The sequence below is a fragment of the Canis lupus genome, chromosome Y (assembly GCF_048164855.1).
Source record: "Canis lupus baileyi chromosome Y, mCanLup2.hap1, whole genome shotgun sequence".
NCBI classification, from domain to species: Eukaryota; Metazoa; Chordata; class Mammalia; order Carnivora; family Canidae; genus Canis; species Canis lupus.
In genome coordinates, this window is record NC_132877.1 from 10,762,172 (window position 1) to 10,906,350 (window position 144,179).

Genomic DNA, 144,179 nt, shown 5'->3' on the forward strand with positions numbered 1-144,179 from the left:
ACTACTCTAAATGACTTTTGGAAGCCAGAAGGAACATAGTGTTTGAGATAATGGTGCCAAAGTAAGTGAAAGGACACCTGGAGGAAGTTTCTTTCTGGAAGGATGTGTCTCTCCAGTCCACTCAGGATGGTGATTACAAGATACCTCAACCAAGCAGGAGAAAATGTTGTTGAGGGAAAGTACCCCATCACACATTTTATAACCAGCTTCAGGGTCACTAACAGCAAACATCCTCTCAAATAAGGTAACGGTTGTCAAGAGGCAACCACTCAGCACTCTTCCCAGGAGGATGATGGTATATTTTATCTCATATAGAAAATATCTGATTTTTATCAGAATTTGTGTGGAAAGAAACTAAAAATGCAACATTCAATCCTTGGTCAAAGATACTCAAGCTCACTTTGACAATATTTATTTGGTCTTCTTCTGTGATGTTCTTGAGGAACTATCTCATTAAGAAAGGATCATTGGGTACCTCTAGAAGGGCACAGAGTTCCCCTCAGCATGTTGGTCATACCGCTCAAGAATAACTCAGGTAGGGGTGCCTGAGTTGGTCAGTAAGTTAAGTGTCTGTCTTTGGTTGAGGTTAGGCTTTCTGGAACCTGAAACAAGCCTAGCATGGTTCTCCTTTATCAGTGAGGGGTTTGTTATTCTCTGTTAAACTACCTCTCAACTCCCCTGCTCACTTCAACACCACATGGGCAATGGTATTAAAGTGGAAGGCTTCAGGTTGCACCCCTGAAAAAGCATGAACTATTCTTGGGGGATAGATCTTTCCAGTTCAGTGAAGGAACAACATGAAATTCTTAACTCAAGAAGGAAACCTCACGTGAGAAAAAGTTCCCCAGCAACAATGTTTATAATCTCCAATTCTAATACCCCATGAGAATGGTCCTTATACCTAAAAAATACACTGTTCCTTGTCATATTTGAATTAACCCCAATGAGGAAAAAAGTCCTGTTTGTACTTCTGAACACGCAAGCATTCCATAGAAGAAATTGGAGATTCCTTCTTTGACTTCTTGTGGAAAAACTCCTCCATCACACCCTTATTTGACTTCTTGTGGAAAAACTCCTGCATCACACATAAGATTTAGGAGGACACAGAGTAACTGTCAATTCATTGGGTGTGGTGATCAGGAATTACTGAGAGATCACTTTTTATTTGGATACAGGGCAAGACTGTATTGTAGTCAGTGATTAATAAGCATCATATGAGGATCTGGTGGCCATCCCTCTTGGTGGATGAAGAAAAGCCCTTAGTTCAGGCCAACGTCCTAGCGTTTGGAATGCATCCCCTATTTGGGGCCTTATTCAGCTCAAAATATGCTGCTCCTTTTCCCTCTGCCCTTCTCTTTTCTTATGCTTTCTCAAATAAATAAAATCTTCAAAAAAGTCAAAGACAATTTCAAATAGCCTGACATACTCAATGCATGAATAGAACTGATTTGCACATCAATTCCAATGAGGAGTTCTCAACACTTATGCAGCTAGTTGTGAAACCCAGCTAAAGGCTCCTACCTTCTGGACATCTGGCAAAATCAATTCTGTCACTGTAGATCCACATATACTCTCCTGTCTTTTAAAAGTTTTTTTTCACTTGATTTTACCCATAATCTTCATAGGTGTATTTCAGTGCTGGCAATTATTCTCTTTTTTTTCTATTTAGTATTGTGGTCTATTGTATTTATTCACTAATCAGGTTTTTAAAAAATATTTTATTTATTTATTCATGAGAGACACACAGAGAGAGGTTGAGTCATAGCCAAAAGGTGAATCAGCTCCCTGTGGGGAGCCTGATGTGGAACTCGAACACAGGCCCACAAGACCATGACCTGAGCCAAAGGCAGACGCTCAACCACTGAGCCACCCAGATGACACCACTGTTAAGTTTTGATGAAAATATTCAATCCGGGAGAGATTTAAATATGGGAAGTATACCATTTTCCAATAGCAATATCTGTGAAACAGAGTGGGAGGGACCGGCTTCCCCTTTTTCCATAAAAGAAGTCACAGAGTTCAAAGAACTGCATAGGGAAAGTAATCAATGAAATTGTAATATTGCTCTATGAGGACACATGGTATCTACACTAGTGGTGAGCACAGTATTAACCTATATAAGTATCGAAACCCTATATTGTACACCTGAAACTAATGTAACCTTGTGTGCCATCTCAATTTTAATTAAAAAAAAAGTAATAATTTGGGCACCAGTCTTGTTCCTTTGGTTGGGCATCTACTTTGGGCTCACATCATGATCCCAGGGTCCTTCAATACATAATATTACGCATTTGGCAAAACACGCATGAATGTATAACACAGAGTAGTCCTTAATATATGTGATCCACTTCAATGATAGTAATGTCTCTACACTGGCTTTTTTCTTTTTGATAAAATTTCCACACTAAAATAGGCATGTCTGATCATGGGAATTGTGTGCCAAGGGATAGGGTGATATACAAAATTTTAAATTATATGCTTCATTATGACATGAATTTAACCCTAATCTCATAATAAGGTCTCTTTTTCAAAAACATAATCAGAGATTTTTATGTTCTTAATATTTTACACAGACTAGTGTCCAGATATTAGCTTCACAACACCTACCTTTTAATCTGACCAAATTTGAGTGGTAAAAGCAGTTTTACTCTTTTGGCTATAAACTAATGGCTCACCATTTAAATTAGGGATTTATCATATGAAACCTAAATAATGTAGCTTAGTATTTTTGTCTTCATTATGGTATTTTCAGCATTGTAGAAGAATGATTTCTTCTTCTTTTCTTCTTCTTCTTCTTCTTCTTCTTCTTCTTCTTCTTCTTCTTCTTCTCATTTTCTTGCAAAGAGAAAAAAAGAGAAAGTGTAAAGAGGAGAGGGGTAAAGGAAAAGGAAGAGAGAATATTAAGGAGGTTCCACCATCAGCATATAACCCAACCTAGGATAATCTAATATTCTGAGGTCATGACATGAGATGAATCCAGGAGACAGACACATACCTGAAGGAACCAACTGGTTGCTCCTGTAATACATTTTCTTGAATCAACTTGAGGAATGAATTTCCTAGTTACTTTCAATTGACCCCTTAGTGGTTGTATTTTTTTTTCCAAGCATGAAGTAGTTTGTTCCAGGTTCCCCAGAGATCCACTCAGGTTCATAAATATTTGTTACCTAAGCATTTTGATTGTAGACCATGGGAAACTCATTACCATAGAAAGAGCTGTGGACATCTTCCTGTCAGAAGACCAAGTGGAAATTTTAAAACTTGACATGCACTATCTAGGTTGAAAATTAACTGGATAGGCTCAGAAACATGATTAAGAAACAAAGTAGACAGTGGAAATGAAAACAGATCAGGAGATATTGTATTATCACAAGAGGAATGGGAAAACAAAAGATGAACAAAAATTGATGGCAACTTGAACACGCATGCCTAGGATACCTTAAAAGTTCTAAGTTCCACAGCATAAAGTTCCAATAGGAACCAGCAGTTGGTATAAAAGAAGGTATGTGGGCAAAATGGATGAAAATCTTGCAACTATGTGTCAGCAGATGGGGAGGTAGTCTCTCGGCCCAGGTCATTTACACACAATGCAATGAACCTTGTCCCCATCCCTACTTTCTGAAGGGGAGACTCAAACTTATACATAATGTTTGGTATCAGTAATACTTTAACATTTTTCCTGATTCTCCACATGTGGAACTCTGCACTCTGGTGACTATACTCCCAGGATCCTTGCTTCATCAGTTCCTTCAGGATGAAAGTGTTATTTCCCCACAGATACCTCCCTCCTGCCCCTCTTGTTCCCAAACCCTTTTGATTAAAGGATACTGAGAAAGAATCATATCCCTTAGACAGAGGCCTGTGGTAGGTTCATCTCTAGGTGCAGCTACATTCCAAGCCCATCTCTGGAGGGATCCAAAGAGGAGGAAGGCTATCTAGACAGAGTTGGAGTAATCTCCATCCACATTTCACCCACTACTGTCTAATATTTTGCTTCAGAAAATGCTGCCAAATTTGGAAATGGCTTCCCTTGAGTAAAGGCTGCCTTCTATCTGCAAGCCAGTAGTGGTTTCTGGGTGATGGGACAAGAAACACTCGGTCAAATGAAGAGAAGCATAAGATATTGTCCATGGTCTGAATGTCTGGATAGGCAGTTGGGTTTCCACCTTGGTGGGCAGATGAAAGGCGGTATGTTTCAAGGCCCAGAGACACTCAGTATGTGATAGGATAGCCGTTCACGTCCTGGAAGACCTACAATTTGAATCAGATTCTTGGCTTATCGTGGAGACCTTTTAAGAAGAAACAAGTCAGGGTAGTTGTTTTAGTAGAATTAATTATAATAATATCAAATAATTGTCTTAATCATGAATTGAGGATCCTTTTGCAGTATGACTTCTGGATGAAACACATACTCTTGAAATTGAACTGGATTTGCTACGGATGTTGATATTTCCACCATGGAGTGAGAGATGAGCCACTTCATTGAAAACAGTAACTATTTTCCTCAGAATCATACTTCTTGTCACCAGAGATCCTTAATATCTACATCCTAGTTTCTCAGTGGTGCTTTTTTGGGGACCTAGACTACATGTGATTTGGGGACCTAGACTGCATGTGATTATTAAAATGACTGATACCGGGATCCCTGGGTGGCGCAGCGGTTTGGCGCCTGCCTTTGGCCCAGGGCGCGATCCTGGAGACCCGGGATCGAATCCCACGTCGGGCTCCCGGTGCATGGAGCCTGCTTCTCCCTCTGCCTGTGTCTCTGCCTCTCTCTCTCACTGTGTGCCTATCATAAATAAATTAAAAAAAGTTTTAAATAAAAAAATAAAATAAAATGACTGATACCAAGAGCTAGGGTTCTAGGGTCCAGAGACAGGTGCCCTGTGGATCCCATGGATGGCCAAGGAGTTTAGAGCCGTGGGTTAAACCTTAAGAGGAAAAAGAAACAGAGAGGCAAAAGGACACCAAAGAGAACAAGCAGGCCACATGAGGGTAGAAGGTGAACAATTCCAAGGTTTTAAGGTCAGGCCAATAGTATAACATCTTCAATCAAGACCCTCCATTGTGGTCTGTATTATAATACAGGCACATGTCTCAGAGTGGGTAGGTTCTGTTGAGACTAACATAAATATCAAATGTCCCCATACAGTGGTCAAATGAGTTTTTAGTTTTTTTCCAGTGCTTAAAAGATTTATATTTGCACTACACTGTATCCTGTTAAGTATGTAGTAGCTTTATATACTGCTTTCTAGACAGACCTGAGTGTAGTCTCTCAATATCCTTCCTCGGCTGAGAATTTTAGAAGCCTGTGTGACACTGCTCATTTATCCACAAGCTCTCCCTCTCTTATTCCCACAAAGCTGTTTTCCTAAATCCCACATTGAGGACAGAGGCTCAGGTCCAAAGGGCCAGGTACTCTACTCCTGTGTGATTTTGTTATACTAACTATTGAGTGATAGGTTTGTTCTCAACATCAGGTTCATGGCCCCATGCTGGGGTCTTCTCTCTGCCTGCTGGGGATATCTCCAATTCTTTCGATGCTGGGATCAAAGGCTGGTAGCCCTCTCAACGGTAGGAGAAAGCCTGTGAATTTCTCTCACTTCATCTATAGACTGGGGACTTTAAACAAGATAGATTACTTCTAATGTATTCATCTCTCTACAAGGCAAGGTTTGTCATAAGGACTAAGGGGTGGGTAAAGATCCTTGTCTCCCAAGACGCTAAGGTCATAGAATGGACAGGCTGGTTAGAGGTTGTGCAGAGTTGTTTTCATTCTCCAAGGAGTCTTTCAAACCATGAAGGTGCCCCTGGATTTGGGAGGATTCCTTCATTAATAGATTGATTGTTAAGGCGGTATGGCAACATACCCAGGACCACTCCTCTCTTCTTTTTTGATATTGGAGAGAAACACTAATGTATAGGCCAAGTGAGAGAAGAGAAATGGACAGGGATAAGGTGACAGGAATGTGTTAGTGGATGGGTGGGTTGAGCCGGGAGGCAGTCAGTATGCCCAACATAAGGTCATGGGGACAGTGACTGCTTCTTGGAGGGACAGGGAGGTTCTGAGACCACTGGCTGGCCTCTCTTATGAAATCTGAGAGAGAAAATTATCCTGAGATATGGATCCTCTCTTCCCCTCCTAGGAAACAGACCCTGGTGGCTGGGGAATGTAGTGCTGAGGACAGAGTGGTGCTCCAGGTTCAAGGACACAATCCCTGGAACAATTCCCCAAGTTGTCTCACCACCTGTGAATCCATTTCCTCTTTCTCAAGGCCATCATGTCTCTGTCACTGCCACAATGTGTATAGATACCTAACTTCCAAATCCTGAGGATTAGGACACAGGCCCCAGCCGTCTGTATGACACTTACATTTGACTTCCAGCACCTCCTTTTCCTATTTCTTGCTTAGTTATAAGTTCCCTCTGTGCCTCTACCCCATCTTAGAGTTGGATGATTGTAATTCTGGGGACACCTGAGTGGCTCAGCAGCAGAGCATCCGCTTTCTTTTCAGGGTATCATCCTACGACACCTGATCAAGGCTACATTGGGCTTTTTGCATGGGACATGCATTTCCATCTGCCTGTGTCGCTGTTTCTCTGTGTCTCTCATGGATGAATATCATTCTGGGGAACACGGTCCCAGCATGATGCTTTGCACCTGGCATCTCCAGTTTCTATAGTATATCTGATGCTGATTAACTCACCTAATCTACTGGTGTAACGCTAACTCCTGATCTAAGTGAGGAACACTGAATGTCGCTGATCAGCCATGAGTGGTGTGCAGGGAGCAGAGTTCAGAGTCCTATTGCAGGGCATCCCTTGCATTTATGACAACAGTTATTGGTTACCTCCCTGGGCTTCTTACCCAAGATACTGTTCTGACTTATTGTCAATAGGAAAGCCTAGAGAATTGGTTGGTTTCCTTAGCTAGTTGCTGACAAGTTCACGGCAGTGTTCAAATTTATCTGTGGTCACACCACTGCCCATTTCTGTCTTCTATTCGCAGTCTCCCATTTTGGTCCTTATCTCACTTGGGAGAGGTTGACCCACTCAGAGAAAACAGAGATCCCACATGTGATGCTGCATATAGTCTAGTCATCTTCATATTAAACTGAATTGGAAGATCTTCTTGACTATTCGTGAGGCTCCAGATAGAATGCAATGGACCAGAACTATGACCACTATGAAAGCAAACAAATGAACAAATAACAAGTTAAGAGTCCATAAAAAGTGCCTCAAAACAAAGAACCCAATTTGCCCAACACAGACCAAGAGAAAAAATCCTAGAACCCAAGAGAATCAACCTGAAAGCCAGGCAGATTCTTCATTAAGGACCTCACATCTTGTTCGGCCTATGCAATTTTATTGGTCCAAGTACAGAAGTTGTTAACAATGACACCAATACCCCCACAGCTGCCAACAAGAAATCTATTTACGGCAATGTGACGATCCATCACTATTTATCCCAATAGGATTCCCCTGATCCATATTCTATCTGGGTAATAACTTTTTTGGTTCATATATTTTATGATCAGAACATTTGCCAAAATTAGATATCAGCGTTTTTCTGGCTTACTGATTTGTGCAATATCCACTCATGGCAACAGTTTTCTAATCTTTGGCCTGAATAGAAATTTCCTCAAGTAACTTGCCTGAACAAACAATAGTGATCTTAAGTGGGAACTCATTATAAGTTGGAAATTTTAGCCTTGGCGATTCATTTCATTGGATGAAATCCATATTTCCTAGTGAGATTTGCCATGAACTTCAGTTATGGATGGCATAGCCAGCAGTCAGAAAGGGAGAATTATGGAATTTTTTAAAAGTTAGTTAAAGTTTGAATGGCCTAGAGTTTTATTGCTCATTTTTTACATTGACATGATAAAGTCACTTTCAGTGATGTGTCAGGGCAAGTTTTTCACATTTGTCTCTTACTTCAGAAATATCTCCAGTTGAAGAGCAGGAAAAGGCTGCTAGGAAAATTTGAGGAACATTTGCATTAACTTAGTGGTGAAAAACTTGGGTAATATCCTAAGCGTTCTTTAAGATGTTACCATCTCTGCATGTAGTAGGGTAGTGCCCTCTAGTCTGGGTACTGAAATTACAAGACTTTCAGATCTTCCACATCCTAATTTACAATGGAAGAACCAGTATGTAATGAAGGGAATGGACTGGATAACCATCCCTGCTAGTGTCTACTTACATCCAGGGAACCCACAGGATTCTGAAAGTTTTTCCCATTTAAATGGAGAGGTGAAAAATTTTCCCCTCTTAAATAGGTTACATCTTAATGAACTGTGTTCTAGCAAAATTTTAATTTCTTTTGAACTCTATATTACTTCTTGTGAAATTGGGAGCAAATACATGGATCCATTTCACACTCTACAGCTTTCTTTTTTGAATGTGTTATATATTTGGAATCATGAACCATATTGCTTTTCCAGACTCAATCCTTTCATTTTGATAAATACAGATACCATTAATAGTTTTCAATGGTTTGAGTTTTGAAAGCTCCATTATTTTTTTATTTAATTGTTGTTTTATTATTATCTTCTTGAGAGAGGGAAAGAATATAAGTCTGGATGGGGTGTGGATAGATGATGAGGAAGGGAATCTTAAGCAGAACCTTCCTCTTCATGGAACCTGAGGAGAGGCATTAGCTCAAGAGCCTGTGTTCATAACCTAAGCCAAAAAAAGCACCTGGCCACTCCCCCCAACTTCTGTTTGTTTCTTCACCATTCATTTACTGCAGAAAAGGGGATCTTGTATGTGTGTTTCCAGATCAGTCCAATCAGCTTTGCCATTCAAAATGGATCATCTGAAGGACCAAACCATGTGTGTGTATAAGCTGACATTGGTCAGATAATACCAGGTCAAATATACACTCAAATAATTCTAAATAGCATAGGAATTTGTTCTGGCTCTCTTTGGGTTAGAAAAATCTGTAAGTATATCTCTTCTTTCACCTTAAGTTCAAGGTTTAAATTGTATGCTCTTTCTTGCACCGTTGGTTATGGGAGGGGTCTATTTTATGCAAATAGCAGTTTGGTACTTCAGGTGAATTGTCAGAGAAAATGAGGTATCTGGAGAAGGGGAGAGTGGAAAAGAGGGGCAGGTGGGAGAGACACCAGGGTAGTAAGAATAGAAGTGGAGACAAACAGCTGGAGGAAGGGGAGATGGGAGAACTTACTAAAGAGGTGCCTCCAGTTTATTCTTGCCTAGTGTTGTCAAATTGTTCTTCAGCATTGGCCAAACAAATGGTTAATGAAACAACTTTTGATGCCGAGATCCTTTGTGAGGCCTCGGTGTATCAACCAACAGTGCTGCCCATTCATCTTCCTTTTTTCTAAGAGATTTCTCTAGGGAATAATTTGTTCAGTTCTGGTGATCTAGAGATGGCCTTGAAGACCCAAAACAGCATTGGTGAAGTGATGAGTATCAAGAATTATGATTGAGGGATCCCTGGGTGGCGCAGCAGTTTGGCGCCTGCCTTTGGCCCAGGGCGCGATCCTGGAGACCTGGGATCAAGTCCCATATCAGGCTCCCGGTGCATGGAGCCTGCTTCTCCCTCTGCCTGTGTCTCTGCCTCTCTCTCTCTGTGTGACTATCATAAATAAATAAAAATTAAAAAAAAGAATTATGATTGAGAAAAGCAGACATAGGAGCAACACACACTTTTTCCAATAGAGGGAAGGGTTCAGGTTTAATTGATCTGAGATCCGAATACAGCTGGTGACAGTTGATGGAAATATCACATTTGTGTACCTAATGCCATGAGTTCCCAAAATGACACCTGGACACCATGGAACAAACACCCAACGATCTGTCCACCTCATCAGGCACAATCTCATAGTGAATACTCTCAGGACACAAAACTGAGGCAGTCAGAGAAGCTCCACTGATGGGATTGGTGAACCTCAGCAAAGTCCTTCTTCAGGGTGGATGCCAGTCCTGTGAGATCCTGAAGCTCACTGCTCTGTGAGGCTGGCTCAGAGAAGACTCATTGGGCACTATTCCTGCTTCTATGCTCAGATATTTCTTCTTATGACACACACCAGTTTTACACAGCACAGCACAAAATGGTAACAAAACCATACAGCATAAGGGGACCTAAAAGAATAGTCTGATTCCACCAAAGAGTCCAAAGAAATTGGAACAAAAACAAGAGCCAGCTACCTGACTCAGTGCAAACCACCTAGGAACTGCCTCAGAGAACACATTTCAAATCCAGGGCTTCCTCTCTATGTCATCATGGACTTGATAGGTGCCAGGAGCCAGACACAGGAGGACTCTGTTTGCACGACCCTTGCTCAAAGCAACAGGAGGCTCTGAAGGTGTCTTGTGGACCCCTTGTGATTGCCTGTACAATGAACGACGGCTAACCAAATGACAATCAGCAAAGAAAGTCGACTCAGCTCTTGCTAAAGCAAGGGAATAAGCCACTATTATTAGTGTTGAGCAGAGACCCAGCATCAGACAGAAGGGTAAAAACTGACTCGAGCGGGATAAACAGAAGACTTCAGTTATGCCACGATGGGAAGGTATTGTATGGAGAGGCTGTAGTGAGTGGTCCAGAAGCGAGTCATCTGATGTGATTGTCAAGGGTGATTCTTTCTGATTGGCGGGTCCTAGGTAGGACATTGGGACAAGTGTTAAGAAAGCTGTCAGATATACATAGGTCTAGGTGGGAGAGTATGGTGTAGAATGGTCTAGATAGGGTGTAGAATCCTAAGCCTGTGGCTTGAGTGGTATAAGGAATATTTGGTAGCAGCTTGAACCAGTTTTACCAGGTTCTTGTTTTTTAAATATTTTATTTATTTATTCATGGGAGAGAGAGAGAGAGAGAGAGGCAGAGACACAGGCAGAGGGAGAAGCAGGCTCCATGCACCGGGAGCCCGACGTGGGATTCGATCCTGGGTCTCCAGGATCGCGCCCTGGGCCAAAGGCAGGCGCTAAACCGCTGAGCCACTCAGGGATCCCAGTTTTACCAGGTTCTGGTGTAAACCATGCAACAAGTGCTGGATACAACTGCCAAATATCTTACTCTCCATCTTATGTAGACGAGGCCTTCTCCTTTGGCTGAGAGCAAGATGGTTGGTTCTTGGATTGGATGTGGGAGATAAATCTCTCTGAATGAACTATATGGCTATGATTTATGCTTTCAATTTTCCAAGTAGACTGGGAATCACCCACCAGGGAAATGTTAAGGAAGTTGTTGCACTGGGCTCAAGAGAGAGATGATACATTTAAACATCCAAAATGACAAGTGACTAGATAAAAGCAAATGTTGCAGGATGATGATCCCACAAAGGAGCATGGCATTAAGAGAAATAATAGTGGTGCCTGGTGACCCAGTAGGTTCAGTATTATATTCAAGATTTTGGCTCAGGTCCTTATCTCAGGGTGCTGGTTTGAGCTCAATAGTAGGATTTGCAAGCAATATACATGGGATTCTCTCACCTTCTGACGCTTCACCCACAAAGTCTCTCTCTCTCAAAATATAGTAACTATTAAACAACATAGCATAAAAATCATGAGAGGAAATAAATTACATACAATGTTGATTTAAGGATCTGAGTCTTCACTGTTACCAAAATAATCTTCCTTGTGCAACAGCATAGGAATGGGAAAGTGTTGGCCTGGGGGAAAGAATAGAGGACAGTGTAGGGGACAGGAGGATATGAGTCACAGCTCTATGTCCTCAACCCGGGAGCTCAATTTTGCCTTCTGCTCTAGCCAGCTCACCTCCACACCCCCTTGAACCACTATCTCTTCAACTCTATGTGGGGAATGGCCTCCAGAGTCTCTGTGACTTCCCCGGTCTCAAATTCCATATCTGGAACCCGGAAACAAGGTGTCTCATCCCATTCTTCCAAGAGGCCACTCAATTACCTATGATTTTCTGCTCCCATATTTTGGTCCCTCTTTCTGTTCATGCCTGCTTCTCTCCCTCTTCTTCCTCTTTTTTTTTTCTTTTTCCTCTTCTTCCTCTTATCATTAATTGCTCATTTCCCTACTCCTTCACCTCCAACAACCATTTTATTTTACGATGTGGGAATAGTGGAGGAATGATCAGTTCTTTATGTGACCCCCCTTAACAAGTTGATCAAAAGTAAATCCAGGTAATGCTGGAGTATTTACAATGGGCCTGGGGGCTTAGGAGCTGGGGACGCATGTGACCCTGAGAGTGAGATCCCACTAGGATTATAATGTGACTCCTTTGTGCTTGGGGTCATCTAGGTACTTGAAGCAAAAAACTTTTATTTGTTTTTTAAATCTTTATTATTTATTTATTTATTAATTTATTTATTATTATGTATTATGTATTATTTATTTATTTTAATAATAAATTTATTTTTTATTGGTGTTCAATTTGCCAACATACAAATAACACCCAGTGATCATCCTGTCAAGTGCCACCCTCAGTGCCTGTCACACATTCACCCCCACCTCCCGCCCTCCTCCCCTTCCACCACCCCTAGTTCATTTCCCAGAGTTAGAAGTCTTCATGGTCTGTCTCCCTTTCTGATATTTCCTACCCATTTATTTAGTTGTATATAAATTCAATTTGCCAACATATAGTTTAACACCCAGGGCTCATCCCATCAAATACTCTCCTCCTGGAATACAAGAAATAGTGAAAGGGATTATGAGGGAAAGGAATAGAATTGAGTGGGAAAAATTAGAGTGAGACGAACCATGAGAGACTCCTAGATCTGGGACACACTGAATCTTTGGAAGAGCCCATACATACCGTAGCACATAAAGGAGATGATTGTGATGCTGGAGGTAAAGTACCTTGCTCAATTTACTTCAGTGTAAAAGTGGGATGATGGGTTTTCTAAAGCAGGTGAGGCCTCATCAATACCAGGTCGAGGCAGCATTTGCCCTGATTCCTGTAAGGGCTGGGCCATGGACTCTAGGCAGGCATGAGGGACACTCTTAGGCCAGGCCAAGACCCTGGGCTTGGGAGCAGACCTAGTACTGTGTGGTTATAGTAGTGAGGTTAGATAGGAGCAGAAACGCTGGCTAACCTGCTTAGACCCTATGTCCTTGGCCTGGGAAGACCAGAAGACTAGCTGTGCAGGACATTTGAATACAATTATGTACAGCCAGCCCAGCAGCTTTCACACATTCCTCTAAATTCCCTGCATCCAGCGACAGTCTTGGGTAGCTGCACTTGAGCCTCTCTCATAGGGAGGCAACTGTAGATTTATTCTTGTCCCAGGACTGAAGATTGTGAAAGGAAGGGTGGGGGAAACTGTGCTTCTGGCCTTCCCTTCCCCCTCACTTCTGCTGGAACCAGAGGCAAGTGCTTCAAGGGACAATTTCTGTGATGCTCATCCCTATAGTGCTCTTACATGCCTAGACAGAACTGAGGGTAGCCCAGCACTGCTACAATGTGACATATAGAGGCAAAGGAAGTGTGTCCCCAGCTGTGCCAGCACCTGACTCCAACAGATGCCTTCTTTGTGCAAGTTTAGATGTGCATGGCAGACCTGTATCTCAAGCGATTGGCTCCATCCAAGACCAAAGGCAATAACATGAGAGAAAACCTCTCTTGCTCTATTCCAAAGATATTCCAACCAAATATAAAGAAGGGCTTGGATCACTGCTTCTAGGATTGTGTCCCTGAACCTGGAGTACTCCTCTGTCCTCCCTACTGTATTCCTCCAGGGACCAGGATCTGTTTCCCAGGAAGGGAGGAGAGGATCCATATCTCAGGATGATTTTCTCTCCAGATTTCATAAGTGAGATCAGCAAGCAGCCTGTGAACTACCCTGTCCTTCCAAGAAGCAGTCACTGGCCCCCTTATAGTATGTTGGGAATATTGACTGCTTCCCTGCTGAACACCCCTCAAAGAAAACATTCCTGTCACCTGATTCCTGCCCATTTCTCTTCTCTGAATTGGCCTACACCTTGGTCTTTCTCTCCAAAATAAAAAAAGCAGAGAGGCTTTGTCAAGGGTATGTTGGCACACTCCCTTAACAACAAAAAAATCAATCAATGAATGAACCCTGTCAAATCCAGGGGGCACCTTTATAGTTTTAATTGCTCCTTGGAGCATGAAACCACTCTGTACAACCTATTACTCGTCTTTGCTTTTTCTGTCCTCAGCGTCTTGGGAGACAAGGAGATTCACTCACACCTTATTGCTCCTGGTATCTTTGACCATGTAGAAATGTGAAGATGACATTAGAAGCTTCAACCTTGTTATAAATCCCCCAGGCTGTAGGTGAAGTGAAGGAAAGGTAAAGCCTTTTTTTTCCTACCCCTGGGGGAACTACTAGCCTTTGATCCAAGCACTGAAAGTATTGGAGAGACCACTATCAGGCCAGAGAAAAGACCCCAGTGTGGGGCCATGACCCTGATGTTGGGAACAGACCTATTACTCAGTAGCTAGTATAGCAGAATCACATGGGAGCACAGAACCTGGCACTGCAGCCCAGAGCCTCAGTCCTCAATGTGGTCGATCCTAGAAAACCGGCTCTTTGGGAACATGACAGAAAGAGAGAGAGAGAGAGTGCTTGTGAGCACTACATGAGCAGGACCACACAGGCCTCTAGAATTCCCAGCCCAGGGAGGATCTTGAGAGGCTACACTCCAGTCTGTCTAGAAAGCAAGATGTAAAGCTACCCCATACCTAACAGGTTACAGTGTAGTGCAAATGTAACTCTTGTATGCACTGGAAACAAAACAAAAACAAATTTGACCCACTGTATGGGGATATTAGATTTATTATGTTAGTCTCAACAGAACCCACCTCCTTTCAGACCTGTGCCTCTATCATTGTATCGACCACCATGGCTGGCCCTGAGTAAGGATGCTGCCCTCTTTAACTTAAAACTTTGTAATTGTTCACCCTCTACCCTCAAGGGGCCTGCATGCTCTCTTTGCTATCCTTTACCATTCTCTTTCTTTTTCCTCTTAAGGCTTAGCCCACAGCCCTGAACTCCTTGGTCACCCATAGAATCCATGGGGCATCTGTCTCTGGATCCCTAGAAGCCTCGCTCTTGGTATCAATCATTTTAAAAACACATACAGCCTACAGCTATTTTAAAAACACATACAGTGGTCCCTGAAGGCACCACTCAGAAACTAGGATGTAGATACTAAGGATCTCTGGTAACAATAAGTATGATTAGGAGGAAAATAATTGCTATTTTCAATGAAACAACCCATCTCTCTCTCTCCATGGGGGAAATATCAACATCTGTGGAGAAATCCAGTTCAATTTAGAGTATGTGTTTCATGCAGGAGTCATATTGCAAAATGATCTTCAAATCATGATTGAGACAATTTATTGATATTATTATTAATTAAACTAAAAGAACTACCCTGAATTGTTTCCTTGTAATGGTCTCCACGATAAGCCAAGAATCCGATTCAAATTGTAGGCCTTCTAGGACATGAACAGCTATCCTGCTATCATGTACTGAGTGTTTCTGGGACTTGCAACATACTGCCTTCCATATGCCCCCGTAGTTGGAAACCCAACTGCCTACCCTGACACTGAGACCATAGACAAGATCTTGTGGTTCTCTTCATCTGACAGAGTGTTTCTTGTCCCATCACCAATAGACCACGACTGGCTTGGTGATAGCAGGCAGCCAGCCCTGGTCTTTCTGGCCTCAATGGAACCATTTCCAACTTTTGGCAGCATTTTCTGAAGCAAAATATAAGACCATAGTGGGTGAAATCTGGGAGAAGATTGCTCCATCTCTGTCTAGATAGAGTTCCTCCTCTTTGGATCCCTCTAGATATGGGCATAGAAAGTAGCTGCATCTGGGGCTGCATGCAACAGCCCTCTGGCTAAGGGAGAGAATTCTTTCTCAGGATCCTTTCATCAAAAGAGTTTGGGAACAACAGGAGGGGCAGGAGGGAAGTATCAGTGGGGAAATATCACTTTAATCCTGAAGGAACTGATGAAACAATGATCCTGGGATGTGTCGTTTCCAACGTTCAGAGAGTCCCACATGTGGAGGAGCAGGAACAAGGCTTGAAAGTATTACTGACACCAAACATAATGTATAAGTTTAGAGTCTCCCCCACAGAACATAGAGATGTGGACAAGGTGCACTGGATTGTGTTTAAATGGCCTCCTCCAGAAACTGACTCACCGTCTGCTGACACATAGTTGTGAAATTTTCAGCATCCTTGTGGGTGTAGCCCAGCAAAACCTGTATTTTGGAGATAATGATGTATATACTATACAAATGATTCAATTGATGATACCATGGAGATTCATTCACTGAGTTGATTCAAGATTAATTATTCTAGTGACATCTGGACAGCTTTGTCAGTTCAGTGTTTATTTCTTGATTTTTACTCAGGTCATGATCTTCATGTCCTGAAATTGAGCCACATAATGGGCTCCATGTTGGCTATGGAGCCTGATCAAGATCTTCCCTTTTTCCCTCTGCCCCTCCTCTCCTTGTACTCTCATTTTCTGCATTAAAAAATAATAAAAGGAATCATTATTCTAGTTTACTCAGTTTGGCAAACATATTAAGGCATGTTATTTTTGTTTCATGTGTACCTTTTAATTTTCTGGTGAGTTTTTTGTTTTTTACCAGAGAAGAAAGAAAATAATTTACAACTCAAGTTTGATCTCATTCCATGAAAGATATGAAGCTAGACTTTGAATGTTAGTTTGTTGTAAAACATTATCAAAAATTGATCTCATTATTTTTTTAATAATAAATTTATTTTTTGTTGGTGTTCAATTTGTCAACATACGGAATAACACCCAGTTCTCATCCCATCAAGTCCCCCCTCAGTACCTGTCACCCATTCACCCCCACCCCCCGCCCTCCTCCCCTTCCTCGTTCTTTTTAATGAATATACTTTATTACTTAGATTAAGTTGGTATAACTGAACAAGTAATATAAACAGTTTCCATATATCCTTATTCCCTGGCACAGAATTTCAACAATTATTTAAACTTGCATCATTGTGGAACACTTGTCATGAAGATACCAGTGGAGTGATACTTTTATTCTTTGAAGTCTACCATTTCAATGAAGGTAAGCTATGAATTGTGCCACTGTATGGGTTTTGAAAAATGAATAATATCATGTAAGCACCATGTACAGTGTAGGTTCAACGCCTTTTTAAAATATTATTTTATTTATTTATTCATGAGAGACACACATGGACTGAGAGAGTCAGAGACACAGGCAGAGGGAGAAGCTGGCTCCCTGCAGGGAGCCCAATGTGGGACTCGATCCCGGGTCTCCAGGACCATGCCCTGCATTGAAGGCAGCCCTAAACCACTGAGCCACCAAGGCTTCCCTAGGTTCACTTTTAATTCTCATTGTTAAACTATTAATGGTTTTGCACCTTCTATAGAAATATTAGCAACAATTGAGATTTGTAATCTGTATAGGTTAGTTTTTTTCAAAATTAGAGCATAAAGCATATCGCTGTTGGAGACATCCCTACATTTTCATGTATAACTTTTTGATTAACATTCATCCATGTCTTTTTGGGGGCTTGATAAATCAATTATTTTATTGCTAATATTTATTTAGAGGGAAAGAGTGCAAGTGTACGGGGAAAGGGACAGAGGAAGAGGGGGAGAGAATCTTTTTTTTTTTCAGGAAAATAGTTTATTTTGGTCCTTTAACATCTAACTTGAGTATATCATAAAGTATCATTTATTTTTTTTTGTTTGATTCAATTTGACAGCATATAGCATAACTCCTAGTCCTCATCCCAAGTGCCCCCCTCAGTGTCCATTACCCTGTCACCTCAACCACCCACTCACCTCCCTTTCCACTACCCCTTGCTCATTTCCCAGACAAGGTGTCTCTCATCTTTTGTAAAGAGGGAGAGAGAATCTTAAGCAGGCTCCAGGCACAGCAGGTGGCTGTCGCATGGCTTAATCTAAAGAACCTGAGGTCATGATCTTGTGGCAAAAGTCAGGAGTCACAAGCTTATCCAACTGAGACATAGAAGCTCCCCAAGAGCTCAATCGCTTTTAATTACAGAATAACAATTTCTTGTAGGGATTACATTGAAAATTCTTTTTCATTCATTCAGAGGGACAGCTTCATTGTCTCTAGTTTGGATGATACTAAATAAAGGTGAACTTATTTGAAAACAAACTTGAATTTCTTATGGAAAGATAGGTTTCATGGCCTAAACATCTGAATCAGTTTGGATTAAGCCCTTAAAAATTTTTTTTCAGACGGATGGAAGATTGTGGAGTAGAGGTCCTCATATCAGCTTGTCCCCTAATTTTAGCTACATAACTATCAAGCCATCCTGAACACCAGTGAATTCAAGCTGAAATCTAAGCAAGAATGGCTAGCTATACAAATAGAAAAGTGAAAAGTTTTTGCCTGGTGGATATGGAGAAGCAAAATGGAAGGCATTTATCAGAGGATAATGGGAAGGGTGGGGGTAGCATGAGTAAGTCAGTTGCTTGAAAGTGAAAGAGCCCTGAAGTTCAAAATATGGAACTTTGAAATGTGCTCCTCCAGAGACTTCCCTGCCTGAAGTGTGCTCATAGGTGAAAGGGTGCAGATCCACAGGTAAGTGAGTGGGGTCTCAATATTTTTGGAGGCCAGAAAGTACACAAGCACCTGAGCCAGCAGAGTTCCCAGGTATTGGTTCAGGGAAATGGGTTTATATCAGCAAGGCTGGGATAATATTTAGCTTATGATGCCATCAACCATGGTCCCAGGCTGGGACAGGAGATAATTGTCCATGTTGGGTCCATACAAGGGACTGAACACATCCTTCCCCTTCCTCTGGGAGGCAGATTGTGTGACCATTGGACAGGTTGAACATTCCCCTTGTGGCGGACCAGCCCCCACAGAAAGGGATAAACATCTCTTTCCTTCAGGAAGAGGAGGGTGAGAGTAAGAGCGGCAGACTCTTCCGAGGAAACCTAAACATTACACATTTCAGTGTTCCCCCATGTCTGCTAGGAGAGAATTGGAGGCAGGCACCATTGGAGTCTGCAGATTTGTCAATCACCACATCACTCATATTCAGGACTGGAAATCAAGGTGTGGTCTCTATTCCTCTTACCCAGAAAAGGGGTATGAAAGGTTTCAGGGAACAAAACGCTCACAGAGTAAACAGCTTACAGTGAGCCTGGCCCCCTGACAAGGTCAGTGCAACACCACCCAGGCATAGATGCCTGAGAATCTGTGCAGGAGGCCCTTCCTCATAGAATCACCTGGAGGACACTTGACCAGCACGTTTCCTGACAAAACAGAACTGGAACCTCCAGCACTGGAGGAACTTAGAAAACAACTCAAGGTTTTCCTTTTATAATTTGATTTTCTGCCAAGATAAAATTGTCCTCTGTTTTTTGTTTGTTTTTCTCATCTAACCTAGTTTCTTGTTTCATGAACTCTTATGTTTGAAATCTTTCCTTTTTTGATTTTTATATTTTAAAGCCATATATTAATAGCTCTTGAAAATGGGCACATCATTGGAGAAGATGTTTTTCTAAAGAGGACCTACACGTAGCCAAAAGGCACATGAAAGAATGCTCCACATCACTTTTCAACAGAAAAATACAAATCAAAACCACAATGAAATACCAAATTACACTGGTGAGAATGCCTACATTTAACAGCTATCATTGGTGAGGATGTGGAGAAAGGAGAACCCTCTGACACTGATGGTGGGAATGAAACTTGGAACAACCATTATGGAAAACGGTATGTTGGGTCCTCAAAAAGCTCAAAATATAGTTTAATGATACAAAGTATTTCCTCTCAAGTACCACCTTTGTATTCCCAGATAAATCCCCATCTAGACAGAAGAAGTTGATTGCTGTGCACCTGCATTCACTTTGAAAGCACTATGATGTGAAACGTTGCCATGGTGACAAGAAGTTTACCTCTGCCTCTCTTCCCAACTTTTATTCTTTGAGCTGAGTAATTCAAAGTTGATATGGCATGAGTTCTCAGCTCTCTACCTAGTGTCTTTGAAGATGGGCAATCTCAACTGAGGCTGCTGTGAAGGTATGTTCATAAAGATCTACTGAACACTCTTTGCTACCAACAGGATAGCTAACTCTTTCTCAAACTATTTTTCTCATTGTTTAAAATTCCCTCTCCCAAAATTGTCCTGTGGAGTTTTACCTATGTGTTTTCGTTTGTTCTGGTCCTCCATTTCTACTTTTGGATATTCTACCAAACTGAATATTGTGTCTCCATTTCAAAATATGTCTTACATCCTATTATATCCTTCACCCCTCATTTATCAACACAAAGGTCCTCACAGGGAGGATCCCTGGGTGGCTTAGTGGTTTAGCACCTGCCTTTGGCCCAGGGCATGATCCTGGAGTCCCAGGATCGAGTCCAGCACCAGGGTCACATCATGGAGCCTGCTTCTTTCTCTGCCTGTGTCTCTGCCTCTCTCTATCTCTCTCTATGTCTATCATGAATAAATAAATAAATCTTTAAAAAAAGAAAAGAAAAAAGGTCCTCACAGGGGGAAATATGGCCATGTATATTTTCCAGTTTTGTTAGGGTCCAAAACTATATATTCAAATTATCCATTTCAGAAATTCAGAGTGAATCCAGAAAGGTTGATATAGAGGATATTTGTCATTGTTTTATGAATGGTTTAAAATGTCTTCCTCACTGTTTTCCCCAAAATGGGTATGGAGTTCTGTATTTGTGGGGGACATGTTTCTACCTTTATTTGAATGGCTGCCCAAAGTCACCTGTGAATATGAGTATCTATGTTTCAACTTATGTCCCAAACACATTTCCTTTGACACCTCAGTCATTTTCCAAAATTACACTTTATAGAGATATCAATTTTATGCTATCCCTCATCCCAATCCTACCCACATAAGGTGTAAGCAAGGTGAAAATATGATGATATTTGGTCTCAGTCACTGTTTTGAGGCAAGTATATTTGTGTGAGGAATAAATGATGCACAATGATATTGTTTCACTCGTTTTAAAACACAAGAATTGATACTAGTGACTCTATTTTCCTGCACACTGCTATTCATATCATTTGATATGCTGATCCTAATTTGGAGAATGGTAAGTTGTAGAGGACATTCATGTATAATTTTGTTCAAGGGTACCAAGATTATATTCAGGGAAGAAGCAAATAGCTTCTTTTTCTCTGATGCCCTTAATTCTGTCAATACTAAATTGTGCAAATATAAAATACTTGTACTTAGGCAAACCTGCTTTGTGTTACTGAGTAATAGTACTGAATAATCTCAGACTTCTGGGATTTAACCCAGCTCTGGAACTTGTGAAATGTGAGATCTCAGACATGATATTTATCTTCTACTTAAACTTCCTGATCAATATCCATACATTTATTCATTCAATGCTCATCAAACACATATGTGAGGTTTTGTTGACTTTCCCTCCTCCTCAGGTGGAGAAACAGGAACAGTGATGAGGTTCATGAACTCTGAATTAAGGAGCTAGGATATGAATTGAAACTTGTAGTCCCAAATCTCAGACTCTAATTACTAACTAAACTGCAGTGATTACTCAGGCATGGCATCATTGGTGACTGTGCAAATGTGCTTTAGCATCGATTCTATGTCAAGAACCACCTGTGCCAAGTGAAATCTCAACAGTGTCTACCATTATGAGATCATCTCAGTGATTACATACCCAAGGAAGCACTTGGGCCATAGTAGTATAGATCTTGCTGCATTTACTAACAGGAAAGAGACATAGAAGCCTGGTCAGTCCCTAATCATGGATCTGATCAGTTCAAAGCATGATTATGTTCAACTTAAAGCTATTATAGTGGTCAATTTAAAGCCTTGATTGTGGTCATTTTGAAAATTCTGAGGGTTTGGAGGCACCATTAGTGCCTTCAACCATCGGTGGTTGAAGTCTGTCAGTGCTGAGCTGTTCCACAGCACGTGACCTTGGTCTGCTCAGAATTGTGAAGGTTCATTCTTGGTAATTGAGGCCATTGTCTGAGGTGTGGTGATGGCTAGTAATGCTTAAATTATGTGACCTACCCCTGGGACAGTGAAAGATCAGACTCAAAGGCCAGTTTATTGTTAGCTTGGTATCCATCCTCCCCTTATTGCTATTCGCTTGTACAGCTGAGATACAGAGCTGATAAGTTCCTGGTCAATCAGTGTCATGGCATAGTCTGACTTCAGGACATGGTACAAATATACTAAGAATTTAAAGCAGAGTGGAAAGTGCCTGGCTGGCTCATTGGTGGAGAATGCGACTTGATCTAGAGTTATGTGTCTAGTCTATGTTGGGCATGGAGCCTCCTTTTTGAAAAAAACATGAGACACATGTGGTAATATGTCTGATAACACATTACCCTGAGGACTAAAATATGCTTGATCATCATTAATTCACAAGAACTATTTATTATGTTTGATCAGTTGAAGAGAAGCTCCTTTACAGAGCCCTCATGGAATACTAAGCTTGGAAGGACCTGGTTTCTGAGTCAGCTTGGGAGCAGTGCACTTGTAATTGAGGGTGGTGTCCAGGATGGCTACTTGTGAGACAGCTGACAGTATGAATACTGGGGGAGGATGACCACAGTCAGGCTTCCCGTTTCCATTCTGGAGTTTGACTTGGGAACTGCTTTGTGTTTTGGGTCATGGATTGAAACCAGGAAGTGAATGACTGAGTTAGGATGTGAAGTTTTCATGGCTCAGGAAGTCCTCCAGGTTATGAAATGTCTTGCACAGAGAACAAAGAACAGGAGGATTTGGGAGAGAGACAGAGGCAGCCCTTGGTTCAGGGGTGCAGAGCATGACCTCTGGGACCCTTGGAATATCTCAGCTATTCAAGGACATCTCTCCATAGGGTACCAACTCCAGTTCTGTCCTGGACCCCTTCCTCATCATATTGTAACTCTTGGAAAATCATCAACACCATGGTTTCAGCTCTCAAAGACACTATGATCTGTATTTCTATATTGTCTCACCTAAAGAAAGGTATGTCTCCACACAGTGTATGCTAGCGATTTCCTTCTTGTTCTTTGACAGCAAGTGCATTTGATATCATCTAACATCATTCTGATTTTCAAGCATATAATACAGTGTTGCTTATTACAGGCCCTTGGTGCAGATAGAATTCCAGAACATATCGTATTTGTATCATTGAAGTTTGTACCATACCTGCAACATTTCCCTCTTTCTCCCACTTTCTAGGTCCTATTCTATTTTCTGATGCTGTGTGTTGCCTATTCTAAGTTCCACATATAAGTGCCATCATGCAATATTTGTCTTACTCTGTCTGCTTATTTCTCTTAACATAGTAGCCGTCAGAGCGATGCATGTCATCACAATTGTTGAGATGTCCTCCTCTTAACGTGGGATAATATTTCATTGAAGAGATAGACTATTTTTATCCTTTTCAATGACGTTTGGTCGATTCTTGTTCCTTGGGTGTTGTTAATGGGGCTGTAGGTCATGTGCAGATATCTCTGTGAAATTCAGATTTCAACACTTTGCAACCTATTTCCCAAAACTCAGATTTGCTAGACTATATGAAAGATGTTTTTAAATGTTGGATGGGGGACTCCAAGTTGTTTCTCATTGTGACTTTTTCTGTTTATATTATCTGCTGCCTACTTTAAGAATACGCACAGCTACTTTAAGATTATGGCCTTTCTTGAGTGTACTCTGCCTCACAGGGATGTGTAATGGGACCAAAAGTTTGAACTCTGATAATGTTATCACTCATTTTTGATGGTCTTGTAACAGCAACGTGTCAACAACTCTTTCTATGGTCATCCATTTCCCAGGATCTACAGTCAAAAACCCAAAATAAAAACTATTTATGAAACCAACTGGGTACACCTGGACTGAAAAGTGGGTGAAAATATTTCACATTTGCAGAAAGTGAGAATTCACCCATCAAAGGAGTCTAAGGAAGGTAACATGAAAGTTCATTCATTAAATTGAGTCAAGAAATATTGATCTAGGTGTAACTGAATGTTTCTGTCAGGTAAGTTTCTGCCTCCTTGTTTCAACTCTGATCATGACTTCAAGGTCCTCAGATTCATCCCTATTTGCCATGGTGTCTGTTTTGTATTGTTTCTTCCTTTCCTTCTGCCTGTCTCCATCTTACACTTCTTTTGTTCTCTCTCAAAAAAATTAAATTTTGCTCAGTGTGCCATACTAAAAACAAATATACTAAGCCATATTCTTTTTGTTTCTTGTGTGAAAAATCTTAATTTAAATGGTCAATCATTAGTTCATAACCAAAATAGCATTGAGAACTTTCATTTGGTCTGATTAAATGGTAGCTATTGAGAAACTAAGATTTGGATATATTAATCCATGTTAACTATTAGCAAATAAAATTCTTATTATGTTTTAATAAATTTATTATGTTTAAATAAATTTAAAAATAAAATGTTTCAATAAATAAATAAATATTCATGGCAGCATATAATATAAAAATTTCCCCATCACTTTATCTTTTGGCATACAATTTCCACAATTATTCACACCTACATCAGTGTGGAACATTTATCACAAAGTTGAAGCAATGTAGACATATTATTATCATTGACATTGAGCACTTATATTAAAGACTGCTCTGTGTTATATATTAGTGTGTGTTTTCACATATTCAAAATATTATGTATCCCAGGACCTTGAGACCCGAGCCAAAGGAAGATTCTCAAACAAAGGAACCACTCTGGTGTCCACGTTGTTTCTGCATTTAAATCCGGTCAAGGAGACCCACAAAGTTACATTAGTTTCAAGTGTACTACGTATGATTGGCACTTATGTTTATTGAAACTGTGCTCACTCCAAGCATAAATACCATGTGACACCATAAAGAACTGTTACCAAAAAAAAAAGAACTGTTATCATTCCATTGCTCATATTCCCTATGCTGTATCTTTCACCCTGTGCATTTTTAAATGAATTTGTGGAAGGCTGTCCCCTCTGCTCTCTTTCAGAATTATGGTTATTTGTAAATGGTATATATTCAGTGTTTAAATTTCTCCCACAGTGGACGATTTTTTTATAACAACAGATTTGTGAATAAATACAATAGAGTAATTTACTAAATAAAACAGAAAATAGTGATTGCCTAACATTGAAAAAGCCCTCAAAAACGGTTGAAATCAATTGCAAAACTGTACAAAAGAGATGACAGCATATGTGGATCTACAAATGCAGAAATGGTTTTGGAAGACATCAAGAATGTCAGAACATTTAGCTGGGCTTGACAACTCTATGAGTGAAAGGAAACCATCTTTGGATTTGATGTGCACATCAGTTCTATTTTATTATTATTATTATCTTTTTTAAAACTTGTTATTTATTTATGATAGTCACAGAGAAAGATAGAGAGAGAGAGAGAGAGAGGCAGAGACACAGGCAGAGGGAGAAGCAAGCTCCATGCACCAGAAACCTGGCATGGGATTCGATCCCGGGTCTCCAGGATCGCGCCCTGGGCCAAAGGCAGGCACTAAACCGCTGCGCCACCCAGGGATCCAATCAGTTCTATTTTAAATTGACTATTTCCTGTTACATAAAGTTGCCAATGCCTTTTTAAAAGGTTTTATTTATTTGAGAGAGAGAGACAGAGGGACAGTAGGAGAAAGCATGTGCAAGGGAAGGGCAGGGGGAAGTGGAGAAACACAACCCCACTGAGCAAGATACCCAAAGAGGAGATGGATCTGAGGCCCTTGGACCTTGGCCTAAGCTGAAGGTTTTCCCTCACCCACCAAGGAGGATGGCCTAGCAGTAGCTCCCTTTATGCTTATTATCCAGTCATTAGCATCCAGTCTTCCCCTGTATCTATATAAACACTGATCTCACAAATACCTATGCACCACCAAGTATGCACTGATATTCTGTGTCCTTCTAGATGTTCCCAAGGCTATGGTGCCAGATTTTGTCCACCAAATCTCAATGAATGTCTCTCCACCCACTTCTTGCTAAGCCTGTCTTGTTTTGCCTCATATAGAAATGCTGCTCATTGGTTTTCCACTTTTAGAAGTGAAGACACACATGATAAAGAACAGTGTATTTTTTGGGAGTAAGGACTACTTTAGTGGGGTTTTGGAAGGGGAGGATGTTAACTGTGCAATAGATGACATTTGCTCAGAAGCACTTTCTCCGCCTTGAATTCTGAATTTCGACTTGCTGCTTCAGTCAATTTGAGAGATCTATATGACAACAATTTTATAGAATCTGTTAATCTCCAGATAGAAGACAAATAACCAGGACTATGACCACTATTAAAGCAAACAAAGCAAACAAAGAACAAGTTGAGTCCAGGAAAGTGCCTCATACTGAGGAAACCCATTTGCCCAACCCAGATCAAGAAATCAAATCCTGGCAGCCATGAGAATCAACCTGAAAGCCAGACAAGTTTTTCATACAGCACCTCACATCCTGTTCTGCACTGGTGATTTTATTGATCCCACGACAGAAACTGCTAACAATGACACACACGAGACTACACTGACTCATTAAGATATCTAGGGCAATGTGACTGTCCATCGCTACTCATGCCAATAGGTTTTGATAGAATCCATATTCCATGTAGGACATACATTGTATCATCAGTAACATGCGAACAATTACCAAAAGTGAAATGTTATGCAGGTCTTCTGATATGTGCAATTTACACTCATTGGAACATCTTCCTAATCTTCGGAGTAAGTATTAAATCCTCTGAGTACTGTGCCTGAAAGAAAAAAGTGGTCCTATTTGGGAACTCACACATAAGTTGGCAATTCCAGCCTTGGTGATTAATTTCATAGGATGAAATCCACCTTTCCCAAAGGGATTACCACAAGCTTCAGTGATGGATGGCATATCCAGCAGTCAGAACAACAGGGACTCTTGACACCTATTTGGCTATGTTCTGACCTAATAATGATTTTAATTTGTATAAAAAGTATAGAAGAAGAAAATGGGGTAAAAGGGGTCATTCTGGGTGAAGAGCTTCAAGAGGTCTGTGGAAAGTAAGAATAATTCTAACTGAGTAGATAGAAAATGGAGAATGATTTAGATGAGAATCTTGGCCCGTTACCTTGGAAGGAAGTTGCCCACTATCTATCATCATTTGCCCAGTCTGAGAGTATTGGATCAAGTGCCTTTGCTTAAGACTGACTGCTTCCAGATCTCTGAGGAGGCTGTTTGAGAATCTTCTTATTTTGTCCAATTCTGAATTTTAAAAAAAAATGTAACTAAAGGTTGAACATCCTAGAGATTCATTGATATGTTTTTAAATAGTACTGATACATTCCATTTCAGTGATGTGTCAGGGCAGTTTTTCATATTTGGCTCTTCCTACAGAAACATCTCCTATTGAATGGAGGAAGAGGCTACTAGGACTATTTGAGGAACATTTGCTTATCTTGATGATGAAAAATTTGGGTAATATCCTAAGGGTTCTTTAAGATGTTACCATATCTACATATAGTAAGGTAGTGCCTTCTAGTCTGGGTGATGAAATTCCTAGATTTGTGGATCTTCCAGCTCCTAATTTACAGTGGAAGAACAAGTATGTACTGAAGGGAATGGACTGGATAGCCCTCCTTGTTTGTGTCTATTTGGACCAAGGGTACTCACAGGTTTCTGAAAGTTTGTCTATTTTAATGGGGGATGAAAAAAATTTCCCCACTTTAAATAAGTTATATCATGAAAAATGAAATTATTTAGCAAAACTATAATTTCCTTTGAATTTCTATAATTCATTCTGCAAAGTTTTGGAGCAAATATGTGAATCCTTTTATTTTTTTTCTCTGAACAAAGTGGAAAATCATCCACCTATTGTGTAAGAAAGGAATTACAAGAACACCTGGGTGGCTCAGTGGTTGAGCATCTGCCTTTGGCTCAGTTCATGATCAGAGGTTCCCTCATCAGGCTCCCTATTGGTACCCAGCCCCTCCTTTTGCCTATGTTTCTGCATCTTTCTCTCTCTCTCTCTCATGTATAAATAAAAAATCTTCAAAAAATTAAAAGAACTGGGATCCCTGGGTGGCGCAGTGGTTTGGCGCCTGCCTTTGGCCCAGGGCGCGATCCTGGAGACCCGGGATCGAATCCCACGTCGGGCTCCCGGTGCATGGAGCCTGCTTCTCCCTCTGCCTGTGTCTCTGCCTCTCTCTCTCTCTCTCTCTCTCTCTCTCTGTGACTATCATAAATAAATAAAAATTAAAAAAAATTAAAAGAACTGAATGACAAGGGAACTTTAGAATATTTAGGTCTTGATTAGGACAAGGGAAAACCAAAGGGGCCTTTGATGAACTCATAGGCCATGATTGTCCAGGAAAACCATTGTACTCTCTGGATAAAGGGGAATGGATTAACCTTCTGATCAAGAGGTACACTGAGAAAGGAGATCAAATATTCAGTAGAGCACAGCAAATAGATTTGGAAGATTGATATCAGTTCAGCATCCATGCGAGGTCCTACCAGGAAAAAGAAAAATCAATTTTGTTGATGACCCTAAGTTCTTGAACAAATCAGTATCTTTCTTCATTTGGTGCCTTTCCTGGCAGTACAAGGATGGTACTAGCACAAGTGGAGGGTATATGAAGACTTATTTAAAAGGAATTTTTAGAAGTTTGATCCTTCCTTTCCACCTCATAAGTTTTTGGGAAGTTTGGGTAATGGTTTCATTGGCTCCTTCTCCTCATTTCTAGGCTGTTCTCTGATTCTTTTACCCATGTCAATGGTATTTATAGCCTGGGAATTTCAAGTACAGAATCAAAATCCTTGTGGAAGGTATGTGTTCCCTCCAATGGAGGAGGCAAAAATCATATCCAGAGCAGATATATCTGTTATGAATAGGCCCATGGAACCTCAAGTCATTGTCCTCGTGGTGTACTTTCTTTCCTTTTTTTTAAATTTATTTTTTATTGGTGTTCAATTTACTAACATACAGAATAACCCCCAGTGCCCCTCACCCATTCACTCCCACCCCCCGCCCTTCTCCCCTTCCACCACCCCTAGTTCGTTTCCCAGAGTTAGCAGTCTTTACGTTCTGTCTCCCTTTCTGATATTTCCCCACACATTTCTTCTCCCTTCCCTTATATTCCCTTTCACTATTATTTATATTCTCCAAATGAATGAGAACATATAATGTTTGTCCTTCACCGACTGACTTACTTCACTCAGCATAATACCCTCCAGTTCCAACCACGTTGAAGCAAATGGTACTTTCAATAATACAATTAAATTTGCAAAGTCTCTACCAAGTAAATTTGCAGGGCTGGAATCACACAAAAGCAAGGACTAGCGTTTTCAGTTAATGGGTCACAAGTTGTGGTGACCCTTAAGTGGGGAGTCAAGGAGAATCTGTATGTTACTTGATACTTACAGCATACAGGTTATACCTCCTCCAAGGATGAGGAGAAACAACACAGGCAGCACTTAAGAAACAAATAGTAGCACCAGGGTGTACCAGAAATTGATGAGGATGACCGTGTATATTCCTAGATAATTCATATTGAATCCAAAATCCTACAGAGGAATCTGAGTGCTTCCTATTTCCTTGCAATACCTTTTGTCTTTGAACTGGAGAATTTTTCTAAGTCTTGGTCTTTTACAAGGAAGACTTATTTTTCCACCGTGTTGATTTGTTTTCACTGTTTACAGATGTCCTCGGTGCTTCAATTAGGGTTTGTTACACTAAGGTGTGTCACCTACAGGCCCTCCCACTGCTCCTTTTATCTCCTTTTTGAATTAAAGCCCTTTGCAAAAGCCCGACAAGTGTGTTGTGGTACACATAAGGGCTTCATGTCGCTTTTCATGTTATGTTTGTGAATGAGGTCTCCAGTTTTGAGTTTAGCTCGGTTGATATGAAAGTTGCTATGGTTGAGATGAAAGTTGCTATTTCAACAGCACCTCATTCAACTAATGAATGAAATGCAAAGTCATTTCCTACTTTGTCTGGAACTTTTAATTGCCTGATTATTTAATTAGTTTGCTTTGTTTTTATTTCATAAATGGTAGTGCATTTTCATGATATCCCCATGTGTGGAACAAATGGTCTTTTTATAATATAGTGGTGGAGTTTATAATGAATTCTGACGCCTTCCTCTATGTCTTCTTCTTCCTTTATATAGATTTTAATTTTGTTTTAGGAAAGCGATGTGGTCACCTAAAATAACAACAGACACATGAGTACATTTTCTAAGTGCCATGGTTAATTTAGTCTTTGGATGATGCCAAAAGTGAACACTTTGCTTGGGTTTGCCCTCTGCTCAAACATGTTCCAATATGAAGGGACACATCTATTCCTCATTGGGTGTGGGCCCAATACAGGACTGGATCCCAGAACCTCAGTTTATGTACCGAGACAGAGTCAGATGCTTAATTTCCTGAGACATCCAAGCCTCCAGGAAGGGTCTTGTGCAAAGGAATGGGACTTAGTATCCTTCTAGAGTAGAAGCTACAGTAGTCTGTAGACAGTAGATCTAAGGGAGCAAAGAAGGAGAAGGAAAGGAGCCCACTAAGGCATAGTGAAGCCAAAGCCCACTGGCTGTCAGACCTTATCCTCAGCTACTCACACTGTTACTGAGACCCACAGTCAGTGGAACCTTGTGGCATAGATGTCATCCATTAAGCCACTCATCTATAACCTAAGTAAACACTTTCCATGTGAATTCATAATAGGTGCTCATCAAAGTTAGTCAATTGACAGAAATCCAACTTCAGTCAGAGCTGCTATTTGATAGTGGTTTGGAATGTCATGGATTCTGAGTCAGTTTGGGAGATGGGCAGACTACTCACTGGTCACTGAGGGTGGTCAGCTGGTCCCTGGGAGACCTCTAAGGGACACTGCTGGTAGTGTCATTGCTGGGGAAGATGGCCACATTTGGGCTTCTCTGGCCATTCTAAGGGGCTTTACTGTGGAAGTGCATTGTGGTTGGGGTCAGGGTTGGAGATGGGAGGCTGATATAGTATTTGCAATTTTCCCTTTGCTCAGGGACCTCCCCCAGGTATGTAGTATCACCCGCAGTAACCATAGTGCAGGAGAATTTGAGGAGGAGACTGACAGAAATCCAGGTTCAGGGGTATTTTCTGTGAACTCAAGTACCTCAGGGACATTTCAGGTGTTAAGAGAAAATTCCCCAAGCCGAAACAACTCCATTCTTCTTCTGGACCCACCACTTATCAGTTTGGTAACTCTTGCTAAGTAACCAACATCAAGCTGTCAATGAATGTGTTGTTTCACCATTCTCTATTGTGTCACAGAATAGAAGGATTTTCTCATACAGTATATGCTAGAGCTCATCTTTTTCGTTATTTTAGGTCCCACCTTTGGGAATATCATCCCAGTGACTTTCACAAATATAATACAATTTGCTTAATCTAGGGCTCTATGTTGTAAGGAGCCCTTCCTGAATATATTTATTTCTTATCACTTCCTTTTCCTCATTTGTCCTTTCCCCAGCCACTATTTTACTTTCTCTTTTTTTGTCTGAGACTATTTGAGATTCTAAATATACAGGACATCATGCAGTATTTGTCTTACAAACCCTGACTCATTTCACTTAACATAATGGCTTCCAGGGCCATCCATGTTGTCAAAAATGTTAAGATTTCCTTCAATGAAGTAGAATAATATCCCATTTCATTGATGGACTTCATTTTCTTTATCCATTTGCTTAGCAGTAGATTGTTTCTGTAATCTTATCTGTTGTGTTTAGTTCAGAACCTGCACAGATATCTCTCTGAAGTTCAGCTTTCAATCTTTGAGATGTGTTTCTGAAAGTCATTATGTTGCTGTATATGACAGTCTTAAAATTTTTTTGAGGGATTTCCGTAATGTTTGTCATAGTGACTGCATCATTTTACATTCTCTATTGGGTCTTTTAAGTATGGAGCAATTCAATGTCCTATTTAAAGCCCCAATAAATCAGAACCTCTGAATCAGATGGCTCTTCTAGGCAAATAATAGAGAATGGGATCAAAATTTTGAACTCTGGAAAGGTTATCAGTTACTCCTTATGGTATTCTGAAAGATATTAACATTTCATTCTATTTCATTACATTTCGAAGGGTCTAAGTTCAAAAGCCTCCAAAAGTAATATATAGCAAGGCTTGTAAGTCTGTGTGCCTCCTCAAATGAGTCACAACATTCCATCCATTGAAAAAACAAAGGACATCATATAAATGGCTCAATTGAAGTTACCATGGAAATTCAATCATGGATTTAAATATAACTATGCTAGGGACACCTGGTTGACTCATGTAAGTGACCAACCTTGATTTTGTCCCAGATCATAATCTCATGTTCATAAGAGGTAGCTTTGGGAGAAGTTCTGTGCTGCATATGGAATCTGTTAAGAATCCCTTCATCTTTTCCTCTCCCCCTCCAGTGCTCACACTGTCTCTATCACTCTGTTGCCCCCCCCCAAAAAAAGGAATCATTATTCTAGTTTGATTACTGTCCCATTCTTAGGAGAAAAGTGCTAAGCCATATTCTTTTTGTTTTACATGTGAATAATTCAGATACACTGGTGAGACATTTTTCTATAACCAGAATAGTCAATATGCATTTTCAAATTAGGTTCAGTCATTTTTACTTAGGATTATTTAATTAATTTATTTATTGGAGAGAAAGACAAAGGGATGGAAATAGAGGATATGAGTCAGGACAGGATTAGAAGGAGAATTTGGCTACCCATAAGGGGGGAGCACAACATTGAACTGAATCCTGATCATGGGATCATGTACTGTCCCCAGGGCAGACAATGAAGTGACTGTTTCCACTAGCATGCTACAACTCAAATGTGGTCATCATTAATTGTACTTATTTTGAATCTAATATTTAAACATTAATCTAGTGAAAACATTAGCAAATGTAATCTCATTGTTTTAAATCAATAGATGGTATTATGTAGAATAAAACTGATTTTTACTTCTCCGAATGACTTTAGGAAGCCATATGGAACATAGTGTTTGAGGTAATGCTGCTAAAGTAAGTGAAAGGACACCTGGAGGAAGTTGTTTGTCCCGAAGGATGTGTCTCTCCAGTTCACTCAGGATGGAGACTACAACCTTTCTCAACCAAACAGGAGAAACTGTTCTTGAGGGAAAATACTCCATCACACTCTTTATAACCAGGTTCAGTGTTGCCAATGGTAAATATACTCTCAAAGAATGTAATGCTTGGCAAGAGACAACGACTCAGCACTCTTCCCACCAGGAAGATTATGTATTTCATTTTATATTGAAACTGTCTGATTTTCATCAGGGTTTCTGTGTAAAGCAACCAAAAATGTGACATTCAACCCTTGGCCAAAGATACTCAAGCTCACTGTGACAATATTTATTTGATCTTCTATGAAGTTCTAGGGATCTTAGGTTTCTTCTAGAAGAACACATAATATCCATTAGCACATTGGTCATTGTGCTCAGGAATAACTCAGGTAAGGGTGCCTGAGTCAGTCAGTTAAGAGTCTTTGTTTGATTCAGGTCAGGCTGTCTGGGACAAGAAATCAGCCTAGCGTGGGTCTCCATTATCAGTAACGTGTTTCTCTTTCTCTGTCCCACTACCCCACTCAGTTCTCCTGATCACTCTTTCTCTGAGATACATAAAGAAGAATTTTAGTAAAATAAAAGAATAATTCTAGGAGAGTGGATCACTATGAATAGAGGATTACAGAACATGATGGCTTTGTTTATGCAGCCTAGGATGAACTGGAACTGTTGGACCACTAATGGTGTTAGGATTGTGAAATATCCTTTGCTATGGGATTTATTTATTTATTATTATCTTTATTTATTATTTATTTATTTATAAGGGATTTTAATTATTTATTCATGACAGAGACAGACTGACAGAGAGAGAGAGGAGAGGAGCAGAAGGTGAAGCAGGCTCCATGAAGAGAAACTGATGTGGACTCGATACCAGGTCTCCAGGATCACACCCCAGGCTGAAGGAGTGCTAAAATGCTGGGCCACCAGGGCTGCCTGGATGTTTTATTTATCTATCTATCTATCTATCTATCTATCTATCTATCTATCTATCTATCTATCATCTATCTATATCTATCTATCCATTCATTCATTCATTTATTATTTATTTATTTATTATTATTTATGTATTGTTTACTTAATTATCTGTTTGTTTGTTTATTTTATACATTTATTTTTTATGTGTTCATTTTTCAACATATAGAATAATAATTAGTGCCCATCCCGTCAAGTGACAACCTCAGTGCCTGTAACCCAGACACCTCCACCCCCCAGCCCCCCTCCCCCTCCACCATCCCTAGTTCGTTTCCCAGAGTTAGGAGTCTTTCATGTTCTGTCTCCCTTTCTGATATTTCCCACTTATTTTTCTCCTTTCCCTTTTATTCCCTTTCACTATTTTTTATATTCCCCAAATGAATGAGGCCAATGATGTTGGACCTTCTCTGATTGACTTATTTCACTCAGCATAAAACCTTCCAGTTCCATCCACGTCGAAGCAAAGGCCCGGATTTTTTATTTTTGAGAATAATGAGAGAGGCCACAGTGCAGTGTCAGTGGGACATTTGTCCTGGAGAATTCTCTTATTCTTCATCTCTCCTCCCTTTCTTGGATTTCTGTGTCTATATCTGTGTTGTATCCTCTCAATTCACTGTCTCTGTGTCACACACACATGGACAGACAACTCTGTTTTACCGCAAAGTGTTTTTTTTCTAATACATCTTTTTCTAGACATTTTTATTAATTTTTTAAATTTCTTTTTTTACTGGAGTTCTTTTTACCAAAATATGGCATAACACTCAGTGTGCTCATACTGCCAAGTGCCCACCTCAGTCCTCATAACCCAGTCACCCAACCCCACCCACTTCCCTTTCACTACCCCTTGTTTATTTCCCAGAGTTAGGTTTTTCTCATGCTTTGTACCCTCACTGATACTTTCATTCATTTTCTCTCCTTTCCCTTTATTCCCTTTCACTAATTTTTATATTCCTCAAATGAAAGAGACCATATAATGTTTGTCCTTTTCCTATTGACTAATTGCACTCAGCATAATACTATGCAGGTAATCCCCATCAAAGCAAATAGTGGGTATTTCTCATTTCTAATGGCTGCATAATATTCCATTGTATACATAAACCACATTGTCTTAACCATTCATCTTTCGATGGACACTGAGGATCCTTCTACAGTTTGGCTACTGCGGACATTGCTGCTATAAACGTTGGGATGCAAGTGTCCTGGTGTTTCACTGCATCTGTATCTTTGGGGTAAATACCCAGCAGTGCAATTGCTAGGTCGGGGTAGATCTATTTTTTATAGGAGTTGAAATTGTCAACATATAACATAACACCCAGTGCTATGTTTCTAGAGCCATCAAGTGCCCCCCTCAGTGTCTCTCACTCAGTCACACTCACCCCCTCCGAAATCCCTTTATACCACCTCATGTTCATTTCCCAGTGTTAGGGTTGTCACATGTTCTGTCTCCCTTCATGATATTTCCCACTTATTTTCTCTCCTTTCCCCTTTATTCCATTTCACTTTTTAAAATATACCCCAAATGAATGAGACCAGGTAATGCTTGTCCTTCTCCAATTGACTTATTTCACTCAGCATAATACCTTCCAGGTCCATCCACATTGAAACAATGGTGGGTATTTGTCATTCCTAAAGACTGATTAATATTCCATTGTATGCATATACCACATCTTCTTTATCCATTTATCTCACGAAGGACACCGAGGATCCTTTCACACTTTGGCTATTGTGGATATTGCTGTTAGAAAAATCGGGGTGTAGGTGTCCTGGAGTTTCACTGCATCTGTATCTTTGGGGTAAATCCTCATCAGTGTAATTGCTGGGTCATAGGGCAGATCTATTTTTAACTCTTTGAGGAAACTCCACACAATTTTCCACAGTGGCTGCACGAGTTCACATTCCCACTAACAGTGCAAGAGGGTTCCCATTTCTCCACATCCTCTCCAACATTTGTTTTTTTTCTGCCTTGTTAATTTTCCCCATTCTCACTGGTGTGAGGTGGTATGTCACTGTAGTTTTGATCTGTATTTCCCTGATTGCCAGTTATGCAGAACATTTTCTCATGTGCTTGTTGGCCATGTCTAAGTCTTCTTCTGTGAGATTCCTGGTCATGTCTTTTGCCTGTATTATATTTGGATTGTTTGTTTCTTTGGTGTTGAGTTTAAGAAGTTGTCTTATGGATCTTGGAAACTATCCCTTTATCTGATACGTAATTTGCAAATATCTTCTTGCATTCTGTAGGTTGGCTTTGAGTTTTGTTGATAGTATCTTTTGCTGTGCAAAAGCTTCTTATCTTGATGAAGTCCCAATAGTTCATTTTTGCTTTTGTTTCTTTTGCCTTCATGGCTGTATCTTGTAAGAAGTTACTGTGCCCAAGTTCAAAAAGGGTGTTGCCTGTGTTCTCCTCTAGGATTTTGATGGAATCTTGTCTCACATTTAGATCTTTCATTCATTTTGAGTTTATCTTTGTGTATGGTGTAAGTGAATGTACAATTTCATTCTTCCACATGTGGATGTCCAGATTTCCCAGCACAATTTATTGAAAAGACTTTTTTTCCCCACTGGATAGTCTTTCCTGCTTTGTGGAATATTAGTTGACCATAAAGTTGAGGGTCCACTTCTGGATTCTCTATTCTGTTCCATTGAGCTATGTGTCTGTTTTTCTGCCAGTACCACACTGTCTTGATGACCATAGCTTTGTAGTACAACCTGAAATCTGGCATTGTGATGCAACCAGCAATGGTTTTCTTCATTAATATTCATCTGGATATTCGGGGTCTTTTGAATCCACACAAATCTTAAGATGATATCTTCCAACTCTCTGAAGAAAGTCCATGGTATGCTTTTTTCTTTTTAAGATTTCACTTACTTTTTTAAAGATTATATTTATTTATTCAGAGAGAGAGAGAGAGAGAGAAGCAGAGACACAGACAGAGGGGAAGAAGCAGGCTCCATGCTGGAACACTGACGCAGGACTCGATCCCGAATCCCCAGGATCATACACTGGACTGCCGGCGGCACCACTAGGGCTGTCCAGATTTCATTTATTTTTTAAAGATTTATTTATTTATTTATTTATTTATTTATTTATTATTTATTTGTTTATTTATTTATTTATTTATTTATTTATTTATTTATTATTTATTTGTTTATTTATTTATTTATTTATTTATTTATTATTTATTTGTTTATTTATTTATTTATTTATTTATTTATTTATTTATTTTTATTCATGGCAGAAAGAGAGAGAGAGAGAGAGGCAGAGACACAGGCAAAGTGAGAAGCAGGCTCCACGCTGAGAACTTGATGCGTCGCTCGATACTGGGACTCCAGGATCATGCCCAGGACCAAAAACAGACGATAAAATGCTGGGCTACCCAGGGATCCCCTAGTCCATGACATTTTGATAGGGATTGCATTAAATGTGTATGTTGCCATTGGTAGCATTGACATTTTCACATTAATAATTCTTCCAATCCATGAGCATGCAATATTTTTCCATCTCTTTGTGTCTTCCTCAATGTCTCTCAGTAGTGTTCTGTGATTTATAGGGTATAGATCTTTTCCCACCTTGGTTAGGTTTCTTCCTAGGTATCTTATGCTTCTGGGAGCAATTGTCAGTGGGATTGTCTCCTTAATTTCTTTCTTCAGTCTGGTTAATGTATAGAAATGCCAGTGACATCTGAGCATTGATTTTATATCTTGCCACACTGCCAAATTGCTGTATGAGTTCTAGAAATCTTGGGATGGAGTCTTTTGGGTTTTCTTTTCTTTTTTTTTTTTTAAAGATTTTATTTATTTATTCATGATAGTCACAGAGAGAGAGAGAGAGAGAGAGAGGCAGCGACACAGTCAGAGGGAGAAGCAGGCTCCATGCACCGGGAGCCCGATGTGGGATTCGGTCCCGGGTCTCCAGGATCGCGCCCTGGGCCAAAGGCAGGTGCCAAACCGCTGCACCACCCAGGGATCCCTCTTTTGGGTTTTCTATGTAGAGTATCATGTCATCTGCAAAGAGGGAGAGGTTGACTTCTTCTTTGCCAATTTGAATGCCTTTTATTTCTTTTTGTTGTCTGATTGCTGAGGCTAGGACATCTATTACTCTGTTGAATAGCAGTGGTGAGAGTGGACATCCCTGTATTGTTCCTGATCTTAGGGGGAAGGCTCCCAGTGTTTCCCCATTGAAATGATATTTGCTGTGGGCTTTTAGTAGATGGATTTTAAAATGCTGAGGAATTTTCCCTCTAGCTCTATATGCTGAAATGCTTTTATCAGGATTGGAGGTTGTATTTTGGCAAATGCTATATCTGCATTCATTGAGAGGACCATATGGTTCTTGTTTTTCTCTTGCTGATGTGATCAATCATATTGATTGCTTTATGAGTGTTGAATCAGCCTTGCACACCAGGGATAAGTCCTCCTGATCATGGTGAATAATCTTAATGTATTGTTGGATCCAATTGGCTAGTATCTTGTGAATTTTTGCATCCATGTTCATCCAGGGATACTGGTCTCTAATTCTCCTTTTTGGTGGGGTCTTTGTCTGGTTTTGGAATTAAGGTGATGCTGGCCTCATAGAATGAATTTGGAAGTATTCCATCTCTTTCTATCTTTCTGAACAGCTTTAGTAGAATAGGTATGGTTTCTTCTTTAAACGTTTGATAGAATTCCCCAGGGAAGGCATCTGGCCCTGCACTTTTGTGTCTTGGGAGGTTTTTGATGACTGCTTCAATTTCCTCCCTGGTTATTGGCCTGTTCAGGTGTTCTATTTCTTCCTGTTCCAGTTTTGGTAGTTTGTGGTTTTCCAGAAATGTGTCCATTTCTTCTAGATTGCCTAATTTATTGGTGTATAGCTGTTCATAATATGTTTTTAAAATCGTTTGTATTTTCTTGGTGTTGGTAGTGATCTCTCCTTTCTCATTCATGATTTTAATAATTTGAGTCTTCTCTCTCTTCTTTTTAATAAGGCTGGCTAATGTTTTATGTATTCATTCTTTCAAGTAAACAACTGGTTTTGTTGATTTGTTCCATAGTTCTTCTGGTTTCAATTTCATTGAGTTCTGCTCGAATCTTTATTAACTCTCTTCTGATGGGCATAGGATCTATTTGCTGTTTTTTCTTCACTTCCTTTAGGTGCAAGGTTAGCTTTTGTATTTGAGTTCTTCCCAGTTTTTGGATGGATGCTTGTATTGTGATTTATTTCCCCCTCAGGAATGCTTTTGCTACAGTTCTAATTTCAAAGTATTATGGTCTGAGAATACATAGGGGATTATCCCAATCTTTTTGTATTGATTAAAACCTGATTTATGACTCAGTATGTGGTGTATTCTGGAGAAAGTTAAATGTGCATTTGAGAAGACTGTGTATTTGATTGTGTTTGGAGGTAAAGTTCTGTAAATATCTGTGAAATCCATCTGGTCCAGTGTATCATTTAATGCTCCTGTTTCTTTGGAGATGTTGTGCTTAGAATACCTGTGCATTGTAGAAAGTGCTATATTCAATTCACCAAGTACAAGTATTACTATCTAAGTGTCTTATCTTTGTTTATTGATTGATACACTTGGCAGCTCCAACATTTAGGGCATAATTATTGATGACTGTTAGGTCCTCTTCTTATATAGATACTTTAAATATGAGTTTTCTTCTTCATCCCTTACTAGAGTCTTCAGGATAAACTTTAGATTATCTGATATAAGTTTGGCTACCCCTGTTTTCTTTGAGGACCATTTGAATGGCAAGTGATTCTCCAACCTTTATTCTCAGGCTGTAGATATCCTTATGTCTAAAATGAGTATCTTTTAGACAGCAGATAGGTGGGTCCTGCTTTTTTACCCAAATCTAACATCCTGCCCATATGATGGAGTCATTAAGCCCAATCACGCTCAGAGTTACTGTTGAAAGATTTGAATTTAGTATCATCATGATACCTATTTAGTCCCTGTTTTTGTGGATTATTCCCTTGGATTTCCTCTATTACAGAATCCTTCTTTTTATTTCTTCCAGAGGTGGCTTCGTGGTCACATATTCTTTCTGTTTCTACCTATCTTGGAAGCTCTTTTTCTCTCATTCTGTTTTGAATGAGAGCCTTGCTGGATAAAGTATTCTTGGCTGTATGTTTTTCTCATATATTCATATATATTCATATATATATTCATATTCTCATTTTTTCAGGACCCTGAATATATCCTGCCAGCCCTTTTTGGCCTGCCAAGACTCTGTGGAGCAGAGTGCTATGAATCTAATATTTCTCCCCATAAAATTTAGATTTCTTGTCTTTTGCTGTTTTAATTATCTTCTTTTATCTTTGGGATTTGCAAGCTTCACTATTAAATGTTGAGGTGTTGAGTGTTTTTTATTGATTTAGGCTGGCATCCCTCTATTTCCTGGATCTGAATGCCTGTTTCCCTTCCCAGGGGAAAGGAAAGTTTTCAGCTATAATTTGTTCAAATACATATTCTGGAACTCCGTCCCTTTTGGCACCCTCAGGAACCCCAATTCAATGTACGTTTGGGGCTGAGGCTGTCATTTATTTCCCTTAACCTATCGTCATGATCTTTTAATTGTTTCTCTCTTTTTTCCTGTTTCCCTCTTTGCCATCAACTTGTATTCTATGTCACTCACTCATTCTTCCACCTCATTAACCCTCATTGTTAGGTCCTATAATTTGGATTGCATCTCATTTAATTGATTTTTAAAAATTTTTAAAAATTTTTTTTATTTATTTGTGATAGTCACAGAGAGAGAGAGAGGCAGAGACACAGGCAGAGAGAGAAGCAGGCTCCAAGCACTGGGAGCCCAACGTGGGATTTGATCCCGGGTCTCCAGGATCACGCCCTGGGCCAAAAGCAGGTGCCAAACCTCTGCACCACCCAGGGATCCTGATTTTTAATTCTGCCTTATTAGATCTAAATTCTGTAGTCATGAAGTCTCTTGAGTCCTTTATGCTTTTTTTCTAGAGCCACCAGTAGCTTTTTAATTGTGCTTCTGAATTTGATTTCTGACGTTGAGTTGTAATCTAAATTTTGTAACTCTGTGGGAGTGAGGACTGTTTCTGATTCTTTCTTTTGAGGTGAGTTTTTCCTTCTAGTCATTTTACTCAGTGTAGAGTGGCCAAAATAATTACTGGGAAAAGGAGAAAAAGAGAGAATAGAAAAGATAAAGGTATAAAAAACAAAGAAATTAAAAGAAGAGAAAACAAGGGGAGTGGAGCAAACAGAAAACAAAAAGCAAAGGGGAATATCCTCTGATTATATATAATGTAAATCCCTGGATTTCCCCTGGGACTTTCCACTGTTGATCAATAAATTGCTTTCCCTCTGTCCATCTAGCTGCTCTTCTGGGGGAGGGGTCTGCTGTGTTGATTCTCAGGTGTAAGTATTTTGAGGAGTTGCTCAGCCCCCTGCCCAGTGCTCGGCTCAGTGGGAGTTGTTTATCCTGTTTATCTTGTGAGGCCACTGTGAGGCTCAGTGGGGGTTGTTTATCCTGTGAGGTTCCAGGAGGAACAACAACATTGGTGGCGGCCAAATTTCCAGCCCTGAAGTTAGCTCCCGCACTAACTACCACATCTCCCAGTATGCAGGGGCCTGGATGCTCCAGGGGCAGGGGCACAGATCTGCGCAGCTCAGGGCCACCCAGTGGCAGGAGCATCTTTGCTGTCTTGTGCCCTCCAGACCTCCCCCTGTCCCAGGGGGAGAACTGGATCCTGGGCTGTGTCTCCCAGCACATTGGGCTCCAAGGCTTGTGCCTTGGAAATCATGCTCCCAGGTTGCCCAGCACCCTCCACGCAGAGCCACTTACCCAGCTGCTGCCTGAGCTGCTTCCAGGGCCCCACTGGGCGCATGCTGCAGCCCTTTAGGGAGCTCTGCCACGGTGTAGGGCGCCTCTCCCTTGGCGCCCAGGTCATCTGTTAGAGCCCTTGGGAGCCTGAGGACATTGCTGCCCCTCCTGGGATCCTGTCCAAGCTCCTTGCAATTTCCTTCCTGTTCAGGAAGATTGGTGAAACCCCTGCTTCTCTGGGATGGGACTTTCCTGTCCTGGGGGCGCTAGCCATCAGGCCACAGCCTGCTCCTCATGGGGCCCCTCTCCCTTGGATGCTTTTCATTTCTTTATTTTTTTTCCATCTTCCTACCTTGATTGAAGCGTGAACTCTTCTCACTGTAGCATTCCAGCTGTTCTATCTTTAAATCTCAGGCTGAATTTGTAGGTTTTCAGGATAATCTGAAAGTTATGTGGTTAATTTGGTAGGGACAGGTGACTTGGGGACCCTACTCTTCTGCCATCTTGCCCTTCCCCAGCATCTTGTCCTTCCCACTGCACTTGATTTTAAACACCTTTTGGTGGCCTTGGACAACATTGCTATTGTGTTTATTCGCTACTCTGTTGTTACAAAAATCATCCATTATGGGAGAGATTTAATACTAAATGTATACTATTTACCAATAACCATATTTTTGAAGAAGACCAGAAGGGACAGGCTTCCACATATCCATTAAAAATGTCATAGGATGAATGGTACAACATAGAGAATCTGATCAATGGAATGGTAATACTACTCTATGGGGACACATCATATCTATGCTTGGGGTGAGCACAGTTTCAATGACAATAAGTGTCAATCATATGTGTTACACCTAAATTAATGTAACCTTTTGGATCATCTTGACCCAAATTTAAAGCAGTAATGATGTGGTCACCAGGGTGTTTCCTTTGGTTAAGCATCTCCCATTGGCTTGGGTCATATTCTCAGGGTTCTAGGTTACAGAATATTATGCATGTCAAAATACACCCTAATGCAGAGCAGTCCTTAATATAAGTGGTCAACGTCAATGATGATAATGTCTCTACACTGGTTTGTTCTTTGTGATAGATGTTCCACATTGATGTAGGTGTGAATATTTGTGGAGGTTGTGTACCAAAGTATAGTGTAAGAGGGTAATTTTTATGTTATATGTTGCATTACAACATCAACCTAACCCCATGTCAGTAACATGACCTATTTATTAAAACATAGTGAGAAGTTTATTTGCTAATATTTAACATGGACTAATGTATCCAGATGTTAGCTTGACAACACCTACCATTAAGTCTGATGAAATTAGAGTTCTGAATGCCATTTTACTATTTCAATTATAAACTAATGATTAGCCAATTAAATTAAGATTTTCACACATGAAACATAAAGAATATGGCTTATTATATTTTTCTTTAGTATGGCACCCTGAGCAAAATTGAATAATCGTTCTTTTCTCTTTTTTCATAGAGAGAGCAAAAGAGAAAGTGTAAGGAGGAAAAGGGCAGAGGGAAAGGAAGAGATAATACTAAGCAGGCTCCATGCTGAATATAGCTGAATCTTATGACCTTGAGATCATGACCAGAGCTGAAAACCAGGATGTAGAAACTTCCTGTTAGAAGCTGACAGAAACACCCAGGTGCCCCTACACCAATATTTCTTGAGTCAATTTGAAGACTGAATTTTCATGTTACCTTCCTTTGACTCCTTTGATGGGTGACTTTCTGTTTCTGAAAACGTAAAAATATGTTTGTTCACTTTTTAGTCCAGGTGTACCCAGCTGGTTTCATAAGTAGTTTTTGTTTTGTTTTTTTGACTGTAGATCCTGGGAAATGGATGACCATAGAATCAGTTGTTGACATCCTGCTGTTAGAGGACAATCCAAAATGAGTGATAACATTATCAGAGTTCAAAATTTGATCCCATTAGTGGTCACTTGCCTTGTAGAGAAACCTGAGTCAGAGTGGGTACAGAAAGTCATTGGAGAAGCCATATTCTTAAAGTACCCAACTGAGAATCTAAACTGATAAAGTCACGATGAAAAACAATCTGGAATCCCTCCACCCAAATATTTAAAAAGATCTGTCATACAATCTAGCAATCAGTTTTGGAAAATAGGTTGCAAAGAGTTGAAATATGAATTTCACAGAGATATCTGCACATGATCTGCAGAACCACTCACAACACCCAAGAAAAAAGGAAAGGACTGTACATCTGTTGATGAACAAAAGGATAAAAAAATTAGTCTATCTCTACAATGAAATTTTATCCCACTTTAAGAGGAAGGAAATCTCAACAATTGTGATGACATGCATGGTCCAGGAAGCCATTATGTAAAGAGAAATAAGCAGACAGCGTAAGACAAATACTGCTTGATACTTATGTGTGGAACCTAGAATAACCAACACACAGAATCAGAGAATAGAGTAGGAGCTAGGAGGGGGGACAAAGTGAGAGATGTTGTAGGTAGGGTAAAAATCTTCAATGATACAAATTCAGTGTGTCCTGGAATTCTATCTGCAACCAAGGGCCTCTGATAAATAACACTGTATTATATGCTTGAAAATCATGAAGAGATGAGATGATATCAAATGCACCTCCTGTCAAAGAACAAGAAAATAAGAAAATCACTACCAGACTCTATTAAGCTTTTAATTAAAAGTTTGATCCTTGCTTTCCTCAGTTACTGGAGACATTTAGGTAATGGTTTTGTTGGCCTTGTCTCCTCATTTCTAGATTGTGCTCTGATCCTTTTACCTCTGTCAATGGGATCTGTAGCCTTGGAATGTCAAGTATACTGCCGAATCCTTGTGGAATGTATGTATTCTATCCAGTGGAGAAGGCAAAATCATATCCAGAGCAGATATATCTGAGTTATGAATAGACCCATGGGACCTCAAGTAAATGTCCTTGTGGTGTACATTTAATGTTACAATTAAACTTGCTAAGTGTCTCCTAAGTAAATATGCAAGGCTGGAATCACACCGAAGAAATGATTAGTAGTTTCAGTTAAGGCGTCACAGGTTGTGGTGACCCTTAAGTGGGGAGTCAAGGAAAAACTGTGTGCTATTTGATATCTACCGTATACAGGACATATCTCCTCCAAGGATGAGCAGGAGTAACACGGGTAGCATTTTAAGAAACAACTAGGAGAACCAGGGTGTACCAGGAATTGATGAGAATGACTGTGTATATTTCTAGATTATTCATCTTAAATCCATAAAACTAGAGAGGAATGTGATTTCTTCCTCTTTCCTTGCAACACCTTCATTCCTTTGAACTGGAGGAATTTTCTATGTCTTGGTGTTCTTTTGCCAAGAAGATGTATATTTTCTTCAGTGTTGATTTTGTTTACAATGTTTACAGATGTCCTGGGTTCTTCATATTCAAGAATATGAATTCTTGAATTCATATTTAATTCACCCAATTCTTGGGTGTGGTACACCAAGGTGTGTCACCTGCAGGCCCTCTCACTGCTCCTCTTCTCTCCTTTTTGTATAAATGCCCTTTGCAAATTATCTACCACTGTGTTGTGGTACATGTAAGGGCTTCATTTCCCTTTACATTTATATTTATGAGTGAGGTTTCCAATTTTGGGTTTAGCTCGGTTGACTGCAGGAGATGGAAGATTTACTATTCTAACAGCACATTTTTCAACTCATGAATGAAATAGAAAGTCATTTCCTAGTATGCCTAGAACTTTTATGCCTGATTATTTAATTAGTTTGCATTGTATTTATTTCATTTTGTATGACTATAGTATGATACTGCCTTTCAGTAAGTAGTGCATTTTCAGGATATTTCCATGTATAAATTAAAAAAGATGATTTTATAATCTAATGGTGGAGTTTATAACCAATTCTGACCCCTTCTATATGTCAACTTCTTCCTTTATATAAGATCTTACCTTTGTTTTCGGAAAGCAATGTGGTCATCTAAAATACCTACCGACACATGAAACCATTTACTACATGCCAGGGTTAATTTAGTCTTTAGATGATGGCAAGATGGAATTCTTTGCTTGGGTTTGTTCTCTGATTAAAGATGTCCCAATATGAGGGGGCACATTTATTCCTAATTGTGTCTGGGCCCAATTCAGGACTGGATCCCAGAACCTTAGTTGATGAACTGAGACAGAGTCAGATGCTTAAATTCTTGAGACAGACAGACCTCCAGGAAGAGTCCAGTGCAAAGGATTGGGACTTAGTACCCTGCCACAGAAGGGTCTACAGAAGGATGAGAAATCTGTAGTGACTGGATCTGGGAAACAAGGAAGGGGCAGGAAAGCAGCCCACTCGGATCTAGGGCAGTCAATACCCACTGCCTGGCACCTTATCCCCAGCTGCTCACACAGTTCCTGAGACCCACTGTTAGTGGAACCGCTTGTGTCTTAAATTTCATACATTAAGCCACTTGTCTATAGCCCAAGTGACCAATTTTCTAGTTAATTAACAGTAAGTGTTCATCAAGGGTTGGTCAGTTGGAGACAAGCCAACTGCAAGCAGAGCTGCCATTTGACAGTTGGTTTGGAATGTCATGGATTCTGAGTATGGTTGTGAGATAAGCAGACCACTCACTGGTCACTGAGGGTGGTGAGCTGGTCCCTGGGAGAACTCTGTCTCAGCTAGTAGTGTGAATCCTGGGTAGGTAGGCCACATTTGGGCTTCTCTGGCCATTCTAGGGGCTTGATTTGGCAAAGTCCATTGTGGTTGGGGTCAGCATGGGAGGTGGGAGCCTGAATTAGATTTGTCCTTTTTTTTTTTCTCAATGACCTCTCCTATGGTATTAAATATCTCCCGCAGTGAACCTAGTACAAGAGAATTTGAGGAAGAGACTGACAGAGATCCAGGTTCAGGGGTATTTGGCATGAACTTAGGTGCCTTCAGGACATCTCAGGTGTTATGAGAACTTTCTTCAAACCTAAACAACTCCATTCCTGTTCTGGACCTGCCATTCATCAGTTGGATAACTCCTGGTAAGTCACCAACATCATACCCTTAATGAATGTGTTGTTCCATCATTCTCTAATCTATCACCTAATAGAAGGATTTGCCCACACAGTATTTGCTAGAGCTCCTCTTCTTTAATTTAGATACCACACCTTTGGAAACAATATCCCTGACTTTCAAAAATATAATATAACTAGCTTAATCAAGATTTATGTTATAAAGAGGGCTTCCAAAACATATTTAATTTCCTATCACCAACTTTTCCTCATTTGTCCTTCCCCCAGTGACTGTTTGACTTTCTCCTTCTTTGTCTTTGGCTATTTGAAATTCCAAATATATGTGACGTCATGCAGTATTTGTCTTACAACTCCTGGTTCATTTCACTTAACATAATGGCTTCCAGGGCCATCCATGTTGTCAACAACGTTAAGATTTCCTTCCTTTGAAGGTGGGATAATATCCCATTTCATGGATAGACTCTATTTTTATCCATTTGATCATCAGTAGGCATGAGTTTGTTTCTATAATCTTGCCTTTGTGATGAGTGCAGAAGAACATGCACAGATGTCTGTCTGAAGTTCATATTTGAATCTTTGAGACTAGTTTGCCATAAGTCATTATGCTGATGTATATTGAAGATTTTGTTTAATAGTTTGAGAAACCTCCGTATCATTTGTCCAGTGACTTTATCATTTTACATTCTCTCTTGGTTCTTGTAAGTATAGAGCAATTCCATGTCCTATATAAAGCCCCAGTGAATGAAATTCTATGAAAGAAGGGGCTGTGCTAGGAAAACAATTAGGAATGGGATCAAAATTTTGAGCTCTGAAAAGTTATCAGTCATGCTTTTGTCTTCTGTCTGTAAGATGTCAACACGTCGTGCTATTTCAGTGCATTTCTAAGAGTCTATGTTCAAGAGCCTCCAAAAGAAATGCATAGCAAGGGTTGTAAATATGTGTTCCTCCTCAAGTGGGTCAGAACATTCTATCTTTTGAAAGAGCAAAGTACATAATATAAATGACCCAATTGAAGATACTATGGAAATTCAGTCATAGATTTAAATATAACTATTTAAGGAAGACCTGACTGACTCAGTATGTTCAGCTTTCAATTTTTGTCCTGTATCATATTCTCATGTTCATGAGAGGTAGCTTTGGGTATGGCAACTGTTAAGATTCTCTTCCTCTTTTCCTCTCCTTCTCCATTGTTCACACTCTATCTCTCTCTGTGGCTCAGGAAAAAAAAAGAATTATTATTCTAGTTTACTCAGTGTCCCGTTCTTAGGAGAAAAATACTAAGCCATATTCTTTTTGTTTTACATGTGAATAATTCAAATTAACCAGTGAGAATTATTCTGTAACCAGATTAGTCAATTTGCATTTTCCAATAATGTTCTGTAAATTTTAGAAAGGATCTTATTTATTTATTTATTTATTTATTTATTTATTTATTTATTTATTTATTTATTTATTATTTGAGGGAGAGAATGGATATTTATGGAAATTGAGAGACTACATGACCAGGGGGAGCATTAGAAGGAATAATAGGCTACCCATGAGGAGGGAGCACAACATGGAGCAAATCCTGAACATGGGTTCATGCCCTGTCCCCAAGGTGGACAATTAATTATCTGTTTCCACTAGTAGCCTACAAATCAAATGTGATAATCATTACTGTTACTTATTGTGAATCTAATATTTGGATGTTAATCTACAGTAAAATATTAGCAAAGGTAAGTTTCATTGTTTTTGATCAATAGGTGGTATTAACTAGAATAAAAGTGAACTTTACTACTCTTAATGATTTTAGGAAGCCAGATGGAACATAGTGCTTGATATAATGTCTCACAAAGTCAGTGAAAGGACACCTGGAGGAAGTTGTTTGTCCTGAAGAATGTGTCTCTCCTTTCTATTCAGAATAGTGACTACAACATTCCTCAACCAAGCAGGAGAAACTGTTGTTCAGGGAAAGTACCCCATCACAGTCTTTATAACCAGCTTTGCTATCACCACTGGTAAGCATCCTCTCAAATAATGTAATGCCTGGCAATAGGCAATCACTCAGCTCTCTTTCCACCAGGAAGGTTATGTGTTTTACTTTGAATAAACACTGTCTGATTTCCATCAGAACTTGTGTGGAAAGCAACCACGTAAGCAACATTTGTTCCTCGGTCAAAGATATTCAACTCAGCTTGACACTATTTATCTTCTTCTGTGATGTTCTTGATGAACACTCTCTTTAAGAAGGGATCATGGGGGATGCCAGGGTGACTCAGGGGTTGAGCATCTGTCTTCAGCTCGGGACGTGATCCTGGGTCTAGGGATCGAGTCTCACATCGCGCTCCTTGCAAGGAGCCTGACACTCCTTGTGCTTGGGTCTCTGCCTCTCTCTGTGTGTTTCATGAATAAAAAATAAATGTTTTAAAAATATTTTTTAATGGATCATAGCATGCTTCTAGTAGGACACACATTACACATCAGGACATAGGCCATGCCGCTCAGAAATAACTCAGGTCGGGGTGCCTGAGTTGGTTAGTTGAGTCTGCCTTTGGTTCAGTTCAGGATTTCTCAGACCTGAAATTGAGCCTAGCATGGGTCTCTATTAACAGTGAATGGTTTGTTTTTCTCTGTCCAACTATATGCTCACCAGTCCTGCTCACTCTCTCTCAAATACATAAAGCATTTTAATAAAATAAAAGAATAATTATGGGTTTGTGCATCACTATGACTAGAGGGCTAGTCATATGATGGCATTTGGTTACCAAGCATGGGCTGAACTGTCGCTGGCCACTCTTGATGTTATGGCTGTAAAATATCCAGAGTTATAAGATTTTTTAATTCTGAGAATAGTGAGAGAGGCCGTTGTGCAGTGTCACTGGGATATATGCCCTGGAGAACTCTCTTATTCTTTTTATCTCCTCCATTTCTCTGGATTTCTGTGTCTATATCTGAGTCTCATTCTTCCTGTCTCTCATTTCACTGATTCAGTGTCACACGCACAAGCATTCACAATTCTGTTGCACTACACAGGGTTAAACAAGTCACTCAACCTTAAGCTTAATGCACTCATAACCACATCACACAGGGAAGACACTAGCTTCCCAGTATTGTAGATGCATCGACATATTTTCTAACCTGGGAAAGCTGCCTATCTCACACACCACCAAGCCTGGGGTACATGGTACATGGTGGCTGTCCAGACTGAGAATAGTAGGATGCCTCATTTGCTTTATTATCTAGAGGTTTTCATCAGCAAGAGATTGATTCCAGAATACAAACCACATTTGCTGGTTTTTGAGATGACCTGCATTTACATAAAAGAGGACACCACGAGGAATAGGTCATGTGTGTACTTTGTCATTGGTTCTCCAAGTGAGAATTCAAAAGCACATGAGCAACAATAATAAAGCAAAGGCCTCCAAAGGAAGCGCTGGCTGCACCCATGAAAAAGCATGAGTTATTCTTGGGGATACATCGCTCAAGTTCACTGAAGGAACAACGCGATACCATAACTCAAGAAAGAAAAACTGCATGTGAGAAAAGGATCTCTACCACAGAGTTTATAACCTCCCTTTCCAAGACCCAACGAAAATGGTCCACACACCTAAGAAATACTCTGTTCCTTATCATATCTGAATTCCATCCAGAAAAAAAGGAGAAAAGTCCAATTTTTAATTCAGAACAGGCAAGCATTCCATAGAAGAAATTGGAGATTCCTCCAATGACTTCTTGTGGAAAAACTCCTGCATCACACCCTTGGAAATATTTATGAGATCCCAAATTACCTGTCAATGCATTGGGTGTGGTGCTCAGGAAGTACTGAGGGATGACAGTTTATATGGATACAGGGCAAGACTGTATTGTAGTGAGTAAGCATCATATGAGGGTTTGAGGGGCCATCATCCTTGGTGGATGAGGAAAAACCTTCAGCTCAGGGCAAGGATTCAGTGTCTTGGGATGCATCACTTATTTGTGGCCTTGTTCAGCTCGAAATGTGCTTCTTCCTTACTCCCAGCCATCTCTTTCTTTATGCTCTCTCTGTCTCAAATAAATAAATAAATAAAATCTTCAAAACACCTTAATGGTAACTTCAAAAAGCCTGACACTCTCAATGCATGAATAGAACTGATCTGCACATCAATTCCAATGATGAGTTCTCATCGCTCATAGAGCTCGTTGTGAAACTCAGCCAAAAGTTCCTACTTTCTGGACAGACATCTGGCAAAATCCTTTCTGTCTCTGTAGATCCACATATACTCTCCTGTCTCTTGTAAGTTTTATCACTTGATTTTACCCATAATCTTGTAGGTTTGATTCAGTGGTAGCGATTATTATCTTTTGTTCTAATTAGTGTAGTATTATACTGTATTTATTTGCTAATCAGGTTTTTAAAAAGATTTTATTTATTCATGAGAGACACATGGAGAAAGGCAGAGATGCAGGCAGAGGTTCCTGCGTGGAGTCTGATGCAGGACATGATTCTAGGCCCACAGGATCATGATCTAAGCCAAAGGCAAACACTCAACCACTGAGACACCCAGGTGCACCACTATCCAGTTTGGATGAAAATATTTCATCTGGGAGAGATTTAACTACTGGAAGTATATCATTTGCCCATAGCGATAGTAGTGAAAAGGTTTGGTATTGACAGGCTTCCCATTACCCATTAAAGATGTCACAGAGATCAAAAGTACTGTATAGGGAATATGACCAATGGAATTGTAATAGTGCTGTGTGGGGGACACATCATATCTATACTTGTGATGAGTACAGTATTAACTTATATAAGTATCAAATCTCTATGTGGTACACCTGAACCTAATGTAAACCTGTGTGCCATCTCGACTTCAATCAAATCAGTAATAATATGGGTGCCAGGCTGGTTCCCTAGGTTGGACATCTACTTTGAGCTCATATCATGATCCTGGGGTCCTCAGATACATAGTATTATGCATTTGTCAAAACACACACGAATGCATAACACTGAGCAGTCATTAATAAATGTAGTTGACTTCAATGATATAATGTCTCTACACTGTTTTTTTTCTTTGTGATAAAATTTCCACACTAAATGAGACATGTATGATCATGGGAATTGTGTGCCAAGAGATAGGGTGTTATGGGAATTTTTAATTTATATTATACATTATGATATCAATTTGACCCTAATCTCAGTAATAAGGTCTCTATTAAAATACAGAGATTTTATGTTGTTAATATTTTATTCACACTAGTGTCCAAATGTTAGCATCACAACACCTCTCTTTAAATCTGACCAAATTTGAGTGGTAAAAGCAGTTTTATTATTTTGGGTATAAACTAATGACTGACCATTTAAATTATGAATTTCACATATGGAACAATAATATGGCTTAGTGTGATTGTTTTCAGTATGGTATCCTGATCACAGTAGAAGAATGACTTATTTTGTAACAAGAGCAAAAGAAAAAGTGTAAGGAGGAGAGAGGTAGAGGAAAAGAGAAAGTGAATATTAGGGAGGCTCCACCCTCAACATGTAGTACCACCTAGGATAATCTGATGACTTGAGGTCATGAACTGAGATGAAACCAGGATGCGCACACATACTTGAATGCCCCTGGAATCAGTTTTCTTGGATCAAGTTAAGAAACGTATTATCACGTTACTTTCAATTGAATCTTTTACTCATTGTATTTTGTTTTTTCCCCAAGCATGATGTCGTTTGGACCAGGTTTGAATTCACAGAGATCCACTTCTTTTCCACAGCATGGAGTTCCTACAGGAATAAGCAGTTGGTGTTGAAGAAGATATAGTGACAAAATGACTGAAAATTTCACAAGTATGTGACTCAGATCTACAAAACTCAGAAACACCCTGACACATTGTAATCAATCTGCTAAGAAAGGGGGAGAAAAATCTTGAAAGTAGAGGAAAAGGACACTTTAAACATAATAGAATATGAGTCCCAAGAAACATGAGTTTTCAGAAGACAGGTCAAAAGACACTGCATTGGTGACACAAAGTGTAGAAAGGAAACACCTCTGATCCCAGGACGTTATGTTCAGGCAAGATAGCTTTAAAAAATGAAGGCAAAAGTAAAAGTAAAATGAGAACAAAAAGCAGACAAGCAAGTGGAATAAATAAATAACTGGAAGAATCAATCATTGGTATGTATTTACATGTTTAATTATTTTTCATTTTTAACATATTTGTATTTATTGAAGTTCATATTTATTATTTATAATGTACCTTCATTGATGGAAGGCAATTTGAATATGAATGTGCTGAGGAACCCCAAAGTTTATAGCAGCACTGTCTACAATAGCCAAAATGTGAAAGGAGCTTCAGTTTCCATGGAAAGATAAATGGATAAAGAAGATGTGTTCTATGTATACAATGGAATATTACTCAGCTATTAGAAATGACAAAGACCCACCATTTCCTTCGACGTGGATGGAACTGGAGGGTATTATGCTCAATGAAATATGTCAATCAGAGAAGGACAAACATTATATGGCCTAATTTTGGGAATATATAAATTATTGAAAGGGATTTAAGGGAGAGAAAATGAGTGGGAAATATCAGTGAGGGTGACAGAACACGAGACTCCTAACTCTGGGAAATGAACAAGGGGTAGTGGAAGGAGAGATGGGGGGTGTCTGGGTGATGAGGTGAAGGACACTGAGGGGAGCATTTGATGGCAAGAGTACTGGGTGTTATGCTATGTATTTGCAAGTCAAATCCCAATAAAAAATATATAAAGAATTAGGCTGAAGATACATGTGTAGCTCATTGGTTTACCACCTGCCTTCGGCCCAGGGTGTGATCCTGAAGTCCTGATAACCAGTCCCACATCTTGGGGAGCCTGATTCTCTCTCTGCCTGTGTCTGCTCCCCCACCTCAATCTCTCTCTGTGTGTCTCTCATGAATAAAAAAAATCTAAAAAAAGGAGAAAGAAATGGGCTGAGGAGAGGGAGGCTGAGAATCAAGAAACTTTAATGGCCAGTGAGGAATCCTACGTGTGGCTGGATCTCAGGCTCCTGAGAGCATGTGCTGAGCTGAAATCAAGAATAAGATGCTTCACCGAATTAATCATCCAGGGTCCCCTGAGGAAGAAAATTGGACCTTAAATGATGTGCAAGGACCTTCTAATGAATGGACTGAAACGACACAAGGGAGACTCTTGAAACCTCAGGAATAAAGAACCTCAAAAAGGTGTTTTTCAGGGTAAATGATGTCTCCTAATTTTCTTCTCTTCCAAACTTTGTATGGGCCATGACTGTAAAAATGAGACCAGAAGCTCAGGGCCTGGGGGCTCCACTTCTGTTGAACATGGTCCGTGAAACACCTGGAGCATCATCACAAAAGATAACGGAATCTGAAGGACTGTGAGGCTTCTACAGTTTCCTTTGGTCAGAGTGAAGGAAGCAAGGAAGGTGTTTCTCCAGACTATTGCAATAAGTGAGAAAAGCATGAGGAGACCCTTAGATCCTGATTTCCTTCCATGATTTATTTCCAGGCATTATATATTCGATATTTTACATTATGTGTATGAATTTCTTTGTGTGGTGCATGTGCTTTTCATCTAAAATATGCTGGCAGGTCTGCAGTGGACAGGAGCTGTGAACATCAGCATTGAAATAAGACATTCTAAGTGCAAAATCTAGTTCTTCCACTATTTAGCTGTGCCAGTCTGGAGAAGTGATTTAGTTTCTCTCAATCTCCTCGACAGGAAAGAGAATGGGTAATTTTATAAGTTTTGAGTCCCTTTTATGTGTGAATGAGTCCCTTTTATGTGTAGTTGCAAACATAATTCACACATAAAATGTAATTTTATGTGTTTTGAGTCCCTTTTATGTGTGAATGATTGTTTGCCTTCTATTTATTACTACTTAGAACATTGAAGCTTTACATTGGCTTCACTCAAAATCCATGTCCACATCACTGTGGTACAATACAACAATGGCCACAAATCATTTTTGTCCATGTGGTCATGCCTTTTGCCCTGTTTTCATGCCCTATGCCATGATCCAAGCTTGTTTTTGTGAGCTGCTCCAGCTTTTGGGACACGAGTAAACCTCTTGTGTACAGAAGAGTTTTTCCTGCATGTTAAAAGTGCTTCACTGTGGAACTTAGTCTCTCTTGCAGCACTCACATCTCAGTTTCCATGTGCACAAGTCCAGGCTAGCCTATAGGATTATGAGACTCCCAGGGCCCAGCCACACCACCACTACTTTCACTGACACCCCCAATGCATTAGGTATGGGAAGGCAGCCATCCTAGAACATGAGCTTCCCTTACAGCTGCCCAAAAAATGAGGAGGATTTCCACCTCATGCCAGAACTCAGAAGGCAGAACAAAATAAATATGGTTCTCAGCTACTGACTACACATTGGGATGATATGTTGCACAGCATTAGACAACCAACACAAGATGGTGACCACCCATTTGACAGATGCAATGTGAGGCTTCACCGCACCCAATAGCATATAATCAACCTCTTTCCACCACATCCTAAGCAGAGACCATTCTGACATCCCTAGCCCAGGAAGTATAGCCAGTTATTGATGAGATGATTGGTGAGCTTGTTGGAAGGAGGGAGTATCTATTTCTGTCACTCCAGTCTATTCATTTAGGAATCTCCATATTTATGTTCATAAAATGGGGTCACAACACCTCCCTGGGATTTAGTGTGGGGATCAGATAGCAGGAGGGAGTAGCATAGAATAGGGGCTCTACCTCTCTGTTTCCTTGAGAAAATTGCCCTGACTGGTAGTTGATTCTAATTCCATGGGGGAACATTCTTCCAATGAAATATAGTCCTGTCCTTGAGCTTTAGGGTGGAAGGTGAAAGCCACATGACTCATGGCAGAGTTAAAGAAACCAAGGGTCAGAGAGGATCAGGATTTCACTGGATGTCAGAAGACAGGTGAGAAGTAAGAATGAACATTAATTTTCTGCCTAAAAGTAACATTCCCTGGAATGTGTGGTTCTAATGAAGAGGTGGATCTTCCTGTTGGATCATGGGAATGGGAGTCCTACCTGGGAGAATGGGGTCTCAAGAGTCTCCCAGTGTCCCCTGGGGGGCACAATGAAGACCCTGCACTTAGAGAGTGACAGGCACATAGGGCCCAAAACCTAGAACACTGGAACCCCAAGATACAAGAGACACAAGGAAGGGAGAGACAAACTCTCCTCCAGGCAGAGAGGAGAGGACTCCCTAACACCAAATGGGCTGATAAGTGTCTACATTCCTGTGTGGATGGCTGGAGCCAAACTGGGAGAAAACCTGGTGAGCCTCTCTGTGCTGCCGTGTGTAATGGATGGAAGAAAGGTCATGCAGGTTCAACCTGTCCCTGGAACCCCTGTGCCATCCTGAAGTTGATGTGCTCCTCCTGAAGGAAGGCATGGAAAGCTTCTGTCAACTAGAGGTAGTTTGGTTGGGTGGGTGGCATGAGGCTTGTCCTTCTGGATCTCAGAGTCTTGTAAGGACTCTCAGAGCTAAAAAAAAAAAAAAAGGACTCTCAGAGCTGAGAGATGCTGGCATTTTGACCTCTGATCTTTTCCAGACTGAAGAAGGCCCTTTGATCTCCTGAAGCCAAAGGACTCACTCTATGTCCCTGAATTAGCATATGCTCCCCCTGCTATCTCTCTGTCTCTCTCTCAAATAAATAAAAACTAAAAAAAGCAATGGCAACTTTAAGTAACATGAAATAATCAATGTAAAATAGAACTGATGCACACATCGAATCCAAAGATAGGTTCCCTTCACCCATAGAGCTTGTTTTGAAGCCCAGCTGAATGTTCCTACCTTCTTGTCTTCCAAAACCATTTCTTCCTCTGTAGATCCACATATTCGGTCATCTCTTTTGTACGTTTTGCACTTATCAACCATTTCTGGGTGGGCTTTTTCAATGAGAGGTATGGTTGTCTTCTGATCCCTTGAGTCTATTACTCTATTGTATTTTTTCACTAATCTGTTGTTATAAAAATCATCCAATATGGGAGTGATTTAAATACCAAATGTATATCACTTACAACTAGCCATACTTGTGAAAAAGAGCAGAGGGGACAGGCTTCTACTTATGCATTAAAAAAGTCACAGGGTGAAATGTACAGCATAGGAAATATGACTAATGGGATGGTAATAGTGCTGTACATGGACACATCGTTTCTATGCTTGGGGTGAGGACAGTTTTAATAAACATAAGTGTCAACATGTGTTATACACCTTATACTAATGTAACTTTGGTGCTCATCTTGACCCAAATGTAAAAGCAGTAATAACGTGGGTACCATAGTGGTTCCTTTGGTTGAGCATCTCCCTTTGGCCCAGGTCATGATCTCAGGGATCATCTCAGGTCCCTGGGATACATAATATTGTGTATATGTCAAAATACACACTAATGCATAACACAGACCAGTCCTTAATATCAGTGTTCAACGGCAATGATAACAATATGTCTACATTATGTCATTCTTTGTGATGAATGTTCCACACTGATGTAGGTGTGAATAATTGTGGAAACTGTGTGCCAAAGGATAGGATGATAGGGAAATTTTTATATTATATGTTGCATTGTGACATCAGCCTAACTCTAACGACAGTAATAAGGTCTATTTATTAAAACGTAATAAGAGTTTTATTTGCTGATATTTAACATGGTCTAATATGTCTAAATGTTAGCTCCTGGGCCCCTAGTAAGGGAAAGACCAAGTGTAGAAAGAGGTGTTTGTAACATGAGCCGAATTGACCTGCAGAGAAAAGGAGGGCTCGGAAACCCTCTCAGGGAACACCTGGGTGTGTCTTTGTAATACAATTGACAGTGTAAATAGAACGCTTTCTTTAGTTCCATAAATTAGTTCTGGGAAGTACTGAAACTGAGGAACCCTTGAATATATGACCAGGCTGTCAGAGACTGTGGGGTGGCATCCCTCAATGCATCTGTTGGCTGTTATAAGGACCATTTTCTGGGGCATCTGCCCTTTTATTCTGGGGTCTCATGCTAATAGAGTGTTCAACATCAGAAACTACTGGAGTATGACAAGATGGGGAGAGACAGCAGAATACTTCATGTCAGAAATTGAGGAAGCTCAAAGACTGGCTCATTGAGGCATGTGGTTTAGGAGAAGTAGGGATGAGACTGTGAGTAAGAGATACCTTTGATTCCTGTGTGGTCTGAAAGTCTTAGATGGTACTGACAAGGGGCTGTGTCTCAGTCATTTGCATACATCCAAAGTTAAAAAGAAATGTAGAGTAAAAGCATTTGGAAATGATGTGCCCAACTCCTAGGGAGCTGGGTTGGTGGAAAAGTGTAAGAAATGTTGAATAATAGGGAAATAATAAGTAAGCAATCCCTTGTTCATGATTATTATTAGTACCTAAAAGGATGCAGTGTGCTGGGTCAGATCTCAAGGTCAGACGAAGCTCAGACTCCCCTCATTCTCAAACCATCCCCTCAAGGAAATTATAAACTTGGACAACACGGAGCACCTCTGAGACCTATGGGCTGCTAAAAGCATTCCATTTTGGGGGGATGACCAAACCAAGAAATTACTAAAAGGAGAAGGTAGACTGTGATGAAGATATCGTATTTTAAGCATGGGTATCATCAGTTCCATGAAAACGTTTATTAAAATTGGATGTGAGAGTGACTCACATTTGGGCTGTGTCCTCAGTTTGGAAGGCTACAGGGTAAAAGGGAATGTTTGGGTCCATACATTACCCACATCTCATTGCAGAATAATCACAGGTGGCTGTACAAGATCCATATACAAGTTACTCCTAAGGAAACCATCCAGCCCAGGGACTGAACAAAAGGCATTGTTGGTTTTATGTACTCTGAGGAGATGGGGGCACCAGAGCAGACAGAAGCTGGCCATTCTCCCTTTCCTCTGGGACAGGTGGAAGCTGGAAGGGCTCAACGCAGTGAAAGCTCTCCTGTTGCTAGGCTCCCTTTGGTTTGAAAAATCAGTGCCCCCAAGCTGGACTCCAGAAGGTCTAAACCAGTGTGCACTTGAAGCTTACAGTTGGGTACACATGTAGCGTCCTTAGCTTGAGGGTTGGAAATGTGGCCACAACCATTTTTTTGCTTTTCTCCTTTCATCTGTGAGAGTTGCAGCCAATAAGGAATGAAGGCGTCACAGGACAAACAGCTCTATGTGGAACCTGCCACTTGGCAAGGGACTGGGCATCTCCCCCCAGGCACAGGCACATTAGAATCACTGGAGCTGACCCTTCCCCAGATGGACAGCTGGAAGAAAAGGGGAAGAGCAAGTTTACTGAGCAGCACTGGAAAACTCCAGAGCTGAGGGAAAATACTAGAGACCTCAAAGCTTTTTCCTTATAATTCAATTACCTATCAGGTTAAAACTTTTGATATGTATATATAGAAAACAAATATTTGTTTTAATAATTTCCTTTTTTGTGTTTCATATTTCTACCAGTATCTGTCTTAGATATATTCTTCATTTTTGAATTCCTTTCAATGTACCTAATTGATTTTTTGTAGATATATGAATTATGGGATTGGCTGTGTTGTCTTGTTTCATTTCATAGTTGTGGAAGTTAGCACATTCTAACATACATACCAAAATACACTCAGAGCCCATGTGGAACACCGTTGTTTGTTATTCTAGGAGTTTATCTTTTCTCTTCCTTCAACTCCACTCCTCTCTTTTTCTTGGTTCTTCCTATGTGGTTCCTGTTGTGTCTCTATTTATGTTTTGCTGGTTTATATAAATTGGATTTAGCGCCTACAATAATACAGAACAGGATACACTCAAAACGGAAAAGAGATTCTTGGGAGGGGAGGGGCAAGATGGCAGATGAGTGGGTCCCCAAATCATCTGTCCCCACCAAATTACCTAGATAACCTTCAAATCACCCTGAAAATCTACAAATTTGGCCTGAGATTTAAAGAGAGAACAGGTGGAATGATACAGTGAGAAGAGTTTCAGCTTCTATCAAGGTAGGAAGACAAGGAAAAAAGAAATAAAGAAACAAAAGCCATCCAAGAGGAAGGGGTCCCATGAGAAGCCAGGCTAAGGCCAGGGCGAGTTCCCCCAGGACAGGAAATCTCCGTCCCAGAGAAGCAGGAGCTTCACCAATCTTCCCGGGTGGAAAGGCACTTGCAGGGAGTTAGAGCAGGACCCTAGGAAGGGCGGAGAGGCCCTCAGGCTCCTCAGGCTCTCAGTTTCTAACAGAGAAACTGCCCACCAGGGAGAGTGCGACGAGCTCCCTAAAGGACTGCAGCGTGCACGGCTAGACCCAGAGCAGCTCGGAGGTGATCAAGCAGCAGCTCCGTGTGGAGGGGGCTGAGAGGCTCCAGGAGTAGCTCAGAGGGGCCTGGGTGGCAGCTCCGCAGACAGGGGGCTGTGCAGCCAGGAGCCCAAATCCAACAGTGCAGGCCTGAAGCACTGGGCACTGGGGACACACCCCAGGATCCGGCCTCCCCCTGGGACAGGAAGAGGTCAGGAAGGCCCAGGACAGCAAGGACACTCCTGCCCTGAGCTGAGCAGATGAGTGGCCCTGCCCCTGGAGTGTCCAGGCCCCTGCAGACTGAAGGTTCTGTAGTTACTGCAGGAGCTAAATCCAGGGCTCCAGAGCTGGCTGCAGACACTGTGGTTGTTCCTCCTGGGTCCTCACAGGGTAAACAACCCCCACAGAGCCCTGCACCAGGCAGGGGGAAGAGCAGCTCCCCCAAGTGATAACACCTGAAAATCAGCAAAACAGGCCCCTCCCCAGAAGACCAGCTAGACAGATAAGTTCCAGGGGAAGTCAAGGGACTTTATGTATACAGAATCAGAAGATACTACCCTGTGTTTTTTTTCTCTTTTTGACTTGTTTGCTTACCCCACCCTTTTTTTCCTTTCTTTCTTTTCTTTCTCTTTTTCTTCTCTTTTTTTTCTCTTCCTTTTTTCTTTTTTTTTTCTTTTCTTTCCTTCTATCTATCCTCTCCTTTTCTACTTTTCCCAATACAACTTGTTTTTGGCCATTTTGCACTGAGCAAATGACTAGAAAGAAAACCTCACCTCAAAAGAAAGAATCAGAAATAGTCCTCTTTCCCACAGAGTTACAAAATCTGGATTACAATTCAATGTCAGAAACCCAATTCAGAAGCCTATTATAAAGCTACTGGTGGCTCCAGAAAAAAGCATAAAGGACTCAAGAGACTTTATGACTGCAGAATTTAGATCTAATCAGGCAGAAATTAAAAAAAGAATTGAAAGAGATGCAATCCAAACTAGAAGTCCTAATAATGAGGGTTAACGAGGTGGAAGAATGAGTGAGTGACATAGAAGACAAGTTGATGGCAAAGAGGGAAACTGAGGAAAAAAGAGACAAACAATAAAAAGACCATCAGGATAGATTAAGGGAAATAAACGACAGCCTGCGGAAGAAAAACCTACGTGTTTTTTTATTTATTTATGATAGTCACAGAGAGAGAGAGAGAGAGAGAGAGGCAGATACACAGGCAGAGGGAGAAGCAGGCTCCATGCACCAGGAGCCTGATATGGGATTCGATCCCGGGTCTCCAGGATGATGCCCCAGGCCAAAGGCAGGCGCTAAACCGCTGTGCCACCCAGGGATCCCCCTTACGTTTAATTGGGGTTCCTGAGGGCACTAAAAGGGACACAGAGCCAGAATATGTATTTGAACAAATCATAGCTGAAAATTTTCCTTTCTGGGAAGGGAAACAGGCATTCAGATCCAGGAAAAAGAGAGATAACCCACAAAATCAATAAAAACCGTTCAACAACTCGACATTTAATAGTTAAGCTTGCAAATTCCAAATATAAAAAGAAGATCCTTAAAGCAGCAAGAGACAAGAATCTCTGACTTTTATGAGGAGGAGTTTTAGGATAGCAGCAGACCTCTTCACAGAGACCTTGCAGGTCAGAAAAGGCTGGCAGGATATATTAAGGATCCTAAATGAGAAACATGTAACCAATTATACTTTATCCAGCGGGGTCTCATTCAGAATAGAAGGAGAGATAAAGAGCTTCCAAGACAGGCAGGAACTGAAAGAATATGTGACCTCCAAACAAGCTCTGCAAGAAATTTTAAGGGGGACTCTTAAAATTCCCCTTTAAGAATAAGTGCAGTGGAACAATCCACAAAAACAGGGACTGAATATATATCATGATGACACTAAACTCATATCTTTCAATAGTAACTATAAGGTGAACGGGCTTAATGACCGCTCAAAAGGCGCTGGGTTTCAGACTGGATAAAAGAGCAGGACCCATCTATTTGCTGTCTACAAGAGACACATTTTAGACAGAAGGACACCTACAGCCTGAAAATAAAAGGTTGGAGAACCATTTACCATTCAAACGACCCTCAAAAGAAGGAAAGCATAGCTTTCTTATATCAGATAAACTAAGATTTACCCCAAAGACTATAGAGAGAGATGAAGACAGACACTCTATCAGACTTAGAGGATCTATCCAACAAAGGGACTTAACAATCCTCAATATATATGCCCCAAATGTGGGAGCTGCCAAATATATCAATTAATAACCAAAGTTAAGACATACTAGATAATGATACACTTATACTTGGTGACTTCAATCTAGCAATTTCTACACTTGATAGGTCTTCTAAACACAACATCTCCAAGGAAACGAGGGCTTTAAATGATACACTGGATCAGATGGATTTCACAGATACCTACAGAACTTTACATCCAAACTCAACTGAATACACATTCTTCTCAAGTGTACATGGAACATTCTCCAGAATTTACCACACTGTGGGTCATAAATCGGGTCTGAATTGATACCAAAAATTGGGATCATCCCCTGCATATTCTCAGATCATAATGCCTTGAATTAGAACTAAATCACAACAAGAAATTTGGAAGGACTTCGAACACATGGAGGTTAAGATCCATCCTGCTAAAAGATGAAAGGGTCAACCACGAAATTAAGGAAGAATTAAAAAGATTCATGGAAACTATTGAGAATGAAGATAAAACTATTCAAAATCTTTGGGGTGCAGCAAAAGCCGTCCTGAGGGGGAAATATATCTCAATACAGCTATCCATTCAAAAACCAGAAGGAACTCAAATACAAAAGCTGACCTGACACCTAAAGAAGCTAGAGAAAAAAGAGTTAATAGATCCTACACCCATCAGAAGAAGAGAGTTAATAAAGATTCGAGCAGAACTCAAAGAAATTGGGACCAGAAGAACTGTAGAACAGATAAACAAAACTGGGAGTTCATTCTTTAAAAGAATTAATAAGATAGATAAACCATTAGCCAGCCTTATTAAAAAGAAGAGAGAGAGGACTCAAATTAATAAAATCATGAACGATAAAAGAGAGATCACTACCAACACCAAGGAAATACAAACGATTTTAAAAACATATTATGAACAGCTATAGGCCAATAAATTAGGCAATCTAGAAGAAATGGACGCATTCCTGGAAAGCCACAAATTACCAAAACTGGAACAGGAAGAAATAGAAAACTAGAACAGGCCAATAACCAGGGAAGCCATTGAAGCAGTCATCAAAAACCTCCCAAGACACAAAATTCCAGGGCCAGATGGCTTCCCAGGGGAATTCTATCAATTGTTTAAAGAAGAAACCATACCTATTTTACTACAGCTATTTGGAAAGATAGCGAGAGATGGAGTACTTCCAAAATCATTCTATGAGGCCAGCATCACCTTAATTCCAAAACCAAAGACCCTACCAAAAAGGAGAATTACAGATCAATATCCCTGATGAACATGTATGCAAAAATTCTCAACAAGTTACTAGCCAATAGAATCCAAGATTATATTAAGACAATTATTCACCATAACTAAGTAGGACTTATTCCTGGGACACAAGGCCTGTTCAACACTTTTAAAACAATCAATGTGATTCATCATATCAGGAAGAGAAAAACCAAGAACTATATAATCCTCTCATTAGATGCAGAGAAAGCATTTGATGAAATACAGCATACATTCCTGATCAAAATTCTTCAGAGTGTGGGGACAGAGGGAACATTCCTCAACATCTTAAAAGCCATCTATGAAAAGCCCACAGCAAATATCATTCTCAATGAGGAAGCACTGGGAGCCTTTCCCCTAAGATCCAGAACAAGACAGGGATGTCCACCCTCACCACTGCTATTCAAGATAGTACTGGAAGTCCTAACCTCAGCAATCAGACAACAAAAAGACATTAAAGGCATTCAGAGTGGCAAAGAAAAAGTCAAACACTCCCTCTTCCCCAATGACATGATACTCTACATAGAAAACCCAAAAGCCTCCATCCCAAGATTGCTAGATCTCATATAGCAATTTGGTAGCATTGCAGGATACATAATCAATGCCCAGAAATCAGTGGCATTTCAATACACTAACAATTAGACTGAAGAAAGAGAAATTAAGGAGTCAATCCCATTTACGATTGCACCCAAAACCATAAGATACCTAGGAATAAACCTCACCAAAGAGGGAAAGGATATATACCCTAAAAACTATAGAACACTTCTGAAAGAAATTGAGGAAGACACACAGTGATGGAAAAATATTCCATGCTCATGGATTTGCAGAATTAATATTGTCAAAATGTCAAGGTTACGCAGGGCAATTTACACGTTTAATGCAATCCCTATCAAAACACCATGGACTTTCTTCAGAGAGTTGGAACAAATTATTTTAAGATTTGTGTGGAATCAGAAAAGACTTCAAATAACCAGGGAAATTTAAAAAAAACATACCTGGGGGCATCACAATGCCAGGTTTCAAGTTTTCCTACAAAACTGTGGTCATCAAGACAGTGTGGTACTGGGACAAAAACAGACACATAGATCAATGGAACAGAATAGAGAACCCAGAAGTGGACCCTCAACTTGATGGTCAACTAATATTCGATAAAGGAGGATAGACCATCCATTGGAAGAAAGACAGTCTCTTCAATAAATGGTGCTGGGCAAATGGCCATCCACATGCAGAAGAATGAAACTAGACCACTCCTTTCACTATACACAAAGATAAACTCAAAATGGATGAAAGATCTAAAAAAATTTTTTTTAATTTTTATTTATTTATGATAGTCACACAGAGGGAAAGAGAGAGAGGCAGAGACACAGGCGGAGGGAGAAGCAGGCTCCATGCACCGGGAGCCCGATGTGGGATTCGATTCCGGGTCTCCTTGATCGCACCCTGGGCCAAAGGCAGGAGCCAAACCGCTGCACCACCCAGGGATCCCTGGATGAAAGATCTAAATGTGAGACTAGAGTCCATCAAAATCCTAGAGGAGAACCCAGGCAACACCCTTTTTGAACTCGACCACAGTAACTTCTTGCAAGATACATCCATGAAGGCAAAAGAAACAAAGGAAAAATGAACTATTGGGACTTCATCAAGATAAGAATCTTTTGCACAGCAAATAATACAGTCAACAAAACTAAAAGACAACCTACAGAATGGGAGATGATATTTACAAATGACGTATAAGATAAAGGGCTAGTTACCAAGATCTATAAAGAGCTTATTAAACTCAACACCAAGGAAACAAACAATCCAGTCATGAAATGAGCAAAAGACATGAAGAATAATCTCATAGAGGAAGACATAGACATACCAACATGCACATAAGAAAATGCTCTGCATCACTTGCCATCAGGGAAATACAAATCAAAACCACAATGAGATACCACCTCATACCAGTGAGAATGGGGAAAAAGAACAAGGCAGGAAACCACAAATGTTGGAGAGGATGCAGAGAAAAGGGAACCCTCTTACACTGTTGGTGGGAATGTGAACTGGTGCAGCCACTCTGGAAAACTGTGTGGACGTTCCTCAAAGAGTTAAAAATAGAGCTGCCCTACGACCCAGCAATTGCACTGTTGGGGATTTACCCGAAGATACAGATGCAATGAAACACCGAGACACCTGCACCCAATGTTTATAGCAGCAATGTCCACAATAGCCAAACTCTGGAAGGAGCCTCTGTGTCCATCGAAATATGTATGGATAGGAAGATGTGGTTTATGTATACAAAGGAATATTCCTCAGGCATTAGAAATGACAAATACCCACCATTTGCTTCAACGTGGATGGAACTGGAGTGAAATAAGTAAATTGGAAAAGGACAAACATTATATCTTCTCATTCATTTGGGGAATATAAATAATAGTGAACGGGAATGTAAGGGAAAGGAGAAGAAGTGTGTGGGAAATATAAGAAAGGAAGACAGAACATAAAGACTCCTAACCCTGGGAAATGAACTAGGGATGATGGAAGGGGCAGAGGACGTGGGGTGGGGGTGAATGTGTGACAGGCACTGGGATGGGCACTTGACAGGATGAGCACTGAGTGTTATTCTTTATGTTGGCATATTGAACACCAATAAAAAGTAAATTTATTATTTAAAAAAACAAAATGGAGAGGATCAACCTCTAGTTCCACTCTGTCATATTGTATTCTCTCCCACGCACCAAGACCTCCCTACCCTTTCTTTTTTAATTTATACTGTCCTTTAAATTTGTTTTTCTCTTTTGTGCTCTTTCTGTTTTTTTTTTTTTCTTTTTGGTTTTGTTTCCCTTTTTCCATTATTTTTCAGTCCTAGACATCTTCGGAATTATCTGGTTATATTTTCCTTAGGTGCCCCTTGATATTTTTGACTCTGCTCACTCATATAGCCATTCTGCACTACACAAAGAGGAGAAGGAGCATTGACAACAACAGAAAGAACAAGAAGTATAACTCTCTGACACAAACCTAAGGAATATCTACTTCAGTAGAAATTCAAAGGTCAAGTTCTGAGATACAAAGTTAAATCTAATGGTGGCTCTTGAAAAGACAAATAGTACTCCTGGTAGTCTCATACTCAGAATTGGGAAAATCAGGCTAAAATAAAAAGTACATTCCCTGACTTGTGGTTTAAACTGGATGCTACCACTTAGGGATAAACAGGTCGCAGAGAGCAGTGAGTGATGTTGAAGACAAGTTCATGGAAAGAAAGGAAGCTGGAAGAAAAGGAAAGAATTCAGAAATCACAAGGGCAGATATCTCGATACAAGTGATATTTTGAGAAGGAATAACATTATATTCATCTTACTGGGATTGGAGAAGTCATGGAGCAAGAGAGAGAAGAACACAAAGCATATTGGGACAAATCATAGCTGAGAACTTCCCTGAACAGACATTCATATTCAAGAGACAAAGAGGGATCTCTCCAAAATCACACAGATGTGATCAACACTCAGAAACATAATATTGGAGATTGAAATTTCAAGGATCAATAGAAAGTTCTGGAAAAAAGGTGGTGGTGGAGACAAGTGATTATAAACTTCTATGGAGAGAAATGTCAATTAAAAGTAGACCTATTCAAAAGGATCTGACCTGCCAAAACAGGCCGGTGAGTTATATTCGGGTACTAAATGAGAAAAACATACAGCTAGGAATCCTAGCTGCAAGTTGGAATTGGGCAGAAGACGTGAACAGGTATTCCAATGAAAAAGCCTTACTGTCAGCTGACACCCACGTGACAAAATTCTCTACAACCATTGCCATTTGGTATCTACAACTCTAAACCACAAGTACATACCAGCTCTCACCCCTGAGAATGGTATTATTCACAAGACAGGAAACCAGTAATGCTGGTGAGGATGTGGAGAAAGGGGACGATTTTGCACTTCTGGTGGGAATATAGGCAGGTGCAATAACTCTGGAAAACAGAGTGGAAGTTCCTTGGGAAGATAAAAATAGAGCTAATCTATGACCCAGGAATTGCACTATTGGGTATTTATCCCAAAGATACAGATGTGTTAAAACGACAGAACACCTGCATGCCAATATTTATTTTATAGCGCAAATGTGTACAATAGTCAAACTGTGGAAGGAACCATGATGTCCTTCAACAGATGAAGTGATAAATATGATGTAGTATATATATACACAATAACCACTGATTATTACTAAGGTGTCAGAAACAATGTATACCTGTCATTTGTTCAACATGAAAGGATGTTGAGGGTATTCTGTTGAGTAAAATAAGTCAATAAGAAAAAAGACAATCATCATGGGGAGCTTGGCCTGGGACTCAATACCCAGACCTGAAATCATGTCCTGTGCTGAGAAAATCACTCAAATGCTAAGCCACCCAGATGTCCCCAAAAATACAGAATATAAGTACTCTTTTATTCAGTTATGTCAGATTAGGATAGGTGTAAATGACAGATGGAAGTAGAAGATACACCTGATACATTTATCCCGGTCAGAGAGACAAAGAAATGGAATATGTAAATAAAGTAGCTACATAACATGAAGCATGAATTAGAAACTCACAAGAAAAAAAGAAAGAAGAAAATATGGAGAATGGAACAGACAAAACAGTTGAAGACAGAACAGTGGAACATTTCCTTTTTTTCATAAGCATGTATATTTTCTCAGGATTGTGGGACATTTTTTGGATGAACATTTTGGAAACCTATACTAGGAAAAGCCTAAAGAACAAGAAACACAATTGAGGCATTTAAATATATAGTAAGCTGGATATACTTTGAGTACTAAGCCATCTTCTGATTTTAGAAGTTCAATACCACATAATAGTTTGTTCGCATAAATGGAAGAATTCTGATTCTCACCTCCAGCAGCAACTGATTGTGTGGACTCAGACAAATCACTTTTCTTCTCCAGACCTTATTTTCCAGATCTCTCATTGGGAATAATAATGCCACCTATCACTTGGTATGGTGAGGCCCAAAGAAGAGTCCACATAGCAAGTTCTCGTAGCAAGTTCACCATAATGGTGGGCTATATGAATTGTCATGAGATCTCTCCCTGCTACCCGACAGCTGTGCATTGCTCTGTGCCAGAATTAGATGCTCAGATTGCTGAAGACACCAAATCCATTTATGTTGGGCTCTGGGTCCAGGGATCCAAAACATCTCCCAGAAATCCATCCCTAACTGGGTTGGCTATGGGGTGTTTCTCCATTCTATTTCCCGACTAGATGGAAATGAAGCCGTGACCTTATCACAGCCTCTGTACTAAGCTTGGAGGGGATAGGCTAATAACTGCTCCTCCAGGGATCACCTCTACACAGAGCCTAGAAAGGAAGTAGGGAAATTTGAGTGGGAGTGGAAGTACCTCCAGTGTAAGGACTGCTATCCAGTGGAAGGAAGCTACACAGAGAGGAGAGTGAGGCTCAAGATAGCATCACTATGTCTTGGTTTGGGCCTGTGGACATGTCATCCACCTCTCTGAGCAGGGGTCCCAGGACAAGTGACTATCTATGGCATTAGTTCCCATGAAGTGTCTGAGAAGGCAAGGAAGTCTGGATCATAGAGTTTGCACTGGATGAATACACCAGGTATTTCTGTCTCTGTTTTAGGAGTGAAGCTCCTACTTTCACAGATACACAAGCTCAGCCTCAGGGAGGGCAGTGACATCTTCAAATTCTCACAGGATGCGTCTTGCTGGATCCACGTGTGACCTTAGGTATTCTTGCTGCTCTGCACAGTAACAACCAGCAGGGCTGGGCATCTAGGTAGATAGGCAGGGATCCCTAGGCCTGAGGAAGTGCTTGGGAGGGGTGGGGATGAGCAATAGTTAAGGTCTTTACCTGGGCTTTGTTTTCTTTTTAAATCCTAAGAACTCCAAGTGACTGTTATTGTCCCTATTTAACAGCGGAGGGACCCTGCGCTCAGAAAGGTGACTCTCACTTACCAAGAATACAGTGGAGAAGGGCAGTTCATATCCCCAGCTCCAGGAGGCCCTAGCCCACAGCCCCAAGTAAGTTTTTGTAAGAATGTAATGAGAAGGTAGAATATGGGGACATAGAATGAGTCTTTTGGCTTCAGGAGATCAAAGGGTCTTCCTCTATCTGGAGATGATAAGAGGTCAAAATACTCACATCTCCTGGACTGGGGAGTCCTTAAAGACTCAAAGCTACAGAGGGGCAAGTTTCATCCCACCCACCCAAAAAAAGCTACCTCTGGTTGGATGTCCAGATGTCCAGACCTTCCATGCCTTCCTTCAGTAGAGCACATTGACTTCAAGATACCACAGGAGCTCCAGGGGCAGGGTGAACTTGTACGGCCTTTCTTTCACCCACTCCATAAGGAAGCACATAGAGGCTCACCTTTCTCCCAGGGCCTACCATGTGGCCTCCAGCAATCCACACAGGGACCTAGAGCCTTAGAAGTCCATGTGGTCTTGAAGGGTCCTCTTCTCCCTTCCTGGAGGGGAGTTGTGTCTCTCCCTTCTGGGTAGTACTGAACGTCCTATGCCCTGGTGCTCCAGTATGGGTCCAGGCTTTGGGCCCTGTGTTCCTCCCTCTCTCTAAGTGCACTGTCTCCATTGTGCCTCCCTGGGGACACTGGGAAGCTCCTCAACCTTCCATTCCCCTAGGGAGGACCTCTATTCTCAAGTTCCAACAGGAGATCCATGTCTTCATTGGAACCATAGATTCTAGGGAGAGTCATTTCATGGGCAGAAAATTCATTCTTGGTCGTTCAGCTCATGTGTCCTCTGACACCCCATGAAATTCTTACCATCTCTGACCCTCAATTACTGTAACTTTGACAAGAGTCATTGAACTTTCACCTTCCACCCCTAAAGCTCAAAGATAAGACTATATTTCATTTGAAGAAGGCCCTGCTGTGGAATTAGAATCAACTACTAGTCAGGGCATATCTTCTCAAGGAAAGAGGGCTGCAGAAGCCCTGCTCTGTGCTACTCCCTCCTGCTATCTGATCCCCACACTAACTCCCAGGGAGGCCCTGTGACCCCATTTTACTGACAAACAGTGAGAGTCCTATGTGTACAGACTGGAATAACATAAATTGATAAACTTTCCTGGCTACAAGGAGGCTTACCCACCATATCATCAACACCTGGCCCTACTTCCTGGGCTAGGGATGTCAGAAGGGGTCTCTGCATAGGGTGTGGTGGACATAGATTGATTGTATGCTCTGTGGCTGTAGCAAAGCCTCACATTGTCCATCTGTCAAGTGGGTGGTCAAGACCTTTGTCTTGATTGTCTAATGCAGTGTAATATACCATCCCAATGAGTAGTGAATATATGAGAACCACATTTATTTTGTTCTGCTTTCTGAGTTCTGGCTTGAGGTGGATTTCCTCCTGATTTTCTGGTCAGATGGAATGGAAGCTCAATGTCTATAATGGCCTTCATCCCATACTCAGTGTTTTTGAGGTGTCAGTGTAGGTGATGGTAATTTGGCTGGACCCTCGGAGTCTCTTAGTCCAATAGGCTATCCTGTACTTGTCCATATGGCAGCTGGGGTGTGAGTGCTACAATAGAGACAAAGCTCCACATTGAGTCACTTTACACATGCAGGAAAAACTCTTCTGTACACATGTTGTTTGCTCATGTTCCAGAGGTCAGAGCAGCTCACACAAACAAATGTCCTTCTCCAACTGACTCATGTCATTCAGCATAATACCCTCCAGTTCCATCCACATCAAAGCAAATGGTGGGTATTTGTCATGTCTAAAGGCTGAGTAATATTGCATTGCATACATAGACCACATCTTCTTTATCCATTCATCTTTTGGTGGACATGGAGGCTCCTTCCAGTTTGGCTATGGTGGACTTTGCTGTTATAAACATTGGGGTTCCTCAGCTTATTCATATCCAAATTGGACTTCAATCAATGAAACTATGCTAAAAATAATAAATATGAATCTCAACAATAATATATATGTTAAAAATATGAAAAATAGTTAAATATATAAATATATACCAATGATTGATTCTTAAAGTTATTTACCACCTGCTTGTCAGCTGCCTTTTTATTTTCATTTTCATTTTCCTTTTGCCCTCATTCTTTAAAGCTATCTTATCTGAACGTAACATCCTTGGTTTAGAGGTGTTTTCTTTCTATACTTTGTGTCATCATTGCAGTGTCTTTCGACCTGTGTTTTCTGAGAACTTCTGGTCCTTGGAACTCATATTCTATTATGTTGAATGTGTTCCTTTCCTCTACATTCAAGATTTTTCTTCCCCTTTGTTAGCAGATTGATTACAATCTGTCAGAGTGCATGTTTCCCGCATTTTTTGGATCTCAGTCACATACTTGTGATATTTCCAGCCATTTTGCTCCCATACCTTCTATTAACAAACTGCTTGTTCCTTTTTTTTAACATTTTTTAAATTATTTTTTTAATTTATGATAGTCACACACAGAGAGAGAGAGAGGCAGAGACACAGGCAGAGGGAGAAGCAGGCTCCATGCACCAGGAGCCTGACGTGGGATTTGATCCCAGGTCTCCAGGATCGCGCCCTGGGCCAAAGGCAGGTGCCAAACCGCTGTGCCACCCAGGGATCCCCAAACTGCTTGTTCCTATAGCAACTCCATGCTGTGTAAATGAAGTGGATCTCTGTGGATAGAAACATTGACCAAATGACTTAATGCTTGGGGTAAAACCAAAGTACAACCAGTAAAAGACTAAATTGAAAGCAATGTGGGGAAAAAAAGAGAAAGTAACATGGAAATTCATTCCTTAAGTTGATTCAAGAAAACTTATTCCAGAGCACAGGGTTGGTTCATTCAGGTATGTGTTTGCCTCCTGGATTCATCTCAGGTCATGACCTCAGTTCATTAGATTATCCTAGGTTGGGCTACATGCTGAGGGTGGAGTCTCCTTAATATTCTCTCTCCCTTTTCCTTTACCCTTCTCCTCCTTAACTTTCTCTTCCTTACAAAAAAAAGATTCATTCTTCTACTGTGATCAGGATACCATACTGCAGACAATCATACTAAGCCATATTACTTATGTTTCATATGAGAAATTTGTAATTTAAGTGGTCGGTTATTACTTTATACCCAAAATATTAAAACTGCTTTTACCACTCAAATTTGATCAGATTAGGAGTGAGTAGTTGTGACGCTAATATTTGACCCTAGTTTGTGTAAAATATTAACAACGTAAAATCTCTGATTATGTTTTAATAAAGAGACCTTATTACTGAGATTAGGGTCAAATTGATGTCATAATACAGGATATAATTTAAAAATTTCCATATGTCCCTATCCCTTCACACACAATTCCCATGATCATACATGCCTACGTTAGTGTAGAAATTTTATCACAAAGAACAAACCAGTGTGGAGACATTATTATCAATTAAGTTGACCACATATATTAATGGCTGCTACGAGTTATGCATTCGTGTGTGTTTTGACAAATGCATAATATTATATATCCAAGGACCCTGAGATCAGGATATGAGCCCAAAGTAGATGCCAAATGAATCATCTGGATGCCCACATTATTACTGCTTTTTAATTGAAATTGAGATCGCACACAAGGTTACATTTGTTTCAGGTGTACAACATAAGTTATATATATCCTATATAATCCCATAATACTGTGTGGCATTATATATGTTAATACTCTGCACACCACAAGTGTTTATACCATGTTTCCCCATAGAGCACTATTACAATTTGATTGATCATATTCCCTACAGTATTCTTGACCTCTATGACTACTTTAATGGATAATGTGAAGCTTGTCTCTCCCAAATCTTTTCACTGATATCGCTATGGGCAAATGATATACTTCCAGTAGTTAAATCTCTCCCAGATGGAATATTTTCATCCTAACTAAATAGTGGTGAACCTGGGTGGCTCAGTGGTTGAGTGTCTGCTCTTGGCTCATGTCATGGTCTGCTGGTCCTAGGAACATGTCTCTCAACAGTGTCCCTGCAGGGAGCCTGTTTCACGCTATTCCTATGTCTCTGCCTCTCTCTATGTGTCTCTTATGTATAAATAAATAAATCTTTAAAAAAACCTGATTAGTGAGTAAATACAGTTGAGTACTATTTTAAATAGAACAAAAGAGGGATCCCTGGGTGGCGCAGCGGTTTGGCGCCCGCCTTTGGCCCAGGGCACGATTCTGGAGACACGGGATCGAATCCCACATCGGGCTCCCAGTGCATGGAGCCTGCCTCTCCCTCTGCCTGTGTCTCTGCCTCTCTCTCTCTCTCTGTGACTATCATAAATAAATAAATAAAAATTAAAAAAAAATAAATGAAAAATAAGTAAATAGAACAAAAGAGAATAATTGGTAGTACTGAAACAAACCAAATCAAGATTATGGGTAAAATCAAGTGAAAAAACTTATGAAAGACAGGAGGGTATATGTGGATCTACAGAAACAGAAATTATTTTACCAGATGTCCAGAAGGTAGGATCTTTTATTTACTTTTTTAAGGTAGGAATTTTTAGTTGGGTTTCACAACAAGCTGCATGACTGATGGGAACTCATCAATGGAATCAATGTGCAAATCAGTTCTATTTGTGCATTGAGTGTGTCAGGCTACTTGAGTTGTTTTTTACTTTGTTGGAAGAGAAACACACACACAGAAGCACAGACACAGGCAGAGGGAGAAGCAGGCTCCATGCAGGGATCCTGACATGGGACTCGATCCTGGGTCTCCAGGATCACACCCTGGGCTGAAAGCAGCACTAAACCGCTGAGCCACCTGGTCTGCTCCAATTATAATTCAGGAAAACAGGCAAGCATTCCATAGAAGAAATTGGAGACTCCTTCATTGATGTCTTGTGGAAAAACCCTGCCTCATACACTTGGCAATATTTAGGAGGAATCAGAATAATTGTCAATTCATTGAGTATGGTGCTCAGGAATTACTGAGATCACTGTTTCTGTGGATATAGGGCAAGACTATATTGTACTGAGTTATTAATAAGCATCATATGAGGGTGTGTGTGGGGCATCCTTCTTGGTGGATGAGGAAATGTCTTCAGCTCAGAACAAGGTCCCAGTGTCCTGAGATCCCATATTAGGTGCCTTGCTTTGCTCAAAATGTGCTTCTCCCTTACCCTCTGACCTTCTCTTTTCTTATAATCTCCCTGTCTCAAATAAATAATTTTTTCCCAAAAAACTCAAAGACAATTCAAGTAGCCTGACATACTCAATGCACAAATAGAACTGATCTACACATCGATTCCCTTGATGAGTTCCCATCAGTCATGCAGCTTGTTGTGAAACCCAACTAAAAATTCCTACCTTAAAAAATAAATAAAATTGGATGTTTTTCCTTTTTGGAAGGAATTCAGTTATGATGAAGAACAGTGTATTTCTTAGGTACATGGACCATTTTTTGTGGGGTGGTGGAAGGTTAGATTATAAACTGTGGTAGGGGACCTTTTTCTCACATGCAATTTTTCGTTCTTGAGTTAAGATATTCACATTGCATGGCCAACAAACACATGAGAAAATGCTCTGCATCACTTGCCATCAGGGAAATATAAAATCAAAACCACAATGAGATACCACCTCACACCAGTAATAATGGGGAAAATTAACAAAGCAGGAAACAACACATGTGGGAGAGGTTGTGGAGAAAGGCGAACCCTCCAGCATTGTTGGTGGGATGTGAACTGGTGCAGCCACTCTAGAAAACTGTGTGGAGGCTCCTCAAAGAGTTAAAAATAGATCTGTCCTATGACCCAGCAAATGCACTGTTGGGGATTTACCTCAAAGATAGAGATGCAATGAAACCCCAGGACACCTGCACCCCGATGTTTATAGCAGCAATATCCACAATAGCCAAACTGTGGAAGAAGCCTTGGTGTCCATCTAAAGATGAATGGATAAAGAAGATGTTGTCTATATATACAATGGAATATTACTCAGCCATTAGAAACGACAGGTACCCACCATTTTCTTCAACATATATGGAACTGGAGGCTATTACGCTGAGTGAAATGAGTCAATCAGAAGGACAAATGGTTATATGGTTCATTCATTTGGGGAATATAAAAATAATGAAAGGGAATAAAAGGGAAAGGAGAAAAAATGAGTGGGAAATATCAAAGGGAGAGAGAACATGAAAACCTCCTAAATCTGGGAAACAAAATAGGGGTGGTGGAAGGGGAGGTAGGCACGGGGTAGGGGTGACTGGGTGACAGGTATGAGGAGGGCACTTGACAGGATGAGCACTGGGTGTTAATCTATATGTTGGCAAATTGAACATAAATAAAAAATAAATTAAAAAAATATTCGCGTTGCTCCTTCAGTGAACTTGAGAGATATATCCCCCAAGAATAAGTTGTGCTTTTTGCTGGGTGCAACCAGTGCTTCCTTTGGAGGCCTTTTGTCTTACTACTGTTGCCCATGTGCTGTTGAATCCTCACCAGAAGAACCAATGACAAAGTATACACATGACCTGATCTTTCTTGTAAGGGCAGGTCATCTCAGAAACCAGAGAATGTGGTTTGTATTCTCAAATCAGTCTCTTCCTGAAGGAAACCTTTATGGAATAAGGCAGATTTAGTACTCTGCTGTTCTTAGTCTGCACAGCCACCATGTTCAATGTTCTCCAGTTCTCACAGTGTGTGAGATAGCTTTCCCAGGTGAAAAAAAAAATGTCTATGCTTCTACAATACTAGGAAGCTAGTGTATCCACTGTGTGATGTGGTTGTGAGTGCATGAAGCTTAGTGTTCAGTGACTTGTTTAACCCTATGCGGTGCGACAGAGTTGTGTATTCTTGTGTGTGTGACACTGAATTAGTGAAGTGAGAGACAGGGAAAATGAGACTCAGATATAGACACAGAAATACAGAGAAAGGGAGAAGGAGAGAGAAAGAATAAGAGAGTTCTCCAAGACACATATCCCAATGACACTGGATGATTGCCTTTCTTATTATTCTCAAAATAAAAAATCTCATAACACAGGATGTTTTATATACCTAACGTCATGAGTGGCCCAACAGTGGCAGTTCAGCCCATGCTTGGTTAACCAAATGTCGTCATGTTCACTAGCCCTCTCTTCATAGTGATGCACAGTCCCAGCATTATTATTTGATTTCATTAAAATTATTCTTTATGTTTTTATTTTTATTTTTTTAAATTTATGATAGTCACAGAGAGAGAGAGAGAGGCAGAGACACAGGCAGAGGGAGAAGCAGGCTCCATGCACCGGGAGCCTGATGTGGGATTCGATCCCGGGTCTCCAGGATCGTGCCCTGGGCCAACGGCAGGTGCCAAACCACTGCGCCACCCAGGGATCCCTCTTTATGTTTTTAAAATAAATTTATTTTTTATTGGTGTTCAATTTGTCAACATACAGAATGATACCCAGTGCTCATCCCATCAAGTGTTTGAGAGAGAGTGAGCAGAAGAGGTGAGTGGGATAGTTGGACAGAGAAAAAAGACTCACACTGATAAAGGAGACCCAACCTAGGCTTGATTTCAGGTCTCAGAAAACCTGACCTGAAACAAAGGCAGACCCTTTATAAAAAGATTTTATTTATTCATTCATGAGAGAGAGAGAGTGGCAGACACATGGGCAGAGGGAGAAGCAGGCTCCATACAGAAAGCCCTTTGTGGGACTCAATCCCAGAACTCCAGGATCACACGCCGATCCAAAGTCGGGCGCTAAACCACTGAGCCACCCAGGGATCCCCAAAGGGAGACTCATAATGGACTGTCCAACTCATCACCCCTACCTGAGTTATTACTGAGCAGCATGACCAACATGCTGATGGGTACTCTGCATCCTTCTAGAAGCACCCTATGATCCCTTCTGAATGAAAGTGTTCATCAAGAACATCATAGAAGAAAATCAAATAATTATTGTCAAAGTGAGCTTGAGTATCTTTGACTCAAGAACGAATGTCACTTTCTTGGTTGCTTTCCACAAAAAAAATCTGATGAAATTCAGAGTGTCCATTTGACATGAAATACATCATCATCCTGCTGGGAAGAGTGCTGAGTGATTGCCTCTTGCCAACCATTACCTTATTTGAGAGGATGATACCATTGGCTACACCAATGCTGGTTATAAAGAGTGTGATGGGGTACTTTCCCTCACCAACAGTTTCTCCTGCTTGTTTGAGGAATATTGTAGTCACCATCCTGAGTGGACCAGAGAGACACATCCTTTGGGACAAACAACTTCCTCCAGGTGTCCTTTCACTTACTTTGGAGCCATTATCTCAAACACTATGTGCCATCTGGCTTCCTAAGCTCATTAGGAGTAGTAAAGATCACTTTTAGGTAATACAATCTATTGATTAAAAACAATAAGAGACTTACATTTGATAATTATTTCACTAGATTAACGTCCAATTATGAGTTTCAAAATAACCACTTTTTTTAAATAACCACTATTTTTGATGATTACATTTGATTTGTAGGGTACTAGTGGAAACAGTAACTTAACTGTCCGCTGTGGGGACAAGGCATGATCTCATGTTCAGGAATCACTCCACGTTGTGCTCCCTCCTCATGGGTAGCCTATTTCTCCTTCTAACCCTCTCCCCACTCTTGTTCTCTTTCAATACCTTTCCCTTTATCTCCCTTAAATAAATAAATGAATAAAATCCTTACTAAAACTTACTGAAGTGGGTTTGAAAATACAAGTTGACTATTCTGGTTATAGAACAATGTCTCACAAATTAATTTGAAATATTCACATGTAAAACAAAAAGAATATGTCTTAGTACTTTTCTCCTAAAAATGAGATACTGAATAAAATAGACTAATACTTCCATGCTTTTTCTTTTCCTGTTTTGGAGCAACAGAGAAAGATTATGTGTGAGCACTGGAGGGGAAGAGAATCTTAAGAGATTATGTATGCAACTCAGAGCTACGCCCAAAGCTACCTCTCATGAACATGAGAATATGATCTAGGGGAAAATCAAGAGTTGGACATTTACATGACTGAGCCAATCACATGTCCCTAGAATAGTGATATTTATATCCATAAATTAATTTACATAGTACCTTCAATTGGGCCATTTATATGGTGTCTTTGTACTTTCACCAGATGAAATGTTCTGGTTCACTTCAGTAGATACCCAGATTTGCAACCCTTGCTATCTGTTTCTTTTGGAGGCTGCTGAATGTAGACTCTTCGAAATGGACTGAAATAGAATACGTTGACATCTTACTTTCAGAACAGGAAAATAATGACTGATAACTTTTCAGCGCTCAAATTTTTTATCCCATTCCTAATTGCTTGCCTAGCAGAGCCAACAGATTCAGGGAATCTGTTTCACTGGGGCTTTACATAGGACATGGAATTGCTATATACATAAAAGACCCAAGAGACAATGTAAAATGATGCAGTCACTAGGACAAACAATATGGAATTCCCTCAAAAATTTTTAAAAAACTACCACTTCAATATATATCAATATAATGACTTTTGGTAAAGAAGTCTCAAAGTTTGAAATCTGAACTTCAGACACATAGCTATACGTGTTCTTCTGAACTAACCACAAACGCCAAAGTTATAGAAAGAAACTCATGTCTACTCATGATAAAATGGTGTTGTGCCTGCTCATCTTTGGAGTAGATATATCCTGTATGATGTAGGTATCAAATAGCACACAGATTTTCCGTGACTCCCCACCAAAGGGTCACCGCAATCTGTGACCCCTTAACTGAAACCACCATTCTATGCTTCTGTGTGATTCCAGTCCTGCAGATTTACTTGGGAGAGACTTTACAAATTTAATTGTAATATTGAATGTAACAATGCACGGACAAAGACTTGAGGTCCCATGGATCTACCCATAACTGATATGTATCTGCTCTGGATATGATTCTGCCTCCTCCATTGGAGGAAACACATCCTTCCACAAGGATTTGGTTGTGTACATGACATTCCCAGGCTACATCCCATTGAAATAGGTAAAAGAATCGTTGCACAAAGCACAACCTAGTAATAATAAGAGGGAGCAAACAAAACCATTATGTAAACTTCTGCAATAACTTATGACACAGAAAGTAAGGATCAAATTTGTAATTAAAAGCCTTTTAAATAAGTCTTCATACCTTCCACTTGTGGTAGTACCATCCTTGTACTGCAAGGAAAGGCACCAAATGAAGAAATATACTGATTTGTTGAAGACTTCTGGGTCATCAAATATATATATTTTTTCCTCTTCATTTTTCCTCTTCCTTCCCATGGTAGGACCTCACCTGGATGCTGAACTGTTATCAATTCTTCCAAAGCCAATTCCTGCGCTATACTGAGTATTTGGTATCCTTTATCAGTGTGCCTCTAGATAAGAAGGTAAAACCATTTCCTTCTCTCCAGAACAGTACAATGGTATTCCTGGACAATCATGACATAGGAGTTCACTGAAGGCCCCTTTGGTTTTCCCATGTGCCTAATCAAGTCTTAAATACTCTAAGGCTCCCTCGTAAGTCAGTTCTTTTCATTTTTAAAATATTTTATTTATTTTTCCATGAGAGACAGAGACATTGACATAGGCAAAAGGAGAGGCTTGGTCCCTGTAGGGAGCCTGATGTGGGACCACATGATCACAAACTGAGAAAAAGGTAGATGCTCAACCAGTGAGGTACTGAACCACCCAGGTGTTCCTGTACTTCTTTTCTTATACGATAAGTGGATCATCATCGGCTTTATCCAGAGAACCAGAAAAAAAAGTAAAAAGGATCCACATATTTGTTTCCAAATGTCACAGAAAGAAAAATAGACATTCAAAGTTTTGCTAAATAATTCATTATTCATGACATAACTTATTTAAGGAGCGGAAGTTATTTTCATCCACCCATTAAAATAGGCAAAAATTTCAGAAACCTGTGAGGTCCCTTGGTGCAAATAGACACTAGCAAGGATGGCTATACATCATTAGAAACGACAAATACACAGCGTTTGCTTCGACGTGGATGGAACTGGAAGGTATAATGCTGAGTGAAATAAGAAAAGGACAAATATTATATGGTCTCATTCATCTGGGGAACATAAAAATAGTGAAAGGGTATAAAGGGGAGAGAAAATGGGTGGAAAATATCAGAGAGGAAGATGGAACATGAGAGACTCCTAACTCTGGGAAATGAACAAGGGGTGGTGGAAAAAGAGGTAGGCAGGGGGTGGGGGTGACTGAGTGACAGGCACTGAGGAAGGCACTTGATGGGATGAGCACTGGGTGTTATGCTATATATTGTCAAATTGAACTCCAATAAAAAAAAAAGAATGGCTATCCATTCCATTCCCTTCGGCACATTCTGCTACTTTTTTAAAAAAGATTTTATTTTTTTTATTATGAGAGTCAAAGAGGAAGAGAGAGAGGCAGAGACACAAGCAGAAGGAGAAGTAGGCTCCATGCCGGGGATGAATGCGAGACTCAATCCCAAGTCTCCACGATCACACCCTGGGGTGAAGGCAGCGCTAAACTGCTGAGCCACGTGGGCTGCTCCATAATGGTTCTTTCGCTGTAAATTAGGATATGGAAAATACATAAGTTTAGGAATTTCAGCACCCAGACTAAACGACAGTACCTTATTACATGCACATATGGTATCATCTTAAATAACTCTTAGGATATTACCCATGTTTTTTACCACCAAGTTAAGGCAAATGTTCTGCAAATAGTCCTAGAAGCCTCTTCCTGCTTTTGAACAGGAGATGTTTCCAAAGGAAGAGCCAAATATGAAAAACTACCCTGACACATCACTGAAAGGGAAGTTCTCATGCCTATTTAAAACAAAGCAATAAAATTCTAGAAAATTCAACATTTAATTACATTTTTTAGAAGTTCAGAATTCGACAAAATAAGAAGGCTCTCAAACAGCGTTCTCAGAGATCTTCTGAAAGAAGTACGTTTTAGGGAAAGGCAGTTCATCCAAGACTTTTAAAAATGGTAAATGATGATAGATAGTGGGCAGCTTCCACCCAAGATAATGGACCAAATTTATCATCTAAATCTTTCTCCATTTTCTATCCACTCAGTAAAAAACATTATTCTCCCTTTCCACTTTCACTTTCTTGTCGGCCTTCATCCAGAATGACCCCTTTCACCCCTTTTCTTCTTATTATACTTTTTATACTAATTATAATCCTTCTTAGTTCAGAATATAGCCAAACAGGTGCAATGACTCCCTGTCTTTCTGACTGTTGGATATGTCATCCATCAATGAAGCTTGTAGTAAATTCTTCTGGGAAATGTGGATTTCATCCAATGAAATGAATCATCAAGGCTGGAATTTCCACCTTATATGTGAGTTCACAAATAGGAACACTTTTGTTTGTTCAGGCACAGTACTCAGAGAAATTACTCTTTATGCCAAAGATTAGAAAAATGTTCTCATGTGTGGAGATTGCACAAATCAGAAAGCCTGTATAATAGTGACCTCCAATTTGGTAATTGGTCACATATTACTGATGATACAATGTATGTACTACATGGAATATGAATCCATCAAATCCTATTGTCATGAATAGTGAGAAAATGTCACATTGCCCTAGATTTCTCAATGGGTGGGTGTAGTGTCATGTCTATCATTGTTAACACCTTCTGTGCTTGGATCAATAACAGGAACAGGATGTGAGGTGCTGTACGGAAGAAACTATTTGGCTTACAGGTTGATTTTCATGGTTTCCAGGATTTGTTCTCTTGGTCTGGGTTGGATAAATGCGGATCCTCAGTTTGAGGTACATTTTCTTGACTCTTGTTTTTTGTTTGTTTGTTTGCTTGCTTGTTTGCATGCTTGCTTTCATAGTGGTCATAGTCCTGGTCCTTTGCCTTCTATCTGGAGCCTTAACAGTTTATATAGAGATGTTCTCACACGACATGAATGGTCAAGAAGATATTCCACTTCACGTGAATATTAAAATGACTAGACCATGTGCATCAGCAAAATGTGGGATATCTAGATTTATCTGAATGTGTCAACCCCACACAAGTTAGAAAAACATCAAAATCAGGGACTGTAAATGGAAGATAAAAATTGGCAATGGACTGAATACAAATAAACTTGGACTCTGATGTGAAGTTATCAGCAACCTGCCAAAGATACCAACAGGTAATCTAAAGTTTCCTATTGGTAGGAATTCAGAACAGTACCTTGAGCAAGCATCCCAGAGAGGCAACCAATAACTCCTCTTTTAATTATCCTAGTTGGGGCATGATTTGTCCCTGAGACAGTCCTTGACTGTTCTATCTTGGCAACAACTGACCACCAGTTAAAAGAGCCCAAACTATGACATAGGATGCCCTGAAGAAAGGGTGGACAAGAATTTTTACACTGGGGGGCTGAGAGGTGACATCTTATTCCCATGATACAGGGGAGAGGTCCTGAAAAGTTGAGGCATTAAGAAGGTAGAGGAGTTGGAATTGGAGAGCATGGTGGAAGGAGAGGGAGGGGGAGAAAGAGATGGAGAATAAGAAGGTCAATCACCATTTTTGCTATTTATGTTCCTAGTGTGGATGAGACAGAGAGACAATCTGGTCAGTTCCAAATTTCCCAGACCGTGTAGGTACAACACAATATTTACCAGATATGTTTGAAATATGGTGACAACTGCAAATACAAAAGGTCAAAAATGAGCATTTAGTATGTACGGTGCTCTGTTCCCAGATTATCTACTTAAGACCCTGCAGAATATTGGACAGATTGTAAGTAAAACTCCACTTTTTGGGACAAGAACCTTCCTAAAGTTCAAATAGATCTGTTATCTCCTTGGGGATGTGGACCATCAAACTCCATATCTTGGAGATAACAAAGGACATACTATACAAATGATTCAACTGAAGATACCATCAGGATTCATTCACTCAGTTAATTCAAGGTTAATTATTCTAGCGGCACCTGGGTGGCTTTGTAAGTTAGGTGTCTAACTCTTGATTTTTACTTACGTCATGATTTCTGGGTCCTGAAATGGGTTCCCATTTTGGGCTCTGCATGGGCCATGGTGGTTGCTCAAGATATTCTCTTTTTTCCCTCTGGCCTTCCTCTCTTCCTTCTCTCTCTTCCTGTCTTAAACAAAATAAAGTGAATCATTATTCTAGTCTATTCAGTATTGCATACCTTAGAGCAACATACTAAGGAATATTATTTTTGTTTCATATGTGTTCATTTTAATTTTCTGGTGAGTCATTAATTTATAAGCACACTAGTAAAATTTAATTTTCAACTCAAATTTGATCTCATTTCATGATAGATGTTTTGCAGCCACCATTTGGGTATTAGTTTGTTGTTAAATCTTAATGAAAATTTAGCACCTTACTTTCTAGTGAATACAATTTATTATTTAGAATAACTCAAAAAATTGAACAAGTGATATAAACAGTTTCCCTATATTCTATTCCCTGGCACAAATTTTCCCCAATTTTAAAACTTGCATCACTGTAGAACATTTGTCATGAAGAAGAAATCTGTGAAGTGATATTGTTACTCATTGAAGTCTACCATTTCTATGAAGGTCAGCTCTGTGTTGTGAAATAGTGTGGGTTTTGACAAATGCATATCATGCATGCACCATATGCTATGTAGTTTCACTGCCTTTAAATCCCACAATTCAACTATTCATGCTATTGCACGTTCTATAGAAATCTTAACAACCATTGAGCTTTTGTCATCTGTACAGATTTCTTTTTTTCAAAATTGGAGCCATAAAATGTGTTGCTGTTTTGGACATCTCTACATTTTTCTCTTTTAACTGTTATTTAACATTAATCCATGTCCTTTTGTGGCTTAGTAGCTCAAATATTTTTATTATTAATACTTTTTAGAGAGATAGAGGACAATGTAGGGGGAAAGGAGAGAGGAAGAGGGAGTGAGGATCTTAATCAGCCTCCAGGCACAGCATATGGCTGTCATGAGGCCTGATCTCATGAACCTAAGGTCATGATCTGTGGCAAAATCAAGAGTCAAAAGCTTAACCCAATGAAACACACAGGCTCTCTATGAGCTCAATTTTTTTTACAGATTAGTATTTCCTTGTTTATGGTTTAAATTGAAGTCTTTTTTCATTCCTTTAAAGAGTGACAGCTTAGTTGTCTCTAGTTTGGGCAATCCTAAATAAAGCTGAATTTATTTGCAAAACAAACAGATACCTTCATGGAAAGACAGATTTCATGGACTAACCTCCTGAATCAGTTTGGATTTGGCCCATTACAAATATAATTTCAAATGGATATATGATTGTGGAGTAGAATTCCTCATGTCTGCTGGTCCCCTAAATTTAGCTACATAGCTATCAAGCCATTCTGAACACGAGTGAATTCAAGCTGAGATGTAATCAAGAATGGCTGACATTACAAATAAAAAGTGGAAAAACAGGCACAGTTGAGTATGGAGAAGTAAAACAGAAGGGATATATCAGAGATAATGGGCAGTGTGGGGGTGTGAGCATGTGTAAGCCAGCTGCGGGAAAGTGAAAGAGCCCTGAAGTTCAACATATGTACCTTTAGAAATCTGCTTCTCAAGAGACTTCTCTGCCTGAAAGGGGCTCAATGGTGAAAGGGTTAGGAAACTCAGGTAAGTGAATGGGGTCTCAATATTCCTGGAGGCCAGAAAGTATGCATGTGCCTGACCCAGCAGAGTTCCCAACTATTCGTTCAGGGAAATAGGTTTAGATCAGCAAGGCTGGGAGAATGTTCAGCTTGTGGTGCCATCAACCACAGTCTCAGGCTGGACTTAAACTGCAATCCATTTTGGGTCCATACAAGGGACTGGAACACCATTTCCACCTTCCTCTGAGAGAGAAAGGATAGGTGACCATTGGACCAATTGAATGTTCCCCTTGTGGGGCTCAGCAACCATAGAAAGGAACAAATCTTCCCTTCATCCATTAAGAGGGGGTTATAGCAAGAGCAGCAAAGACTGTCTGAGGAAACCTAAACATTGCTCATTTCAGTGTCCACCCAGGTCTCCTAGGGGAAAATTGGAGTAGGCAGGCAACATTGGAGTTTTCAGATTTGTTAATCACCACATCACTCCTCTCCAGGGCTGGAGATCAAGGTGTGGTCTTTTTTACACTCAGCTCCCCCCAGAAGGCATAATGGATTTTAGGGAATAAACAGCTTATAATGAGCATGGCCTCCTTACAAGGTGTGGTGCAACACAACACAGGCAGAAAAAACTGAGAATCTGTTCAGCAGCAGGATCTTCCTGCGGGGATTACCTGAAGGAAGAGGTGACCAGCACATTTCCTGATGAAAAAGAACAGGAACCTCCAGCACTGGGAGACATTGCATAGCAACTCAAGGTTTTCTTTTTATGATTCTTTTTTTTTTTCAAGATAAAATTGTTCTCTATTTTTTTCGTTTATTCCAATCTCATCTATTTTCTTGTTTTATCAACTCTACTTTTTTATACTTTAATGACAAATTTTAATATCACCTGAGAAATAAGCAGAGCACAGAAGCAGATATTTCTCTAAAGAGGATGTTACACATGTTCAAATGGCATGTGAAAGAATGTTCCCCATCAATTATAAACAATAAAATACAAATCAAAACCACAATAAGGCCAGCAGTTTAATAACTCTTCAGATCAGGGTGTGATCCTGTATCCCCAGGATCCAGTCCCAAATCAAGCTGCCTGCATGGAGCCTGCTTCTCCCTCTGCCTGTGTCTGTGCTCCTCCTTCTCTCTCTGTGTGTGTTTCCCATGAATGAATGAATGAATGAATAAATAAATAAATAAATAAATAAATAAATAAATAATAAATAAAATCTTTTTAAAAAACCACAATTCAACACCAAATACTCTGGTGAGAATGGCTAAATGTAACAACTAATGATGACAAGGATGTGGAGAAAGGGGAACCCTCTGATACTGACCATGGGAATGAAATTTGGAACAGCCACTCTGGAAAACAATGTGGAGGGTGCTACAAAGCTTCTGATACAAAGTGATTCCTGTCGTGGGGACATGTTGTAACCTTCATCTGGACGGTTGCCAAAAAATCACTCTGTGAATATGAGTGTCTTCGTTTTAATGTCTGTCCCCAAATACACATTTACTTTTACACTTTTAACTTTATCCAAAATTGCACTTTATAGTGATATCAATTTTATGCTAACCCTGATCTAATTCCTCACCTCTTAAGGTGTAAGCCTGGTGAAAATAAGATGATAGTTTTCTCAATTAAGCAACAAATATCCAGTCTTTCTACTTACATGGAATCACGAATAATTGGTTAATAAATTAATGACTGAGAGATAAACATGTAAACATTCAGTCATACTGAAAGAAAAATAGGTGATGTACAGACATGAGTAGAGAAAGTAAATTTTACAGAAATAGAGAATGGCAAGCATTTGCATCTGGAAGGTCATTAGAAAACAGAAGGATACTTCATTACAGTGGTTTTCATATAATGTGTTACTCAGTTTTCCTGAACTGCCCCACATAACTCTGTCCAAAGCAAAGCTATGGTTTATTCTAGGATATATCAAAGTTTCAGGCACAGTTTTGAGGCACATAAATGTGCGTGAGGAATAAATAATGCACTATGACATTATTTCACACACTTTAAAACACAAAACTTGATACTAATGAGTCTACTTTCCTGCAACTACTATTCATCACATTTGATGTGCTGATCATGACTCAAGAATTGGAATGTTGTACTGGACAGTCATGTACCTTTTTGATCAAGGGTCCCAAGAGTATATTCAGGGAGGTAGCAAACAGTTTTTTCTTCTTTTCTTTTCTTTTTTCTTTTCTTTTCTTTTCTTTTCTTTTCTTTTCTTTTCTTTTTTTTCTTTTTTTCTTTTCTTTTTTGAGGCCCTTAATGTCAGTAATACCTTGTTTTAAGGTAAAATACTTGTATTTAGGCAAAGCCAGTTTGCAGAAAAGACAGTAGTCCAGGAAGTCATATTCCTAGGTTTCAATCCAGCTCTGGAACTTGTGAAATGTGAGATCCCAGATACGATATTTAGCTTCTACTTAAACATCCAGATCAATATCCATACATTTATTCATTTAATGCTCATCAAACACATATGTGATGTTTTGTTGACTCTCCATCATCCTTATGTGGAGAAATAGAGGCACAATAGCGAGGTTCATGAACTCCAAATTCAGGAGCTAGGATATCAATCCAAGTTTGTATTCTGAAATCTCAAACTCCAGGTCATGTCTCAGACCCCCGCCTCATCAGTTTTGTAACTCTTAGCATGTCATCAACATCATGTCTTGTGCTCTCAATGACTGTGTTGTTCTATCTTTCTATATTGTCTCACCTAAAGAAAGGTAAGTCCCCGCAGTGTCTGCTAGCTATTTACTTGTTCTCTGACAGTAAGTACATTTGATATCATATAATCTCTTCATGACTTTCAAACATATAATGCATTGTTGCTATTTTTAAATAATAATTTATTTGTGTTCAATTTTCCAACACACAGAATAACACCCAGTGCTGATCCCATCAAGTGCCCCCCTCAGTGCCTGTCAACCATTCCCCTCACCCCCCTCCCACCTCCCTTTCCACCACTCCTAGTTCATTTCCCAGAGTTAGGAGTCTTCATGTTCTGTCTCCCTATCTGATATTTCCTACCCATTTCTTCTCCTTTCCTTTCTATTCCCTTTCACTATTATTTATAGTCCCCAAATGAATGAGATAATATAATGTTAGTCCTATTCTGACTGACTTGTTTCACTCAACATTATACTCTCCAATTCCATCCACGTTGAAGCAAATGGTGGGTATTTGTCATTTCTAATGGCTAAGTAATATTTCCTTGTATACATAAACCACATCTTCTTTATCCATTTATCTTTCTATGGACACCGAGGCTCCTTTGACAGTTTGGCTATTGTTGACATTGCTGCTAGAAACATTGGGATGCAGGTGTCTTGGCATTTCATTGCATCTGCATCTTTGGGGTAAATCCTGAGCACTGCAATTGCTGGGTTGTAAGGCAGGACTAATGTTAACTCTTCAAGGAACCTCCACACAGTTTTCCAGAGTGGCTGCATCAGTTCACATTCCCACCAAAAGTGTAAGAGGGTTCCGTTTTCTCCTCATCCTCTCCAACATTTGTGGTTTCTTGCCTTGTTAATTTTCCCCATTCTCACTGGTGTGAGGTGGTATCTCATTGTGGTCTTGATTTGCATTTCCCTGATGGCCAGTGATGCAGAGCATTTTCTCATGTGCGTGTTGGCCATGTCTATGTCTTCCGCTGTGAGATCTCTCTTCATGTCTTTTGCCCATTTCATGATTGGATTGTTTGTTTCTATGGTGTTGAATTTAAGAAGTTCTTTATAGATCTTGGAAACTAGCCCTTTATCTGATATGTCATTTGCAAATATCTTCTCCCATTCTATAGGTTGTCTTCTAGTTTTTTTGACTGTATCCTTTGCTGTGCAAAAGCTTCTTATCTTGATGAAGTCCCAAAAGTTCATTTTTGCTTTTGTTTCTTTTGCCTTCGTGGATGTATGTTGCAAGGAGTTACTGTGGTCGAGTTAAAAAAGGGTGTTGTCTGTGTTCTCCTCTAGGGTTTTGATGGAATCTTGTCTCACATTTAGATCTTTCATCCATTTTGAGGATATCTTTGTGTATGGTTCATTCTTCTGCATGCGGATGTACAATTTTCCCAGCAGCATTTATTGAAGAGACATCTTCCAGTGGAAAAAACAGACACTTCCTCTGTCTTCCTCTATCAAAGATTAGTTGACCATAACATTGAGGGTCCACTTCTGGATTCTCTATTCTGTTCCATTGATCTATGTGTCTGTTTTTGTGCCAGGACCACACTGTCTTGATGACCACAGTTTGAGGTACAACCTGAAATCTGGCATTGTGATGCGCCCAGCTATGGTTTTCTTTTTTTTAATTCCCCTGTATTTGTGGTCTTTTCTGATTCTACACAAATCTTAAAATAATTTGTTCTAACTCTCTGAAGAGAGTCCATGGTATTTTGATAGGGATTGCATTAAATGTGCAAATTGCCCTGGGTAACATTGACATTTTTACAATATTAATTCTGCCAATCCATGAGAATGGAATATTTTTTCATCTCTTTGTGTCTTCCTCATTTCTTTCAGAAGTGTTCTATAATTTTTAGGGTATAGATCTTTTACCTCTAGGTGAGGTTTATTCCTAGGTATCTTATGCTTCTGGGTGCAATTGTAAATGGGATTGACTCCTTAATTTCCCTTTCTTCAGTCTCATTGTTAGTGTATAGAAATGCCACTGACTTCTGGGCATTGATTTTGTATTCGGCCACACTTCCAAATTGCTGTATGAGTTTTAGCAATATTAGGGTGGAGGCTTTTGGATTTTCTATGTAGAGTATCATGTCATTGGCAAAGAGGGAGTGTTTGACTTCTTCGACAATTTGAATGTCTTTTATTTCTTTTTGTTGTCTTATTACTGAGGCTAGGACTTCTAGTATTATGTTGAATAGCAGTGATGAGAGTGGACATCCCTGTCTTGTTCCTGATATTAGGGGAAAGGCTCCCAGTGCTTCCCCACTGAGAATTTGCTGTGGGCTTTTCATATACAGCTTTTAAGATGTTGAGGAATGTTCCCTCTATCCCTACACTCTGAAGAGTGTTGATCAGGATTGAATGCTGTACTTTTTCAAATGCTTTCTCTGCATCTTTTGAGAGGATCATATGGTTCTTGGTATTTCTCTTCCTGATATGATGAATTACATTGATTGTTTTATGAGTGATGAACCAGCCTTGTGTCCCGGGAATAAATATTACTTGATCTTGGTGAGTAATGTTCTTAATGTTCTGTTGTGTCCTATTGGCTAGTATCTACTTGAGAAGTTTTTCATCCATGTTCATAAGGGATATTGCTCTATAATTCTACTTTTTGGTGGGGTCTTTGATTTTGGAATTAACATGATGCTGGCCTCATAGAACGAATTTGGAAGTACTCCATCTCTATCACTCCAAACAGCTTTAGTAGAATAGGTATGGTTTCTTCTTTAAACATTTGATAGAATTTCCCAGGGAAGCCTGGACTCTTGTGTCTTTGGAGGTTTTGATGACTGCTTCAATTTCCTCCCTCGTTATTGGCCTGTTCAGGTTTTCTATTTCTTCCTGTTCCAGTTTTGGTAGTTTGTGGCTTTCCAGAAATGCGTCCATTTCTTTTAGATTGCCTAATTTATTGGTGTATAGCTGTTCATAATCTGTTTTTAAAACCGGTTGTATTTCCTTGGTGTTGGTAGTGATCTCTCCTTTCTCATTCATGATTTCATTAATTTGAGTCTTCTCTCTCTTCTTTTTAATAGGATGGCTAATGATTTATCTATCTTATTAATTCTTTCAAAGAACCACCTCCTGGTTTTGTTGGTCTGTTCTACGGTTCTTCTGGTCTCGATTTCATTGAGTTCAGCTCCAATCTTTATTAATTTCTTCTGCTGTAGCATCTATTTTCTGTGTTTTCTATAGCTCCTTTAGATGTAAGGTTAGCTTTTGTATTTGAGTTCTTTCCAGTTTTTGGATGGATGCTTATATTGCAATGTATTTCCCCCTTAGGACTGCTTTTGCTGCATCCCAAAGATTTTGAACAGTTCTATCTTCATTCTCATCAGTTTCCATGAATCTTATTAATTTAACCTCCACGTGTTTGAAGTCCTTCCAAACTTCTTGTTATGACTTAGTTCTAATTTCAAGGCATTATGGTCTGAGAATATGCAGGGGATGATCCCAATCTTTTGGTATTGGTTCAGACCTGATTTGTGACCCAGTATGTGGTCTATTCTGGAGAAAGTTCCATGTGCACTTGAGAAGAATGTCTATTCAGTTGAATTTGGATTTAATGTTGTGTAGATATCTGTGAATTCCATCTGATCCAGTGTATCATTTAAAACTCTCATTTCTTTGGAGATGTTGTGTTTAGAAGACCTATGGAGTGTAGAAAGTGCTAGATTGAAGTCACCAATATAAGTGTATTATCTAAGTGTGTATTAACTTGTTATTAATTGATTGATATATTTGGCAGCTCCCACGTTCGGGGAATATATATTGATGATTGTTAAGTCCTCTTGTGGGATAGATCCTTTAAGTTGATATAGTGTCCCTCTTCATCTCTCACTACAGTCTTCGGGGTAATATTTAGATTTTCTGATATAAGGATGGCTACCCCTGCTTTCTTTTGAGGACCACTTGAATGGTAAATTGTTCTCCAACCTTTTATTTTCAGGCTGTAGGTGTCTTTCTGTCTAAAATGAGTCTCTTGTAGACAGCAAATAAAAGGGGCCTGCTTTCCAATTCAGTCTGAACTCCTGTGCCTTTTGATGGGGTCATTTTGCCTGTTAACATTCAGAGTTACTATTGAAAGATATGAGTTTAGTGTCATTATGATATCTATTCAGTCCCTGTTTTTGTGGATTGTTCCAATGGACTTCTTATTAAAGGGGAATTTTGAGAGCCCCCCTTAACATTTCTTACAGAGCTGGTTTGGAGGTCACATATTTTTTCTGTTCCTGCCTGTCTTGGAAGCTCTTTATCTCTCTGTCCATTCTGAATGAGAGTCTTGCTGGATTAAGTATTTTTGGCTGCATGTTTTTCTCACTTAGAACCCTGACTATATCCTGTCAGCCCTTTCTGGCCTTGCATGTCTCTGTGGAGAGGTCTGCTGTTACCCTAATACTCCTCCCCATAAATGTCAGGGATTTCTTGTCTCTGGCTGTTTTAAGGATCTTCTCTTTATCTTTGGAATTTGCAAGTTTCACTATGAAATGTCAAGGTGTTAATCGGTTTTTATTGATTTTAGGGAGGGGAAGCTCTATTTCCTGGATATTAGTGCCTGTTTCCTTTCCCCTTAGGAATGTTCAGCTATGAGTTGTTCAAATACATATTTTGGCCCTCTGTCCCATTCGTCGCCTTCAGGAACCCCAATTAAATGTAGGTTTTTCTTCCTCAGGCTTTTGCTTATTTCCCTTAATCTATCCTCATATCTTTTAATTGTTTGTCTCTTTTTTCCTCAGTTTCCCTCTTTGCCATCAATTTGTGTTCTATGTCATTCACTGGTTCTTCCACCTCATTAACACTCGTAGTTAGGACTTCTAGTTTGGATTGTATCTCATTCAATTGATTTTTAATTTCTGCCTCATTAGATCTAAATTCTGCAGTCGTGAAGTCTCTTGAGTCCGTTATGCTTTTTTCTAGAGCCACCAGTAGCTTTATAATAGTTCTTCTGAATTGGCTTTCTGACATTGAAATTGTAATCCAAATTTTGTAACTCTGTGGCAGAGAGGACTGTTTCTGATTCTTTCTTTTGAGGTGAGGTTTTCCTTCTAGTCATTTTGCTCAGTGCAGTGTGGCCAAAAACAAGGTATATTTGGCAAACTAGAAAAGGACTGGAGAGAAAGAAGAAAAGAAAAGATATAAAAAGAAAAACGGAGAAAAAAAGAAAAAGGAGAGAAAAAAAAGAATGATAAAGAAAGGAAGGAAAAAATGGGGTGGGGGAAGCAAACAGAAATAAAAAAGAAAAAAACAAAACAAAACACGGGGAGTATCCTCTGATTCTGTATACTGGAAGTCCCTTGATTTCCCCCTGAAACTTACCAGTGCTGCTTGGCCAATAATTTGTTTTTACCCTGTCTGTCTAGCTTGTCTTCTGGGTGAGGGGGCTTTTGTACTGATTTTCAGATGTTAGCACTTGGTGGAGCTGTTCTGCCCCCTGCCTGGTGTAGGGCTCAGTGAGTATGTTTATCCTGTGTATCTGGTGAGGCCCAGTGAGGCTCAGTGGGAGTTTTTTACCCTATGAGGCCCCAGGAGGAACAACCACAGTGGCAGTGGCCAGCTCTGGAGCCCTGGAGTCAGCTCCCGCAGTAACTACAGAGCTCTCAGTCTGCAGGGGCCTGGGCGCTCTGGGGGCGGGGCTGCTGATCAGCTCAGCTTGGGGCAGGAGTGTCCTTCTGTCCTGTGCCCTCCTGCCCCCTGCCTGTCCGTGGGGGAGGTCAAATCCTGGGCTGTTTCCCTGGCTCCCTGTGCTCCCAGGCCTGAGATGTTAGATTCCCCTGTGCTCCCAGGCCTGAGCTGTTAGATTCATGCCACACAGCCCCCTCATCCCAGAGCCACCACCTGAGCCCCTCCGAGCTGCTCCCAGGTCCAGCCATGTGTACGCTGCAGGCCTTTAGGGAGCTTGGCACACTCTCCCTGGTGAGCAGGTGTCTGTTAGTGTTCCAGGGAGCCAAAGGGCATCTCCGCCCTCCTGGGGTCCTGCTCTAACTCCCTGGGAGCGCCTTTCCACCTGGGATGATTGGTAAAGCTCCTGCTTCTCTCGGACAGGGCTTTCCTGTCCTGGGAGTACTCACCCTGGCCTTCGCCCAGCTCCTCACGGGGCCCCACCCCCTTGGATGCCTTTTGTTTATTTAATTCTTTTTTCCCCATTCTTCCTACCTTGATAGAAGCATGAAATCTCACTGTAGCATCCCCTCTGTTCTCTCTTTAAATCTCAGGCCGAATTTGTAGATTTTCAGGATGATTTGAAGGCTATCTAGGTAATTTGGTGGGGACAGGTGACTCGGGGACCCTACTCTTCCTCCATCTTGCCCCTCCCCCCACATTGCTGCTTATCACTGGCTCTTGGCTGCACATAGAATTTCAGAACAGATTCAATTTGTATCATTGAAGCTTTGTACCATACTTGCAACATTTCCACCTTTGTCTCTCCTTCTGTCTCCTATCCTATTCTCTGATGCTGTGTATTCATTATTCTAGGTACCACACATAGCATCAACATGCAGTATTGGTGTAACACTGCCTGCTTATTTCTCTTAACCTAAGGGCCTCCAAGCCAATGCATATCATCACTATTATTGTTATTTCCTTCCTCATAAATTGGGATAATATTTCATTGTAGAGATAGACTATTTTTTTATCCTTTTGTTCATCAATGGACGTGAAGTCTTTTCTTTTTTTCTTGGGTGTTGTGAATGGTGTTGCAGATCATGTGCAGATATATTTGTGAGACTCAGATTTCAACTCTTTGTGAAGTACTTGCCAAAACTCAAATTGCTAGATTATATGATAGATTTTTTTATTTAAAATTGGGGTAAGGCCTCCATGTTTTTTTTTTAATTGAACCTTTATTTGTTTAGATTCTTCTTTGGGTACTTTAAGAATATGGCTTCTTGGGTAACCCTGGTGGCTCAGTGGTTTAGCGCCACCTTCAGCCCAGGGCCTGATCCTGGAGATCTGGGATTGAGTCCCATGTCAGGCTCCCTGCATGGAGCCTGCTTCTCCCTCTGCCTGTGTCTCTGCCTCTGTGTGTGTGTGTATCTCTCATGAGTAAATAAATAAAATCTTAAAAAAAAGAAAAAAAAAGAATATGGCTTCTCCAAGGCCTTTCTGTACCCCACACTGACTCAGGTTGGTCTGCAAGGCAAATGACCAGTAATGGAATCACATTTTGAACTCTGATAATCTTATCATTCATTTTGGATGGTGTTCTAACACCAGCTCTGCTATGGTCATCCATTTCCCAGGATCTAAGGTTAAAAACCCAAAACAAAACAAAACAAAACAAAACAAAACAAAAAAAACCAAAACCTTTTTATGAAACCAGCTGGGTACATATGAACTGATAAGTGAGCAAAAATATTTTGTTTTCAGAAACAGAAAAAGTCATCCATCAAAGGAGTCACAGGAAGGTACAATTAAAATTCATTAATTAGGGATCCCTGGGTGGCGCAGTGGTTTGGCGCCTGCCTTTGGCCCAGGGTGCGATCCTGGAGACCCGGGATCGAGTCCCACGTCGGGCTCCCGGTGCATGGAGCCTGTTTCTCCCTCTGCCTGTGTCTCTGCCTTTCTCTCTCTCTCTCTGTGACTATCATAAATAAATAAAAATTTAAAAAAATTCATTAATTAATTGACTCAAGAAATATTGTTGTAGGGGCACCAGGGTATTTTTGTCAGTTAGGTTTCCACCTCCTGGTTTTCAGCTCTGGTCATGATATCAAAGTCATCAGATTCACCCATCCTCATCATGGAACCTGCTTAGTATTCTCTCTTCCTTTCTCTCTGCCCCTCTTCTCCTTACACTTTCTCTTTTGCTCTCTCTACAAAAAAACAAAACAAAACAAAACAAAAACATTATTCAATTTTGCTCAGGGTGCCATTCTAAAGACAAATATACTAAGCCATGTCCTTTATGTTTCATGTTTGAAAATGTTAATTTAAATGGTCAGTCATTAGTTTATACCCTAAACAGTAAAATGGCATTCAGAACCCTAAGTTGGTCAGACTTAATAGTAGGCATTGTGAAGATAACATTTGGAAATATTAGTCCATATTAAATGTTAGCAAATAAAACTCCTATTATGTTTTAAAATAGACCTTGTTACTGAAATTGGGGTTAGGTTGATGTCATAATGCAGCATATAATATAAAAATTGCTCTATCACCCACAATTATTCACATCTACATCAGTGTGGAATATTTATAATGAAGAATAAACTGGTATAATTATTTTGTCTACATTAATGTTGACCACATATTCAGTACTCCTCTACATTAGGGAGTGTTTTGATATATGCATAATATTATGTGACCATGGACCCTGGGATCATGACCTTTGCCAAGGGGAGTTGCTGATAGAAAAGAGCCAGCCTGGTGACCGCACTTTACTTATTTTAATTCAGATCAAGATGACCCACAAGGTTACATGAGTGTCAGGTGTACCACCTATGATCGTCACTTATGTTTATTGAAACTCCACTCATCCCGAACATATTTACCATGTGTCCCCATAAAGCACTATTGCCATTTCATTGATTATATTCCCTATGATGTATCTTTCACCCTCTGACTTTTAATGGATATGTGGAAATGTATCCCCTCTGCTCTTCTTCAAAACTATGGCTATTTGTAAATGGTATACATTCAGTTTTTAAATCTCTCCCATACTGGATGATTTTGTAACAACAGATTATAGACTAAATACAATAGAGTAATACACTAAATAAAACAGAAGATAAAAATTACCTAATGTGGGACTCGATAACAGGACTCCATGACCACACCCTGAGTCAAAGTCAGATGCTCACTACTGAGGTACCCAGGCATCCCTTGCTCTGTATTTTTATTTGTAGTTTTGTAAAGCTTATATCTGAGGCTACACTATAGATAAGTACTGCCCTACTGGTTCAACACACCAGTCCTTTCTATCTTTCCTGTCTGGGCCCTCAGTTGTTCAGTTTTGTACAGTGCTCACTGATGTGCCACAAGACGTGAAAGTTTACCAACTGCTCTCACAGTCATCATTTGTGCCTTACGTGGACCTTGAAAGGTAAGCATGACAATCAGCATGTTTCCCATTCTGCACAAAAGGAAACTGAGGTCCATGACAGGAAGTAAGGACAGACCACTATGGGGTCGCAAAGCCAGGGAGGACACAAAAGCAGGAGGAAGAACACACGAGGGGCTAGAAGGCAACCACCAGCATGATGCATTTGGAGAACTGAATGTTGTTGAAGAAAGACTTGATTGGGGTGTGGAATACTGGGGTGGCCAAGGGAGACGAGGGGTCCACTAAGAAAGGCAGCACCACGTGGCAGTTAAGACCACAGTCTCTGGTCAGAGATAGAAATAACTGAGCCTCATCCCTGCTACTTCCTCACTGTATAACCTTCGTCTCGACCTTTATTTTATTTATTTATTTATTTATTTATTTATTTATTTATTTACTTACTTACTTATTTATTTATTTATTTATTTATGATAGTCACCGAGAGAGAGTGAGAGAGAGAGAGATAGAGAGACAGAGACACAGGCAGAGGGAGAAGCAGGCTCCATGCACCAGGAGCCCGGTGTGGGATTCGATCCCGGGTCTCCAGGATCATGTCCTGGACCAAAAGCAGGCACCAAACCCCTGTGCCACCCAGGGATCCCTCGTCTCAAACTTTAAACTTCCCAGCCTTGTTGGTTGTCTATAAAATGGGGACAAAAAATGATCAATATAAGCTGCTTTGAGCAGGAGATGGACACAAAGTTACTTGCCATCATTCCAAAAACGTAGAAAATGCTCCAGAAATAAGAGCCTCTAAGTTGTGGACCTCACAATTAGGAATGGCCTGGCCTAGCCAATGAGTTGAGGTTACACTGGATCACATGGCCACGTCTGCTCCACTCAGCCGCAGCCAGAGGGCAGAAGTTACCTGCTTCTGTGGCCATTGCTGTTTCTAGGATTGATGGGGGGGTGCCCCTCTGGATTGAGTCCAGATATCCAGGTTTGTAATTACACGGAGGCTGAGAGAACATGTTAAAAAAATATTTCTCTGGAGGATCTCTGTGAGCCCCCGGTGTCCTTGCTCATGTGCTCTTCGTTTCTGTTTCATTGTAATTGCCCCCTGAACAACTTTCTTTACCTAACTCCATGCCTTGGTTTTCGCATCTCCCGAAGGGGAGTGATGGTAAATCTGCTGATCTGTGTTCTGGTGCACCTGTTAGGATAGGCATATAGTGGCTTTGTGTGTAGGATTCCTGGTGTAAAAGCCATGTGAGTGAGTAGGATTGTTTCTTGACTGAAAAAGTAGTGAAACTTCCATCGGGCATCTACACATGGACCATAATCATGTCTCTAGGGACAGAAAAGTCACTCCCTCTGAATCCGTAAGTCAATGCCAACCTATGGGGATATCTGATAGAAAAAGCAGGTCAGACAGCACCCTGCCACTTCTCTCTGTGCTGCGTGAGGGCTGTTGATGTTGTCTCTAGTTGTGCACGTGTAGCTTTTTTCCACTTTGTCGGTGGGTCTAGTGACTGGGAGGGAGACAACTACAAACTCTTCAGTAGTGTTTTTTTTTAACACTTCTTTGAAAAGTTTTTTTTTCTAAGAGAGAGAGCACAAGTAGAGGGAAGAGCAGAGGGTGAGGGAGAAGCCGCCCTACTGCTGGTCAGGGAGCACTATGTGGGGCTCAACCTCAGAATTCTGAGATCATGACCTGAGAAAAGGCAGATGATAAACCAACTAACCCTCCCAGGCATCCCTGGTAGTTTGCTTTCTTAATGTCATAAAGACTGTGACCTTTTCACAAAATATAAAGTAGTAATGATTATACAGATTATTGGGGTCTCAGAAGGATTTTAGGTAGTGGCCTGTATTGTGCGTCTTGTCTCCTTGTGAAACATCGGTTTCTCATGAAGTCCTGGTTTCTTATTTTGGAAAGTGATTTTAGAAACCAAGATCTGGGCACTAGGTGTGGTTGTTTCTGCTGGGGCTTGTTGCCTCTAGGTCAGGTCAGCAATAAGTGTGTGTATGCTCACCTGTGTATCGTCCTTAAACTAAATATGAGTTAACGCTGGCATCTCTAGTCCTTCACCACATGGATCAATCCAGCCTCCTCTCTTTGCTCAAATCTCAGCCTCAAAGAACCTGGTTCTACCCTTCTGCCACACATTTACTTGATAGGAGTGGATAGTCTCTCCACACTGGAGTATTAGATGCAAGGATATTCTGATGAATTATTGGAAGGAAAAATAACAGAAGCTTTGTTTATGAGACATGTAGAAGACAGACAATGGTTACAGGAGGAAACCAGAGCAAACTGAAGAACTGTACGCAGCAGGGGGCATCCACCTGCTCCAGGTCTGCAGGGAAATGGGCCCAGAGCCTCCCTTTCCTGTTACTTTAGATCACTCAGGTCTCAAAGTAGCGAAACATGGGGAAAAAACTCAAGGAATGCAGTGTGAGTGGAATGCTGTGTCTCTGACCATATGTGGTGGGAGGAGTGGGTCCATATGAGGAGCAACCTTGGCTCCCCAAGGAATGTTCCCAGGGCTATGCTGGATGTAGAGTATCTTCCCTGATTTTCCACCAGGGACCTGGGAGGAACATACACCTGAACCTGAGGAAGCAAGCCAGGGGGTGAGGCACAGAGGAAGAAGACCTTCTCTATATGAGCTCAATAAATGCAGAAATTTAGAGACACTCATGTCCTTCTTATAATGATGCAAGGACAAGAATGTTCTTCCTCCTGTGCTCTGGCCAGGATGACCTCCAGGGATGACCAGGACATGATGCTCTGACTAGTTCCCATGGTAGTGAAGATCCTGGCAGGGTAGGCCAGGGTGACAATACAGAAGGGTCTCTCTGCAGGCTCCATGGTGGAACTAACACTGCAAAGGGCAGACTTCTATCTGGCTCATCTGCCTCCCCCTGATCCCTCTCCTTCAGGGGTCTTCGGTCTCCAGTATTCTGGAGAAATGCAGACATAAGAGATGAGTTGTGCTTGGAACCTAGACAAAGCATAAATGGTGTACAGGCTGCCGAAAGCTGGACAACAGCTATCTTTCAAGCAATCTGCCCTTTCCTTTTTGTTTGATTTAATTTCTTAATTTACTCATGAGAGACACAGAGAAAGGCAGAGACATAAGCAGAAGAAGAAGCAGGCTCCCTATGGGGAGCCTGATGCAGAACTCAATCCCAGAACCCCAGAATAACTCCCTGAGCTGAAGGCAGATGTGCCGCTGAGCCACCCAGACATTCTGCCAGCTGCCATGTCAGGCCAGATTTGCTTCCCAGAAAAATCCCCAGGGATGCAGATCTGGAACCTGAAGGAACTGAGCTGAGTGATGGGCACTTCTTTGACCAGCCTAGGCCTGGGAAAGTGGTTGGAGGGAGACCCTGACACCTTGGCTGTTCCTCACAGTGTGCAGTGTGGATGTATGACTGCTAGGCTAGATGCAGGGAAGTAGTAGTGTCTTAGCTCAGCCTTGCCTTGGGTGACCATGTGTCCTCTACTCCCCAATAATGGGACTCTGCCCAGACCCGCTTCCAGGATTCTGACTTAAGGTAGGGTCATTGAGACCTCCAAACATGAAGTTATTATTAATTATTAGTGGGTCCTGTGGTCACCATGGGGGTGCTCGGGTGATGGGGGCCCGGGTGTTCAGATTCAAGCCCCCTGGTGGTCATGTGTATTGCTTAGGACCCTACGCCTCTGCTGTAATGCACAGCATTCCAAAATTACAGCTCACATTTGGGGTAGATCTTCCAAACAGACAAAACAAGAGCGACCCCAAAAGAAAGTCTCCTCTCCAACGAACCATACTCATGACAACTGGCATACCTCCCCATGGCTTATTTGTAGGTGAGCACCCCCTTGTCCACACCATTAAACCATGGAGAGAGAGTCCTTCAGCATTCTGAAGCTGGAAGCGTTCTCTGAATACCTGGATTGAGAAAGACAAAGCATAGTTTGGAAGAAGATACAGAGTCTTGAAAATAGCTCAGTGTGAGTTTTGGGGGCTTAAAAAGGTGATTCAATGAAAAACACTAAAGAGAAACTTCATGAGCAGTTATTTCTGGGAAGAGGGAATGCTGGTCGCACAAATGGGTGGTATACACAAGTGTGTTTCCAGCTATTTGAAGGAAGATTCCTATAGTGATACTGTGGAGGTCACTGATATACATCTACCCAGTTAATTTTCTCTTTCTTTCTTTCTTTCTTTCTTTCTTTCTTTCTTTCTTTCTTTCTTTCTTAAATTTTTTTTTATTTATGATAGTTACAGGGAGAGAGAGAGAGGCAGAGACACAGGCAGAGAGAGGGAGAAGCAGGCTCCATGCACCGGGAGCCCGACGTGGGACTCGATCCCGGGTCTCCGGGATCACGCCCTGGGCCAAAGGCAGGCGCCAAACCGCTGCACCACTCAGGGATCCCTCTTTCTTTCTTTCTTTCTTTCTTTCTTTCTTTCTTTCTTTCTTTCTTTCTTTCTTTCTTTCCTCTCAAAGGTTTTATTTTTTATTTTCATTTTTAAAAGGTTTTATCTATTTATTCATGATAGACATATATATAGAGAGAGAGAGGCAGAGACAGGCAGCGGGAGAAGCAGGTTCCACGCTGGGAGCCTGACACAGGACTCAAACACGGCTCTCCAGGATCATGCCCTTGGCCAAAGGCAGGCACCACTCCGCTGATCCACACAGGTGTCCTAAGTTTAAAAGATTTTAGAAGTGCCTTTGTAGTTTATATAAAAAAATAAAACAACAAAACCTGATATTAGAGATACTTGTAAAGAATTTTAGTAAGATGAATAATTTTCTAAATGTGAAAGTGTAAAACAAGAATAATTTTTGTTACATGATATGTACTGTAAATAAATCATTGCATCTTTATTTTTATATTTATTTTTTTATTGGTGTTCAATTTACCAACATATAGAATAACACTCAGTGCTCATCCCATCAAGTGCCCACCTCAGTGCCCATCACCCAATCACCCCCGCCCCCCGCCCACTCCCCTTCCACCACCCCTAGTTCATTTCCCAGAGTTAGGAGTCTCTCATATTCTGTCTCCCTTTCTGATATTTCCCACTCATTATTTCTCCTTTCCCCTTTATTCCTTTTCACTATTTTTTATATTCCCCAAATGAATGAGACCATATAATGTTTGTCCTTCTCTGATTGGCTTATTTCACTCAGCATATTACCCTCCAGTTCCATCCACATTGAAGCAAATGGTGGGTATTTGTTGTTTCTAATGGCTGAGTAATATTCCATTGTATACATAAACCACATCTTCCCTATCCATTCATCTTTTGATGGACACTGAGGCTCCTTCCACAGTTTGGCTATTGTGGACATTGCTGCTAGAAACATCAGCGTGCAGGTGTCCCGACGTTTCATTGCATCTTTATCTTTGGGATAAATCCCCAACAGTGCAATTGCTGGGTTGTAGGGCAGATCTATTTTTAATTCTTTGGGGGAATTTCCACAGTTTTCCAGAGTGACTGCCGAGTTCACGTTCCCACCAACAGTGCAAGAGGGTGCCCCTTTCTCCATCCTCTCCAACAATTGATGTTTCCTCTTCTTAATTTTCCCCATTCTTACTGGTGTGAGGTGGTATCTCATTGTGGTTTTGATTTGTATTTCCCTGATGGCCAGTGATGTGGAGCATTTTCTTAGGTGATTGTTGATCATATCTATGTCTTCCTCTTGAAATTTCTGTTCATGTCTTTTGCCCATTTCCTGATTGGATTGTTTGTTTCTTTTGCTGTTGAGTTTAATAAGGTCTTTTTTTAAGTTTCTTTATTTCTATAAATTTATTTTTTATTGGTGTTCAATTTGCCAACATATGGAATAACACCCAGTCCTCATCCCATCAAGTGCCCCCACTCAGTGCCCATCACCCATCCTCCCCCACCCCCACCCTCCTCCTCTTCCACCACCCCTAGTTTGTTTCCCAGAGTTAGGAGTCTTCATGTTCTGTCTCCCTTTCTGATATTTCTTACCCATTTCTTCTCCCTTCCCTTCTATTCCCTTTCACTATTATTTATATTCCTCAAATGAATGAGACCATATAATGCTGGGGATTTACCTCCAAAATGCAGATGCAATGGAATGCCAGGACACCTGCACCCTGATGTTTCTAGCAGCAATGTCCACAACAGCCAAACTGTGGAAGGAGACTCAATGTCCATTGAAAGATGAATGGATAAAGAAGATGTGGTTTATGTATACAATGGAATATTTCTCAGCCATTATAAATGACAAATACCCACCATTTGCTTCAATGTGGATGGAACAGGAGGGTATTATGCTGAGCGAAATAAGTCAATCAGAGGAGGACAAACATTATATGGTCTCAAATCATTGCATCTAAATGAATAAATATCATGAGTACACATTTGATATCCCTAAAAGTTGATATTATTAAGACAAGCCCCAATATCTTTATGTACTTGAGGGAAAAGAATATTTTTATTACAGCATTGGAAGCTTGACTTAGATTTGGGTTCAGCTTCTATTGAGGCATTAAGAATTCTGGAGTATCTGGTACCAATGCTTTAATAATCTACTTTGTAAACTTAGCATATTTTAAGTACATTGCTATTTATATCCACTAGATCCTTGAAGTGCACTGGAAGTGCTAACTGTCACAGAGGAATTTCTGTGAACGTGTAGATGGGCTACTCTTACTCTTGATGTTCTGAAGATGCAGGACTTGCTTCTGTTTCTGGAACACCCTTTATGTGTCTGTACCTATGCTTCATGCTTTCCACAATTTCTCTCACTCATCCCTCACAACCTGGTGAAGTAGTCGTTCTGAATCTCTGCTCTTGGCTGCAGACAAGGAATGGGGAGAAAGCTGGTTTGTTCTGGATTACTTCACAAATGTGCAGGTGGCAGGGCTGTGGGCAGGGGCTCCCTGGGAGGCAGAAGGATGGGGCAAGGAGGAAAGGACAGAGCCAGAAACCCAAGAACCTGTTGTCAAAGGGACAGAGGTCCAGTTGCTGACGAGTGACCTGAAGCTATGGAAACACCCTGGCTTTGTCCTGCATGGACCCCTCTCCTTCCCTGGCATCCTGACTACTGGGGACTTGTGGGCAGTTGAGACAGCACCCTTCGCTGGACACAGCACAAATGGACTAGAACATGAAAATTGGGCCTTTGGGGTTATGGAGCAGGATACAGAGGCTTACGGAGCCCAGAGAGGGAGGGAGAGTGTCTCTCTTCCTTTGGCCCTGAATCCTGGATCCTGTCAAGGGGACCACACCTCATCTCCGCTGCATATAGGGGTCACTTGCCTGGCTTCTCTGCCAACCTTTGTGCTAGTGCTGAGAAATTTCTCTTCCTAATATCCCTGTGACACTGTCACTTATCCTTTCCTTCCACTAGATGCTACTCTACAGCCACCACAACAACCTGCATTTCTGATTCCTTGGTCCCAGTGTGGAGGAGTCAGAGAGATCTGGTGAGTTCCTCTCAATCTCCAGAAGGCAAATGGAGACCCTAGTATTTACCTGGGCTCTGTTGATATGCTATAGCTTGAACACTCAGCGTGTGTCAGGCTCTTCTTTCCAAGTACCTTTTCTCTCTCTTTTTAAAAAGAATGTATTTATTTAGTTCAGAGAGAGAAGACTGTGTGCACAAGTGGAGGCTGCAGGGGAAGGGTAATGGCAGAGGTGGAGGTAGGAGGAGTAGGAAAGAATTTCTGCTGACTTCTTGTTGTGCAGGGAGCCTGACTCAGGGTGCAATTTCAGGACCCCAATATCCTGACCTGAGCTGAAAGTTAGACTCCAAAACTCAACCAGCAGAGCAACCCGGGCACTCCTTCACCAGTTAGTTCACCAGTTAGTTTCTTAACTGTCCCCAGGACGCTTGAAGTTAGTTCCCACCCTATGTGCTGGGAAATTGAAATTCCGGAGATGATGTGATCTGTCCAGAGTCACACAGCACATAGGTAGAGAATTTTTTATTCAAAATGAGGTCCTCAGATCCCAAATGACAGAGATTTAAAAACTCTCCTGATCCATTGCCTAAGGCAGTTGCTAATTATTGAGTTTCTATGATGTGCTAGAGAATACAGACATAAATAAGACATACTCTCTGAATGGTTTGTTCTGTGTCTACTCTCCCAGAAAACCTGTCCCCATGTCTCTCCAGGATCTGGCACACAGCTTGACACAGAGTAAGGCCTCGGTTATTACAGAATAAAAGAATTGCACTTATGTCAGAGACTTTCTTCTTTTTTTATAACATTTTATTATTTATTTATTTATTTATTTATTTATTTATTTATTTATTCATGCGAGACACACAGAAAGAGACAGAGAAGTGGGTTTCCTGAGGGAAGCCTAATGTGGGACTGGATCCTAGGAATCCCAAGGATCATGATCTGAGCGAAAGGCAAAACCTCAACCAGTGAGCCACAGGTGTCCCTGTCAGAAGACTTCTGTGGTCCATTCCAGGGATTGTATAGGACAGAGGATGTCCTGGGACCTCGTATTTGTCCTATCCAGGCATCTGTTTGAGTCCTTTTTTCGGGGGTCTGTTGGATCAATCCCATTGGGCCATCCCAATGGTCCCTTCCAGTCCTGGAGGACTGCTCTTTGTAAAACCCTGGTTTAGGATTATTTTTCTAGTGGCACATGCTTCTTCATTTTCTCCATGTTCTTGGATTTCTTTGGAGCCTTAAACCCTGTGCAGAATATGGTAAGTTCTCTGGATGCCTTTCCCTGAAAAATACATTTAAACCTACCTTTTGCATCCAGTTTCCATGCCTTCCTAGACCTGAAATTAAGATTTCAGGTAATCTTAATCTGAAATTAAGTGTCTCTCCTGCAGAAGATTCTTGGAGGCTGCAGACATCTCAAGCCAACAGATTGACTTCTTAAAGGGAGGGAGAGGGTTAGTCAATCACCAAATTGTTATAAATTGCCACCATGTGCTATGCTTCACACCAGGTCCTGGGGACTTCAGGGGACAGCTGCAGCATCCAGGTGGGTCAGGAGGCCACTGGGGGAAGCTATAGTCAGCAGCCCCTGGGATCTCAGCCCACATCATCAGACTGGGCTCTGGGACTTTTGTAGATTCTCACCTCCCCTGGTGCCTGGGTTTTTATCCCTCCTGGCCTTCCACATTAGAGTCTTCTGGAGCAGATTTATCCAAGATAAACATGGATGACTCCTACTCAGGTTCCTTAGTGCTTCTGCTCCAGAGTATATCCTACAGGCATGCAAACTCAGCTGCTATTAATGTTACAAGTTCAAAGCAAACCTCATCCTAACTTCCTCAGCAGAATGTCAGAAAACTCTTCCTCTCCTTTTTGTTGCTAAAAATAATAATAACATCCAATACTAACAAAAGGTTGAGACATTCATCAGGCATATATGTGTGGAGAACTGTGGGACCCCTTTGGCTATGGGGTGAACAAGATCACATGTTTGGCTGAGGCATGGGGGTGGAGCACAGATGACATGATGCCTGGCTGCCAAGTTCCAATCCTCATTTCACGGGGTCTGATGTATTCCCAATTTTTTAGACTGCTATAAGGAAAAAAATTTCTCAAAAACAGGTGAGAAGGGGCAAGATGGCAGAAGAGTAGTGTCCCCAAGTCACCTGTCCTCACCAAATTACCTAGATAAACCTCAAACCATCCTGAAAATCTATGAATTCAGCCTGATACTTAAAGAGAGAATAGCTACAGCTACACTGTAATGTTACAGTGAGAAGAGTTCATGCTTCTATCAAGGAGGGAGAAGGGGGAAAAAAGAAATAAAGAAAAAAAGGCATCCAAGGGGGAGGCGCCCTGCGAGGAGCCAGGCTAAGACCAGGGCGAGTGCCCCCAGGACAGGAAAGGCCCTTTCTGGAGAAACAGGAGCTTCACCAATCATCTGGGGTGGAAAGGTGCTCCAGGGAGTGAGAGTAGGACCCCAGGAGGGGCGGGGATGCCCTCAGCCTCCCTGGGGCACTAACAGACACCTGCACCACAGGGAGAATGCAGCGAGCTCCCTAAAGGGCTGCAGCGCATGCAGGGCTGGACCCGGGAGCAGCTCTTAAGTGCTCGTGTGGAGGCCCTGCACGGAGGGGGCTGCGCAGCTCAAGGAGCAGCTCAGAGGACTCAGGAGCAGCTCTGTGCAGAGGGGGGCCCACAGCTCTGGGAGCATTTTAGAGGGGCTCAGGTGGTGGCTCCGTGGAGAGGGGGCTGCCCAGCCAGGAGCACAATTCCAACAGTGCAGGCTCAGGAGCACAGGGTGCTGGAGACACAGCCCAGGATCTGGCCTCTCCCTGGGACAGGTAGAGGCCAGGAGGGCACAGGATGGCAAGGATGCCCCTGCCCCAAGCTGAGATCAACGACGCCGCATCTGGAGCATCCAGGCCCCTGCAGACTGAGAACTCCAAGGCTACTGCAGGAGTTGAATGCAGGGCTCCAGAGCTGGCTGCCTCCACTGTGGGTTTTCCTCCTGGGGCCTCACAGGGTAATCAATCCCCACTGAGCTTCACAGTGGTCTCAGAGGATAAACACCTTAAATATCTTTCACTAAGCATCTCCCCCAAATGCTGACACATGAAAATCAAAACAAAAGACCCCTCCCCCAGAAGACCAGCTAGATGGAGAGTATACAGAATCAGAGGATACTCCCCCCTTGGTTTTTTGTTTTTGTTTTTTCTTTGTTTTTGTTTTGCTTTTTGATTTCCATTTGCTTCCCCTCCACCTTTTTTCTTTTTTCTCTTTTTCTTCTCTTCTTTCTTTTTTCTTACTTTATTCTTTTTCTTTACTTCTTCCTCTTCTTTCTTTTTCTCCTGTTCCCAATAGAACTTGTTTTTGATCACTCTGCACTGAGCAAAATGACAGAAGGAAAACCTCACCTCCAAAGAAAGAATCAGAAACAGTCCTCTATGCCACAGAGTTACAAAATTTGGATTACAATTCAATGTCAGAAAACCAATTCAGAAGCACAATTATAAAGCTACTGGTGAAAAAAATAAAAATAAAAATAAATAAAGCTACTGGTGGCTCTAGAAAAAAAGCATAAAGGACTCAAGAGACTTCATGATGGCAGAATTTAGATCTAATCAGACAGAAATTAAAAATCAATTGAATGAGATGCAATCCAAACTAGAAGTCCTAATGATGAGTGTTAATGAGGTGGAAGAATGAGTGGCATAGAAGGCAAGTTGATGGCAAAGAGGGAAACTGAGAAAAAAAGGGACAAACAATTAAAAGACATGAGGATAGATTAAGGGAAATAAATGACAGCCTGAGGAAGAAAAACCTGCATTTAATAGGGATTCCTGAGGACACCGAAAGGGACAGAGAGCCAGAATATGTATTTGAACAACTCATAGCTGAAAACTTTTCTAATCTGGGAAGGGAAACAGGCATTCAGATCCAGGAAATAGAGCCACCCCCTCGAAAAACAATAAAAACCATTCAACACCTCGACATTTGATAGTGAAGCTTGGAAATTCAGAAGATAAAGGGAAGATCCTTAAAGCAGCAAGAGACAAGAAATCCCTGACCTTTATGGGGAGGAGTATTAGGGTAACAGCAGACCTCTCCACGGAGACATGCAAGGCCAGAAAGGGCTGGCAAGATATATTCAGTGTCCTGATTAAGAAAAACATGCAACCAAGAATACTTTATTCAGCAAGGCTTTCATTCAGAATGGAAGGAGAGATAAAGAGCTTCTAACACAGGCAGGAACTGAAAGAATATGTGAACTCCAAACCAACTCTGCAAGAAGTTTTAAGGGGGACTTTCAAAATTCCCCTTGAAAAAGAAGTCCAATGGAACAATCCACAAAAACAAGGACTGAATAGATATCATGATGACACTAGACACTAAACTCATATCTTTCAATAGTAACTCTGAATGTTAACGGGCATAATGACCCCATCAAAAGACACAGGGTTTCAGACTGGATAAAAAATCAGGACTCATCTATTTGCTGTCTATAAGAGACTCATTTTAGACAGAAGGACACCTGCAAACTGATAATAAAAGGTTGGAGAACCATTGACCATTCCAATGGTCCTCAAAAGAAGGCAGGGGTGGCCATCCTTAAATCAGATAAACTAAAATTTACCCCGAACACTGTAGTGAGAGATGAAGACAGACACTATATCATACTTAAACGATCTATCCAACCAGAGGACTTAACAATCCTCAATATATATGCCCTGAATGTGGGAGCTGCCAAATATATTAATCACTAAATAACCAGTTAAGACACACTTAGATAATAAAGAACTTCTACTTGGTGACTTCAATCTAGCGTTTTCTACACTCGATAGGTCTTTTAAACACAACATCGTCAAAGAAACAAGAGTTTTAAATGATACACTGGACCAGATGGATTTCACAGATATCTACAGAACTTTACATCCAAACTCAACTGAATACACATTATTCTCAAGTGCACATGGAGCTTTCTCCAGAATAGATCACATAGTGAGTCACAAATCAGATCTTAACTGAAACAAAAATATTGGGTTCGTCCTCTGCATATTCTCAGACCATACTGCTATGAAATTAGAACTAAATCACAACAAGAAGTTTGGAAGGATCTCAAACACGTGGAGGTTAAGGACCATCCTGCGAAAAGATGAAAGGGTCAACCAGGAAATTAAGGATGAATTAAAAAGATCCATGGAAAATAATGAGAATGAAAATAAAACCATTCAAAATCTTTGGGATGCAGCAAAAGCAGTCCTGAGGGGGAAATACATTGCAATATAAGCATCCATCCAAAAACTGGAAAGAACTCAAATACAAAATCTAATCTTACACCTAAAGGAGCTAGAGAAAAAAAAAAGCAAATAGATCCAACACCCAGGAGGAAAAGAGAGTTAATAAAGATTTGAACAGAAACCAAAGAAATCGAGAGCAGAAGAACTCTGGAACAGATCAACAAAACCAGGAGTTCGTTCTTTGAAAGAATTAATAAGACAGATAATCCATTACCGAGCCATATTAAAAAGAAGACAGAGAAGACTCAAATTAATAAAATCATGAATGAGAAAGGATAGATCACTACCAACACCAAGGAAATACAAACGATTTTAAAAGCATATTATTAACAGCTATACACCAATAAATTAGGCAATCTAGAAGAAATGGACGCATTTCTGAAAAGCCACAAACTACCAAAACTGGAACAGGAAAAAATAGAAAACCTGAACAGGCCAATAACCAGGGAGGAAATTGAAGTAGTCATCCAAAACATCCCAAGACACGAGTCCAGGGCCAGATGGCTTCCCTGGGGAATTCTATCAAACGTTTAAAGAAGAAACCATACCTATTCTACTAAAGCTGTTTGGAAAGATACAAAGAGATGGAGTACTTCCAAATTTGTTCTATGAGGCCAGCATCACGTTAATTCCAAAACCAGACAAACACCCCATCAAAAAAGTAGAATTATAGACCAGTGTCCATGAAGATCATGGATGCAAAAATTTTAAACGAGATACTAGCTAATAGGATCCAACATTACATTAAGAAAATTATTCAGCATGACCAAGTTGGGACACAAGGCTGGTTCAACACTTGTAAAACAATCAGTGTGATTCATCATTTCAGCAAGACAAAAACCAAGAAAAATATGATCCTCTTGTTAGATGCAGAGAAAGCATTTGACAAAATACAGCATCCATTCCTGATCAAAACTCCTCAGAGTGTAGGGATGGAAGAGTCGTCAACATCTTAAAAGCCATTTACGAAAAGCCCACAGCAAATATAATTCTCAATGGGGAAGCATTAGGAGCATTTCCCCTAAGATCAGGAACAAGAGAGGGATGTCCCCTCTCACCACTGCTATTCAACATAGTACGGGAAGTCCTAGCTTCAGCAATCAGACAACAAAAAGACATTAAAGGCATTCAAATTGGCAAATAAGAAGTCAAACTCTCCCTCTTTGCTGATAACATGATACTCTACATAGAAAACCCAAAAGCCTCCACCCCCAGATTGCTAGAACTCATACAGAAATTTGGAAGTGTGGCCGGATACAAAATCAATGCCCAGAAGTCAGGGACATGTCTATACACTATGAAACTGAAGACAGAGAAATTAAGGAGTCAATCCCATTTACAATTGCACCCAAAAGCAATTTTACACCTAGTAATAAATTTAACGAAAGAGGTAAAGGATCTATACCCTAAAAACTACAGAATGCTTCTGAAAGAAATGGAGGAAGACACAAATTCCATGCTCATAGATTGGCAGAATTAACATTGTGAAAATGTCAATGTTACCCAGGGCAATTTACACATTTAATGCAATCCCTATCAAAATATCATGGACTTTCTTCAGGGAGCTAGAAAAATTATTTTAAGAATTGTGTGGAAAAAAAATAAAAAAAAAAAAAAAAAAAAGAATTGTGTGGAATCTTAAAAGACGCCAAACAGAATAGGGAATCCAGGGGTGGACCTTCAACTTTATGGTCAACCAATATTCAACAAATGAAGAAAGACTATCCGCTGGAAGAAAGACAGTCTCTTCAGTAAATGGTGCTGGGAAAATTGAAATGCAGAAGAATGAAACTAGACCACTCTCTTGTACCATACACAAAGATAAAATCAAAATGGATGAAATATCTAAATGTGAGACAAGATTACATCAAAATCCTAGAGGAGAACACAGGCAACGCCCTTTTTGAACTCAGCCACAGTAACTTCTTGCAAGATACATCCACGAAGTCAATAGAAACAAAATCAAAAATGAACTATTGGGACTTCATCAAGACAAGAAGCCTTTGCACAGCAAAGGATACAGTCAACAAAATGAAAAGATAATTTACAGAATGGGAGAAGATATTTGCAAATGACGTATCAGATAAAGGGCTGGTTTCCAAGCTCTATAAAGATCTTACTAAACTCAACACCAAAGAAACAAACAATCCAATCAGGAATTGGGCAAAAGACATGAACAGAAATCTCACAGAGGAAGACATAGACATGGCCAACAAGCACTTGAGGATATGCTCTGCATCACTTGCCATCAGGGAATTACAAATCAAAACCACCATGAGAAACTACCTCACGCCAGTGAGAATGGGGAAAATTAACACAGCAGGAAACCACAAGTGTTGGAGAGGATACAGAGAAAAGGGAACCCTCTTGCACTGTTGGTGGGAATGTGAACTGGTGCAGGCACTCTAGCCATAGTTTAGAAAGTGATGTGTCATGTGTCATCAGTGCTGACACTATCTAAATTTTTGAGATTGTTGTCATATGTGGGATATACTTTACTGTACTTCTGTCAGCATGTGAGAATATCCATCATCTAGGTATTTTGAGTTTTCTTTGTGACCTGATTAAATTTTAAAATGCTGAAGCAAGGTCAATCATTAATTAGTTTTTCAATGTAAACAGTTTTGTAAAGTGTTTCCATTGTCTTATTTCATGAGAAACCAGTGAGAAGCTTTCTATTCTTCAAGATGTTTAATATTTACTTCCTTCTTAAACAGATTATCAAATAACTTGAATGCCCAATTTCTGATTCTATTTGCAATTTATCTTTTCTTCTTCATGCATGAAAGCTTTTGCTGAGAAACAAAAATAAATAAATTTTTCATTGTTTGGTGCATTTATCACTATATAATTGTCATTGTTTTGTGTATTTATCACTATATAAGTATAAGTATAATGTATTTTTTAGTGTATTCCAGTAGGTATGGATTACCAGCATAATTCTATTGGCCTGAACCTGGATATCCTGAGTACTCCAGTTTGTTAGTTAATGTAAGAAGTCCTCAGTCCTGCATATTTACTGCCTGAAAATTAGGGGAAAATGGTATTGGACACGAAATGTTTTCTTTTAGTAATTGTCAGGTTTGATCTGATTAGTAGTGAAATGGAATAAAGAGGCCAGGCAAAAGTTGGTCCAAACAGGCTTTTATTGGGACTGGCTCTCAGGTGAGGTTCTGCAGCCCTGCAGGGAAGGGAGAGAGCAGGGAAGTTGGGGCCTGGGAAATAGTGCCCAAGCAAACTGCAGGGGGGCCTATTAAGAGTTTTCTGGGGGAAGATAGGGGCAGGGCAGCATTTCTATTAGGACAAGGGTTATACGTCTTTGTTTGCAACACCACCAGCAAGGTGGTGTTGGTGGGAAGTTCGGTCAGGGCACCATTCCAGTTAGGGCAAGGATTACTGGTCTTTGTGTGCTAAGTTAGGGTAGGGCATCAAGGCAACCTTATTGGAAGGTTGCTGGCCCAGGGTATGCCTTTGGAGGTCCCCAGTCTCCCCAGCCCAACAGGAATTACGGACCTAACCTACCCCCACAAAAGCACTATAGATCCATTTTATCCATAAGTTCTAAAAGAAGACCATCTTATCATGTAAAGAGTAAGAAAGATGTAACTTCACAGAATAATAAACACAGCTTTTTCCAGGTAGGGTCAAGTGGTAACTTCTGCCACTAGTTTATGTATTTGAGTCTTGTCCACTACTTACCAGCTGTGTGACCTTTGGTAAGTCACCTGGCCTCTCTGTACCTCCCTTCTCCTTCTCAGTTTGGTTGGGTGGATTAGGCCATCTAACTGTCCAGAGCCCTCCCTTGGCTAGCTCCAGGAGCAACAGCAGCTGGTAGAGCAATCTTCATGGTATTCACGAGGCAACAGCGCCACCCAATGGCTCATAATCCCAGGTATAGACAACCTGGTCCTTCGCAGCAATGAGGATTTGAGGATCTGAGGACAGGCAGTGTGTGGGCACCTGATGAGTTGGCAAAGGTAGGGCATAAGCAGGGAGAAAAACCATAAATATTTGTGGGGTCACAAATGAAGTTGGATTCTCACCTGACACTGTATGTAAAAGTTAATTCAAAATTGACCCAACACCAAAACATAAGGCAAACCTGTAAAACAGGACAAAAGCTGCATGACCTTGGATTTGGCAATGCTTTTTGGATATGATAACAAAAGCACAGGTAACAGAATAAAAATAGATAAATATGGGATTCCAGGGTGACTAAGTGATTTAGAGCCTGCCTTGGGCACAGGTTGTTATCCTGGAGTCCCAGGATCAAGTCCCACATCTGGTTCCCTACATGGAGCCTGATTCTCCCTTTGCCTGTGTCTCTGCCTCTATCTCTGTCTCATGAATAAATAAATAAAATCTTTTAAAGATAGATAAACAGACTCTTAAAATTTAATATTTCTTTTACAGGACACAATCAACATTTTACCAAAGCTATCCTGTCTCTGTCACTGCCCCAATGTACATGGACCAGTCTTACAAATACTGAGGATTAGGACACAGGCCCCAGCCATACACATGTCACTTAAATCATGCTTCTATCACTTCTTTATTCTATTTCTTGCTTAACAATAAATTCCCTCTGTGGCTCTACCCTGTCCTACATTTGGATGATTATCATTCTGGGGACACCTGACTGGCTCTGCCTTCATCTCAGGGCATCATCAAAGGACATGATAGAGTCCCACATCAGGTCCTTGCACATGCTTTTGCCTCTGTCTGTATTTCTGCCTCTGTGTGTGTGTCTCCCATGGATGATTATCATTCTGGAGAATGCAGTCCCAAACTGCTGCTGGTGCATTTGCATCTCCAGTTTCTATATTGTATCTGACCCTGCTCACCTCACCTGATCTACTGGCATCACCCTGACTCCTGACCTGAGTTTGGGCCAATGAATGCCATTGAAGCCATGAGTGGTGGGCAGGGATGAGGGCTGGGATTCAGAAGGGCCTGTGCAACCACCCTGCAACATGGGCTATCCTCTAAAGTCAGGCTCTGCTAAGCTCCCTCCACGTGAGGTCTATCCTTCCCAGGTGGCTTGGAAATGCCTAATTCTTCCTTCCTTTCAGGTGTCAAGAAGTCCCCTGTAAACTCTTTAAGAGAAGGAGCAGAAAAAGCAGATTGGAGCAAAAACATCATAGAAGAGGAAACGTGAAGAGTTTGGATGAAAGCCAGCAAGGGTAGGTGCAGATGCATTTATTCAGCCCACATCAAATGTGATCTCACTGTGTGCCATGCTCTATTATATGATCCTGCCATGTTGGGTCTATCATAAAGTTTTCCAGTGTAGAGGACCCATGACAAGGTGCCGATATTATGAATTTTCTATACATATTAGGAGCTGAATAAATGCAGTTTCCTTGGACAGTGGGTCAGTGTGATGGTCAAGTCACTGGCATCTGAGTTTTGGGGATAGAGTTCCCATTACAACCTGTTCAAGATCCTGTGGGAGCTAAAGTAGCTAATCTGGGAACAGAGCATGCTGAGTGCTTATTTTTGACCCTTTGGACTTACAGTTGGCACCATATGTCAACCATATCTCATAAATATTCTGTTCTACATACACTGGAAAATGTGGGACTGACCAGATTGCCTCTCTTTTTCATCCACACTAGGAATCTAAATAGCAAAAATAGTGGTTGGCCTTCTTGTCCTCCATTTCTAACTCTCCCTTTCATCTCCTTTTCCCATGCTCTCCAATTCCACCTCTCCAATTCTGCCTCATCTTCCCAGACTCCTCTCCTTATGTCATGGGAGGAAGGTGTCACCTCTCAGATCCCCAGTGTAAAAAGTCTTGTCAACCCTTACTGCAGGGCATCCCATGATATGGTTTGTGCTCTTTTATCTGCTCTTTTATTGATGCCAAGTGAGCACAATCAGGGAGTATATCATTGAAAAATCATGTCAGGGATCTCTGGGTGGCGCAGCAGTTTGGCACCTGCCTTTGGCCCAGGGCACGATGCTGGAGACCCTGGATTGAATCTCACATTGGGCTCCCGGTGCATGGAGCATGCTTCTCCCTCTGCCTGTGTCTCTGCCTCTCTCTCTATCTCTGTGACTATCATAAATAAATAAAAATTTAAAAAAAGAAAAATCATGTCAATACTTTGGGATCAATTATGAGATGGGTAATTGTTAAGTTTCCTGGGCTGCTTGCCCAAGATACTGTTCTGACTTCCTGCAAGTAGGAAAGTATGGATAATTGACAAGTTACTGATGATTTCATGCCAGAGTCCAAGTTTATCTATGGTCAGAGAGCTGCCCATTTCTGTCGTCTATTCACAGTCCCCCATTCTGGTCCTTAATTCACTTGTGAGATGTTGACCCATTCAGAGAAAACCAGAGATCCCATGTTTTCTTGCTGCACATGGTCTAGTCGTCTTCATATTCAACTGATTGGAAGATATCATTGACTATTCATGTCATGGAGTACTTAAGGCTCCAAATAGGATGCAATTAACCAGAACTATGATCACCATGAAAGCAAAGAAACAAAGAACATGTTAGAGTCCATAAAAAGTGCCTCAAAATGAGGAACCCCATTTGCCCAACCCAAACCAAGATAACAAATCCAGGAAGCCCTGGGAATCAACCTGAATTCCAAATAGGTTTTTTTTTCTTAAGACACCTCACAACCTGTTCTGCCCACGTAACTTTATTGGTCAATGTTTATGTCTTTCACCATTCATTTACTATAGAAAAGAGGGTCTTGTAGGTGTTTTTCCAGGTCAGTCCAGTCATCATTTTCATTCAAAATGGATCATCTGAGGGACCAAACCATGTATGTGTAAAAGCTGTCATTGGTCAGATAACACCAGATCATATATACACCACAAAGAATTCTAAATAGCATAGGAGTTTGTCCTGGCTCTCATGGGGTTAGGAAAATCTATAAGTATCTCTTCATTAACCTCAGGTTGCAGGATTCAATTATATGTTCTTTTCTGCACACCTGGCTATGATGAGGTCTACTTTTAGAGGCAAATGACATTTTGGTGCTTCAGGTGCAATGTCGGGGGGAAAATGAGGTATCTGGAGAAAGCGAAGAGTGAGAAGGGTGTGCAAGAGGGAGAGATACCAGGATAATAAGTGTGTACAGACACACAGCAGCAGAAAGGGGAGAAAGAGCATTACTAAAGAGTTGCCACTAGTTTATTTTTGCTTAGTGTTGTCAAATTGTTCATTAGCTTTGGCCAAACAATTTGGTAATGAAACAACTTTCGATTCTGAGTTCTTGTGTGAGGCCCCATTGTATCAAGCAATGGTGCTGCCCCATTCATATTCCTTCTTTTCTAAGAGATTTCTCTAGGGAATGAATGTTCTCAGATCCAGGGATCCAGAGTTGGCCTGGAGGACCCAAATCATCATTGGTGAAATGGTGGACAACAATAATTAAGACTGAGAACCAGACACAGGAGAAACAGTTTTTTTTTTTAGGTAGAGGAGAGGATTTAGATTTAGATGATATCAGAACAGTTGATGACAATTGATGGAAATATCACATTTATGTACCTGGTTCCTTGAGTCCCCATCATGACATCTGGACACCTTGGAACACACAGCCAACAATCTGTCCACTCCAGGAGTCAGAACCCCAGAGTGAATGCTTTCAGGATACAAAACTGAGATAGTGAGAGAACCTCAAATGATTTGACTGGTGAGCCTCAACAAAGTTCTGCTTTGGGGTGGACACCAGTCCTGTGAGATCCTGAAACTCACTGCTCTTTGAGGCTGACTCAAAGGAGACTCAATTTCTACTTCTATGCTCAGATATTTCTTCTTATGACACATGTCACTTTTACACAGCATAGCACCGCACAAAATGGTAACAAAACAAGATAGAATAAGGATACCAAAGGAATAACAACTCAATGTTAGAAAGCCAATTCAGAAGCATTATTATAAAGCTAATGGTGACTCTACAAAAAAGCATGAAGGACTCAAGAGACTTCATGATGGCAGAATTTATATCTAATCTGACAGAAATTAAAAATCAATTGAATGAGATGCAATCCAAACTAGAAGTTCTAACGACGAGGGTTAACGAGGTGGAAGAACGAGTGAGTGACATAGAAGACAAGTTGATGGCAAAGAGGGAAACAGAGGAAAAAAGAGACAAACAATTAAAAGATCATGAGGATAAATTAAGGGAAATAAATGACAGCCTGAGGAAGAAAAACCTATGTTTAATTGGAGTTCCTGAGAGCGCTGAAAGGGACGGAGTTCCAGAATATGTATTTGAACAAATCATAGCTGAAAACTTTCCTAATCTGAGAAGGGAAACAGGCATTCAGATCCAGGACATAGAGATATCCCACCCAAAAATTAATAAAAACCATTCAGCACCTCGACATTTAATAGTTTAGCTTGCAAATTCCAAAGATAAAGAGAAGAACCTTAAAGCAGCAAGACACAAGAAATCCCTGATTTTTATGTAGAGGAGTATTAGGGTAACAGCATACCTCTCCACAGAAACCTGGCAGGCCAGAAAGTGCTGGCAGGATATATTCAGTGTCCTAAATGAGAAGAACATGCAACCAAGAATACTTTATACAGCAAGGCTCTCATTCAGGATGGAAGGAGAGATAAAGAGCTTCCAGGACAGGCAGGAACTGAAAGAATATGTGACCTCCAAACCAGTTCTGCAAGAAATTTTAAGGAGGACTCTTAAAGTTCAACTTTAAGAAGAAGGCCAGTGGAAAAATCCACAAAACACGGATTGAATAGATATCATGATGACAATAAACTCATATTGTTCAACAGTAACTCTGAACGTGAATGGGCTTAATGACCCCTTCAAAAGGTGCAGGGTGTCAGACTGAATAAAAAAGCAGGACCCACCTATTTGCTGTCTACAAGAGGCTCATTTTAGATAGAAGGACACCTACAGACTGAATATAAAAGGTTGCAGAACCATTTACCATTCAAATGGTCCTCAAAAGAAAGCAGGGGTAGCCATTCTTATATCAGATAAACTAAAATTTAATCCAAGGACTATAGTGAGAGATGAAGAGGTACACTATATCGTACTTAAAGGATCTATCAAGAAGAGGACTTAACAATTCTCAATATATATGCCCTGAATGTGGGAGCTGCCAAATATATCCATCAATTAATAACCAAAGTTAAGATATACTTAGATAATAATACATTTATACTTGGTGACTTCAATCTAGCTCTTTCTACCCTCGATAGGTCTTATAAACACAACATCTCCAAAGAAATGAGAGCTTTAAATGATACACTGGACCAGATGGATTTCACAAATATCTACAAAACTTTACATCCAAACTCAACTGAATACACATTCTTCTCAAGGGCACATGGAACTTTCTCCAGAATAGACCAATAGTGGGTCACAAATCGGGTCTGAAGTGATACCAAAAGATTGGGATCGTCCCCTACATATTCTCAGACCATAATACCTTGAAATTAGAACTAAATCACAACACGAAGTTTGGAAGGACTTCAAACAGGTGGAGGTTAAGGACCATCCTGCTAAAAGATGAAAGGGTCACCAGGAAATTAAGGAAGAATTTAAAAGATTCATGGAGGTATCCATGTGGGGTGCAGCAGTATGGCGCCTGCCTTTGGGCCAGGGCGCGATCCTGGAGACAAGGGATCGAATCCCACATTGGGCTCCCAGTGCATGGAGCCTGCTTCTCCCTCTGCCTATGTCTCTGCCTCTCTCTCTCTCTCTCTCTGACTATCATGAATAAATACAAATAAAAAATAAATTCATGGAAACTAATGAGAATGAAGATACAACTCTTCAAAATCTTTGGGATACAGCAAAATCAATCCTGAGGGGGAAATACATCGCAATCCAAGCATCAATTCAAAAATCTGAAAGAACTCAAATACAAAGCTCACCTTATACCCAAAGGAGCTAGAGAAAACACAGCGAATATCCTACACCCTGCAGAAGAAGAGAGTTAATAAAGATTCAAGCAGAATTAAATGAAATCAAGACCAGAAGAACTGTGGAACAGATCAACAAAACCAGGAGTTTGTTCTATGAAAGAATTAATAAGATAGATAAATCATTAGCCAGCCTTAATAAAAAGAAGAGAGAGAAGACACAAATTAATAAAATCATGAATGAAAAGGAAAGATCACTACCATCACCAAGGAAATACAAATGATTTAAAACATATTATAAACAGCTATATGCCAATAAATTAGGCAATCTAGAAGAAATGGACGGATTTCTGAAAAACCACTAACAAAACTGGAACTGGAAGAAATTGAAAAGCTGAACAGGCCAATAACCAAGGGAGGAAATTAAAGCAGTCATCAAAACCTCCAAAGACACAAAAGTTCAGGGCCAGATGGCTTCCCTGGGGATTTCTATTAAAAGTTCAAAGAAGAAACCATACCTATTCTACTAAATCTGTTTGGAAAGATAGAAAGAGATGGAGTACTTCCAAAATCTTTATATGAGACGAGCATCAACTTAGTTCCAAAACTGGACAAAGACCACACCAAAAAGGAGAATTATAGACCAATATCCCTGATGAAAATGGATGCAAAAATTCTCAACAAGATACTAGCCAATAGGGTCCAAGAGTACATTAAGAAAATAATTCACCACGACCAAATAAGATTTATTCCTGGGACACAAGGCTGGTTCAACACCGTAAAACAATCAATGTGATTCATCATATTAGCAAGAGAAAAACCAAGAACCATATTATACTCTCAAAAGATGCAGAGAAAGCATTTGAAAAAAATATAGCATCCATTCCTGATCAAAACTGTTCAGAGTGTAGGGATAGAAGGAACACTCCTTAGCATCTTAAAAGCAATCTACAAAATGCCTACAGTAAATATCATTCTCAATGGGGAAGCACTGGGAGTCTTTCTGCTATGATCAGGAACAAGACAGGAATATCCACTCTCACCACTGCTATTTATTATAGTACTAGAATTCCTAGCCCCAGCAATCAGAAAACAAAAAGACATAAAAGGAATTCAAATTGGTAAAGAAGAACTCAAACTCTCCCTCTTTGCTGATGACATGATACTCTGCATAGAAAACCCTAGAGCCTCCACCCCAAGATTACCAGAACTCATATAGCAATTTGGCAGTGTGACAGGATACAAAGTTAACATGCAGAAGTCAATGGCATATCTATACACTAACAATGAGACTGAAGAAAGAGAAATTAAGTATCAATACCATTTACATTTGCACCCAAAAGCATAAGATACCTAGGAATAAACCTAACCAAAGAGGTAAACGATCTATACCCTCAAAGCTATAGAACACTTCTGAAAGAAATTGAGGAAGACACAAGAGATGGAAAAATATTCCATGCTCATGGACTGGCAAAATTAATATTGTGAAAATGTCAATGTTACCCAGGGTAATTTACATTTATTGCAATCCCTATCAAAATAAGATGGATTTTCTTCAGAGAGTTAGAACAAATTATTTTAAGATTTGTGTGGAATCAGAAAAGACCCCGAATCACCAGGGTAATTTTAAAAACGAAAACCATAGCTGGAGACATCACAATGCCAGATTTCAGGTTGCACTACAAAGCTGTGGTCATCATGACAGTGTGGTACTGGCAAAAAAAAAACAGACACATAGATTAATAGAACAGAATAGAGATTCCAGAAGTGGACCCTGAACTTTATGGTCTACTAATATTCGATGAAGGATGAAAGGTTATCCACTGGAAGAAAGACAGTCTCTTCAATAAATGGTGCTGGTAAAATTGGACAAAAACATGCAGAAGAATGAAACTAGGCCACTCTCTTGCACCATACACAAAGATAAACTCAAAATGGATGAAAGATCTAAATGTGAGACAAGATTCCATCAAAATCTTGAGGAGAACACAGGGAACACCATTTTTTAACTCAACCACAATAACTTATTGCAAGATACATCCATGAAGGCAAGAGAAACTAAAGCAAAAATGAACTATTGGGGCTTCATCAGGATGAGAAGCTTTTGCCAGCAAAGTATACAGTCAACAAAAGTAAAAGACTACCTACAGAATGGGAGAAGATATTTGCAAATGATGTATCAGATAAAGGGCTAGTTTCCAAGATCTATAAAGAACTTATTCACCTCAAGAGCAAAGAAACAAACAATCCAATCATGAAATGGGCAAAAGACATGAAGAGAAATCTCACAGAGGGAGACATAGACATGGCCAACATGCACATGAGAAAATGCTCTGCATCACTTGCCATCAGGGAAATAGAAATCAAAATCACAATGAGATACCACCTCACACCAGTTTGAATGGGGAAAATTAACAAGGCAGGAAACCACAAATGTTGGAGAGCATGTGGAGAAAAGGGAACACTCTTGCACTGTTGGTGAGAATGTCAACTGCTCCATCCACTCTGGAAAACTGTGAGGAGGTTCCTCAAATATTTAAAAATAGATCTGCTCTATGACCCAGCAATTGCACTGCTGGGGATCTACCCCAAAGATACAGATGCAGTGAATCACTGGGACACCTGCACCCCAATATTTCTAGCAGCAATGGCCACAATAGCCAAACTGTGGAAGGAGCTTCGGTGTCCATCGAAAGATGAATGGATAAAGATGATGTGGTTTATATATACAATGTAATATTACTCAGCCATTAGAAATGACGAATACCCACCATATTCTTCAAATGGATGGAACTGAGGGTACTATACTGATTGAAATAAATCAATCGGAGAAGGACATACATTATATGGTCTCATTCTTTGTGGAAAGATAAATAATAGTGAAAGGGAATAGACGGGAAGGGAGAAGAAACGGTTAGGAAATATCAGATAGCAAGACAGAACATGGAAGTCTCGTAACTCTGGGAAACTAACTTGGGGTGGTGGAAGGTGAGGAGGATGGGGGATGGGGGTGACTGGGTACCAGGCACTCAGGGGCGCACTTGTCGGGTGTTATTCTTTATGTTGGCAAATTGAACACCAATAAAATTAAATTTATTATTAAAAAACAGAAAAAAAGAAATGGTAGACCCCAATGAATAACAATATCAGTCCACTGATTTCTTCTTCACAACAAATATTCCACAATGATGCAAGTTTTAATAATTGTGGAAAATCTCTGCCCGTGTATAGGGATATAGGCAAACTGTACTACATGTCAATTATTCCGAGTTATTGTAAATAGTAAATTGTATTTACTAGAAAATAATGAGCTAAATTTTTTGCTAAGATTTAACAACAAACTAATACCCAAATGGTAACTCCTAATTTTCTACTATGGAATGAGATAAAATTTGACTTGGAACTTAAGTTTTACTACTGTCATTATAAACTAATGACTCATCAGAAAATTAAAATGTACAAACATGAAACAAAAATAATATGTCTTGGGGATCCCTGGGTGGCTCAGCGGTTTAGTGCCTGCCTTTGGCCCAGGGAGCGATCCTGGAGTCCCGGGATCAAGTCCCACATCAGGCTCCCGGCATGGAGCCTGCTTCTCCCTCCTCCTGCTTCTCCCTCCTCCTGTGTCTCTGCCTCTCTCTCTCTCTCTCTCTCTCTCTGTCTATCATAAATAAATAAATAAATCTTTAAAAAATAATATGCCTTAATATGTTGTTCTTAGGTATGCCATACTGAGTAAATTTTTTTTTTCATACTGAGTAAATTAGAATAATGATTCATTTTATTATGTTTAAGACAGGAAGAGAATATGAAGAGAAGAAGGGCAGAGGGAAAAAGAGAATATTTGAGTAGCCACCAGAGCCAATGCATAGCCCAACATGAGACTCAAATTCAGGACCCAGAGTTCATGACCTAAGTAAAAATCAATAATTAGATACTTAACTGACAAAGCCACCCAGGTGCTGCTAGAATAATTAATCTTGAATCAATTCAGTGAATGAATCTCCATGGTATCTTCAATTGAATCATGTGTATGGTATGTCCTTTGCTATCTCCAAGATATGGGGTCTGATGGTCCACATCTGCAAGGAGATAAGAGATCTATTTGAAATTCAGGAATATTGTTGTCCCAAAAAGTGGAGTTTTACTTACAATCTGTCCAATATCCTGCGGGGTCTAAAGTAGGTAATCTGGAACAGAGCATGGTACATTCTAAGTGCTCAATTTTTACTTCTTGGACATGTAGTTGTCACCATATTTCAAAAATATCTGGTAAATATTCTGTTCTACATACGTGTTCTGGAAAATTTGGGACTGACCAGTTCACTTCTCTGTCTCTTCCACACTAGGAGTATAATTAGCAAAAATGGTGGTTGACCTTTTTATCCTTCATCTCTTGCTTCCCTCCCTCTCCTTCCACCAAGCTCTCCATTTCCAACTCACCTATCTTCTTAATGCCTCATCTTTTCAGGCCCTCTTCCCTGTATCATGGCAGTAAGTTGTTACCTCTCAGCTCCTCAGTGTAAAAATTCTTGTCCACCCTTCCTTCAGGGCATTCCATGTCATAGTATGGGCTCTTTTAACTGGTAGTAGTTTGTTGCCAATATTGAATAATCAGGGACTGTCTCACAGACAAATCATGCCCTGAATAGGACAATTAAAAGAGGAGTTATTGGTTGCCTCCCTGGGATGCTTGCTCAAGATACTGTTCTGAATTCATACAAATAGTAAACTCTAGATTATCTGTAGTATCCTTGGGGGGTTGCTGATAACTTCACACTAGAGTCCAAGTTAATCAGTAATCAGTCCATTGCCAATTTGTAAGTTCTGTTCACAGTCTCGAATTTGGTCCTTTTCTTACTTGTGAGGGGGTGACCCATTCAGCGAAAAGTAGAGATCCCATGCTTTGCTGTTGCACATGATCTTGTCATCTTCATATTCACCTGAAGTATAATATCTTGACCATTCATGTCATGCCAGAACATCTCTATAGAAGCTCTTAAGGCTCCAGATAGAAGGCAATGTACCAAAACATGACCACTATGAAAGCAGCCAACCAACAAACAAAAAGGAAGTTTAGATTCAAGAAATTATACCTCAAGTTGAGGGACTGCATTTGGCCAGCCTAGACCAAGAAGTCAACTCCTGGAAGTCATGATAATCAACCTGAAATCCAGGAAAGTATTTCTGTAAGGCACCTCACATGCTATTCTGCCCTGTGATTCTATTGGTCCCAACAAAGATGATGTTAACAATGATAGACATGACACTACACCTACTCATTGAGTAATCTAGGGCAATGTGACAGTCTGTCACTATTTATGACAATACAATTTGATGAATCCATATTCCTTGTCAGACATACATTGTATCATCAGTAACATGTGACCAATTACCAAAATTGGAGGTCACTGTTATACAGGCTTTCTGATGTGCAATCCCCAAAATGGGAACATTTTTCTAATCTTTGGCATAAAGAGTAATTCCTCCCAGTATTGTGTCTGAAAAAACAAAAGCTGTTCTATTTGGGAATTCACATATAAGTAGGAAATTAAAGCCTCGGTGATTCATTTCATGAGATGAAATGGACTTTTCACCAATGGATTTACTACAGGCTTCATTGATGAATGACATATCCAACAATCAGAAAGACAGATAGTCTCTCCTGCTTTATTGAATAGTAGTTGAACATGAAGTTGTGGGTCCACTTCTGGATTCTCTATTCCATCCCATTAATCCATGTATCTGTTTTTGTGCCAGAACCACACTGTCTTGTGGATCACAGATTTGTAGTACAGCCTGAAATCTGGCATTGTTATACCCCCAACTATGGCTTCCTTTTTTAATATTCCCCTGCCTATTCGTGTTCTTTTCTGATTCCACTCAAATCTTAAGATAATTTGTTCTAACTCTTCGAAAAAATTCCATGGTATTTTGATAGGGATTGATTTAATGTGTAAATTGCCCTGGGTAGCATTGACAATTTCACAATATTAATTCTTAAACATGAGCATAAAATTTTTTCCCATCTCTTTGTGTCTTCCCCAATTTCTTTCAGACATGTTCTGTAGTTTCCAAGGTATAGATCATTTACCTCTTTGGTTAGATTTATTCCTAGGTATCTTATGCTTTTGGGTGCAATTGTAAATGGGATTGACTCCTTAATTTCTCCTTCTTCAGTCTCATTGTTAGTGTGTAGAAATGCCACTGATTTCTGGGCACTGACTTTGTATCGTGCCACACTGCTGAATTTCTTTTTTATTATTTATTTATGATAGTCACACACACACACACACACAGAGGCAGAGACATAGGCAGAGGGAGAAGCTGGCTCCATGCACCAGGAGACCGACATAGGATTCGATCTGAGTCTCCAGGATCGCACCCTGGGCCAAAGGCAGGTGCTAAAACACTGTGCTACCCAGGGATCCCCTGAATTTCTGTATACCTTCTAGAAATCTTAGGGTGGAGACTTTTGGTTTTCTAAGTATCATGTCATCAACGAAGAGGGAGAGTTTATCATCTTATGACAATTTGAATGTCTTTTATTTCTTTTTGTCTGATTGCAGGCTAGGACTTCCAGCCTGTGAAAAGATGAAAAGGCCAACCAGGAAATTAAGGAAGAATTAAAAAGATTCATGGAAACTAATGAGAATGAAGATACAACCATTCAAAATCTTTGGGATGCAGCAAAAGCAGTCCTGAGCGAGAAATACATCGCAATACAAGAATCCATTCAAAAACTGGGCAGAACTCAAATACAAAAGCTAAACTTACACATAAAGGAAGTAGAGAAAAAAAACAGCAGACAGATCCTACACCCAGCAGAAGAAGAGAGTTAATTAAAATTCGATAGAACTCAACAAAATTGAGAACAGAAGAACTGTGGAACAGATCAACAAAACCAGGAGTTGGTTCTTTGAAAGAATTAATAAGATAGATAAACCATTAGCCAACCTTATTAAAAAGAAGAGAAAGAAGACTCAAATTAATAAAATCATGAATCAGAAAGGAGAGATCACAACCAACACCAAGGAAATACAAACGATTTTAAAAACATATTATGAACAGGTATATGCCAATAAATTAGGCAATATAGAAGAAATGGATACATTCCAGGAAAGCCACAAACTACCAAAACTGGAACAGGAAGATATAGAAAACCTGAACAGGCCAATCAGCTGGGAGGAAATTGAAGCAGTCATCAAAAACCTCCCAAGACACAAGAGTCCAGGGCCAGATGGCTTCCTAGGGGATTCTATGAAATATTTAAAGAAGAAACCATACCTATTCTACTAAAGAAAAGAAAGAGATGTTTGGAAAGATAGAAAGAGATGGAGTACTTCCAAATTCGTTCTATGAGGCTAGCATCACCTTAATTCCAAAACCAGACAAAGACTCCAACAAAAAGGGGAATTACAGACCGATATCCCTGATGAACATGGAAGCAAAAATTCACAACAAGATACTAGCCAATTGGATCCAACAGAACATTAAGAAAATTATTCACCATGACCAAGTAGGATTTATCTCTGAGACACAAGGCTGGTTCAACACTTGTAAAACAATCAATGTGATTCATCAAATCAGCAAGAGAAAAAACAAGAAACATATGATCCTCTCATTACATGCAGAGAAAGCATTTGACAAAATACAGCATCCATTCCTGATCAAAACTCTTCAGAGTGTAAGGATAGAGGGAACATTCCTCAAAATCTTAAAAGCCATCTACTAAAAGCCCATGACAAATATCATTTTCAATGGGGAAGCACTGGGAGCCTTTCCCCTAAGATCAGGAACAAGAAGACAGGGATGTCCACACTCACCACTGCTACTCAACATAATACTGGAAGTCCTAGCCTCAGCCAACAGACAACAAAAAGACATTAAATGCATTCAAATTGGCAAAGAAGAAGTCAAACTCTCCCCCTCTTCACCAATGACATGATACTCTACAGAAAACCCAAAGCCTCCACCCCAAGATTGCTAGAACTCATACAGCAATTTGGCAGCATGGCAGGATACAAAATCAATGCCCAGAAATCAATGGCATTTCTATACAATAACAATGAGACTGAAGAAAGAGAAATTAAGGAGTCAATCCCATTTACAATTGCACCCAAAAGCATAAGATACCTAGGAACAACCTAACTAAAGAGGTAAAGGATGTATACCCTAACAACTATAGAACACTTCTGAAGGAAATTGAGGAAGACACAAAGAGATGGAAAAATATTCCATGCTCATGGATTGGCAGAATTAATATTGTGAAAATGTCAATGTTACCCAGGGTAATTTGCACATTTAATGCAATCCCTATGAAAATACTATGGACTTTCTTCAGAGAGTTAGAACAAATTATTTTAAGATTTGATGGAATCAGAAAAGACCCCGAATAGCCAGGGGAATTTTAAAAAGAATACCATATTTGGAGGCATCACAATGCCAGATTTCAGGTTGTACTACAAAGCTGTGGTCATCAAGACAGTGTGGTACTGGCACAAAAACAGACACATAGATCAATGGAATAGAATAGAGCACCCAGAAATAGACCCTGAACTTTATGGTCAACTAATATTCGATAAAGGAGGAAAGACTATTCACTGGAAGAAAGAGAGTCTGTTCACTAAATGGTGCTGGTAAAATTGGACATCCACAGGCAGAAGAATGAAACTAGACCACTCCCTTTCACCATACACAAAGATAAACTCAAAATGGATGAGAGATCTAAATGTGAGACAAGATTCCATCAAAATCCTAGAGGAGAACACAGGTAACACCCTTTTTGAACTCGGCCACAGTAACTTCTTGCAAGATACATCCACGAAGGCAAAAGAAACAAAAGCAAAAGTGAACTATTGGGACTTCATCAAGATAAGAAGCTTTTGCACAGCAAAGGATACAGTCAACAAAACTAAAAGTCAACCTACAGAATGGAAGAAGTTATTTGCAAATGACGTATCAAAGGGCTAGTTTCCAAGATCTATAAAGAACTTATTCACCTCAAGAGCAAAGAAACAAACAATCCAATCATGAAATGGGCAAAAGACATGAAGAGAAATCTCACAGAGGAAGACAGACATGGCCAACATGCACATGAGAAAATGCTCTGCATCACTTGCCATCAGGGAAACACAAGTCAAAACCACAAAGAGATACCACCTCACACCAGTTTGAATGGGGAACATTAACAAGGCAGGAAACAACAAATGTTGGAGAGCATGTGGAGAAAAGGGTACCCTCTTACACTGTCCGGAATGTTAACTGATCCAGTCACTCCAGAAATCTGTGTGGAGGTTCCTCAAAGAGCAAAAAATAGAACTGCCCTATTACCCAGCAATTTCACTGTTGGGGATTTACCTCAAAGATTCAGATGCAATTAAATGCCGGGACACCTGCACCCCAATGTTTCTAGCAGCAATGGCCACAATAGCCAAACTGTGGAAGGAGCCTCGGTGTCCATTGAAAGATGAATGGATAAAGAAGATGTGTTTTATGTATACAATGGAATATTAGTCAGCTATTAGAAATGACAAATACCCACCATTGGCTTCACCTGGATGGAACTGGAGGGTATTATATTGAGTGAAGTAAGTCAATCAGAGAAGGATAAACATTATATGTTCTCATTCATTTGGGGAATATAAATAATAGTGAAAGAGAATATAAGGGAAGGGAGAAGAAATGTGTGGGAAATAGAAATGGAGACAGAACATAGAGACTCCTAACTCTGGGAAATGAACTAGGGGTGGTGGAAGGGAAGGAGGGCAGGGGTGGAGGTGAATGAGTGATGGCACTGAGGGGGGCACTTGAGGGGATGAGTACTGGGTGTTATTCTGTATGTTGGCAAATTTAACACCAATAAAAAATAAATTTATTATAATAAAATTTCTCCCTGATTAGATCTTAGTTTTGGAGATATGAAGTTTCTTGAATCCTTTATGTTCTTTTCTAGAGACACCAGTAGATTTATATTTGTCCTTCTGAATTGGCTTTCTGACATAGAATCACTGTCCATTTTGTAACTCTGTGGGAGAGAGGACTGTTTCTGATTCTTTTGAGGTGAGTTTTTCCTTTTAGTCATTTCGTTCAGTGCAGAGTGCCGTAAAACAAGTTGTATTGGAAAAAGGTGAAAAAGAGAGAGGATAAAAAGGAAAAGACAAGAAAGAAGAAAAAAAGAAAATTAAAATATGGGGGAAGCAAACAGAAAACAAAAAACAAGGGTGAGTATCCTCTGATTCTATATAGTATAAGACCCTCAGCTTCCCCTGGAACTTTCCAGTGCTGCTTAGTCAATAACTTGCTTTACCCCTGTCCTTCTTGCTAGTCTTTTGGGTGAAGGGCCTGCTGTGCTGATTATCCACTGTAAGCATTTGGGTATGCTGCTCAGCCCCATCCCTCGTGCAGGGCTCAGTGTAGGTTGTTTAACTTGTTTATCCTGTGAGGTCACTGTGAAGCTCAGTGGGGTTGTTTATGCTGTGATGCCCCAGGAGGAATAACAATATTGGCGACCAGCTCTCCAGCCCTGGACTCACCTTCTGCAGTTATTACCAAAGCTTCCAGTCTGTAGGGGCCTGGATGCTCTGGGTCTGTGCTCACTGATCTGCATAGCCCAGGGCCACCCTGTGGCAGAGTGTCCTTGCTGTCATGTGACCTCCCAGCCTCTTTCTGTCCCAGTGGGGGGGAGCACCAGATCCTGGGCTGTGTCCCTAGGTGCCCTGGTCTCCAGTGCCTGGAGTGCTAGAATTGCACTTATGAGGCTGTGCAGCTCCCTCTGGTGGAGCTGCCTCTGAGCTGCTTCTGGTTCCAGCCTGGAATGCACTCCAGCCCTTTAGGGAGTGAAGCCACGGTGTGTGGTGCACTATATCCTGGGGCATATATCCCCTATTAGTGTCCCTGAGAGCCTGAGGGCATCCCCTCCCTTCTTAGGATCCTGTTCCAACTCCTTGTGAGCACCTTTCTGTCTGGGAAGTTTGGTGATGCTTCTGCTTCTCTGGGAGGGGTCTTTCCTGTCCTGGGGGCACTCGGCGCTCAGCCTTAGCTCGGCTCCTCATGGGGTCCCTCCCCTTTGGATGTTTTTTATTTCTTTTTTTTTTCCATCTTCCTACCTTGATAGAAGTGCTAACTCTCTCACTATAGCATTCTAGCTGTTCTCTCTTTAAATCTCAGGCCGAATTCAAAGGTTTTAAAGATGTTTTGAAAGTTATCTAGGTAATTAGGTGGGGAGAGGTGGCTTGGAAACCGTACTCTTCCTCCATCTTGCCCCCTGCTTCCCCTCAGGATGATGATTTTATCCGACATATTATTACATGTGTCTCTTTTTTTTTCCTTATGGAGACTCCATTTCTAACATAGAAACTAGACACATGACTCTATATCAGGAGTCATATTCTCCACCAATGATCCTTTGTGCACTCACCATGCTGCTACCAATTCTGAGTATTTTTGTGATATGTCCTGATATATGTCTGGACAGATACAGCTCTATATCTCAGCTGTATAAGAGAAATCAATGAAGGTGGTGCATAACAAGCTAATGATAAACTGGCCCTTGAGTCTGATATTTCCTTGTCCCAGGGGTAGAGTCACAGGATTTCAGCATTATTAGCATTCCCCATACATACAATGCTATTAAATACCATGAAAGAAACTCCTTGATTCTGAGCAGATCGAGGTAACGTGTTGAAGAACAGCTCAGCACTGACAGACTTCAACCATGTATATAATGGTGCTGCCAATGCTCAGAATCTTCAAACTGACTGCAACCATGGCCTTGAATTGACCACTATCTTCGATTTAAGATGACCATAGTCATGCTTTAAACTGACCAGTGCTATGAGTTAGAGTTTACCAGGTCCACCCATGAGGACATTTGTGGTGATAAATGAAGGGTTCAGGATATAGTAGGAAATAAGACATTTTTTTTTCAAAATGGAGACACAATATTCAAGGTACCTAGTTTGGTAGAATAACCAAAAATAGTAATGGAGGACTAGAACAAACGGAGACACATAGGTATAACTCTGCATGACAGTTTGGGGGAGAGGAAGCTTTAAACGATGAGAAAAATAGTTTGAGATAGAGTTAACTATCCAGTTGGCAGCAAAGAGCATTCACATGATCTTTAGGAACATACCATTGCAGCAGCAACAGTTGAGTTTGCCCATAAACAAAGACACCAGGTAGAGAGCTGAGAACTCACTCAATATCAAATTTGAACTGCTCAGCTCAAAGAGCGACAGTTGGGAAGAAAGGCAGAGGTATGCTTCTCATCACCATGGCAACGTGTGACATCACAGTTGATTCAAAGTGAATACAGCTGCACAGCAACCAACTTCTGTTTAGATGAGGGTTTATCTGGGGAGACAAGGGTGGTATTTGAGAGGAAATATTTGGGCAGCTTGGGTGGCTCAGTGGTTTAGCACTGTCTTTGGCCCAGGGCATGAATTTGGAGTCCCAGGATGGAGTCCCATGTTGGGCTTCTGCATAGAGCCTGCTTCTCCCTCTGGCTGTGTCTCTGCCTCTCTCTATAGATGATAGATAGATAGATGATAGATAGATAGATAGATAGATAGATAGATAGATTGATTGATAGATAATAGATAAATAGATGATAGATAGATGATAGATGATAGATGATTGATAGCTAATAGATAGATAATAGACAATAGATAGATAGATATAGATATAGATAGATGATGATAGATGATAGATAGATAGATAGATAGATAGATAGATAGATAGATAGATGATAGATAGATAGATAGATAGATAGATAGATAGATGATAGATAGATAGATGATAGATAGATAGATAGATGATAGATAGATGATAGATGATAGATAGATAGATAGATAGATAGATGATAGATAGATGATAGATGATAGATAGATAGATGATAGATAGATAGATAGATAGATAGATAGATGATAGATAGATAGATGATATATGGATATATATATATATAGATATATATCTGTAACTCTCTCTCTTTGTGTCTTTCATAAATAAATAAATAAATAAATAAAATGTCTTTAAAAAAGAGAGGAAATGCTATGTATCAGAACCTCTATTTTAAGCATCCATAAGACTGCTTGTTTTCCAGAGTGGCAGTTCAGTGACTCATTCCTATCATCATCAGAGGATTCCTTCTTCTCCACATCATTGCCATCGTTAATTGTTAAATTTAGCCATTCTCACCAGTGTAATGTTTATCTTATTGTGGTTTTGATTTGTACTTTTGTGTTTAAAAGTGATGGGAAGAATTCTTTCATATGCCTCTTGGCCAGGTGTAGGTCTTCTTTAGAGTAATATCTGCTCCTATGATGTGCCCATTCCTCAAGTGATATTAAAATGTGTCAATAAAATATAAAAATTAAAGAGGAAAGATCTCAAAAAAGTTGATAATATAATAAACTAGGGGAAATGGGCATAAAGGAAAAAATAGAGGACAATTTTATCTTGAAAGAAAAACAAATCATAAAAGGAAAACCTTGAGTGGCTATGTTCTGTTCCTCCAGTGCTGAAAGTTCCAGTTCTGTTTGGCCAGGAAATGTGTTGGGCATACATTCTTCCAGGTGATTCTCCCAGGAAGGGCCTGCTACACAGATTCACAGGGGTCTCTGCCTGAGTGGTGTTGCACCGCACCATGTCAGGAGGCCAGCTCATTGCAAGCTGTTTGCTTTGTGAACATTTTGTTCCCTGAGACCTTTCATGCCTCTTTTGGGGGTGAAAGGTAAAAAGACAATACTTCAATCTCCAGCCTGGGAGATGAGTGAAGTGGTGATTGACAAATCTTCAAACTCCAATGGTGCCTGCATACTCTAATTCTTCCCTAGCGGATGTGGGGGGACACTGAAATGTGCAAAGTTAAGTTTCCTAAGGAAGAGTCTTTGCTGCTCTTTCTCTCACCTCCTCCTCCTGGAGGGAGTGGAGGTTTATCCCTTTCTGTGGTATCTGGACCCCCACAAGGAGAACGTTCAACCTATCCAATGGTCATCCAATCTGCTTTTCCCAGAGGAAAGTGGAAGCTGTGCTCCAGTCCCTTGTATGGACCCAAAATGGACCACATTTTCCTGGCCTGGCTGAGATCAATATTGATGACAACTCAAGCTTAACATTCTCTCTGGCTCATTGAGTTAAACCCATTTCCCTGAACATGGGCACGCTGCTGGCTCAAGGACATGGGTACTTCTGGCCTCCAGTAATATTGAGACCCCACTCACTTATCTGTAGTTCTGTACCCTTTCACCAATGAACTCCTTTCAGGCAGAGAAGTCTCTTGAGAAGCAGATTTCTAAAGTTTCAATTTTTGAACTTCAGGGCTCTTTCACTTTCCTGCAGCTGGCTTACACATGCTCCCACCATTCACCACCCATTATCCTCTGATAAATCCATTCCATTTTACTACTCCATACACCACCGGACAAATATTTTTAGATTTTCTATTTGTAGAGTCAGCCATTCTTGCTTAGACTTCAGGTTGATTCACTGGTATTCAAGGTGGCTTGATAGTTATGTAGCTAAATTTAGGGGACCAGCTGACATAAGGACCTCTACAGCATGATATTCAATCCATCTGAAATTAATTTTTTAAAACAAACCTGACTCAGATGGTTAGTCCATGAAATCTAACTTTCCCCAAGAAATTCAAATTCATTTTCAAAATATATTCACCATTATTTATGATCACCCAAGCTAGAGACAACTAAGCTCTCCATCTTTAAATGAATGAAAAAGAAAAACTTCATTTCAATCCACTCAAGGAAATACTATTCTGTAATGAAAAGCTTTTGAGCTCTTGACAAGCCTGTATGTCTCAGTCAGTTAAGATTCTGATTCTTGATTTTGCCAGATTTTGCCCAAATTCTTAAGATCAAACCACGTGACAGCCATGTGATGTGCCTGGAACCAGATTAATATTTTCCCTCTTCCTCTGCCCTTTCCCCCTACACTTGCACTCTTTCTGTCTAAATAAATATTAGCAATAAAAGTAACTGAATTATCAAGCCACAAATAGACTTGGATGAACATTAACTGAACATCTAAAAGTGAAATAGTCCCAAACAGCGACACGTTTTTGTCTCTAATTGTGAAAAAAAGAGAGCTATACAGATGACAAATATCAATGGTTAATGAGATTTCTATACAAAGTGCAAAAGCCTCAATAGTTGAACCATGCGAATTAAAGGCAGTGAACTGACACTGTACATGGTGCATGCATGATATTATGCATTTGTCAAACCCATACTGTGTGACAACACAGAGCTGAACTTCGTAGAAATGGTAGACTTCAACAAATAACAATATCACTCCTCTGGTTTCTTCTTCATAACAAATATTCCACAATGATGGAAATTTTAATAATTGCGGAAATTCTATGCCAGTGGATAAGGATATAGGGAAACTGTCTATATTACTTGCTCAGTTATTCCAACTTATTCTAAATAATAAAATCTATTTATTAAAATATAATGAGATCAAACTTTGGTAGTGTTTAACAACAAACTAGTACTCAAATGCTAGATTCATAATATCTACCATGGAATGAGAGCAAACTTGATTTGTAAATTAAAATTTTCTACTGTGATTATAAACCAATAACTCCCCAGAAAGTTAAAATGTACACACATGAAACAAAAATAGTATGCCTTAGTATGTTTGTGTTACGTATGTCACACATAGTAAACAAGAATAATGATTCATTTTATTATTTTTTTATGGCAGAAAGAGAGAGTACGAGGAAAGGAGAGGCAGAAGAAAAAAGAGAAAATCTTGAGCAGGCTCCATAGTCAACATGGAACCCAACATGAGGCTCAATTTCAGGACATGGAGATCATGACCTCAGTAAAAATCACAAGTTAAGACATTTAACTGACAAAGCCGCCAAGGTGACCCTAGAATAATTAATCTTGAATCAACTCAGTGAATGAATTTCCATGGTATTTCAATTGAATCATTTGTATAGTACATACTTCTTTATCTCCAAGACATGGGTTTTGCTGACCCACATATCCAAGGAGATAGCAGATCGATTTGACCTGTTAGGAATGTTGTTTCCTATGTACTTGAATAAGATACTGAGAAATGCATTAAAATACAATGGATTGTTGACACCTTGCTGTCAAATACATACAGCAGTGTGTGAAACTTTTCTCAAAGTTCAAATATTTGATCCCATTACTCATCGTTTATCTTACAGAGCTACCTGTGTGAGTATATTTTAGAAAGGTCTTGGAGTTGACACAGATTTCAACTACCAACAGACAATGTAACTGCTGACTTTAGTGTGAAAACCAATAGACATCCTTGAAAGAGTGTAAAAAAATGCTACTATTTGATCCAGCAATCCCAATTTTGGGAAATATATCTCAAAGTCTCTGGGATATATCTGTGACATACGGACTTTAGAGAGATATCTATGTTCTAAAGCACTATTCAAAAATGCCACACAAAAAAACAAATTCACCTCCATTGATGAATACATAGATAAAGTATGTGCAGTCTATAGTATTAATGCTTTTTTTAGAGAAAGAAAGAGAATGTGTGAGCATGGGCAGGGGAGAGTGAAGGGGGGGAGAACTTTAGCAGGCTGGATACCCACTATAGAGTCCATCCCATGGCTACATGTCATGACTCTGAGAACATGAACTGAATCAAAATCAAGAGTTGTACATTTAACTGAGTCACCCAATTGCAAAATGAATAAACTGAAGGACAGACCCTCCACGATACCTCCAGTTGACTCCGTTGCTGAATATATATTATTTTCCCAATCATGAAATTATCTGGCTCAGTTTTACATTCAGAGAGATGCACTTGTTTTCATAAACCTGCTTATCCTTAGGACTTTGACAGCAGACACTAGGAAATGCTTTGCCATAGAAAGATATTTTGACAACTTTCTGTCAAAAGACCATAGGAAAATGAATGATAACGTTATCAGATTTCAAGTTTTTGAACCCATTCTTCAGCATTTTGCTAGCAGAGCCAATTGAGTCACAGTAAATTTAGAAAGAACTTGCAGTTGCTACATAAAAAACTCAACAGGCAAATGTCAACTGATGCAGTCACTATGACAAACAATATGGAAGTCCCTCAAAATTTTGAAATCAAACTACTATGTAATGTGTATAATTTGATTTTGGCGAATAGGTCCCAAAGATTTGAAATCTGACCTTAAGCACATGTTCTTCAGGACTCTTCACAGAAGCCCAGAATACAGAAAAAAATTCATGCTTACTGATGAGCAAATGAGTAAAAAAAATGGAGTTTATCCATACTATGGGATATTACTTATCCTTAAAAGGAAGGAAATCTCAAGGTTTGTGATAACACAGATGTCCCTGGGACTCATAAGGTTAAGAGGAATAATCCAGGTATAGGAATACAAATAACACATGAAGTCAATTATATGTGGGGCATAAGCGTCCAAGACATAGAAGCAGAGAGTAGCTAAGGGTTGAGAGGAGGGACAAAATGGGGAAGTGTTGGTGCTAGGGTACAAAGTTTCAATTATACAAATTAAATATGTTCTGGAAACCTACCTTGTAACTGTTAATCAGCCCCTGAATACAACACTATAGTATATAGATTGAAAATCTGGAGAGGTGGCCCGCCAATGACAAGGCAGTGTGGAGTAGGGCCCTCAACCTACCTGGTCCCAACAACTTACCTAAAAAACTTTCAAACCATCCTGAAAACCTATTAATTCAACCTGAGATTTAAAGAGAGAACATATGGAAGGGTACAAAGAGAAGGGTTTTCATTTCTAACAGGGTAGAAAGGCAGAAAAAAATAAAATAAAAAATAATCAAGTGGGGGAGGGGCAACTTGAGAAGCCAGGCTAAAGCCTGTGAAGAAAGCCCCCAGGACAGCCCATCATGGGAGAAGCCAGAAGTTAAAAAATCTGCACCAGATCCTTCCCGGATGGAAAAGTGCTCAGCAGGGAACTCAGGCAGTACCACAAGAGGCAGTGGAGCCTCCAGTTTCCCCAAGTCACTAATATAGGAGGTGCACCTGGAGGAAAGCGCACCATACACCATGTTCTGATTTCATTAAAGGGCTGGAACGCGCACCTGGCGGGATCTCGGGAGAAGTTGGTTGGTCAGGCAGGGCTCAGGATGGAAGGATCTGTGCCCTGCTGCCTTTGGAACCCGAAGCCCCAGGAGTGTGATTCCAGCAGCAGAAGCCCCAGTTCCCAGGGCGCTGAATGGACACAGCACAGGATCCTGCAATCTCCCCGGGGCAGGTGGAGATGAGAAGGGCACAGGATAGCAAGGACACTCCTGCCTCCAGGTGCCCCCTAGCTGTGCAGATTAGTGCCCCTGCCTCCAGGGAGCATCTGGACCAGTGCAGAGTGGGAGCTGCAGTAATGACTGGAGGAGCTGACTCCAGAGCTGGAGACCTGGCCGCTGCTAATGTTCTTTTCCTTCTTATGTCATCTGGTACCTGGGAGAGGGCGTCTGCCAAGGGACAGAGGCCTCACAGGAAAAACATCCCACTACGCCAGGCACCTGGTGGGTGAGGGTTATCTCCTGCAGTGCACAAACACCTGAGAATCAGCACAGTAGCCCCTCCCCAGAATACCAGCTGGAAGGAAAGGGAAGGAGCAAGTTCTTGACCAAGCAGCGCTGGGAAGCTGCAGGGGAAATTGAAGGGTTTACAGTATATAGAACTAGACAGTCCCCTCCTAATTTTTTCCTCACTTTTCTAGTAGAACTCGATTTTATATGAGACTGTAACATTCCAATTTTGTTTTCTCATTTCCCCCCTTAACTACAATATTTTACCACGTCTTCATTTTTTAGTTTCTTCCTTATTGATTTTTATACTTCTACAATTACAGGTTCTAGATATATTTTCCACTTCTAGATTACTTTCAACATACTAAACTTAATTTTGGGAGTTCCACAAGTTATTTTTTTGTTTGTTTGTTGTTTGTTTTGTATACTTGGTTTTCTCTGCCTCATTTTTTTCTCCAATGGAGGAGGTGAATATCTCATAAATTATGACCAGCAGCACCCAGAACCAAGTGGCATTCTGTGCTGCTTCGTTCTGTGATTTTCTTCTTTCCCATTCCGTCCCCCTCCCCTTTTATTTCATTTATGTTTTGATGGTCAATGTTGGTTCCCTCTACAATTATTTCTGGTTTATAGAAATTTGTGACTGAGCATCTTCTAACAAACAGAACTAAATATACACAGAACAAAGAGGAACAATGTGTAGGACCTCTCAGGGTGGTTATATACTCCCTCAAATGAAACTTCGTCAGCAGCACTATCTCCAAGTCACCCCTCTCTTTTTATTTCTTCTATTTGTATTCTTTTTTCTTATTTTAATCTTTGTTTTTTTTTCTGTTTTATCTTTTGTTTCTCTTCCTTGCGATTCCTGGCCTTGTATTATTTTACTACTTTGTTTTAAAATTAGATTTCCATTTTAGTGGTCCTTTTGTTTTATTTCATTCTTACCTTTGTTTTCAATTTCTGATATCTAACATTGTCCGAATTTTCTAGTATGTAATTTGCTTAGGGCATGGTTGATATTCTTGACTCAGTCCACCCAAACAGCCACTCTGCATGCAGCAAAATGAATAGAAGAAGGAACTCACCACAAAACAAAAAATCAGAAATAGTACTCTCTGCCACAGAGTTACAGAATGTGGATTGAAATTTGCAATCTCCAAAGATATACAGAAAATCCTTAAAGCAACAAGAGTCAAGAGATCCCTAACTTGTATGGGGAGAAATATTAGAATAATTGCAGATGTCTCTACAGAGACCTGGCAGGCCAGAAAGAGCTGAAAGGATATATTCAGGAAGCTGAATGGGAAGAACATGCAACCAAGAATACTTTATCCAGCAAGGCTCTTATTCAGAATAGAAAGAGAGATAAAGAGCTTCCAGGACAGGCAGAAATTGAAAGAATATGTGACCATGAAACCAGCTCTGCAAGAAATAAGTGTATTCTCTAAAATGATAAGGAAAGATAAAATGGATGAAAGATCTAAAGATGAAACAACAATCCATCAAAATCCTAGAGGAGATCACAATAAAACCCTTTTATTTATTTATTTTTTTAAGATTTTTTTATTTATTTATTCAGAAAGAGAGAGAGAGGCAGAGAGAGAAGCAGGCTCCATGCAGAGAGCCTGACTTGGGACTCGACCCCGGGTCTCCAGGATCATGTCCTGGGCTGAAGGTGGCACTAAACCGCTGCGTCATGGGGGCTGCCCACAAAACCCTTTTAGAACTTGGTCACAGCAACTTATTACGAGATACATCTATGAACGCAAGGCAAACAAAGGCAAAAAATGAACTATTGGGACTTTGTCAAGATAAAAAAGCTTCTGCACAGCAAAAGAAACAGTCAATAAAACCAAAAGACAACCAACAGAATGGGAAAAACTTGCAAATGACATATGAGATAAACGACTAGTATCCAAGATCTGTAAAGAACTTATTAAGCTCAACACACAAGAAACAAACAATCCAATCATGAAATGGACAAAAGACATGAAGAGAAATCTCCTAGAGGAAGGCATAGACATGGCCAACATGCACATGAGAAAATGCTCCGCATAACTGGCCATCAGGGAAATACAAATCCAAACCACAATGAGATACCACCTCACGCCAATGGGGAAAATTAATGGCAGAAAACAACAAATGTTGAAGAAGATGTGCAGAAAGGGGAACGCTCTTGCACTGTTGGTGGGAATGTGAACTGTTGCAGCCACTCTGGAAAACTGTGGAGTTTTCTCAAATAGTTAAAAATAGATCAGCCCTACGACACAGCAATTGCACTGCTAGGGATATACCCCAAAGATACAGATGCAGTGAAACTCTGGAACAGCTGCAATGCAATGTTTATAGCAGCAATGTCCACAATATCTAAACTGTGGAAAGAGCCTCGGTGTCCATTGAAAGATGAATGGATAAAGAAGATGTGGCATATGTATCCAATGGAATATTATTCAGCCATTAGAAAGAATGTATACCCAACATTTCCTTTGGCATAGATGGAACTGGATGGTGTTAGGCTGAGTGAATTTTGTCCATCAGAGGATGATAATCATACGTTTCACTCATACAAGGAGTATAAAAATAATGAAAGGTATAAAGGGGAAAGGATAGAAAAGTAATGGGAATTATCTGAGAGGGTGACAAAGCATGACAATCTTCTAAGTCTGGGAAATGAACAAGGGGGAGTGGAAGGGGAGGTAGGCAGGTGGATGGAGTGACTGGTTGATGTGCACTGAAGGATGAACTTGACAGAACAAGTACTGGGTGTTACATTATATTCTGGCAAACCAAACTACAATAAAAAAATACCAAAAAAAGTATTACTGATACCAAAAAACCAGTGAAGAAAATTCTACAGCAGAATGTAGAGACATGGAAAGGGTGCATTGCATAGTGGTTAAATGCCCTCATCCCAGAGACTGACTCTCCATCATAGGAGCACTGGTCGAGCACCTCTGCATGATTTGCCACCATTTGTAAACCTGCTTTTCTCACAAGTCCAAAAAATACAGCCTGTATCTTTGTTGTAATGTAATCAACCAAAATACCCTGTGGCAACCATAAAGGCTGATTCAACCTTGAGTTTTATTATCTGAAGAAGTATTTATTGATACAGTGAGAACGTGGGTATGTGACAAAAGAAATCCTCACTTGAGATGGAATTGGTAAGCGGAAGAGGAAGCTTTCCTTGCACACTTTTGCAAGCCCAGGAGGAAGAGAATGAAGTCTAGCAGCCTGAGAACAATGTTTTCCCACCATGGCAACAGATAAAGCCAATAGGACACTGTCAAGACTGGACCAACAAAAAGCCACTATCCTGAAACACCTTACCCCCTGCACACACTTTCTCCATAGGGGGAGATATTCTTTTCTTTTATCCCTGCTTGCCCATGGCTTGTCATGGCTTCCCTGTTCCTAGTTGCAATTCTTCTGCTAGTGCTGAATCTACCACACTTTATGGTAAAATATCCAGTTCTTCTATTTCTGTGGCTGATAAGGGATAGTGAAATCTCAGTTTCTCCATTTGGAAATCTGTGAAAATATTCCTGAGATGTGGGGATCCCTGGGTGGCGCAGCAGTTTGGCGCCTACCTTTGGCCCAGGGCGCATTCCTGGAGATCCGGGATCGAATCCCACGTCAGGCTCCCGGTTCATGGAGCCTGCTTCTCCCTCTGCCTGTGTCTCTGCCTCTCTCTCTCTCTGTGACTATCATAAATAAATAAAAATGTAAAATAAATAAATAAATAAATAAATAAATAAATAAATAAATAATTAAATAAATAATTAAAAAAAAAGATATTCCTGGGATCCCCGGGTGGCGCAGTGGTTTAGCGCCTGCCTTTGGCCCAGGGCGCGATCCTGGAGACCCAGGATCGAATCCCGCGTCGGGCTCCCAGTGCATGGAGCCTGTTTCTCCCTCTGTCTGTGTCTCTGCCTCTCTCTCTCTCTCTCTCTCTCTGTGACTATCATAAATAAAAAAAAAGATATTCCTGAGATGTGATGGTATTCTCTTCCTTGGATTTCTGGGGTGGACCTGGTAGACAGTATAGGGCACTTAATTAAGGTTTACAACTCGATGAATTTTGATGTATATGCCCATAGTGATGAATATTTGTCTCTCCCTTTGGTTTCACATTGATTCAAAACCCTGTGGGTCTCCTAAGTGATCAATCTGCCCATGCTATGTCAGCGAGGTGGTTTGTACTGGGTCCCTAAAGGAAAGACCAATTGTAGGAAGAGGTGGTTGTGACATGAGTCCAACTACCTGCAGACAAAAGAGGGGCTGGAAACCCTCTCAGGACACACCTGGGTGTGTCTTTGTAATACAATTGATAATGTAAATAGAACACTTTCCTTAGTCTCATAAATTAGTTCTGAGAATTACTGAAACTGAGGGTCTCTGGGAACCCCCGTATATACAGGCAGTCTATTAGAGAGTGTGGGTGGCCTAGGCATCACCACAATGCATCTGGTGCCTGTTATAAGGACAATCTAGTGATATCTTTTCCATTTTATTCTGGGGTCTCATGCTAACACAGTGTTCAACATCAGAATCTACTGGGATATGCCAAGATGGGGGAGACAACAGAATACTTCATTTCAGAAATTGGGGATACTGAAGGACTGGCTCACTGAGGCATGTGGATTAAGAGGAGAAAGGATGAGACTCAGGGTTGGAGATTCTTTTCATTTCCTCTGTAGTCTGAAGAACTTAGAGGGTACTGACAAGCTGCTGTATCTCATTCATTTACACACAACCAAAGTTAAAATGAAAACTCAACAGCAAAGAAACAAACAATCCAATCATGAAATGGGCAAAAGACCTGAACAGAAATCTCACAGAGGAAGACATATAAATGGCCAACGAGCAAATGAGAAAATGCTCTGCATCACTTGCCATCAGTAAAATACAAATCAAAACCACAATGAGATACTACCTCACACCAGTGAGAATGGGGAAAATTAACAAGGCAGGAAACCAAAAATGTTGGAGAGGATGCAGAGAAAAGGGAACCTTCTTACACTGCTGGTGGGAATGTGAACTGGTGCAGCCACTCTGGAAAACTGTGTGGAGGTTTCTCAAAGAGTTAAAAATAGATCTGCCCTACAACCCAGCAATTGCACTGCTGGGGATCTACCCCAAAGATACAGATGCAATGAAATGCTGGGACACCTGCACCCCAATGTTTCTAGCAGCAATGGCCACAATAGCCAAACTGTGGAAGGAGCCTCAGTGTCCATCGAAAGATGAATGGATAAAGAAGATGTGGTTTATGTATACAATGGAATATTACTCAGCCATTAGAAATGACAAATACACACCATTTTCTTTGATGTGGATGGAACTGGAGGGTATTATGCTGAGTGAAATAAGTCAATTGGAGGAGACAAGCATTATACGGTCTCATTCATTTGGGGATTATAAATAATAGTGAAAGGGAATAGAAGGGAAGGGAGAAAAAATGGGTAGGAAATATCAGAAAGGGAGACAGGACATGGAAGACTCCTAACTCTGGGAAACAAACTAGGGGTGTAGGAAGGGGAGGAGGGTGGCTGATGGGGGTGACTGTGTGGTGGGCACTGAGGGGGGCACTTAGGTTGAGCACTGGGTGTTATTCTGTATGTTGGCAAATTGAACACCAATAAAAGCTAAATTTATTATTAAAAAAAGGAAAAGAAAAGAAAAAAGAAAAGAAAAGAAAGAAAAGAAAAGAAAGAAAAGAAAAGAAAAGAAAAGAAAAAGAAAAGAAAAGAGAAAAGAAAAGAAAGAAAAGAAAAGAAAAGAAAAGAAAAGAAAAGAAAAGAAAAGAAAAGAAAAGAAAAGAAAAAAGATATAGAACTTGGAAATGATGGATCTAAGTCCTAGGGAGCTGGCCTAGTGGAAAAGTGTAAGAAAGGTTGAATAATAAGGAAATGCTTAAGTACCAAATCCCTTGCTCATGATGATCGCTAGAAACTAAAAGGAACTGAAACAGAGTAGTGGGTCAGATCTCAAGGTCAGACGAAGCTCAGAGTTCCCTCATTCTCAAACCTGCACCTCAAGGAAATAATAAGCTTAGGGTTGTGTGACTTGTTTAACCCTGTGCAGTGTGACAGAGTTTTGTATGCTTGTGCATGTGACCCTGAGTCAGTGAAGTGAGAGACGGGGAGAATGAGACTCAGATATAGACACAGAAATACAGAGAAAGGGAGGAGAAAGAATAAGAGTTCTTCAGGACATATATCCCAGTGACACTGCACGATGGCCTTTCTTATTTTTCTCAATAATAAAAAAATCTCATAACATAGGATGTTTTATAGCCCTAACACAATGAGTGACCCAACAGTGCAGTTCAACCCATGCTTAGTAACCAAATGCCATCATGTTTAGTAACCCTCTATTCACAGTGATGTGAATACAGCCCCATAATTATTCTCTTAATTTACTAAAATTCTTCTTTATGTGATTGGGAAGGGGTGAGTTGCAGAGGTGAATGGGATAGTTAGAGAAA